The sequence below is a fragment of the Prunus persica genome, chromosome G3, assembly GCF_000346465.2.
Source record: "Prunus persica cultivar Lovell chromosome G3, Prunus_persica_NCBIv2, whole genome shotgun sequence".
NCBI lineage: Eukaryota > Viridiplantae > Streptophyta > Magnoliopsida > Rosales > Rosaceae > Prunus > Prunus persica.
This window is the reverse complement of record NC_034011.1, coordinates 5,044,981-5,184,488: the sequence shown is the minus strand read 5'-3', so window position 1 is coordinate 5,184,488 and position 139,508 is coordinate 5,044,981. Positions and strand designations below refer to the sequence as shown.

The following is a 139,508-nucleotide window of genomic DNA, read 5'->3' as shown; positions in this document are numbered from 1 at the left end:
CAAGGTCTGCTTTAATTAATGGCATTTTCTGGTTCTATTTAGCATACGCTAAGCGTCCTCTCTTGACATATGTTGTGGACAAGAGAGAGCCTTCTTGTATGTTCTTCATGCAGATTTTGCTTTTAATACATTTGAGAGTTCTAATCTTAGTCTTTAAAACTTCTGGTTGAGACCCTTTGGATTTGAGGCTGGAATTTCCTAGAGTCCTGTCTAGCCTTCCGTCTTTTTCCTTGTATGGCAAGATTTCTATTATTTTCACCAAATTTATTCAGCACCAGTAAACAGCAGTCACCAACTAAATTTCTGGGAAGAACATAAAGGGTTTTATTACTGGTAATTTGCAGTTTACATATGTATTTTACTGAATCTACTATATGCACCAGTGTAATTTGTTAAAGAACACATATAACATTCAATTTCGATTGATCCTTACAACATGTTCCCTCATGGGATATACTACAAAACACACAAAGATAAGTTTTATTTGCAAATCATACAACAGTAAAAGCAGGAGCAGCAAGTTTTAAGTGAAATTAATTATTCCTTTAGTCTAATTACTTCGGAGAACACAGTACAAATCGCGCAGCATTCGATGTCTTTATTCCTTCAACCCTTCCTTCTAAGCTTGGAGGTCAACAGAATCCCAAGTATGAGAGCCATTCATTTTAACCACAATGGTTCCTTTGTCAAAACCAAATGCAACCCTGTAGGAGGCAAGGAAAGTTTATTTTGATAAATCTGCTGGTAAAACAATGCAATAAAACAAATCCTAACAAGCTAAGGGCAACAAATTGAGAGTCCTTTGCCACATTTACATGCCTGTATATCAAACGGTTACTCGAAAAATCATCCTCTCAGATACACATCTTGACCCACAAGAAAGAACAAAAAAGAAACTTACTTGTTTGATCCTTTCAACTGTCCAATGGCCCATACTCTTTCAAGACCATAGTTCAATTTGTTCTCTAGCCTGTGATACAACAAGAATCGTTTACAACATGAGTTTCGATCAAAGCGATGCAATAGCAAGAATTAAACAGAAAACTGAGTCAATTTAATTTGTAATGTAAGTAGTTTGGATCAGAAGTTACCTAAAAGTGGTTGCATTCCATATGTGAATGTTCCCATCCTCAGAAACTGTAATTATTATGGGAAGCTCAGCATGAACACATACAGCTGTTACATTGTGCTCATGACCTTCTAGAGTTTGCACACAACTTTTGGTTTCAATGTCCCATACCTGTTGCCAAAATAATTTACAAATAAAATTCAAATTAGTATGACACACATACGCATCATAATCGTACGCTGTACATATAGAGCTAAACAGAAAGCTGATAACCAGCATTTGGTCCCAAACCTTAGCAGTAAAGTCGTCAGAGCCACTCAATAGATATGGTTTATCCCCGCAACTGAAGTAATCGATGCAATTAACTCCTTTTGAGTGGCCATCTAAGGTAAACTCTGCTGTAGGAGAACCAATGTTCCATATCTACAATGAAACAGGACATTGTAAAAATTTAAGTGTCACAAAGGTCATGACACCAGAAATATTGCAGTTAAGTAATTTGCAACAAATTAACAGTGCCTTCAATACCTTAATGGTGCCATCAAGCGATGCACTAGCAAAAGTATTGGTGTCTTTCGGATTAAATGCCACTTGCATCACATAGTGCGAATGCCCCACGAAGATCTGAGTACATGACCAATCCTTCTCCCAATCCCAAAGCTTTATAACCTTGTCATCAGAACATGACAACAGATATGGTAGAGTGGGATGGACAGCAACACTCCTGATATAGTCTGTGTGTGCTTCATATTCTTTGATCTTTTCCATCGTATCATAGTTGTATATGCGAATGTACTTGTCATCAGCCGCAGTTACAATCCAGTTTTCGCGTGCTATGAACTTGGCTGACCTCACTGCAAACGAGAAAACAGATGTTAAATACAAAGTCATGACCTGTTGGCAACATCAAGAACAAATGAAAGAAAATCATGTACCTGGTGACTCAGTGACCTTGAAGGACTTCTCCATGGTCTGGACCAGTAAAATTAAGTTAGCCCCTTCCGGAAGATTTATTGAAAGCATGAAAATCCCGAATCGGATAATTAGGAGTTCGATATTAATGGCGAAAGTAACAATGGCTCACCTGTGACTGGTAGTTCCAGATACAAAGAGTTCCTGAATACAAACTTACTAGAATCCTGCATGGAAATCATTACATGATAAGAATATGAAAATCAAAGTTAGGAGATGCAGAAGGCATTACAGAATTGTCAAGAAGATAGAATATTACCATGGCTCAGTTGGATGTTGATCCACAGATTTAACCCTTTCTGAGTTTTGAGCAAATTCTTTCTGGTCCAGAAATTAATACAACAGCTTAGAATAAAAATTGAAACACGTCTTGTTTCCATAAAATTAAAATTAAAAAATATATATATGGGAATAGCCATACCTCAATAGTTAGTGAAAGAGGCTGCTTCCCATCAAATCATACAGAAACAAGCAACAAGTAAAAATTTGTCAGTTGCAAAATTGAAACAAAAATGTGTTAGTCCGATAATTTTCAGTATAAAAGGCATGCATAGTCTTACTCAATTCAAAATGATTTTTTTCTTTTCGAACGAGAGCCAGACTGGAATAAGCCTGAACAGTGAATTTTCCTTCTGTTCTTTTCCTATATATTAGACTAATAAATAGTTTCGACCAACATAGCTACAAATTGGGCAATGGTGAAGTGAACCCCATTTTGCAAATAGCCACATATTTTGTGATGTCGTAACCTTAGGGAAATCATACTTAAACATAGGGTGGTACGTAAATGTGATTTTCCTAATATATTTTTCATTACGAGGACATACGGGCTCAAGTATTCCCTCTCCATCAAAAAATAAAAAATAAACCTTAAGAGGAAAACTAATAACATGATGGAAGACAACATTAAGGTAGACAATTGAGCAAAAAACACGTACTAATAAATATAAGACTGATAAACTCACCATTTTTGGTGAATAGCAGGAAGAATATATAATGATTAATATGCAAAATTGGTTGTGATGACTTGAGCGATATTGAAGATGAGATATATGACCTCTTTTTATAGCATGGCATTCTGAAAGCTTAATTACCAGCTAAGGAAAATGCTGTTCATTTGTCAATGCTGAAGAATCAAGTCAAAGACCTCCCTATGTTGTCACCAAGTGTGTTAGATGCCGTCCGTTCATTTTATACATTATAATTGACGGTTCAGATCAAGTTTCAATGACCTTTCTTTGACCGTGTAACATATGGGTTGGCAAATCATCACAAAGCTTAGCTTTTGAAACTTCAACACGTCGAATAGAACTTCATGTCTTGAAAGCTGTTGCAAGCATCTTCCTTATATTTGTCATTATCATGATTCATGAGAAGTTGGGAGGAACCACCTTTTCTTGATAGTTATTGACAAAAACTGTTTACTAATCCGGACCGACTCTGAAAATTCAAAGGCCCGAGACACATCTCTAAGAGCATCTCCACCCACAAGGGCTAAGTTTAAGGCAAGGGCAAGTAAGGGCTGCCACTATTCACGTGAATAGTGTCAACCTTTGCATTTGTGGTTCCACCCATGAGGGCAAAGTCTAAGGCAATTACTATTCATTGTACTTTATTTCCTATTTTTTTTATACTTTAAACCATTAATTTTGATAAGCTTTTTAGATTATATTTTCGGTTGTCATGTGTCACTATTTATTATAAAATTTTCACTTAAAATTTAAGATAACATTTTTCGGATAAAATTTTCAAATAAAATTTTCGGATAAAATTTTCGGTTGCCACGTGTCCATATTTGTTATAAAATTCACATCCCACTCATCATACAATTGAAATATCTACTCACTCATCATACAATTATTTTTAATTATTAGGTATTTATAGGGAAAATATCCAGAATTTTTTGGTATTTTTTTTAAAAAAATTTGAATTTTTTTCGAATTTTTTTGCAATTTTTTAAGCCAAAAAAAGCAAGGCCGTCAGATTTCTGGAAAAAATTGCATCGAAGGGTCCGGGACGCGCCACGTGGCATATTCCTGTTGGAGCCTGTCGGAAGTGACGTCACACTGACGTCACCAAACTCGGGCTTCAGCCCAGGCAAGACTTGCCCTTGGGCTTGATCGGGCTCGTGGGACCCACCACGAAACAGAGCTGCGGGCCTTGCGCTGGAGCCATCTCGGGCTCGCCCAGGGGGCCTTTCCCCCGGTTTCCTATGCGCGCTGGACGTGCTCTAAAATGACACTTCAGAGTTCTCACAGCATTCGTGCATTTCACATGTGGAACAATGAAGTATTTAGGTTATGAGCTTGATAAACTGTAAAAAATATAAATAAATAAATAATAATAATAATTTACTTTGGGCAATTTTAACTTTTTTATTATCATATTATACACATATGCATGCACTTATGATATTGGGTTCCATATTAGTTATCTAAACCAAAAGAACTTCTAATAATGAATTTGAAATTGAGGTTTCTAAGTACAAATTAATTTTTTTCTTTTTACATTTAAATAATCATACTATGACAATAATTTTTTTTTCTTTTTTTTTTCTTTTCAAGGGTCTGTCACTCAAGATGTGCAAAAAAACTTTCTTGTAACAGGGATATCACTGTTTTGCTATTCCTGGCCAATAACACAAGGATACGTAGAAAAATTATCCTACGTGTCATTATGTTATAGCAAAAAATATTATTCCCGTTGCATGAGAGTTTCTCTCGAAGATGTGACTTCCATTCAGCCCGACCCAAATCAAATGATGAGTCCAAAGATCAAGTGGCTCATGGACAAACAAGACTGGGGTCAAATAAAATCAGGAAAAAGGGCTTCCCCAACGAATCTTATGGGCTAAAAGGCTTAGAACCGGGCTTGGGGAAGGGAATTTTGACAACCCAAAGCAATCATGACGTGTGGCCCCTTCACTCGTCTTCTCAACCTAAAACTCATTCATCTTCTTCACAAAAAAACCCTCAACGAAACCCTAGCCCTAACCCACACCACATTATTCTTACTTCCAAGGTCTCAATTACAATGAAGGTTTTTTTTTTCTTTACAAATCGATGCTCAAATAATTTTCTTCAATTGAGTTATGAGTTGCGGATTATAAATTTGAGTGAAGTAATTTTTTTATGGTATGCTACTGAGAAAAGTTGTAAAACATTTGAGTTATTAAGTGTATATATGTTATACCAATGTTGGAAGATGTCTCAAATTCATCTATCTCCTCCATCGTTTATCAAATCAATGGGTATGAATAGCATTTGGTGATTCACATATTTGCCAGAAGTCACTGCCCATGTATGTCTTTCAGATGGAAGAATATCCATGGAATCTTCGAAAGCACACAAAGAACTTAAACTCATTATGTCGAGTTCTTTCTCTAATTAAATACCAGAATTTAACTAATATTAATCCTTAAAAAGGTAAGGAAAGGGAGCACAGAGACAACTAAAGTGCTATTGCAATCATTATGAGAAACTTAGCACAATATATGAGTAAAGAGAAAGCAGCTGTGCTATGCACCTCTAATAAAAAGAAAGCTGCTGCTGCTTTGCACAAATATTAGATCTTACATTATAACCAATCCTCAAATACCTATGTCCCTACGTACTGTGATCCTAGGCCATGTTTCGTGGCTCAGATTGAATTGGACTATTTCAATTAAATTGGACAAGTGTCCTTACCGCTATTTGGCAAGCTTATAAATATTGAGACTGGACTTATTAAATTAGATAAAAATTCACCATATTATATCATGCAAGTCCCATCTAGAGGGGTGAGAGTCTGGCTTGGACCAACTCCAATTCAAGTCCAAACCAAGTCAATAAACGAGGCCTCTTGGAGATGCCGCAAAGATCTGGACTAAATGAGAGGCCTTCTGCGTTGGACCTAGGGAACCTAGAGCCAGATTGATCAGTAACTGAATCAGTTAACCAAAAGATGCCGAGTTTACCCGGGTGATAAGAATTTATCACCCCTAATGTCCCTAACAACTAGGGTTTCCATTATAATGATCACTTTTCAAAGTCCACGAGCATAACAAGAATATCCAACAACCAGAAAATCAACCTATATGTTTGTGTTTTCTTCCTTTTGTTGTAAGTACTTCCATCCTCCACCAATCCATGTAGTGTGTTACTCAATTGATTTCACGCAATAAACTGGTCTACATATAACAAAGTTTTGGTTACAAATATAGGAGCATAGGTTTTGAATCGGATTCTAGGGCTGTAGTGCCTTCACCACTATGATGTTTTATGGTAGGAAATGCACAAGCTCATATTGAACGCTTCAAGATCCACCAAATTGACACGGGGAAGTTGGGTGGTGGTGGACCAGCTGATGTACTATAAAGAACACATAAATTAAAACCAGTCGATCCACCCAAAGTATGATTAAAACCTTGAAAGAAGTGTTCTATGGAAGATCAAAATGGAATGGTATATTCCAAGAATAAACCCTTCCACTCACCGCCTCTTCTCGATGTACTCAATTGACCCCAAAAAAAAAAAAAAAAAAAGCCCCAAATTCAGCAATTGGAACAACCATTTTGATTGTGTTTTGCATTTGTATTGGCGCTCTGCTGATTTCATAATGCTATAAATGGAAAAGTTGGGAGGATCATTTTGGTTTTTTGGGTCATTATTGGAGAACTCAGTGAAGAGAATTCGGTTTCTGTCATTCACTGGAATACGTGTGCTCTAAACCAGTGGAATTTGTAGTGTTATGGCATTGCTGCAATATTGGATCCTGAATGACATTGACATATTCAACTGGCCACATTGAAAGTGCTTGGCATGGTGGAGCAAATTATAAACGTGTGGGGATCGCATTACGTTGCCCTAACGCAACATCTTTGATTGATGTTTTTTTTTTTTTTGCTGATATTTGCTTCTGTTGTTGATTGATGTTTGGTTTATCCGAATTAAAGTTCAGATAACAACCTAAGTTTAAATTATTTGAGAACTAGTGCTCTGATTATCATGTTAGACAACCATTAACCTCAAAAACTTATAAACTGCTTATTAGTTTTTAAAACAGCTTGAAAGCAGTGAAATGCTTGGAAGCTTGGGCAAATCTATTTTTATTATAGATTAAAAAGAACCAAACCGTGGACCTATTATAATCCTAACACGTGTGCAAAACCCAGTATGTGGAAGACTCTCTATATTACTGTAAGGATGCACGCACCTGCTACCAAATATACTAGACAGAACATATGGTCATTGGAAGTGCACAGATATCTTCTCATGGGGTTTGCCAATGGCTGTTTTACTGTTTCCGGCTTTTTGAAAAGCTTTTAAATTAATTAATACAATATTTTCTCTATGATCATTCATGTTTATCCGGTGGATTAGGTCTAGAACCTAATCATCAAATAGCAATAATGATCATATTGGGAAGACCCACACACTCTTTTTGGATAATCTGGTGGAGCTTTCTTTTCCTTTGGAAGGGCATGGCTTTATGTGCTGCACGAGGGTGGGTTTACTCTGTTTGACTCCAAACCAAAATGACACATGGAAGTTTCTTGGCAATGTCAAATTGACACTAAGCTCCCCAAAACTGCATATATGACCGGCTAGCACTTGTTACACAACCATTAGAGCCGAAACTGGGATATCAACTCACACTATTTAAAAATTTGAATTCCGATACTAAATTCTAAAAACTAATAAATCAACAACGTATATCAAGTTCGTAACAATTTTTACATACAACATGTTTGGTGCATTAATACATATATAGCAATGCAAAGTATAGCTAGCTATAATCACATTGCTTGGAAATCAAACTCCTCGAAAAACCTTTAGACATGACCAAAAAGTGTTGCCCGAATGTTGTGGCCTTGCTGCTCATTTGAATATATCCAAAGCAACTTGTCCTTCCTTGCTCTAGTAAAGTACCCACAAAAATCATCAATTATTTTTTTCTGAAAAAATTATAAAAAAAACGTAACCCCAAAAAAGAATCAGTTCCTGTATACATATATGAAGCAAGGGTACCGACGTGTGTTGCAACCAGGACCCTAGAAACTGACCCACAATTCAAGAACTCTGCTAGTGCTGGCTCACCATGTGTACCTATCAAATCTTTTCAAAGCTAAACAAAAAATAATATTCTCTTTTATCTAAAAGGGCAAAAAAACAACAGCAAAAACTGCCCAATATAAAGAGGGAAAATTGTGGTATAAACTGGTCCATCAATTGTGGTCACGATCACCAACAAGTACTCTTTTTAACAATGACATACCTTATTCTTACCAAACAAAAAAATAAAAATAAAGTTGACATATTCTATTGATGAGCTGAACTTTTAGAGTCCATTTATGAGAAGCAATCAAATGCATCTGCACATCGCCGCGTACAAGAAATATGGTTCTGTTCTGTCTTCTGTCCCTCCATGCTTCCATTATTTGTGAGGCAGGAAAAAGAATCGTAGCTAACTCACTCTATTATTGAGCATACGTCCGTCCAGAGGACTGCAAGTCAAAAATATTCTCTCTTGGGTTTGATCTAATAATATTAGTGGTTGAAGATATTATGTTGTGGGAAGGCCAATCACACCACGTTCAACAGCAGAAACTTTTGACTCCAAGAGGATTCTGCTATGTGAGGATCTTAGCTAGAAGAAGATGGGATTAGACAAGTACCATTCAGATCTATTGTTTTTTTCTTGCGGGTATAATGTGAGGAGTTGTTTCTCCTACAAGGACATGTTGTCATTTAAAACAAAAATAAAAATAATAACGATTATATTACGTGACATGTATATACTTTTCTCAATGTTGAAAGAGATTCTAAGTTTGAATTCCTTTCATAGCTACCCCACCTTCAATCGGACTAGAAGTTTCACTTGAGTAGTCACCTTCACCATAGGTCTATTCCATGTTGAACCACGTGCGCTCAAGCTGATATTGTTCCAAACTTAACGACTTTAGTCCAACCTATGGTGTGGGTTGTTGAAGAATATAAGTCTCACATCGGAAACTTGACTAAATAAAATACAATATATAATAAATGGTTCCACTACTAATATCACCGAGGCCTTTTATGATAAAACACCATATTTACTAGGCTTTGTAGGTGGTTAAGTTGAGGATAATATCGGTGTTGCTAGTAGTGGACCGCTAGCTCATCTCTTTGAAATTTAACATGAATCAGAGCAAATTAATTGACTGAGTTTGAATTACTGAGCCTTTACCCTTACACCTTACCCAACATGTCACATGATTACACACAATAGTCATTTCACCCTACAATAATCTCATAAGTCAAACCCTGCAATTTTTAAATACTCATTTATAGATTATCCGTACAAAGAATTAGCGAAATCGAAAATTGTTTATCATAATTTGATACCACATTGCAGAAGTGGACTTCACAATGTAGTCCCTACCTTTCTCAAAACTAGGGCATTTTCATTACGGAATTCTCTATAACATATGTCATAAGGAATGCCACGCTAAACTCGTCATAGAAAAGGAAAGCTACAAACTCATGAGCCAACTAAAACTAAAAAAATTGTAAATGTGAAAAACCAAAGTTATAACTCATGAGTACATTTATCTTTCCTTTATAATAAAGATTAATCATGGAAATGCCTACTAAATCTAACTTCTTGTCTCCCTCAACCTGCACGCTTCAATACAAAGAACACATTTGAATATCTATACCAATCGAAAGGAAGATTCTTTTTCTGTGAAAATTTATTTTCTAGGCAAAAAGTAGATTCCCCCCCCAAAATATTGATAAGCTCCATCGAGAAGTATTTGTGATATGAACTTCCCGTGACGGTGATTTTCAATTAAGCACTTTCTAAAGCCACTTTTTAATACCCTTTACGATATCATATAGAAATACAAATTGGCCATAAACAAATTGCAAGGATCCTCCTAGCCTTTGAAATTAGTGATGGGATTATTGTTGAGATCATGGTCTCATTTTTTTTAAACCACTTTTTTGAAAAGTGATCCAGATGGCATTCATGGATTGGTGGAATTCAACCCGATTATACTGGTAGGCATGCACTTTTCTGTTTAATTAATTGGGCACGTTAATATCTCAAATGTAATATAAGTTATAAGCTCCTAATCAATAAAGATTTGGCCTAACAATTTCAGAAAGATGTTCAGATGATTTGATTATTGATGGTAGGTTTGTTGACTCATTTGGTCAAAGAAGACGGGCTTTTGTCTTGTGAGTTCAAATCCTACAAAGCAAAGCACTTTTTTTTTTGCGTCAGTGTTTGGTTACTTCCCAACACATTCAGTTGAACTGGTGAAAAGAAGTGTACTGATCGTACAACTAAGCTTTGTCATTTAAGTTTCCCAGAGAAAAGCTAAAAAAGGGTTGTTTTTTCTTCCACAATCCGTTCATGTAAGGAGGAAAGCAAAGCTATTGATAGTGGGGAAAGAGCTTAGTGGCAAATTCAGTTCACTGCGACATTATGCGACGATACTGCTAATATTTCGTCTATAATTTCCATCATCGTTTTCTTTTATCTCTTATTTTTAGTCAAGTAGTTGTGTTTGATGGTAATACTAGGTGATAATATCGTTACAAAATTTACGAAAATTATACTATGATTCAACATTTCGATTCTCTCTCTTAACTCTTAAACAAAAAAGTTAAAAATCCATTAAGTTTTTCTTTACAATGGAAATATAAGTCCTTTTATGAGATAGATTTGTCTCATCTGAATCTGATGCATTAATCAAATTGATGTTGATCTCAGATACAAATGCACATATCATTTTCCAACACTCCTTTAGGAGAAATGGGGGCTTTAATTGTTGAAGCTTATAATGTCAGCAGTAGAGTACTTTACCTATATATACGAGTTTGAGCACTTTATTTATTTACAATAAGAGTTCGATTCTGGCCTCTTTTTTTCCTTCAAAATAAGATAGCGTAATTTAGTTTTTAAGGTAAGAATATCTTTATGTGAAATTCGAGTTTCCTTTTTGCTTGTTTCTGAACCCTAGAAGTGCACTTAAATATTTCCTAAATTTTCCTATATACAAAAAAAATTATTTCCTAAAAGTTTGCTGGTTCCACTGAAAATGATTGAATATTGAATGAAAACTCACTGCTAAAAAACAAGTGGCAATAGTCACCATTATTTGGTGACATTTGCTAGGGCGACTGAAGGCTTTAGTCACTAAATTACCAAAAAAGGCCTTTTTGGTGACTGAAGCCTTTAGTCACCCCAACAAATGTCACCAAATGTCTAGAGATGGACCCAGGATTTCAAACTTGATTGGGTTAAATTTAACATATATAAATATACTAAGTAGATAGAAAACTTGACAATATGATGTAATACACCTAGTCAAGGGGGGACATAAACAATTTTTTCTACTTTTATTTCTTTGTTTCCACTGGCTATGCATTCTTTTTTTTCTCTTTTTTTTCCCTATGTGTAGAGATGTGCAGCTTTCCTTTTCTCCATTTTATTCTCCACATGCAATGCAAGGGATTCCTTGGGATGATCGGTTATTCAATTGGCTGGGCTATAATTTTTTTATGGGCTTGGAAAACAAAAGTCATCTAGGCTATCGCCCAAGTTAGCCATGTCTGTGGTCTGTCTCTGCAAATATCACAAAATAATAGTGACTGTTGCTTTTTTTTTTTTTTTTTTTTGGTAGTGATTGAACCTTTGGCTTATTTAAAAAAATTGAATTTCATATTTTTAAGTACTTTTATTGTTTAAGTGGATTCCAATGAGTGGTGATCATTTTTTGCATCTCTTGAGTAGATTCAGTAGAGTAATGACTTTATTTTATTTCCCTTATCCCTTGGTGCGGTAATTAAGTGAATAGTTGTACACTGCATTAACTCTTCGTCTCCATTTTTTATAGCATCAGTCTCTATCTCTTGGACCACAAGAATTCAAGAGATTCTGGTCACCTATTGTTGGATATTAATCCAGTGGTTTAAAAAGGTTTTTTAAAAGGAGTGCAAGAGTGAGTGAACCGTTGAATTTACATTCAACGGTGAGTGATCACAAATCTCTTGGACTCCTATAGTCCAAGAGATCAAGTTCATTAAATTGATTTCTTAATTGGACTTTTTTAGGCTTAATCACTTTTTGCATTTGTGGTATTGACATCCTTATCAATTATTCCCTCTCCTTAACAGAAGTTAAAAAAATGTTCGTGTGAGTAAATTGGTACAAATTCTAGAGGAATCATCAAGAGTGTCAATAGCTTGGTTGGGGAGCCATTACATGAATCTTTTGCAAATTCTTCTATGAATTACTAAAAAAATCTTTAATTAACAAAAAACCAGATGTAAAGCAGTACAAATCTGCATGTGGCTCCGTCACCGTCTAATAATATAAGAAACTTTGATAAAGGTGTGTATAATTGAGTTACTATATGTTGACTTAATGGTGTTGTTTCAACATCTTTATATCGTTGAATGTTGATGTTACATTATAATGTAAGTAAAGATTGAAGAAAATAGAAAAAAGTGTAGAGAAAGGTAGAGGAGGACGTGAAATAAGATATATCGTTGATTGTTGAATGTTGATGTAACGCTATAAGTAAAAAAGAAAGTGAATAAACTATATGAAAAGTAGAGAGGAAAGTAGAGAGGGAAAAAAAGGTGCATTGAAAAAAAAAAGTTGGAATGGAAATTTGGAATCACTCTGAACTTGTGTAACTTTAGCATCAATTGGGTGGACTCGTTTGATTTGCAAATATGGTTAGCAAGTTGGTCAAGACAGTGCGTCCGCCCCTTTGCATCCAAGTTTGAATTTCAACATTAAAATTTAGGATTTGAAATTTATATTAAGAAGATAATTAATGGGAGCTTAAAAAGTTAGATTAGAACCACCATACCGACTGAGGAACTCCTACCAAGCAAGAAAAGTTGAATTCATCTACATCATGAACCGAATCTCAAATTTGGCATGAGGTGGAGTGGCCAAACAAATTGGACAGCTGCCAAATTTAGTTGCGGGAGGGAATCATAAACCTGACGTTCAAGTCATTTAAGCATGAAAACCTTTTGCGTTATAAACCAAATGTTAATATGAGCTATTAAAAAGAAAAATTATGTACTCATAAAATTTGAATTGACACCCTCTAATATTTTTCATGTTTTCACAATATCTCCTTAAATTTCAGAAATTACATTAACATCCTCTAAGATTTCAAGTTGTTTTCATAAAACTCGTCTAGTTAAAAAATTCTCACATCGTTTAAAAAAAAAATCTTCAAATGACAAATTTATCCTTAGAATTAATTATATGGGCACCTTTTGAAATTGATCGTGCTTTCACTTAACCCCCTGTGGTTTGAGAAATTACAATAAGACTCCATGAGGTTTTAACATGCTTTTAAAGAACCCCTTAATTGCAAAAGGACGTGACATAATTTGTTAAAAAATAAAAATAAAAATCTCACGAAGCTAAAATGATATTGTTTAGCATAGTAATATCCCTATTTTACATACTAATAAACAATGTCATCTTTCTTTTTTCTTTTTAAAATATATTGCTAATCTTGGTAAGAACCTAAAAAACAAAGGAAACGTTCCTTTTAAGTTTTTTAAGGGGATTAAAATTATGGGGAAGATTGTGTCAATCTTTGGTTGTTGAGAAAGTGAGAAATAATTTGAAAATCCACTTTTATATCACAAACAATAGAACAAAAATGTTTGCCCTAAAACTAAACAAATAGAGATAGATGCAACTTACAGATGAAATGGGCGATTTAAGGACTGAGTGAGCCCTTGGTGCGAGCACGTTCTTCCTCGGGATGCGATGCTTAGACATGGGCTAAGAAGAGAAGCAACGGATGAGGTCTAGAGCCCCAGTGTGGTACCAGCCGAAAACTCTCCGATGCTAAAGTAAGTTTGAGGAAGAGCTTTGTTGTTTTACAAATACTAGGGCATGAGAATCAAGCTGAAAGTCTTACCCTTTGTCTAGGGCAAGGGGCCTTATTTATAGAGAGTACTTGGTATGCTCTTAGTACTTAGTTTTGATGTGAGACTCGTGGGAGTGCCCTTTGAGGTCGACACGAGTCTCCGCAAAATTTCAAAGTGGGGAGAGGGGTTTCGAGTTCGTCCCGCATAATCGGCACGGTGCACCAATTGTATGTCCAAGGAGCTTCCAGGAGCACTTGCTAATCGCGCGCGCGGGGAGGGGGGTGGGGGGACGGCGGCTATGCTTTGTGATGAATCGGTCTCAACCGCCGATTCATACTTAACTGGTGTGGAAAGTTCAGCTACGGTACAAAAAAAAACACACACAAAAATTAGATTTAGAAATATTTTCGAAGAATGATATTTAATCAATTTCATTTGTTGTGAAAAGTATCACAATCTAAAGGCTTCAATTAATTGACGGTAATACAACAATATCTATCTAACTTCTTTCCCTTTCTAATAATTAAATTCTAGCCGTTCTCTCCTTTCGGGAGTCCTAAAGAAAAACTTCATAGAGGGGGGAGGAGAAGAAGCGTCATTGCCCCTCCTCTCCCTCCCCTCCCTCCTCTCTTCTCGTCTATTCCTTTTAGGTTAGTGAATAAGTCCACTGTGGCATTTTGAATAAAAAGCCCCTTGTGGTATTTTTTTTTTTATAAGCCATGCTTAGATTGAAGTTCACCATCACTCTTTTTAGTCTATGTTCTCAATCAAATTTTCCTAAATTTTATTCTACATCGTCAGAGGTTGCGGCAAATCACCCAATTGTTCTTTGACATGGTTGTTGTTTTCGTTTATTTGTTCACTCTTATGTGCAGGTAGATCGCTAGAAGTCATATTTTCCCCATATATGTTACAGATGTGGTGGTGGTGTGTGGCCGCGACAGAGCTTCTTCAAGTGGTGGTGGTAGGGTTCGTTTAGGCTCATGGGTTGTTTTATGGATTTATATTGGGTTTGTAGGCTTTGTTTGAGCTTATGGTTAATTGTGGTGATGTGCGCTAATAGTTTTAGTGCGGCTTTCGTCCGCTTTAAGAGATGGTTATGTGAAAATACGAGTAAACCTCAAGGGTCTGAGTGTAATTTAATCTTTGAGGTTAAATTTATCATTTGGATTATTTTTTTATGACATCACCAATTTGGGACCAAAAAATAATAGAGTGGATTTTGTGAAAACAATTTGAAACTTCATAGATTTTAGTGAGGTAGGGTACGAAGGAGGACAAATAGAGTAATGTTTATCTGCTTTACGATAATTGGCCACATTTGGCTTACTTTCAGAAAATAAATGATAATAAATTTTGCTGATTTTTAATTACAAAACAGATATAATAAAATAAATTGGCATTCATAAGAAATGCAATATGTTCTTCATATTTATTGAATTTTTGTCTTCAACTAAATAATTTCTTTTAATAATAAAAAAAAATCTTATTTCTAATTTTAAGGAACAAGATATTGACCCATGGACTTTCATGTAATTATGTTATTAGAGCATGTAATAAGTTGCTCACTGTTTAGTTAAATCATTTGATGTGTTTTAAGTCAATATATTTCCACGTTTCTGCAATTAAAAAAGAAGAAGAGAGAATCTTCGTTCTTTTAATATATATATCTTCTATATATAAAGCAAAAGGCAGAGAAATGTGAAACATTCAAAATACCAGAAAATGCCCTTGGTTAATTCAAATATTAAGAATTGAAAATATTAATTAAATGAAGATAATATGGTAAATCCATATTTTTTATATTAAAAAATTAAAATTAAAAACAAAATCAGATAATAGGCTACTTTTAAGGAACACAACTATTCATGTTATCTTTTCTTAATTCTAAAAATAAAATAATAAAGAAAAAAGAAAACTAATTGGTACATGTTGAGCTTGTGCCAAATGGCGTGTGTATATATATATATATATATATTAACAGTCCCGATCTCTTGGACTACAGAAGTCCAAGAGATTGTGGTCACCCACTGTTGGATATTAATCCAGTGGTTCAAAAAGTTTCTTAAAATGAGTGCAAGAGTGAGTAAACCATTGAATTTACATCCAACGGTGAGTGACTACAAATCTCTTGAACCCTTATAGTCCAAGAGATCAAGACTGTATAAATTAATATCTAGTTGATAATTTCATGTTCTTACCTCTTATGTATTAATATCCAATTAAACTGAAAAATTTGTAGTATTCTTCCTTTTCTTTTTTTTTTGGAATTTTTAATAGTAATTTAACTACGCTAAAATAAATAAGCGAGCACAATATTTTCCTCAAAATAAAATAATCATAGTACCTCGAATGTGATTTTTTTTTTTTTTTTTTAACTTTGATATTCCATTAAAAGTGATAATCGATAATAATTTTTCAGAACGTGACCTTTTTATAAAAAATTAAAAAAATTATTCCACTAAAAGTTTTCATTGAAATTTAATTTTTCTAGTGTAACTTTTTTTTAAAATTTCTTTTATTCTAAGTTTTTTTTTTGGAGACCTTTTTTTTTTGTTGCCAAAGTTAGTAAGAATGAGAGGGGAAACTCACACACACGAGTACAATGAGGGCTTGAATTCATAATCACTTAGAATCACACCAAAAACTTGGGTCAATCTAACTAATATCCCATTAGACTAAGACTAATTTTTTGAGTGTGAACTTTTTTTGCTTTTGGTGAGAAGTTTGACCTTTATTTTTAAGGGAGATTCACTATTATACCCAGTATAAGGGCCCAATTTTTTATTATTATTATTTATAAATACATGAAATGGACTTTATAAACACACCCAAAGCTCATTTACAATATAACAAAGAGGCTTTGAACTTCCTATAAATTACAAACCTGCTATCGATTTCTTAAAACAAGCTCAACTCCAAAACCTCATAAAAAAACGCAAAACACTTAATAGGGCATCAAAGTAATTTAATAATTAAAATTAAATTCAATGGGGTCATCTGTCATTTCTTAGGTTTTTTTTGGTTTGTTTATCTATATATATAAAGCAAAAGGCAGAGAATGGTGAAACATTCAAAATACCAGAAAATGCTTTGGTTAATGTAAACATTAAGAATTGAAATTATTAATTAAATGAGGATAATATGGTAAATTCACACTATAACGACCCGGTCCTAAATAAATTAGTAAATACTAATTTATTCAGAGAAAATACCATTTTGCCCCTAGAATATTTTATAAGGTTTAAAGTTAACTTTTTGACCGGGAAAGAATTTGGAAATTCTGACTATACTGTTGCGTAAAGCACGACGAGATGAGTCCGTAGACACGTAATGGGCTCGAATCGGAGTTGTAACGAGAGAGATACGATCAAAATACCATCAGTGGCATAATCGTAAATATTACGAAAAGGGTTTGATAAAAGTCAGAAAAGCCCTCATCTCTCTCTCTCTCTCTCTCTCTCTCTCTCTCTCTCTCCTCCGCGCGCCCTCTCTCTCCTCTCCTCGTGACGGCAGCCCCTCTCTCTCTTCGAATCTCCGGCCACCAGCCACGGCTGCAGATAGGACTGGTGCCAAAAGGACCGGCTCAGCCCCAGCGTCACGACCCGGCCCTTCCCCGACATCGGCCGCCGCTTCAGCGGTCGAAAAAAGGTGATTTTAGGCCGATTTTAGTTCAAAACTTCGCCGACTCCAATCTCTCTCCTCTGGCCGCCATTGTTGGCCATTAAGGTATGAAAATTCATTCATTCTTCATAATCTAGCTGATGGTTGACTAGGATTGCATTGATTTTGAGCGTAGGTAGCTTGATTTTCGAATTGGATTTCTGCCGGTTTTGGGATCGCGATTCCAGCTACTTCCGGTCCGTGTTTGGGGTAGAATAAAAGTTGTTCCAAATAGTGTGTTATACCTAGGGTAGGAACCTTGAGCCGTGATTTTGAGAATTTCCTGTGATGTCTAATTGCTTTGGACACCCACGCGCTACAGGTACGTGTGGCGGCACGTGGGCACAGTAGAAAAGGGGCATTATGTCCTAATGCGATCCGCTTGTTGTCTTGAATGCGTAGGTGTGCTTGGATTTCCATTTGGATACCGTTTGAGTCTCGAACGGATATCGCATATTGCGCGTTATCCGGGTTCGCTAGGTTTGGACCGTTGGATGGTCTTGAATTTTTTATATGTTAATCTAAGCATTTCTAGGATCGTGTAGGAATTCACGGATCGTGAATCGGGACCCCGAATGTTCCGATTTAATAACTTAAAGTTTATGTTTATAATAATCGTCAAATCGTGCGATCGTGAGCGATTCAACCGTCCGATCCGAACCAAACTTGTAGAATGTATATCCTAAACCTTGTGGAACCTATAGGAACTTTCAGATCGGAATTTGGAGGTCGTGGGCCCCGTGGGCCCGTTTGACCAAGTTTGGGTAGTTTGACCCTTGGTTGACTGTGAGTCTTCCAAGGTAGTTTTACCTTCCTAGGAGGATTATAATGACCATAGTGACAGGTCTTGAGCGTTGTTGAGTTTTGTTGATTATGTAGGATTAGGAAATTAATTTCTTGTTTTGAATTCGGGGATTATCGGATGCTAGATTGTGGTTGAGGCTTATACAACTTTAGAACTTAATATATATTTTTATAAAAAGAGTTTAGAATGTCAGTTTGAAGTGCTATACGCACTACCCTATGTACCTCCCCGGATTTTGATTACACTGTAAGTACCATCCTATGATTTTGAGGTCTCACGTGGCGTAGGACTTTTCGGCTTTGATACAGACCCCATACGTGGCGTTGGAATTTCTAGCGTATAGGGAGATGATATGATGGTTAGGTCACACGTAGCGTAGGATTTTCCGGCTTGATGACAGACCTCATACGTGGCATTGGAATTTTCGGCGTATGGGGAGATTATGTGATTGTTAAGTCTCGCGTGGCATAGGATTTTCCGGCGTTGGGATAGACCCCATATGTGGCGTTGGAATTTTCGACGTATGGGGAGATTATATGATTGTCAGGTCACTCGTGGCGTAGGATTTTCCAGCGGGATGACAGACCTCATACGTGGCGTTGGAATTTCCGACGTATGGGGAGATGATATGATGGTTAGGTCACACGTAGCGTAGAATTTTCCGATGTGATGACAGACCCTATACGTGGCGTTGGAATTTTCGGCGTATGGGAAAATTATATGGTTAATAGAGAGATGAATTAAGGATTATTATACTGAGCTGGGAACGAATGATGTTTGAAAATGATTTTGTTTGGAATTTCTGTAATTGATTGCATGTTGATGGATTTGGAAATTTGTATGGAAGAATTACGTGTGGCTTGATCCCTCAATGAGGATACGTAGGCAGCCTAGGGTAATGCCTAGGTGCAGCTACGGGTTAAACTTTACTTGTGTATTATTGAGTATGATGCGGACCTTGTCGTTGGTCCTGCTATTTGAGTGAGAACGAGATGTGTTTGTGTTAGGAGGTTAAAACCTCATATGTTGGATGTTGAAAAAATTAAATGTAGTGGATTGCTTTGACATTCTTAAGTATGATTGAATTTATTGTTTGCCTTGTTTCAGGTATTAATGGACTTGATAGCGTGTTTGGTGGTTTGCTTCGAATTATCGGAAGGCCGAAGGCCGTTTATGTGAATTGCATGAAGTTATATTGTGCATGCTGCTTGTTGGGATATAAATTGTGAATTTTGTGCAGGTTGAAATTTGGAGAATGTTCAACTTACAGGGAAGACTCTACCGAAATTTTGGTAGAAAGTCTCGTGTACTTATTCCTTTTTTTTTTTTGGAAAAATGATATTGTTTTAGAAGTGGGCCCGACATCGAGGTGATGTTGGGAATTTCCACAGGATTCGTCGCGGGTTTCGGAAAATTCGGAGCGGGTCCTGTCACACACTTTTTCATACTAAAAAAATTAAAATTAAAAGAAAAATCAGATAATGGGTCCTATTTTTATGGAACACAACTACCCATTATTTTTTTAATTCTAAAATAAATTTAAATTTAAAAAAAACAAACCTCTTGCAGATGTAAAAGAGGCTAGTAGAAATTAAATGTTGTAGAATTTATCTATATCAGCTAAATTTATCTATATCAGCTAAAAATGGTTGTATAACTAAATGTCTCTATTTTAAACTCAAACACCCAAAGAAAAAAAAACACTAACACAAATAAAATGACCAAACTGTCCTCAGGCAGGAAAACAACAACTGTATGATAACTACCATCCTCCTGACACTTGCCACCCTCTCTCTACTCCGTTCGTGCCTTTCCCATTTCCGAAGCTCTATAAATACGAACTCACACTGTCATTTTATTTCAACTTCAAAACTTCAAGGTGGCCTTTTTTGTGTGAACTTTGAGGGGGTGATCTTTATAAAAATTTCAGAGATGGGGATAAACTCTAACAGAGTGGAAGACCTTCCTTACCATGAAACCACAATCAGAATCCCAACAGAGGCAATGCCACCCCTTGAAATTCACAGTGTTTGCCTCCCTCCAAAACAGACCACCTTGCAAAAACTCAAGCACAGGCTTGGTGAGATCTTTTTCCCAGATAACCCACTTCACAGATTCAAGAACCAGACTTGGTTCACAAAACTTCTTCTGGGTCTTCAGTTCTTCTTCCCCATCTTCCAGTGGGGCCCTGAGTATAATGTCAAGCTTCTCAAGTCTGATATCATCTCTGGCCTCACTATTGCCAGCCTTGCAATTCCTCAGGTATCTACACAAGTCATGAATCTCTCTCTCTCTCTCTCTCTCTCTCTCTCCCCCTCATATGGTAATGGTGTTTTGTCATTTACTGCAATTCAATGGACAAAAGAAGTCAGGTTGTGTGCTCTGCATATTGTTTGTATGTCATTAATTAAGAGGTGGTTTGTATGTCACTATATTATATTAAAGTGCATATGATTTTTGTTTTTAACCTTCATTCATTTGACTGGTACTTAATTTCTTTCCAAATTCCAATATGGTAATGTTGGTTTCGGATAACTACAAATTAAAAGACAACTCATAGTTTTGGTGATCTGATTTAGACCTCTGTTCTCTGATATTGCAGGGCATCAGTTATGCAAAGCTTGCAAGTTTGCCTCCAATTGTTGGGCTATGTTAGTACCTACATCATACTTAATTAACCTCTATTTTAGATGAATTGACATATAATTAATTGATTAATTAGCCCTAATTGTTTCTTTTTTATTATTATTTGGGATTCATGCAGACTCGAGCTTTGTGCCTCCCCTGATATATTCTGTGCTGGGGAGTTCTAGGCATCTTGCTGTTGGCCCAGTTTCAATAGCTTCTTTAGTTATGGGATCAATGTTAAGTGAGGCTGTTTCTAGCACTGAGGAGCCAATTCTTTATCTCAAATTGGCTTTCACAGCCACCTGTTTTGCTGGCCTTTTCCAGGCTTCTCTGGGTCTGCTAAGGTATTCAGTTTGAGAAAATGATACTCACAACTTACCCAACAGCTTTTACTACCAGCCCTTCACTGTTTTTTTAATAAAATTTAAAACTACCTTTTATTGAACAAAATAAGTCTAAAACTGTGTCCGGCTCTAATAAAGAATATGTGGAAGCCGTTACATAACGGCTGACACCACTACTGTTGTACTAGAGCCGGACGCATTGCACCGGGGATGCCTAACATTTTTTTGTGGATGATCTTACAGGTTAGGGTTTATAATCGATTTTCTCTCAAAGGCAACTCTGATTGGGTTCATGGCGGGTGCTTCAGTCATTGTGATCTTGCAACAGCTGAAAGGGTTGCTTGGAATTGTCCACTTCACCACCAAAATGCAATTCTTTTCTGTCATGTCCTCCATTTTCAACCACAGAGGAGAGGTAACTTGCTTTAGCAAAAGCAATCAACTTGTTCTTTTCTCTTTTATATTTTATTATAATTAACACCAACCCTTATGGGCAACAACAACAACATCATGGAATAAAAATCAATGAAGGTCCTATTTGTTGGCACTCTTATTAATGCTTTGAGGAAAAAAAGATTACTTTGAGTTTTTCTAACGAAAGGATATATACTTTCTCATTGCTATCAAAAGGTTTCAAATATATATCATATCATATAGAATTGGTAGGTATATATAGATGGCGCTTTATTGTAACCAAGCAGGTGCCCACCCTTTTCTGTTTTATAATTGGAGAATCTGTCACTTGCTTACTTTATGTCTCCAATTTCCAAATGCATTAGTTGGAAAATTTGAGGTCAATTTTGTACATTTGAAGAGATGCATCCCAAAAAAAATTCCCAAATAAAAGTCTCACTGTGTAAATCGCTTTATAAGAAAGTACTTTCAAACGAGTCCTTATTTTTTGTAATTGTTATTAATAAAATTATTGGTTTGATGTGTGCAGTGGTCATGGCAAACCATTGTAATGGGCTTCATCTTCCTGGTGTTTCTATTCACAACAAGACATATTGTAAGAACTATATCAGTTTACAAGAATTTGTCATCCTCATTAAATTATAATTTTTCTAATTATTTTTATTTGGCTACAGAGCAAAACAAAACCAAAACTCTTTTGGGTTGCAGCGGCTGCTCCATTAACATCAGTTATCATTTCCACAGTTCTAGTCTTCTTCCTCAGTTCAAAAAATCCTCACATCTCAGTTGTAAGAACTCACCTCTAACTTTGGTGATTTTAGTGATATTCTAAACCTGTTTTCTTCTGTCTAAATTGAATGTCTATATGTAACAGATTGGCCATTTGCCGAAGGGTCTTAACCCACCTTCATCAAACATGCTATATTTCAACGGCCCTTTCCTTGCTCTTGCTATCAAAACTGGCATCATAACTGGGATCTTGTCTCTCACAGTAAGACACAAATTTTTGGAGCTTTCAAAACTTCAAGACTTTTGCTAATCTGGGTTATTAATCAAGCACATCTTTCTTACATTTTTTAGGAAGGGGTTGCTGTAGGAAGAACATTTGCAGCTCTTAAAAACTACCAAGTTGATGGAAACAAAGAAATGATGGCTATTGGGCTCATGAACATCTGTGGTTCTTGCTCTTCATGCTATGTTACCACAGGTGAAGATCCTCCTAATCTTATTTGACCTTAAAGCAATGCAGTGCAAAGCAACAACTAAAACCATGTTTTCTTTACTTTCAGGTTCATTCTCTAGATCTGCAGTAAACTACAATGCTGGAGCAAAAACAGTAGTTTCAAACATTATCATGGCATCAGCTGTGCTTGTGACTCTGCTGTTTCTGATGCCACTGTTCTACTACACCCCCAATGTTATCTTGGCAGCCATCATCATCACCGCTGTGAGCGGACTGATCGACTACCAAGCTGCATACCGGTTGTGGAAAGTTGACAAACTCGACTTCTTGGCGTGCATGTGCTCCTTCTTCGGCGTTCTCTTCATTTCCGTCCCACTTGGTCTTGCAATTGCGGTAAGATAGATTTCCTAATTTCAAGCTTTCTTGCATTTGTGTTTCAAGGGTTCAGGCAACCAAAAAACCCTAGATTTTTATCATCATATCATCCTAGATTATTGTCTATATCAGGTTTTCCTTTTCGTATACGATGTTTTCCTATCCTACTTTCAGTCTCTAAAATCTTGACTGTACAATTCAGGTTGGGGTATCAATTTTCAAGATATTGCTTCATGTCACCAGGCCAAACACTATGGTTCTAGGAAATATTCCAAGAACACAAACATTCCATAGTCTCAATAGATACAGAGAAGCTTTAAGGATCCCTTCTTTTCTCATACTAGCGATTGAGGCACCCATCTACTTTGCAAATACAACTTACCTACAAGAAAGGTCAGTTCACATGTTTGCACTCACTATTCTATCTAAACCGTATTATGTCTGGCCGAGTTTCGAAGGAAATAGTACGGGTATGAGCAGCATCTTCTTGCTAGGGTTATCTGATTTATGAATTTTGCTACGTACAGGATATTAAGATGGGTTCGGGAGGAAGAAGAGAGGATCAAAGCAAGCAATGAGAGCACTTTAAAATGTATAATTTTGGACATGACAGGTAAGTTGTTTATGAATTTTTTTGGTTAGTCTTGTCTCAGTTATGTAACAATGTGGTTGCAAATGCGTTTTTGTGCGTCTTGCTCACAGTTTTACATCTTCTTCTCAGCTGTGACAGCCATAGACACTAGTGGTACCGACATGATGTTTGAACTCAGAAAGATGCTGGATAAAAGATCACTTCAGGTAAGAACTATCCAAGTTTTACCTTGAGTTCTGAAATTCCAGTGAGTTAGTGTAGCCATTTTTCATATCTTGTTCTTATGGGTGCTTGTTACTACTCTCCTAGCTTGTGTTGGCAAATCCTGTGGGAACTGTGATGGAAAAGCTACAACAATCAAAAACTTTGGAGTCGTTCGGATTGAATGGAGTCTATCTTACAGTCGGTGAAGCTGTAGCTGACATTTCATCAGCTTGGAAGGCTCAACCATGACTTCCTAAAGGGCTTCAGTTGGACAATGGAAGGAGAAGTATATAGGGATATGACTAACTCTGCATTGCCTCAGCAGTCTAGGAAGAGCTCTAGTGAGGCCAGCGGTTTTTCCTTTCTTTTTTTCCCTTTTTGTAGGGAATCCAAGGCAAAGAATCATTTCGTTTTAAATTAAGAAATTTTGAAGTTTTTGGTCCAAGTTCTTCAATCTTAACAATAAGATATTATGAGCGCTAACTGCTTAAGTATATACAAATGGGATGCAGGAACTTGACAAGTAAATTCAGATTAAAAAAGGTAACGATATGTAGGTCCAGTCACAGTATCTGATCTTGATGAGAGTTCAAGATCCTAGTTTTGGATCCATGTAGAGACAATGGTTGGGAAAGATGGTATTTGGGAAAAGAGAACCCTGTTATGTAACATATATATATATATATATATATATATATATTAATCAATAAAAGAAAGAGGAAAGGAACATAAATGAATAAAAAGAGGAAGCAAAGCCACATCATTAATCAATTGACCAAATTTATTCACAAATTTATTCTGAAACAAAAATAATATGGATGTGTATGTTTTGAGGGATCGAGGCTCCACATTTCCATGTTTGGTAAATATTAGTTTAGTTTGGGGTTCATTTCGAGTAATTTTAAGGTGACCGTAACACGCAGCATTAGCAATCCACTCATATTATAAAGTACTAACCACTCTGCACGCGCTTCCGCGCCTGCAGGAGACTTTATTATTATTTTTTAAAAATTTATTTTAGAATTAAAAAAGATAATGGGTAGTTATGTTCCATAAAAATAGGATCCATTATCTAATTTTTCTTTTAATTTTAATTTTTTAAAATATAAAAAAGTATAAATTTACCATATTATCCTTATTTAATTAATAATTTCAATTCTTAATGTTTCCATTAATCAAGGTATTTGCTGGCATTTTGAATATTTTATCATTATCTGTCTTTTACTTTATATATAAATAAACTCTTACCCCACCCATGTGAATTAGTAACAGTAAAAGCCAGTATTCGATTTCCAAGGCGGTGAACAGAGAATATATGATGCGCCAATAACCGCACTAGCAAATGTTATGCAAGGGTACACTAGAAGACTTTTATGCCGAGGCAACAACAATGGTGGTGCACAGAGAGTCAGCTTTATGAAAAGATCATGATCCTTACTGATATTGAGCTTGGGGTTGAAAAATGCAGTGCATGAGTTGACTGGAAAATATGGTCCCTACAAAGACTGCATATGAGCACATGCATCAGGAAGAAAGCTTATGTCTACTACTGCAATAGATTGGTGGAACCACTCAATGAAATCCAAGTTCTTTTCAATGCTTTGAAGCCCATCATCCAAAGGCCACTTCAAACTGACCCCAAAAATATCTCCTCTAAAACGAAGAATTGGCAGGACTCTAATATTCCAGCCAACCCTCGAGCACTATTAGCAAGAATGACAGGAAAATTTTGTCTTAAACTACCACAAAAATGGTGAATTCATGCACTTTAATATTCCATTTTAGCATGCAAGTACAAAGTCGATGGACTGCTATGAGAGAGCAATTTTACATTGGATCATTTGATTTCTCAATACAAAGATATCTATCTTTCAATAGACCAGTATGTCGAAATCATTCACCAAAGTAACCCATAGCGTGTCCAACTTGGGAAGGTTTCCCAATTCAGATGTATCAGATGTACTCTTTACTTGTAATATACATAATTCTCAGATAAAACTTTCTTCCAGTATAACAATTTCCTGATGTGAACTAGAGTAACTATGACAGTTCAGCGGTATGGAGTATTTACAACAAAAGACATAACATGAGAGAGAGAGAGAGAGAGAGAGAGAGAGAGTTATCACAAGGAGTTATACAAACAACAACCAGGAAATAAACTAGACAATTAAAATTTACAAGACACGTATTTGAGCCCTACACATCCCTGTCAATTGAGCTGATTCTTGTTCAATTAAACTCAAGATTGAGCAATATTAAAAAGCATTTCTGTATGAAAATTTCAGTTTGCAGATCCTACAACAGAGTCTGATCACACAAAATAATTACCAATTCATAACAGTAATTGAAACCATTCAGCTTATAATAAAAAATAGGAATAATGAAAACTGAATTGACATGGCGTATTTATAAAAATAAATTTTAAAAAAAGGGGGACAATGATATCAGAAGCACAGTAACCATTGCTCTACTTAAAACCACCTAAAATTGTACATTAAGATTCTCCTAACACAATGCATACCTAGTCTCATGTGCTCAAACCTCCCATCATTTAAAGCACTGTGTCAAACTTTACACTTGTTCTCAGGTAACTGCCACCAGCATAGACAAAAGAATCCACGGAATAAGGTGGTTGATCTCATAACAGATTGAATTGGGTATTCATGAGCTTATCCCAGAAGCTCCTCCACAGCAACGAAAAAAATAGCCACTAAACCCCACAAGAATGTGTGTTCTTGCCTGTCGAGTTTCTCATCAGTCAAACATCTGCACAGGGATAGTTCCAAATTAATTTTGTAGATATAACGATGTCAGCAGAGAGGAAAAGAGGCAATCATCCAATATCATCCAATCACTTCGCCCAATTCTTAATTCTACATATAAAGTTTTTACCAACTGAAGCATAACCCATAATACTAAATAACTATCTTAGGGTCAAATGTCTGATAAACCCACAAGGGTCCAACGTTGACAATCACCCAGAAAATACAAGATCAGCCAAAATTATATACATGAATGTCAAAGTCTAAATCCCAGTGTATTTGTGGTGTGAAAGGTCCTCTTGCACGTGTCAGTAAGCCCATGAATAATCAGGCATTTTAGGGCAGAGCATCAGTATTAAGCATTTTCTTTTCATTTAGGCATAAACAGAGTTTTTTTTTTTTTTTTAATGAAAAAACTAACAAATAAGAAGAACGGACTGCAAGTTCCTGATGCATACACTCAAAGATGCAGAAATGCATAAAGACACTGTGTACCAAATGAAATACTTGACAAACAAGATTGGCCCCAAAATAAATTTAAGGGTTTCTTCACAAAATAGCCTGCTTGCACAGGCCCATCAGAAAACTAACCCTTTTCATTTAAAAAAAAGTTAGAAAATTAACCGGTTTTGGACTTGAAAGAACAAAGATAGGGTCGATGTGTGTCAAGATGTGGGCCAAGACCTCCTATTCCTATCTCAACCCATAGCTTGACTACGGCACGACCTTGACATGACCATCCAAAACAGGTTAGTTTTCTAATTGTTTTTAAGCATTAGTTTTGTATGTAGTCTATGTAAACAGGTTCTTTTTTAGAACCCAAACTTTAACCAAATGAAATTTCAGCAAGGCAGCAACTATCATACAAAACAGTAAAACATGAAAATTTTATGTTATGTACTTCTAGCTAGTTAGTTAACATATTAAAGGGGGAAAGAATTTTACTTGAACGAAATCGTGTTATAGGGATCTCCTTCAGTTCACGTCTAATGCAGAGATATTCACCCAGCAGAGCCATCACTGCAATTCCAGTACCATTCACAACCCACCATGTTATTGAGGAAGGCCAACCCCCATAAAAAATGCATATAAAGAGATGTACAATGTAGACGGTGGCTGAAAAATCTAAGCACTTCTTTGCCCTCTCAATCAGAAGAAGCAGATATCCAGCGCTGTAAACAATAAGACGGCCAAGTTATGTAAACTCTTGTTCGACCAGAGAAAAAGATAGATTTATCTGAACTCCTGAAGTTGGCATTTTGAATTCTGTGTTAACAATTCACACTCTTTTTTCTTTTTCTTTTTTCTTTTTTTAACTTTGATAAGTCACAATTCACAGAAGCTTAATGAGCTCTGCATTTATAAACAGAAAATAAATATAAATTTACAACGGATTCCCACTTTATGTTCTTACAATAAAAACTCAATTAGAGGCATACACCCAACCAGATGGAAAACACAACAAAATCAAATTGGACTGCAATTGAAAAGAGAAGTAGAATGGGATTCTCACCCTGCAAGTGCACTGAGCATAAACGAAGCAATGACGCACCACCCAGTGACCGTGGAGACAGTGAGAGTAGCATAGTCAAAGAAATACACGAGGCTCATTCGGGACACGCGAGTCCCAACAAGAATTGACAAGAAGAACCCAAGAGTGAGATAATACAAACATTGAAGGCACACAATTTGGACAACAATGAGCCAGGGGTCCCATACCAATGTACCATAGAACATTGTCTACTACAATAACCTATTGCCAATTTGCCACACAACCGGAGCTCCTTAAAACTCTCAAATCACTCAGAGTTCTCCCAAAGCATGAAATACTCACACCTCAAGTGCTCGCAACAATCAAAGTTAAACCCAAGTTTGCAATTTTAGAACAACGAGAGCCACACCTTCGCACCCTCTGAGCTGTACAGTGGTTCCCAATTGCCCAATGCTTAATCCGCAAGCTTGAAACCAAAAATCAATCTGATTTCATGAAAATTCAGGACTCTGCTCTAATATTCGTGTAACTGAAACGGGAGTTGAAACCCATGTCGAACATAAATTTGGATCTGAATACAACGAAACTAGAATCCAGGGAACTTTCCCAGTAGAAAAATAACCAAAAAGTCGAAAATTTTCTCAAGAAAATTAGAAATAGAATACCTATTTGGAATTCGTACGAAATCAAACGTCTGCTGGAAGATTCAATTTGAAATCGAACAAAAGGAATTGTGTAAGGAGAAGAAGAATTGGAAAACCTAGATCGAGAAGGATGCAGATGAAGAAGCTGACCGTTGAGAGATCGGCGATGAAAATTGCAGAATCTCTCTGAGGAAGCCTCTTGTTGTGCAGTGTGTATGTGTTTCTCTGTTTAAGGAATTAATGATATATTCGTCTGTAGAGAAGATGCGAGCTAATTGCCCAACGCATGAGAACAGAGAGACTGCTGGCAATTCTTCTTTCCCTTTTTTATTTATAAATAAATAAATAAATAAATATTCTTTCTAAATTTCCTTTTTGTCCTCTTTCCTTTTTCCAATTTTCTAGTCTCTTTTTTTTTTTTTTTTGGGTTAATTTCACTAGTTTCCTATTTGAACAATGATACAACTTTATATTTTATTATCACTATAAATCACTGACAAGCAATGTGTATGAGATCAACTACTCTTATAAAAGCGGTAGCAATTTTGCATATTTTCTTTAATTTGATTTTAGTAAAAGCTCTTTAAATGATTACTCCTACTATATTATGACGATGTTTCTTAGATTTTGGGCTCAATCCCAAACATACGTTTTAATTTCGTATAATACAAAGGGATGGAACTCAAGAATCAGACTGTCTCTAATACTCCATCCAAATGAATAAACATGTTATAATACACGTTTTGGTCATTAATCAATTTAATTTCTATTATTTTCTAATGATTTTTCAGTTTAATATATATTGTTTAATTCATGTGGCATGCCACGTCATCAATTTAATAGAAATTTTGACGAAACCTCACGTTAGGACCAGTTTGATGTGTGAGGCATAACATAAAAGACCAATAATGTCAATAAAAAACATAAAGGATAAAAGGGGATAATTTGACAAACCTCATGGACAATTTATGATAAAAACTCAATATATTATTATATTTAGAAAGTATGAAAATAAAACAAAGTACCCCAATATAGCCGCACGGCTATACAAGTTACTTAAAAAAAGACCCTGCTGTTTTAAAAAAGAGACAATGGTATGGACGAGAGGCTATAAAAGTTACTGGAAAAAGACCCTAGTATAGCCGCACGGCTATACATTTTTAAAAAAACCTCAGTGTAGCCGTGCGGCTATATATTTATATTTTTTTTTTAAAGGCCCTTATTATACTTTTTTTTAATAAAAAAGGGACATCAGTATAGCCGCGGGGCTATACTATTTATTTATAAAAAAGGGGCCCTAGTATAGCCGAGCGGCTATACTATTCACGTTACAAAAAAAGACCCCAGTATAGCCGAGCGGCAATACGGTTTAAAGATATATTATTAGATTTAGAGTGTATAGCCGCCCGGCTATACGATTTATGAAAAAAATGAATAACAAAAAGAAGTGCTTCCTCGATCGGCGGCTTACTTACTGCCCGGCGAAATCACACAGAACAGCAAGTTCCTAGTTTAGGGTTTTCCTTAGCATTTGTTCTGACATTCTGATCGCAGAGAAGGGCAAATAGCTTTTTTTTAGAAGAAGATAACCAAATCGCTCAAGGTAAGCTTTCCTTTTTATCCTGCTTTTTCCATTCTTCATTTTCGCTTTAGAAAATGAAAAATATTGGTGCTTTGACTAAAGAAGATGAACCAATATCAAGCTAAGTTTACAATTATCAAAATCGTCACTGTCGATAAGTTTTTTTGGTGAATTCTATTCGTTTTTTTTCCTTTTTTTTTTTTCCCAGTTTATAGGTTGTAAGGGATATGACCCATACTTCTTACCTCACAGTTGGCAAGGCTTTGTAAGAATTCTGAACTCTTGATCTTCATACATTTTTATTTACTTCTTTCCTGGAGATACTTCCCTGCGTCAGTTTGGATTGCTGAGAAATTGAGGAAAAGGAAGAGAAATAAAACATAAAATTCGTGTCTTTTTGGTTTTTATGTCCTGAAATTCAAACTTCTGCATTTTCTAAAAAATAAATAAAATGAATTGTAAAGCATGGTTGGTTTCAGAAATGGTAATAGAGTGCATTTGCTTCTCTAGGAATTTTGGAGCTGGAGCGGTGCGAAGGTCATTGAACTTTCCCCACAAGTTTTTTATCAGGAGGATTCAAATGGCAAATAATAATCACACCTGTAGCCTAAGAGGTGGCAAGGAGGATTCAAGAGGTGCCTTGGTTGTTCTCGAAGGATTGGATCGTTGTGGGAAGACCACACAGTCCACTAGACTAGTTGCAAACTTGGAGAAGTTAGGGCATTCAGCTGAATTGTGGCGGTTTCCTGACAGAACTACAAGTGTTGGGCAAATGATATCTTCTTATCTTTCCAACAAATCACAACTGGATGATCATACAATCCATCTACTCTTTAGCGCCAACCGTTGGGAGAAGAGGTTTGTTGTGTTATTCTTTGCAACATGATATACGCTGCTTGTGAGGTTTTCTATAACAGGGAAGAGAAATTGCACTTATTCTGATTGTTGTTTTAGTTTTTAATTGATGTCAGGGCAATGCGTGTGTGATATTTCTTTTTTAATGATTGACTTGTGTAACAGTCTGGTTTAAGAACCTAATATAATTCAGCTTCTGTTTTGAGTTGAGAAACCAACGCAGCATAGTGATCAATAAAATGTGTAAATGAAATCATAAGCACATATGTAAGCAGTAGTGCGGAACAAGAGATTGATATTTTTGTTTCTGTTGGCTTCTAGTCTTTATGGGCATTCATTGTTTTTACAGATCCGGGTGCTTGTTTACATCAAATGTGTCAGTAACCTCATGTATTCCGCAGTTAGATTCTCAGGTCCCTGGCTACAATCTATAAACATGAGACCAATGTATGATTGCAGGATGTAGTAAATAGGCGAGAAAATAGTATTTGTTTCTTCGTCTTTGTCCTGTATTTTTTGTGCCACAGAAATTCGGATTTGTATTAAATTAAATAAACTTAAAATCTTAGTATTTCAATAATGCCTACTTTAGAAAAGAGATATTTTGAGGTGTTTCCATGTTATGTTTAACTTACAAGTTAAACTGAAACATCTAGTGAGTAAGGGCAGACTACAATGTTTCCTTAGTTTGGGTTTCCATTCTTGGATGAAGAATGAGGTTGTCACAAATCATTGTACTATTGTACTAAATATTCTATAATGTTTCTGCAGATCATTAATGGAAAGCAAATTGAAAAGTGGAATCACCCTTGTTGTTGACCGTTATTCTTATTCAGGGGTGGCCTTTTCATCTGCCAAGGGGCTTGATATTTCGTGGTGCAAGGTGATGAAATGCTTTTTCTTTTTACCCCTAATGTTGTTTATCTTCTCTATCTGATGGAATTTAAAAACAACGAAGTGTACTTTTGTAGGCTCCGGAGATTGGGTTATTGGCTCCAGATCTTGTAGTGTACCTTGACATACCACCTGAAGTAAGTAGTCATTCTAATGTTTGCAGTGAATATTAGGGAAGAAACGCATGATGACTTAACCCATATCTTCTGTGACCCAATTTTTCACATTTAATAGCTTATATGGTCTGACATATCCTCAAAAGAAATTTCTGGGATACGCATTAATTTTGCATAGTTAATAGCTTCTCAAAATAAAGAAACAATATTGACCAAAAAAAGAAGAAATAAAGAAACAATGTATATTGTTGGCCCTTTATGCCTTTATGGCTAACTGCTGAAATTTTAAGGTGTTTGTGCTATGCCCAGATATATATATATATATATATATATATATATATATATATATATTGTTCATGAAAATAAGATGGAAGTAGTAATCTTTTTCCCTATTTTGAACTGAAATTATAAATGTCAGAAAGCTGCTGAAAGAGGAGGCTACGGAGGTGAGAGATATGAGCAGCTTGAGTTTCAAAAGAAGGTTGGCCAAAACTATCAGGTCCTCCGTGGTCCCACTTGGAAGGTAGTTCATTCATCCATTCTTAAATTGCGATAAAGAACTCAGAGATTGGCTTAAGGTTATGATGCAATTTTTAACGCAACTTTTAATTTGGTACTAGAAAGAACAGTATTGAATCTATTTTTCCTGTGGTGGCAGTTAAATAGAAAATTGAATGTTTGTTCATAAAAAAAGAATAAAATGAAGTGACTCAGACAAGAGCATAGATGGAGGTGTAATGCCAAACCCAATTTCTTTTCCTGATATCACATTTTCTTCTGTTTTCCGACAAACGCTAATTTGAAATATATAACATCTATGCTGGCCGGACTGCCATTATCTGATGATTGTGTACACAATTTATGTTGAAGTGATGCTGTAAGTTGGTAGTAATTTTATATTAACCAAATTCAGGCTCATTGCAGTACCTGTTCAAACTTTAATCATGAAACAACTAAGCCTAGCCTGCAACACTGTCAAAAAAAACTTTGGTTTGCATTTGAAGCATAATTTTTTTTCTGGTGAGTTGAGTTACTTGGATATCGTAATTCTTTTTGCCTGATGCAGATCATAGATGCTTGTTCGCCGATGGAGGACATTGAGGAACATTTGCAAGAGATGGTATTGGATTGTGTAAAAACATGCCAAGAAGGGAAACCCCTCTCATGTCTCTGGTCTTGTTAATTTTCTTGGGGAGACGCATGCATCTTTTCCAGGGTTGAATGCATGTATACTAGTGAGCTATGCCGATTGTTATCTTTCGAGTATTTCATCTCTGATTGTAACTTTATAAATCTTGCATTTCAAAATTAGATTCAGTTTTTCTTATCCATTAACAGCAAAACAGGGCTTATCTTATTACTGGATCACACTAAGCTTTTGACTGAAATAGATGAGATTGCAAATTTGCTTGCTTGAATGAATTTGATTGTAAACGTGACAGTTTTTGGTGAAGGAACTACAAATTTAGCCATGAGGACACTCATATAAACTAGGATTAATTGTAGTAATGGTCCCTGAATTATACCCGTAGTTACATTTTGGTCACTTAACTCCAAAAATATATGCAAAGGTCCCCCAATTATGTACGGTGTTGCATTTCTAGTCCCTTTCGTCAAGTCTGTCTATTTTTCCGTTAAATGCAGGGGTAACTTGGAAATTCATTCCAAATATTTATAAAAACAAAATAACAAAAAATAAATAAATAAGGGTTATCTGTAGCAATGGTGTAACACAATACATAATTGAGTGACCTCTGTAACTATTTTTAGAGTTGAGTGATCAAAATGTAATTACGAGTATAATTGAAGGACCATTGCTACAAATAACCCTATAAACTACTAACCACAAAAATAAAACAAATAAGCTGCAGCGCTAGTAAGTTCTTACACGAGGCAATCTACTTCCAGAAATAATAGAGAGAAAGAAGCCCCAAAATTACAATCAATGGATCGAATTTTGATCTGAATTCGATGTAATTAATAGGAGATGGATTTGGTGACATAATCCGATTATATTTCGAATTCGTTAACCCGTTAAGTTAATGGAACAAATTTGGATCTTGTCTAATCCGATCCGATATGATATAACATATATTTCATTTTATTTTATTTGTAGTTACTTAATATATATATATATATGCACAGTCCCCTTTTATTGAGGGATCCCTCAAATAAAATTATTTGAGGGACGCCCTTTAGGGTACCCTACAATTTTTTTCCCAATGATCCAAACCATCTATTTTTTAGGTCTTCATTCATAGATCATCCTAACAAAAAATTAGACAAATCGGAAACCGTTTCGACATCCAATTGTGTCTTACAAAATCAATGAACACAGTACTTCAAGAAAATGCTAAAATTTCAATAACTTAATTGAGTGGTCAAATGATATCGGATTCAAGTAATTTTTTGTAGGGATGATCTTTGAATGAGTATCTACAAAATAGACGGTTTGGATTAGTGAAATACAATCCGGAGTGGGGCCTACAAGGAGTGTCCCTCAAATAAGCTTATTTGAGGGATCCCTCAATGGAAGCTCTCTGTATATATGCATATGTAACAATCTTGTGAATTTTTTAAATAAATAAAAATATTTTTCAATTATTTGTATGTATGACATAAAAGAATTCGGATCCAGTATTGGATAATTCAACAAATCATATATGGATCTAGTTGTTTTAGATCAGATCGGGTTGGAAATTTTTAAAATTTGGTTGAGACATATTTCAGGTGCTCCGCTCCATCTTCGACCGGTTTACAGGCCCATTCATCACTGGATCGAGATTATGAAGACTGAATGTACCGTAGTGCTAGCTACCTCCCTTCTTGCCTTCCCCTTCACTTTATGCCACGTGTAGTGGCAAGTTCAAAATTTTTAAATAAAAAAAAAACTGCAAGAGGGATAATTAACTCTTATTTAACTTTTTATTTCAAAACAAACAGCTCGTTGTTGTTCAAAAGAATAATATATAACACAAAACGTTAAACTCTCACAGGAAGACCGCATAGCGCAGTGGATTAGCGCGTTTGACTTCGGATCAAAAGGTCGTGGGTTCGACTCCCACTGTGGTCGCACGAAATTCTTTTTGTGTCTTGGAGATCAATCTCCAAAAGCACTTTTAAAAAAATCTCAACACTAACTTTTAGTTCCAATATTATTATGTGTATCTCCATTTACCACCCATTTTTATTCTAATATGATTCAATTTGTGGATTTAATTGTTTCCAAGAGATTTCATTCAGCACCTCAACAAGCACAATGCAGCAGCAGCAGTTCGTAAATTTTCTAAAAGCAGGGTTGTAGCATGTTTTGTACTCTAGAGTTGCACATATGAGCTTTTGAGTTCCAAGGGTGAGATTTTATGCCATAATTTTTTTCTTCTTTTTCTTCCCTTTTTTTTTTTTTTTTTTTTTTGAGTTTGCAGTCATCGCACAAATTTTGGATCATGCCGAATTACTGATTAACTGTTTCTTATGATGTCAAAGTAGGCAACAAGAAAAAGGATCATGCATCTGATAAACAGGATTATGCATGGACTTTCACTGTTAAACTCAGATAGCCTAAGAGCATGTCCACCGCTGCACCAAACCTGAGCAAAAGGCCCCCTTGGCAGCCCATTCCAGCTCCAACACGCAACAATGAGCCAAGGCAAATGGTGGGTCCCACCAGCTTGGGCAAGCCCACGGGCTAATCCTGCCTGGGCTATTGCCCTCGGGCTGCTGATGTCAACAGCTGATTTTCAAAAAAAAATTTACTGTTGGACCCACCAGCCCACATTGCCCAATGGTTACAAGCCATGTGACTTCTCCTGAAACCTCCAATCAAAAATTCTTGCACAATCTAATGGTTGTCCAATTTTTGGCTTAAAAAAATATCAAAAAATATCAAAAAATTTTTAAAAAAATATCAAAAAATTCTGGTAATTTTTTCTATACATACCTACCAATATTATTCACTTTCCACACTAATTTAATTTCAAAATTTTATCCGAAAATGTTATCTTGATTTTTAGGTGAGGATTTTACGATAAATATTAACACTTGGGAATTGAAAATCTTATCCGAAAAGCTTATCAAAATCAATGGTTTAAGTATAAATAAATTTAAGTGAATAGTAATTGCCTTAGATTTTCCCTAGACTTAGCCCTCATGGATGGAACCACAAATGGCAAGCCTGACACTATTCACATGAATAGTGACAGCCTTTGCTTGCCCTTGCCCTAGACTTAGCCCTTATGGGTGGAGATGCTCTAAGAACTCAGTGGAGAAACTGATAGCTGTTAGAAAAACTTTCTATGATAGTTATGAATACAGACTTGTATGAAAATATATACTAAACTTCAGATTTGATACTATACACTGAGCATGTACAAGGGAAGCACATTCATACGCAAGAACTGTTACACACAAATCATTTTTCACCCCCTCAGTGTCCTATTTCTATAACACTACGATAGTGGGAAAATTTTGAAGTCAGAGAAGAAAAAAGCCAAAGAACAACAGGCTTTGAAGGATGATGACACATGACTCAATATGGCAATCAGAAGTAGTTCACTATCTTATTCGGCAGCCTTTCTCCTCCTACCGCTTTTCTTTGCAGTAACAGTGACGGGCACTTCAGCCTTGCCTTCCGGTGGTTGCTGATTACTTTTCCTTGCAGTAACAGTGACAGGTGCTTCAGTCTCGCGTTTAGGCAGTTGCTGATTATTTACAAGATCTTTCAACGAATTCATTTGACTACGTAGCCGCAATATTTCGCCTTTGGCAGATGCCAATTCCTCTTCAAGCTTCTTTGCTTTCTTCTCCAGACTATCCCTTTCCTCACCAAGTCTCATGGCAAGATTATGGACATCTTCCATGTTTTCTCGGGCCTCTTTGGATGCATTCTTTTTCTCTGTAAGAGACTTGTAAAGCACCTCTTTCTCATCTTCAAGGTTAGAAATTAGAGAATTAGCCCTCTCTAAATCTTTGGAAAGTAACAATGCATTTTGGTTCATCTCATCCAGTGATTTGGTAGCCTCGTCCAGGTCTATTTCAAGAGATTTCCGGGACTCCTTGTCCTTCAAAATCTGCTTCTCCAGAGCTTTAAGTTCCTTTTTTAAAGAAGAAACTAGTTCTTTTTCTTCGTTCAGATCATTAGAAGCTCTTTCAGCTTTTTTATAGATATCAACCAATTCCCCTTGCAGGCTATCACGATTTTCTGCAACAGATGCTAGTTCATGAGACACAACTTGCAGCTCCTCTTTTGTTTTCTTCAGAAGTTCTTTTGCTGCAGCAAGCTCACCAGCAAACACGTCACTACTTACTGTAGCCTCATCAAGGCTCCTCTGCAGTGATTCCCTAACTCCAGCAAACTCAGCCTGAACCCCAGAGATCTCAGCCTCAAGTTCTGTGCACAAAGTTTTTGACTGCTTTAATTGAATTTCCAGATTTGAAGCTTCATTTCTTGATTTTCCAAGAGCTTCATGAGTGATATGGAGCTCATGTTTCAGATTCGTTTCATTGTTCAATTGTTTATCCAGCATTTCCCTCAAGTTTTCCTTCTCTTGGGTCAAATCAGCAATTATTTTTTTGTTTCTACTTGTGTCAGACAGAACAAGTTCAAGCCTTTCCTTTAGCTGCTTCAGTTCCTCTTCTTTTTCTCCCAAAAGCTTGGCATCCAAAGCTGCCTTTTGTCCGGAGGATGTTTTTAGATTATTGTATTCCTCCTGAATAGCATCAATCTTCCTCTTCAAATCGTTTTTCTCAGAAGTTACAGAACTTACTGTTGCATTCAATTGATCCAGAGCAGCATTCTTCAATTCTAATTCCTTTTGATCTTTCAGGAGTTCATCTTTCAATTTTTGAATATTTGATAGTGCATTGGCTAGTTCATCCCTTGTTTGCTTGTAGGTAGTTTTCAATTCATTCAACTCGAAATCCTTTTCAGCAAGAGAAGAGCCAAGATTTTGAATATTCTTTTCTCTATCCTTGAGTTCTAAATTGAGCACATTAATCCTTCCCTGTAAGACTTCAATTGAGTTGATCTTTTCCTTCAAATTTTCCTCAAGCGCTATTTTTTCTTCCCCAGCCTTTGAAAGGTTGGTTTCAAGACTATCAATTTGAATTTTAAGCTCCTCAATCAATCTCTTCTCACCATTGAGCTCCTTTCCTAAGCCTGCAATTGTACTATTTGCAGAATTTAGTTGGTCCATTAGAGATTTCTGCTCTTCCATTGCTCTTGTGAGTTGTTTGCTCCATTCTTCTTGTTCATTCAGTAGCTTTGATTCAAAGTTCTTTTCCAATGAAATGATGGCAGCTTCCTTTTCTTTCAGCTTGGTCTTTATCTGTGCATATGGGTAAAATCAGACAAAGCATCTAAAAGTACGTTCTTGCAACGAATTGTGAAAACAAAATTAAAGGAATATGATTTTATCAGGTCAGAATAGGTTATTAATTGGTAGAACTTTAGGAAGCATTTGTGAATAGAAGAAATGAGGAAAAAGATTAAACGATAAACATTATCTTTGTTGTACACTTTTTGATGTTCCTTTTTAAAGGTACTAGGCTCCTTCAGTGTCTGTGCTATCTCAGCATGTACAGAAAGCTTTACTGTGGAACATAGGGACTTACAGATTCTACTGTTGCATCAGTGGCTTTCTTTTCTGCCCAAGCCAATCCATAGAGTGCTCCAAGAATACCAGAACTGAAAACACCAAGGCCATTCAGGAGAGACAAAACGGGATTTGATGGTGCATTTATTTCAGATGGCTGTTCAATGAATTCCACACATTAGAACATTAAGCTAATCAATTTATAAAATAAAAAGAAAATATATTAACTGGGATATAGTGAATCTAGTAGACATTCAGACCTCTGCTTTTTTCCTCTCCTCCGGGTTTTTGAGCTCACTTTCTCCTGAAAAAATAAAGGAACAAATGCATAAACCAATCATGAATGAACGGAGACGGAAATGGGTTACAAAGGATAGTAATTATAGCAAGGAACACCAGTCCATGTTAAGAAAAGAGTACATTTTAAGAATCTTCATCACAATACAAAAAGATGTTTAAAAAAATATTATTAGCTCAAATCGAAAAGATCTGCACATCATTATGTATCTCAATTGTGTGCTTTTATGGGGTCAAAAGTATGCTTTGTGGACTCCCTTGCTAAAACTCTGTTTTTCTGCATCCTTTTGCCTGATAATATCTTTGGGATGGCAACATGATGAACAAGGAATAAAAAATCCAATGTAAACGTACTATCCACATACATTGGACACTTGAGGTGAAAAATATCTTTTAGGCCCATTAAATCCCCACGTAAACTTCAAACAGGAAAAAAAGTAATAAAATTGGGGCATTGCATATGGATTTGCTACTTGTATTCCCTTTTGCCCCGATGACTTAGTACAGGACCTGTCCCTGAATAAGCTGCAAAGTTATGCAAGTCCTGCTGCTATCTTGAGCTGCTAAAAGAAGGAACTGATGTGCAGAAGTTAGTCTGGCATTAAACCTTACACGAAGGAGCCCTATTGTGGGTAGAACTTACTCCAACAAAACCAGCTTGTAAAAGACAGGCGCTCAAGTGCTTATAAACAATCCTAAGATATTCTGTTTTTCAATGTGGTACATTTGGCACATGTCCACAGCACTTTTGTGCCCGACATCCTAGTCTACCCGTCTGTTGACTGGAACAACAACCTGATGGTATCCTTTCCTTCCTATGAGGCGACTTTCACTCACATACGACCTACCAGTAACAAATGACTTGATATTATACCCATACATAATACCAAAGTGCATTTTAATCCAACCTAGAGGGATAGGTCGCCCTTTCTGTGGACTTTAGCCACATTGCATAGTGGGATACTCTAATACCAAAGTACTCATGGGTAGAACTTTGCCCTACAGAACGATTACGTAAGGGAAGGGTGCCCAAGAGTTTATAAGCTATCTTATACCATCGTCCCGTGTAGACATAGGTGATTCATTCAATGCATAAGCAATGTACACTTAACTTGTACCTAAGTAAGCAGACAAACTTGGCCGAGAAAACAAAAGGCAATCAGACAATTACTTATGTTTACAAACGGATACTTCCTGCAATCCCATTTTAATATGGTGCTATTGCAAAGGACGTACACCATGACCATCCTAGACTCTTAGTATTGCCTAATCAATCTCAGTTCTTAACTTCACTTCCAGCATATTAATCAGCATCTCTTAAACATAAAACTGCATTATAATGCATTGGCAGAAGTTTGAGTGACCAGTAATTAAAGCATACATATATATAAATTTAATAATAACTGTGATAAATTGCACAAAGAAATAAATATAAATTGCCAATGAAAGTCAGAGACTAAAGAAAAATAAAAAAAAGAGTAAGTTCCATGTTCAAATGCAATGAACCATTTGAAACAAACCCAATCCTTTACAATGACAAACCATAATACACCTAAAAAGATTTTATCTTAGAAAACCCATTACAAGGAAAACAATTTACAAAACCCATCTCCCCAAATTCTTGAACTCCCATCCTACCAGGAAGAAAACAATCAATTTTGAAAAGCACAAGAAAAGTTAGAACTTACTAGTGGCCAAGCCTTCAAGAGCATTAGCCCTGAGTTGCAAGAACGGAAGAACTGAAATACCCACCAACATAATAGCCCTCCTCTTGCAAGAAACGGCGTCGTTTGGGTCCTCTTGGCGCAGAGACGCCATTGGCAGAGCTCTCCTTCTCTTGGCCTCTGCATTTCTTGAGGAGGAATACACGAAAAAGGGGTGAGAAGAAGAGGGAAAACGAGAGAGGGAGAGAGGAGAGTGTAAAAAGCAAGAGCTCCCCATCACAAAGCCCATTGCTTTTTCCTTGATTGATTTCTTTGGTTGAGATAAGGAATAGAGTTAAGCGCTCAGAGCTTTGCTCTTTTTGCTCTATTTTCAACTTTCAGTTTCAGTTAGCGTTCACATGGCTGATGGTGAAAGATACATAAGCATCCAAGTTTCATGGTGGTTTGTTCTTTTATTTATTTAATTAATTGTTTTTAAATTTAATTTTATTACTAGGGATATCCTCCTTTTGAAATTTTATGTGGAAGTAGTAAAATGGTACTGTGTTACAACAATTTCTCTGTTAGGGCAAAGCCAGACTTGCCTTACGTTTATTTAAAATAGACAATAATTTACTAATAAATCTTACATAGAATGAATCGAGTAAATTCATGTTAGTCTTCATGTCATGTGCAAAATAAGCCCTTAAAAGGAAATTCAATGTCTATCAATTTTTCATATCAGGTAAAAAAGTTCTAATCCACCATATAAATGAGTGATTATAATACGGTCATGCGGTACATCTTGTACACATATTATAATATAAGTTGATATTTATTGATATTATTTCCTAAAAAATAGAAAATAAACCATATCATCCATCCATATTATAACATTTGTACAAAATATACCACGTGGCCATACGTATTCTATAATTTCTCCAAAGTCAGAAGCATAAAATTCTAATTCCTAAACATATATGTTATTAGCTCTGACACAATGCAAGTGAATCATTTGAGGACATAAAATTTGGTTTTCTTTTCCAGACAATCAAAATTAAGCTTTTAATCTTGTTAGTTAAATTTGTTCTTGTTGCTATAATATATATATATATATATATAGGTGATATCATGAGGAAGATGCCAATCAAACACATAACTTTTAGTATATAAATAAACGTTCTTAACCACTTGAATTACAAGCTCCTATCCTTACTCATTTGATTTCTATTTTCATAAAGCATGCCACAATTTACATAGTTTTTGCAATTACAATGATATTGTCAATTCCTATCAGTAAATAATTGTTTTAGTTTTTTTTTTCCTTCTTCAGAAAAAGTAGAAATTGACAGCATCGCGTGAGAATGCAGTTAAGACAAGTTTTTGTCGTGTTGAGAACCATTTTTGAAATGTTCTACTACACTACACTAGTGCCTGGCTCTCTGCTTCAGTCAAATTCACGTTAGGAGGATCATGCCCTTGTGTCCTCTGCAGTACTTTCAACCAATGGGAACATGCCATTGCCAAGCAAGAAAATGTGGTTTTTATCATAAACTTGTGTATGTTTTGTTGCCACGTCTAAGGTGTTTGTGATCTTCAACTCCACAGCAACCATTAAAATGAGAAATTGTAATGCCCACTCAAGCAGAATATGTTCTTTCGTCAGTAAAATCTGTTGTCAGATTTACCATACTCTGACACCAGTAAAATCTAAGGGAGGCAATCCTTCTGATTTTAGAAGTCCAAGTGATTTGATGATTGAAATATATTAGACTGGCAATATTTTGATCCCATGAGCAGCAATAATTTTTGCAAAACTTAGAAACCAAAGTAATATGATTTGTTTACACCTTATTTACAAACATGATGAGCTTAACCAATGGCTTAAACTAGACTTTAATTGTAAAAGATTTATAACTCAAGTGGTTAAAAGCATTTATCATTTTATACGAGATTCTAAGTTCACTTCTCCGTTCTTCTAATATCACTTGTATGAAAAAAGAAATAAATTTAAAAACTAGACTTGAGTTGAATGTGGGGACATCTATCTGCAATCAAGAATTATGTTGTTGAAAAATGTGTGGATGCAAATGCTTACTTTGGCATGATTGTACACTTGTCAGTGGGATGCTAGTCCTACACATTGTACATCTGGGTTATCAGAGGAATTTTTGTAATGTTGCAAACATGAATATGGTTATTGATTTAAATTCTTCATTTGAAAGTTAAAGACTGGCTTGGGCCAACATGAACCTCATTGTCAGAAACGATAGACAGAAAGCAAAGATTTCTAACACAAAGGATGGGGTTGGTTAAGATGTACCAGAAGGAGAAGGCCCTTGCTGCAGCAAATAAATTAAACGCCTTATTGGAAAACACTAACTGGCAGCAGTGAATCCCAAATGCACAGTATATTCTCACCACACCATAACATATATTTTGAAGATTAAATGTGTGTTCTTGAGAGCTTTAGTACAGTAAAAGCATAGTTCAAACATATTAAGCTGACTGTGATACCATCTGCCACAACTCGGGTATATTGGCCGCATCAAAGCGTTACCTGAAAATGATCAATTACTAAAAATCGCTTAAACAATGCTGATTAACCTAATGCACAATCCGTGTGGGAGTACACAGAAAAGCACACACAAACTGGGATATAACAATCTGTGACCTTTCCATGATATACGTTGTCAAAGATAAAACATCATATATATACCTCAAGAAATAATGAGAAGTAAATGGCAAGGTGTTATTTAAATATTCCGTGCACTCACTAATGAGTTCACCAGGTCCAAAGGGCTTCTTAGATGAACACTTAATTGCGGCGAATTAGGAAACAATAAGAAAAAAACTGATGATCAGGGCGTTCAGCCACTTGAAATCCATCAGCTCAAAATGATAGACAGCAAGACCTATGACTATTCTATGTCCTCACAATGCATGCCGAATAAGAAGAGATCTTCATGGTAGCTTTCAGAAGAGCTACCTGCAGAATTTTCACAAGTACTTTCTATTTCCTCTTCAGCAAAAATCTTCTCCGAATGACAATCGAAACTACAAAATGCTTTCTCACCTCTGCAAAAAATCAGAGAAAACATCAGCCTCCATAATAAAAGGGGAGTTGAGTGAAAATTGCAAACAGATGTTTGAAACAAACCTGCACATGTACATTTCTTCTCCATCCAAGTTCTTCTTGCAGGTGTAACAGAGTCTCAAAGCTTCATCCAAATGCTCATTTGCCAATCTGTCCTGGTACTTAGCCACTCGAGGTGATTCTATCCAGAGTTTTGCTTCATCAAAATTGTTTAACTCAGTTGTGTGACATTCCAAAATACAGTCCCCAAAAATATGAGTTGTCTTAGGTTTTGGACCATGAGAAATTATACAGGTATAATCCTCAGACAGTTCTATCTCTCTTGCAGAGATAGAGGATGCATATTGATGGGTAGAGGCAATGGGTACTGGAAGTGAACTGGGTTTGAAACCCACTGAATTTTCTACTTGGAAACTTCTGCCTAAAACTAAAGATGAACTCAAAGTTTTATCCACTGAATCAAGACTTTTGAACCTCAAGTTTGGATCATACATAGAGCCACTTTGTGAGGAACCACTGGAGTTCAACAAGAATGATGCAATGTTTTCAGATGGTTCAGATTCCAAAGGACGTCCCACACTCCCAAAGAAACCATTCACTTTGTCTGCTTGGTGTTGGGGATCGAGAGTTATGTAGTTCCTATTTAAAGATTTGGACTTGATGGGACAATCGTCTGAATCATAATAAATCTTTGAGGAGTTAGCGACGATAGTTTTCACCTGTGATCCAAAAATTATATTCTTCCTCTTTGGTGAACCAATAACTTCACTAGTTGCTTTAGTTTCATCACCGAGTGAATTGACAATGCCGAGGCCTTCTTTACCACAATCCCATTTCGTTTGATTTCCATTTTGTGACGATGGTCTACCAGACTTGAGACTAAATGGGTTGCTAAGATTGTAAAGAACTCTGAAATCTAGGGGAGATGTAGCACTCCTAACTGAGTCAGAATCTAACGAACCTTTATTACCAAACCCTGTAAAGAAACCATGAATACTGAAAAGTGAGTTGCTTGTATGTTTCAGGCTTAACATATTAGAATAAGTCAATAGATCATCGCGCACAAACTTTTTGCACGTGGCATGCTTATCTTCCTCTGTAATATTCTAAACAGCTCACTTCTCTTAAGAGGAACCAGCAATTCCTTACTGTAAATCGATGGTAGTAACCACTAAATCCTGGAGTAGGATGGGAAAAAGGTAAATCCTAAGTTCAAAACCTATCATATGAAAAAACAAACCAACACCGTAACCAATGAGTGAAGAAGTAGGTTGTGAGCAACATTGACCATCCACCTAGCTACACAAATGATAAAGCTTGAGTGCACATAATGGATAATAGGAAGTGGAAATGCATCTTGTAAGCACTGATGACAAAAAGAAAAGAACAAATGAGAAGATAACTGTCCAAAAAATAATTTCCAGTGGAATAATTAGGAGTACAATCGAATAAAATCAACTGGACATAATCAGAGGAAGAAGGGTAAACCATGAGCATGCATCAATGAACCATTATACAGGCAGGCAGGGAAAATCAAGGGCAACCCAAATAAGAAATTTTGTTGACACATTCAGAAATAAATGTAAAAACATGGATTGATGATCAAGATTAAAAATTTCCCAAATGATAACTAATTAAAAATTTCCCACGTCATAACTAATCAAAAATCCCAGAACAACCTAGAGAGTACAACTTAAATTACACACTCAAGAAGCTTAGAGACCAAACTAAGTGCAGAACTAAGTTAATTCATAGAACCCATTATAGAAAATTGTCTTCAATGTCCGGTCACAATAATACTAAAAGCAGATATAGATCCTTTTGATTTTCCCAAATAAATACATAAATTCGTTTAAACTTGCCCGGGGATGATAAAGAATTCAAGGGTACCCAAGAGCTAAGTTGAAAATGCGGTCACAAATACAGCAAGTGATTAATCCTTCAAAATGTATCAAAGGGTATCCATTATGATCAAAGTCTGAAAATTGTGCACAACTGTAAGGCCGATACACGCATCCTAATGAACCTCAAGAACAGTAAACAACTGAAAAGTTAATACAAAAAATCAAGACCCAGTTTTGAGGTCCCAAAAACCCAATGCATCAAAATTCAAATGGATCAATGAGACAGAAATACAGACCCACAGGAAATAGGAAAAAAGTACGGAAAACCCACCTGGCTTTCTTCTCCGCAACTTCACTGATGAAGTTGAGACTACAAAAACAATCCACATAAAGCATAGATAGACAGTGAAAAAGTCTCTAACTTTAACTTGCCTTCACTTTTATAACTCATAATTTCCTTTCTTATATTGTATGCACTGAAAACCAGAGAGACAGAGGCTCTTCACTAAGAAGAAAACTGATATACTTCTCCATTTCTCTTTCATTTAGACATACACGCGATTAATAAAGGTTACGTATTGTATGCAGCTTGGTATAAAACTACGTATATTCTCAGTTTTGGACCTTTTGGAGTTATGGCAATGTGGCGGCATCTTCTGTTGTAAATCTAATACTCTCTCAGTAGTTACTCATTTACAGTAAAATCTCGGGCCGTCCGTTGCCTTTTCCAGTTTGTGAAAAATAGAGGATATTTTTTTTTTTTTTTTTGGTTCTGATATTTATTTGTTTGTTTAACTTGTCAAAATTTGCGGTCCTTGAGGATAAGATGTAAATGAAGAATATATCTGTTTAATTAACTTGCACAAATTTTGAGAAAACTTGTAAATTTTCAATTAAACTTTGATCCTCAAAAAGGAATGAACTTTTTTTTTTCTTTATAACTAGCGCTTGTCACGCGCAGAGTTTTCAAATGATGTACTAAACTCTTATCCTATTAGGGTTAAATTTAGTAGAACTATGAATCCTACTAAAAGGTTGGGACTAAGTTGGATTGAATTATGTCTAACTCTATCATATTTTTGTTCACCCGTTTTCGTGTTTAACTCCTGATATAGAAGGGCGAAGTTCCCCACTAGCTTGGAGACCACTTGTTGGTCAACAAGTCAGCTTTCTTTGGTGTGCGAGCGTGCCACTGCTAGCAATGTAAATTCTAGCAGACTCATTTTTAGAGTGGATAACCTGCGCCTCAAGTTACTGACTTCTAAAACAAACGATTGTGAATTTGGGTGAGGAATATCTCCCAAGTAAGTTCTTTTCTTGCCTCAGACTGGTGAGGACTTTCACAATTTATCTCAGTATCAAGATGGTTGTTCTGGCCAGAATAGATAATAATAAAGTACTGTTTCAGGCAGAACTGCCTTTTACAAAATTAAGAATGGAGAAATCAACTCTAGAAAGGCAAAAAGATGGCTGGAATCTCATTTCTGCCTGGGTAGAAACTTCTGATCCGGGCTGGACTGGGTATGTCTATGCTGGACTGTACTGTCAACAACTTTAGCTGCTTGGCTTCAGTTGTAAATCGATACCAAAGTTCAATTTTGGCAGAGCTTTAATCTACTTCAAGCCTTGGGAGACTTTTCGAGCGGGCAGAACTGCGACTTCTTCAGTTTGAAAGGACAGAAGTGGCTATTCTCGAGGATTTAACAAGCTGGAACTATGCTATAAAATTTGTTGAGGTTTTCATATTTGTGAAAACTCAAGCTGTGTTTGTTTTGGCTTTTGCTGAACCAAATTTGTAACGAGAGGGATCTCGCTTTCAGAGGACTTATTTTCTAAGTCTGAACTTTGGAATTCTGATCTAGAGCTGTTTTCCTGTTTGTATTTTTTGATTGATTGATGAAAAGAAATGTCCCTTTTCTTTCTTGCCTGTTTCTGTTTTTATAAGAGACCCTCCTTTTGAAGGTGGTTTTAAATTTTAATAATGGGCGGCAAAAGATTTCTCAAAAAACGTAAAGCAGGAAAGATTTTTATCAATTATGGCAGATAGACTCCCAGTGGTCATTTCCTATAGCGATCCCTTCCCTGGTTTCCTGGCTGACGGTTTTTTTTATTTTAATGCCACCGTCTGTGTGAGCTGATCCTATGGCGGTTTTGATTTTTCTTTTGTATTTTCTGAACAACTCCCTGTCTCTTGCTCTTGAAAACGTGATTTGCGAAATCTTTTTAGAAGACGGTGTGTTGCTTTGGAGCAAAAAGTCTCTGATCATAGACGCCCCTTTGATTTTTCTTTCTCGGCAGTGTTTTCAGAAACGTCCCTTCTCACATAAAAACTCTAGTTGGATTTGCTGACTTTCCAGAGAGGTGAGGTAGCCACGTGAATGTGTCTTTAGTCTCTTGGGCTTGAGTTTAAACAATATTTTGTGGGCTGATTTTCAAAGGCCCAATATGACAGCTTTGGGTCTTTTTGGGACTGGATAAGTATTTCACCACGGGCCTGTTTCTGGATCTCTTTGGTGTGTCGAATTTAGGCCCAAACAATTTTATGTGTAGTACCAAACACATAATTGAATTAGTGTTATATTCTCCAATTCAATGTAAGTCAATGTAATCCAATGCAATTCAATGTAATCAAATACAATCAAAATCAACCTCATAATTCAATTCTTCATACATGTTCTAAATCCAAGTTCTAACGATCAAATTTAGCCAATGGGTCTAGCACAATAAAAAAAGACATTGACTTGTAGATAAGTGGTTTCAGATTCGAATATGATACATTGGTAGTGAACAGTGGTCTCAAGTTCGAACATGACATCTTGATAGTGTTTGTGTGTGAGAAACCTCATCCCCATTATAGACTATTGCTTGTATTTAAAAAAAAATTAAATTCATTAATAATTCCTTTACTCTTTTTCCTTTCTATCCCTACTTTTTTGTGCTCTTGAATTCCTCTTCTTTATTGCTTAAAATTGAAAAAGAAACACAAACAAGTGCAACGTTATCTCTCAAATCCTATTTCTTTTATGTATGTGGTGTGCATGGTACATCAGCTTAATAATAAGTCCATGTCTAACATAAACAAATAAAACAAAAAAGTGACTCTAGAGCTTTGAGGACCCATCTACCGACTATCTATGTAGGCAAGGGCACAACTCATGAAAGAGTGTTTCTTTTTTCAAATTTACGAATGATAGTCAATATTTATGGTTAAATTACTAACATATAATGTTAACACCAGAACATATATGGATTTAGCCCCACTATACACCCGAATTCGAATCCTCCTTCTTATAGTTTAAATTAGATTAAATTATAATATTATTTATATAAAAAAATAAAAAAAATTGTTAACATCACATAAAAATTTGTATTTGTATTTTTTTTTTAAAATTTGATAAACTAAAATATAAAGATCATCTAGGTGTGAACCATCCATTTCCAAACTAGGACCCAGCTCAACCAGCATCCACTAGGCCCAAAAAGCCCAGAAAGAAAAAAAAAAACAAAAAACAAAAACGCATTAACGCATCTGTACCAAAGAAAAAAAAGAAAATAAAATAAACAATAACGTACCAGGCGTGTAATATAGCAGTGCCAGTGACCCTCTTTTATCCCCAATTCTTTACTCTCTCTGCCTTCTTGTCTTTATTTTCCCATCTCAGTTCTCCTGGAAGGAGACACAATTAATTTCAACTTTGAGGAAATTTCGAGTTGAAGCTCTTTCAGAAGCTTCAATTTGGCTTGCGACTGAGGAAATTTTGAGAAAAGTTTCGATCTTTCAAGTCTGTAAAAAACTTGTCCTTTGAGGTAAGAGTTAAGGGCTTCATTTCTCGATTTTGAAACTGCTGGAGTTTGAATTGAGCTTAAGAATTAGGAAATTTTTGGAAAACGGATGGTGGGTTAGTTTTTGTTTTACTTTTCATGAGTTTAGAATGATAAATTTGGTGACTTTGTTAGGGTTTACTTGCCAGTCTATTGACCTAAGGGTATTGAATTCTCTGACAACGATTTTCACCATAAAAATAGGTTTCTTTTTAGAGACATATTCATCGGGGTTCTGATGTTTTCGTGATTTTCTAAAACAAAATGCTACTTTGGAGCTAGTTTCAGTTTTTCTTTTTTCAAAAGTAATTTTTTGTAGATGATGGTGATGATAACAAAGGTTCATGAGCTTGGATGATTTGGGGTTTTAGTTATATGAAGAAGGAGAAGTTGTTGATTGGAATAAGAAGCTAGCTGAAAAAGGATAATGGTATGGATTTTTTTGGAGTTTAGCCCTATTGAAACGGAGAAACTGGTGGTTTGGAACTAGCAAGTAGGGTCTTACTGGTGTTTCTTATTTGTGGTGGTTTTGTTGTTGTTAATCTTGAGTCGTGTTGAAAATGGATGACACCGAAGATGATGCAAAGGTATCCTCCAAACCCATATGGTGTGAATCACCAGCAGGGTTATGGTTCTTCTCCAAAGGCAGAAACCTTCCTGTTCGTAGTGGTCCATATTCTAGGCCAGTTGGCAGTCACTATGTTGATGATGAAGAGGACGATGAGGATGAAGAGGATGAAGAGTTGGGTGAGGAAGAAGAAGACAACAATGGTCAAAATGGTTATCCTTCTGTTCACAAAGATGTTGACGATGATGATGATGACGAAGATGATGGTGATGATGAGGAGGATGAGGAGGATGAAGATGATAATAAGAGCAAAGTTTATAATAGAATGATTGATGATGCTGATTTAAAAAAGCACCCAAAGAAGCGGAAGTTGAAGAATTTGATCTCAAGTTATGAATTTGCTCCTCGTCTACCAGCTCCTCCAGCTGCTGCACCCTCTGCTCCAAGACAATCAATTGGTGGCCGGAATTCGCTTACCGATTGGACCGAGCATGAGACATTTGTGTTACTAGATGCTTGGGGTGATCGGTTTCTTCAACGTGGAAAAAAGAGTCTTCGCTCTGAGGAGTGGCAAGAGGTAGCGGAGAAGGTTTCAGAGGTGTCAAAGATTGAAAGGACAGACACACAATGTCGCAATCGGTTGGATACCTTGAAGAAGAAGTACAAAAAGGAGAGGCTCAAATTCGCAGAGACTGGTGGTGCTACTAGCAAGTGGGTTTATTTCAAGAAGATGGATATGTTAATGTCATCGCCACAACAGCAATCTGGCCTCTCTTGTGGTTTGGACTCTGGGGAGTATGTTTTCATGAACCCTAGAGTGTATTTGAACCGTGCAAATGGGTTGGATGAGATGAGGGATAGTCCAGGAAATTCAGAATCTGCTGAGGGAGTGGATGATGATTCAGATGGGCTACCACCCAAGAAGAGAAGGTACGGAAGGGACAATGATGATCGGTGTTCCTTTAGATTGCTTGCTGATTCTATTCAGAAATTCAGTGACATATATGAGAAGATTGAAACTAGTAAAAGGCAGCAGATGGTAGAACTAGAGAAGATGAGGATGGATTTCCACAGGGACTTGGAAATGCAGAAAAGGCAGATTATGGAGAGAGCGCAGGCAGAGATTGCAAAAATACAGCAGGGTGATGACGAGGAGAATGATATCTCAGCCGAAAATGCTAGTGGGTGATATGAGTATCTATCTATAATGTCAACTAGTTATGTTAACTGCTAGCTGTTGTTGTAACAATTGGGGCCTTTATCCCTTTTAATTTCTTTTATGGAAATAAGTTGTTGATGTTGTAGCAGATATGGTATTAGAAATATGAAAATTCGAATTACTATTGTATTGCCTAGTTCTGTTCCCTTTTGTTCCATGTTGATGGTCTTATATGTATCCACTTGTTTGCTAGTGGTCTGTTTTCAATTTTGATTGTCTCTGCCAGCATTTTGAGCTGAAAATCATGAAGATGCGACAATATATGTATTTTAAGTTTTTTGGCAGATCCGTATACCTTGCTGCATGAGTTTTGTTTGTTTTGTTTTTGTTACAAAATGCAGAACCTAGTTTAAACTCATCCCTGAGTTCTCAACCATCATGTAAAAGGAAATGACAATTACAAACTTATCCACCCATAATATTGCTTAAAAGGACATGAACATTAATGCTGCAAGCCTCCAGATTGGGGTGCTGCATCCGCAGTGTACCCATGGGACTTGTGAAATCTAGTGCATTTGAAAAATAAAGAGTGAAACAACATTTAGAATTCATGTGGTGGAATGTATGGTTATAAGTCACTGATAATCAAATTTCCAATTGGGTACAATGAAACGCATCAGGATCAATTATGCCTCACAAATATAGGCGGTGAATGAACATGAGTTCATAACATTCTTTCATATTACTACAATTAACAGCTACTGCATTTCAGCACTAAATTTGTCCATCTCCTGCTTAAGTTACAATACATGAGGCAGTGCGGATTGTGTAGCCGACGAGCTACCCTCATTCAAATCGTATTTACAAAGGTAACATTTGAATTGGGTTTTCTACAATCCACTCTCTTTATAATGATAAGTGGTTATTAGTGTTTTTCTTTTTCTTTTCTTCCAGCAAATTCCAACTGGAAGATACTTGAAATTTGTAGGATATATGGCTGTGCCGCTGGCGCTTAATAGGGCGTATAACCTGCAGAAGAATCAGCATTTCATGAGTGAGTTAAGTATACAGCAGACGGTTTATAACAGCTATACTAAAAATTTGATTACTAGGACATAGTGTGTATCAATCACATAGCCCACATGCAATTAAGAAAAACATTGTCATATGAACAGCTCAAAACATTAGCCCATACATCGTAACTGATAATTATGCATGTGGTATCAACTGATATTGCATACTTTCACAAGTTCATTTTTTGTTTTTCTTCTTATTAGCAGGTCTTCAATCATCTTAATCAGAAACAGTCCTTAACCCTGGGAATATAGTGTAAGTAAAAGAAGAGAAACTATCTCATACCATATCCCTCTGAGGAAGTCTTGCGAACATCGTCAACCTTGCCAACCGCCTCAAGTATTGATGAGTAAGTGATGAGATCATAATGAAAACCTTTTGAATCCATCTCTTTCATCAGCTTTGCAGCCTCCTCAAGCATACCAGCTCGGCTGAGACAACCAAGAACAGTGTTATAAGAAACTGCATCTGGTTGAATCTTAGAATGCTTCATCTTGGAAAACATTTCCAAAGCCCGATTTGGTCCACCTGTCCTGGCCAAGCCATTTAAAATGATATTTTGTGAGTTTAGGTCTGGAATGCAACCATTTTCTTCCATTACTTTAAGCAAGGAATGTGCTTCATCTATCATGCCAGCCCTCACCATTCCTGACATGAGCGCATTATAAGCATACACATCTGGAGTGCATCCGAGTTTCTTCATCTCATTAAAAAGATCCAAAGCTTCATCGAGACGTCCGCATTTCCCAAAATGTTTAATCATCACAGCATATACCCTAGCACTTGAACGCCCGCAGTTCTCTTTCAATTCTTGAAATAACTCATTTGCAGCTTCATACCGCTTTGCTTTTCCAAGACTGTTGATCAGGCTGCAATAGGCAGCTGGACAAGGAGGAAACCCCTTTTCATCCATCTCCTCAAGAAGCAGCAGAGCTTTCTCAACTCTATTTGTTTTGCAAAAACCATCAATAAGAATTGAATAGGTAAATGAGCTGGGAACAATGCCATTAACTTTCATCTTCTCAAACCATGAAGCAGCTTCAGAAGCTGGAGCTTTGGATTCAAATAAAGCTTTAATTATAGTGTTGTATGTCACCACATTAGGTGTGCAACGCAAAGAAACCATCTCGTTGAAAAGCTTAATAGCATCTTCTATACGACCTTCCTTTCCCAAAATGTTTATCAAATTGTTAATGAGCACGACATCAGGATTACAACCCTCCCTCAGAAGGTTTTTGTATATAACACAAGCATCTTCAACCCTACCAGCTTTGCCAAGCCCCTTTATCAATTCAGTGTAGGTAAACACAGTAGGCGGACACCCCTTCTCTCTCATCTCCTGGGCCAGGCTTAAAGCTTTCTCAACTTTTCCCAACTTGAAAAAGATTGCCAACAGGGTAGTATAAATCTTTGCAGTTGGATGCAAACCATTATCCTTCATTTCATCAAACAACCTAATGGCAGAATCATCACGACCCAATTTCCCAAATGCCGATATTAGTGCACTGTATGTAACTGTGTCTGGGAGACAGTTAACCTCATTACACATCTCATTATAGAGCTCATGGACCTTGTCATGATGACCTTCTTGCATCAGCATTAAGATCATGGAGTTGTAAGTGTTTGCTGTTGGTTTGCACTTGTGGCCTTTGATCTGGTAGAAGACAGATAGTGCCTTGTTTACCATCTTAGCCCTGCCTAAGATTCTTATGATTTCAGATAATTCAGCTGGCTCAATAACACATGTACTCCGAATCATTTCTTGGATGGTTTTCCACATTTCACCAACAACACCAGCCTCATCCAAGCAACGGATCAGCACCATGTATGTGGTTGAATCGTGTTCGAAATTCCTTCTCTTCCCAGCCCACTTGAAAAACTGAATCTTAACATTGACGTCAACATCAATCTTGAGAACCGCGAGAACCAATCGATGATCCACTCTCAACTTCAGCACTTCCAGGGCCTTTTCTGCATCAGGTCCCCATTTGAAAATTTTCAAAATCTTTGTGAACCTCTCATCCAACATCCTAACTGAAGGGTCCTTCCTTGACATATTCCTACTCATGGGAAAGTTTTGCACTTCTCCAGAAGCACGGGGAAACCGGAACATTTTAACTATCTCATTTTCTGCTAAGCCACAACATAACAACAGGTTAATATAGAAGAAATGTCGGTATATTCAATCAAAACCATGCTAATACAGAGATACAAGTTGTTAAAAAGTACAGCATAACCTTGCCAACCAAATCAAAAACAAAACAGTCAAAGAAAACCCAATTGCAGAAATTTAATTGGAAACAAATGCTTCACATATTTAAGCTGAAATTGATACAAAGAATAATGCGGCTTACCTGTTTGATTAAGTCTCTCAGAGAGATGAGGATAGGTTGATATTGATCGCTTTAAAGCAAACGATTTGGCAACCATTTTTGCCATAAGTAATGGGAATTTGCACATAAATTTACACCTCGGGCGGGCAAATTCCACTCATGCTAATTGCTAAAACAGTATGACGAATTGATTTTGGCCTTCAAATGAAAATGATACGGCAAAAGCATACCCCAACATTGTTCCTAGTCAGTTCGTCGTTGTCGTTTCAATAAGGAGAAGAAAGGAGATAGGGAAGAGGGAAAACAGAGAAGAGAAGAAGTCCCTGCCAACAACTGTCGTTGCCGATGCCGCTGTCTACTTATAAGTGAAGTGAGAAGCTTTAGAAACTGTAGTGTTTAATTTTGTGCGCGAAGTAGCTGATCCCACGAGCTTGTGATTGATCAACCCCTTCTCCAATGTGGCTTGCCTTGTATGGAGGATAATTTGGTACTTTCACGTTCGAAATTGAGTATTTGTAAGGTGAGTACTTTTGACTAAGGTTTGTGTGCCATAATGAATATGTAAGTCAATTTTCGTAGAATAAAAGACATTATTTGAACATGATACAAAATTGAGGGATTTGGTGGACCAATTCATTTATGACAAACACGCTTAACACCGACAACAAAGAGTCCGACTTAGGCAAGGGATTTGTAGCACCATCAATTTTATAAGAACATTTACTCCTGCATCCGTGGTCTTAGGTTCAATTCTACTCTCCCCTAATATTGTTTGTAATAAAAAATATATATATATGACTTAGAATCAAACACAAGAAACCTTTTTACTAACTTGTCTTCTCTTTTTTTTTTCTTTATCCATGAGGTGAGAAATTTGGACTTGAAATGTCTTTTCGTATTAGGAAGAGAATACCGCTATACCAAGGGGTAGTTGATAGGCAACTGTCTAAGCTGGTACCATACGCAAAAGAAATTACCTCAGTTTCCATATCTTAGTATGTGTCCCATGAATCCTTTTGTATGATTTATTTTAAGATTTCTATTAATATCAATACAAGTTATATAAACTTTTGTGTAAAAATTGTGAGATGATCGGAATAGTGTGGAAATAGAGAAATGTCAATTCTCAAGACCACTTTAAATAGGAGAGAGAAATACTAGATATGGAAATCCGAGATAGGAATCACCTACTCCGCCAATCAATCTAATTCTTGATCTTCATGAATCGGAACAATTCAAATACCCACGTGTATAACACGTAGGATGTACAAAATACTACCAATACTCATTTCATGTAAGCAAAGGAAAGAAGACAAGTTTGTTTTCGGTTTTCGGTCAGTCGTTTTATCTTTCTATTTGTTATCCTAATCGTACCATTTTCCTTTTATACAATGAGAAGAATTTGTTCATCTTTAACATGGAACTAATCTTTTTCTTTGTTGTGTTTTCGAGTAACATATGGAACTAATCATATATCAAATCCAAAATTTACATTCTCCCCCTCCAAGTAAAAATACATTACATAAACGGAGAATGTAAAAGTGACTTTACATCTCCATTAGAGATGCTCTAAAGCATGAGTCTTAAGTGACTTTACATCTCCATTAGAGATGCTCTAAAGCATAAGTCTTGCGCCAAAGACGACCCTGATGCAAATGACCCTATGTCAACAACATATACCATCAACCCTAAAGCCTGAACACATACATGAGAAACTCGGAAACAAAATCGAGCAACCTTGTAAATTAATGAAATTTTGGAGATAGATTTAAAACATGAAGAAAGAGTAGCAACAATGGCCAACGTGAAGACGACTTGAAAGGAAAATATTAGTCTCATTTCCCTACATAAAGAGCAGTGAAATGAAACCAAGGGTACATTTCTCTTGAAAACCATTATAAAAAAAATCCGGAATTCTAGAGACCAAATGTAACAATAATTAATTAAAACTGACAGACCACAAGCACAGAAAAGGCTTTACAGACTCGTAGAAAAGTATATCATTAAACACAGCGCGGGCCTCTTCCCCCCTCTCTCAGTCCAAATTGTGTGCAAGGCTCAAATGAATATGTTTTTACGCTTAGGAATCAAATCCTGCCCCAAAAACCATAGAAAGGCAAATTACTCTACACAATTACGCAGAACTTTGGGGTGCTTCTGGCTTGTCGGTTTCCATTGGTTCTTCAGAAGCTTGTGGAACCTCATTGCTGCCATCGGCAGGGTTCTCATTGCTGCCGGCATTGGCATTTGCATCCCCGCCCTGAGGCTGGTGCTCATTTCCCTGAGGAGGTGGGGTTGGAGTTTCAGGAGCTGCTGGCTTGGCTGGTGCTGGTTTTGGTTTCGTCATTATCGGTCTACAGAACCTGTCCATGCAAATAAATTGGGAAAAGATAACTACCAAGTCAGATATCACTGGGCCAAAAGACAATTGACTAGAGACAAACAACCAAATTCTTAGAAAACGACTTTGGCACTTCTACAGGAAGGTTCCAAAAGACTATAAATAAGCTAAGCAATGATGCAAGCCAACCAGTTTAAGAACACTAGCAAAAGAAAAAAAATTCATGAATGCAGAAACAATACCTGTCAAGTGCTTCAGCCTTCCGTCTCACATCAGCAGACAAGAGTACTGGGTTGGCATATTTTGGGAGCGAATCCTGTTGCTGTTTTTTCTCTCTTAACCAGGCCTCAGCTTCAACACACTCATTTAAGACCTATGTCACACAAAAAACACGAGTTGGAATGGAAGATATTGGTGGATGGGAAGAGATTGGGGGATGGGGAAGAGCTCAACGAGTCCATTACCTTCTGTTTATCAGAAATATCAATGTGTTCAAATTTTGCATCAGTCGACATTGCAGCTTCTCTGTAACTATTAATACAGTAACCAAGTTGATCGATCACAGTACCCCTCTCTGTGTGCTCCTTGTATCGCTCTTCAATGGGGTCACCTTGCTGAAATTTGATAAATCACCATCAATCTCAAACAATCAAAACCAGTCGAATATAATACTTTAAGATTGTTGCCCTCTTTTTAACAAATTAGACAAAACCAAACAGAGAAGGGCACAAAAAATCATTAGGAAAAAAAAAACAATCCTAACCTTCTTCAGCTCCTCAAGCTTGGCAATGTAAACTCCTTTGGTTTCATCTTCACCATCTTCATATAGCCAGTCCTCCACCTCCTGAAGTCTAGCAATAAACGCTTCCCTCTCTGGTTCGGTGACAAATTCCTGATATTTGTCATTGAGCTGGAGACCCAAAAGAAAATTTAGAGTCAGTATATGAACAAGAAAAGAAAAGAAAAACCACAAAACATGCCATGAACATAGAAGAAGCCGACTACCTTGTTTCTCATGTCATAGACATATGCCTCAACAGCATTTTTCTTGTCTTTTGTTTCTTCCATAACACGGTCTTGTAAGGCCATCTCAAACTCCTTCTCTATTGCCTTTTGCACATCTGATGGAGGCATCCCTCCATAAACCAACTCTACAACAGGAATGTTTGTTTTCTTTACCTTTCTCTTAGGAGCATCAGCCTGCATGGCATAAAAACATCAACAATGCAGCCAACCACTGAAATAAAACTAAATAAACCACTAATAACATTAAAAAAAAAAAAACAGGAAGACTGTTTGTAATTACAGGTAGGATTTGACACGCACAATCTATGACTTCTCTGTAGGTCACATAAAATGCAGATTGCATGTGGAAAGAACGATCACAAAAATGTTAAAAAGTACAACAACTACTCTGAATATTTCAAAGAACATGGAAACTTAAATGTATTTCAACATGATGGAAACTCTGAATATTTCACAAAACATTAAATCCTTCATCCTTCTTAGTCCACACAATATACAGGGCCATTTGCCTACCTGCCCAGAAGCTGAAGTCAAGGAGAAATAACAAATAACTCATGATTAACCAACATATGACGGAAGGAGAACCAACATATGACGGAAGGAGAAGATTACTGACCTTCGTATCTGTTTCCATCTGCACAGGCTTGTCTCCTGACTCAGGAACACCATTTTCAGCATCCAAGGCATCCGCAGTGGCCTTAGCATCTTGCATGTTCACATCAGTCTCATTGGTACTTGGGGGAGCCGCATCACTAGGGGCCTCATCAGTCTCCATCTTAGCGGCCTCCTTTGGTTGCTCTTTTGTGACAGGAACCTCAATTTCTTCTTCTTCCAAGAGCTAAAGCACATGTCAAGAAAAAACAAATGGACTTAAAAGAAGATACTCAACCAGTGAATGCTAGAAGCACAAGATGCTTTTAACAAACTTACAGTTGCTGAGTCTATAGACACAATCCCATGCAGATTCAGCCGAGCTTTGACCTTCAGTTTTGCCCGCTCACCTTTAGTAGACTGGAAAGGACCAATCTGCACATATAAAGTGTAAATGTCAATAAAAAATCTGGCAGATAACCTACTAGCCTTGAGACAAATTAGAGCATGCAAGTTTTAAGATCCACTCACCGTGTATGTACTGATTTTTGCAGGTGCTTGCAAATCAGAAACATCAGCATACTGTACATCAACTGAAAACGTGCCCGATCTGTAGAATGTAAGAGCCTTGATACTTGGAATAGGATTTCCCTTGGGGAAAACAATAGTACTTTGGTTATTATCAACTGCTCCATTCTGGGTGTCTGGACCAGAACCTTTCCAGGACAAAGCAATTGAACATGGGAAGCTCTCGTTCACCTTTAAATTAAATGGAGTAACATTAATTAAAAATAAATCAGCAAGGCAAACATAGGTAACACATTAATTAAATATAGAGATTAGTTCAACTAATGGAAACAAACACAAAGATTTTTACAACGCATGAGTTTAACTCACCTGAAACTCTCTGACTTTGAATGTCGGACTAAGAATTGCGCATTGCAGAGCACAACCCCTGGCAACACACTCACTTGCATTCATAGTTCGCCTAGGCTCCTTTTTGAAGAAATCTGTCAAAATCTTGATTATAGCAGGAACACGAGAGCCTGAACCAACAACCTCAACTGTATGAATATTCTCTATTGAAAGCTGTGCATCAAGAAGAGCCTTCTCCAAAGGCCCCTTCACACGTTCCAAAATAGGAACACTAATTTGTTCAAACTCATCACGCTTAATAAATCCCCTGACATCTTTCTCTTCCATTAAACACTCTATATTCAAAGGTGCCTCAGGATTTGCACTAAGCATCTTCTTCAGCTTCTCACAAGCAACCCGAAGACGAAGGCAGGCCCTTGCATTCTGAAAGACATCGATCTTATACTCTTCCTTGAATTTTGCCGCAAAGTGGTGGAACAGTACTTCATCGAAATCCCTGCCGCCCAAAGACTGGTCAAAGGAATGAGCCAGTATTTTCAACTGCCCCTTCTTAAAACCAGCAATGCAGACTTGCATGCTAGCATGTCCAATATCAACGAAGGCAACATTCAATTGTTCATTTTCTGGTAAATCCGTCTTGTAAATACCATAAGCCAAAGCAGTCGCTGTAGTTTCATGGAACAAGCGAAGAGGGTGCAAGCCAGCAATTGTTGCTGCATCCATAACAGCTCTTCTTTGGAGATCAGTGAAATAAACTGGAATCCCAATACAGCAATCAACAACAGCTGCATTAAGATTCTTCTCAGCTATGATTTTCAGATCAGAGAATAGCATTCCAAGAACTTGGGTAGGTGTAAATGTCCTTGATTCTCCCAAATATCGGGCATGAATCAACGGGTATCCATCAGGGCCTTCAGTAACAGCAAAAGGCAATGACTTGATATCCCTCTGCACAACAGGATCGGAGAATTGCCGACCAATTAAACGTTTAATCTGGGAAATTGTGTTCTTAGGGTTCATCAAGGATGAAGCAGCTCCTGCTGTCCCAATGAACCGCTGCTTGTCACCAAAACAAACAAGGGCTGGAGTTTCACGTTTGGATTCATCATTAAGCACAACGTCAATACCCCTCTGCCTGGCCACGGCCACAATGCAGCTCTCATTGCCAAAATCAAATCCAACCACGCTCATCCTTGCAAAATCTTAAATCTGGAGAAAAATTAAGAAACCACATTCAGTGAACAACTGAAATTTCAAACAAGTTATATGCAACCAGCTTCCACATCAGTAAACAGCTCAGCCAAAGCAGACTGACAGAAATCTACCATTCAATCATAAAAATAAAGAAATTATAACGAGTTCCATGGATGACTTGCATCACAATCGTCACAGTGATTACAATATCAGAAACCAACAACATAGCAGGTAAAGGAAACAAAAATAAGATGAGATATTATACCTCTCCACAAATTTTGGACTAAAAAATATGTCCCACTTAAGCTACATAGCATACATAATAGTAATCTTCATTGGACATTAAAGTTAATCAAACGCAATAGCAAATACAATCCCACATTAATAACACAAGGAACCTATAAATCCTTCATCTAATTAAATACACAACCGTAAGTATATAACACAACCAAATTCAAACCGAACAATTAACGAATTTACAGCATCATTCAAATCAACGTAGTCTAGTTATACTGACCAAAATCCAGCTAAAGAGAACACAAAAAACAACAGAGTAAGAAAAAAAAAATTGAATCGAAGCAGAAAGGCAAGCACTACAACCCTACAGCATCGACCAAGGAAAAACCCAGTAGAATGTTCAAATCGAGAAACAGAATCTAACAGATCTAAAAGCATTTTCAGAAAGAGAGATCTGATCTGATGCAAAAGCTAGGGTTTTGGAGACCGTACCTAGAAAACAATCCACAGAGAGTCTGAGGCCGCGATGAGCAAGGGACAGAGAGAGAGAGGGCTTTTGGGGTTTCTGGAAGTCTCTACGAAACGAGTTTATGAACAAACAGAGGAGGTTGCGAGCAGACGAGGGTACTTAACAAAGAGACCTAAGGGCTTTGTAGAATTTTCGCCTTTTATAATTTTCGATTTTTTTTTTATAATAGGAAAATATTTTGGTGTGGGAATTAGTGTTGGGTTTTATAAAGGGAGAGTATGAGGTCAAGCGGTCCTAGACATCTCTAGAGAGATACTTGGTTCTTCTAGAAAGATCCTGCCTCTTCCGAAAAGAGGGTGAAGAAGAATTTTCATGTGGTTTGATTTTTTCGTTTTTTTGGAGCGGTTTGAAGTATTTGGTTTGGTTTCGGGTTTTGGGTTATGGGCCTCTTACTAGGGTTTGTTGTGCATTGGAGGCTTATGAACATGGGCTTTCTTTTGATCAAAAATGAGAGTGGCAACCTTATATTCCGGAAATTCATAAAGTGGGGTAAGTTGTGCGGAGTTATTTTATAGTCATCAGATTGATCCCATGGTTGAACTCGTTATGCTACAATCGGGTTGCAATTATCCGTTTTGAAAACAACTTTGTCAAGTGAGAGGAACGGGGGTAGCCATTGTCACGACCTCCATCGTCGTTCTCCAATTCATTCACCCCAGTAAGATTTCAATCGGTTTCTAGGGTTTATGTGTGTCACTTGGTTTGTCTTTTTTCCATTTAGTGTATGACATAATGTAGTTGGGTATGTCTTAACTGCAGTGATATCTTTTTGCTTAATGTTAATTTTTCCCTTATTGTTGCTTGTGTGACATGCATAAGGTGTGAATGGATGACACAAGAAGGAAGATTTAACTATAGACAGATATGAAGAAGCAAAGACATTTTACTGGAATACAGTTGATCACAAATAGTTGGGCAAGTAGTGTTGATGGGGAATTAGCTTTTAAGAAAGTGTAGTAAATCTAGTTACATAATTGGATGTTACTTATTGATGTGGTGAACTTATTATAATTTTTGTTTGCTACTGCAGGAAAAATTGGCATATTTTCGAATAAACGAGCTCAAGGATGTTCTCACCCAATTAGGCCTTTCAAAGCAAGGGAAGAAGCAGGTGAGATGCCAGAAATACTGCTTTTGTGCTGCGATGTTGGGTTCCCATAGATTGTGGATATTATCCATGTACTCACCTAGCCATTGCATTCACATAAAATTATATTTTTTTGAGTTTCAGAGTGTAGGGAATGTCACAATGAGTTCCTATCAAATTTTGGTGTATTTTTTTAGATTTTTTATTTCATTTATTATGAATTTTGTAAGTTAAATCCTAGAAAATTATTATTAAATGGTATCGAGTGACACATGGTGGATTTTTATTTCATTTATTATTATTAAAAAGTAATATAATAATTCATAGTAAAAAGTAATAGAATAATAATTTAGGATAAAAAGTAACAGAATAATAATTTAGGGTAAATAATCATATAATAATAATTTAGGCCTCTATAGTGAAAGACAATGTCGTAAGGAGTTTGTTGAGTTTGTAGCAATTTTCGATGTATTTTTCTAATTTTTAATTAATTTTTTATAATAAATTTGGAAAAAGTAAACAAAATGAAATGTGGAGCAATCTTAGGACGCCACCTGTCAAAACAATGATTGCTATCCTTTCAGTTGCAGCCACGTGTGATTCTGTATAATTTAATATAATTTTTATTGGATTCCACTTCTAAAATTTATAACAAATAAATTAAAAATCCAAAAAATACACCGGATAGTCCTACGAACTCCTTGTGACATTCTCTACGCAATCAAGCTATAAAAATATAATTTCACTTAGAAAAAATATAAATTGATGACAAAAACTCACATTTATTTCTAAACAATCTAAAACACTAGTTGATTCTCTATAACATAACACTCATTTTCTTTGATTCGATGATTACCATGAATATAAATATGTGGAATCATGATTTTAGACCTCCATAGTTAAAGACAATGTCGTAAGGAGTTTGTAGCAATTTTCGGTATATTTTTCTGATTTTTAATTAATTTTTTCTGATTTTTTAAGATAAACTTGGAAAATGTAAACAAAATGACATGTGGAGCAATCGTAGGGCGCCACCTGTTGAAAAAAATGACTACTCTCCTTTCAGCATCTGCCACGTGTGATTCTCTATAATTTAATATTATTTTTCTTGGATTTCACTTCTAAAATTCATAAAAAATAATTAAAAATCAGGAAAATACACCAAAAATTGATACCAACTCCTTGATTATCTTCGATTATAAAGGTCTAAAATCGTGATTCCATATATTTAAGTTCATGGTAAGCGTCATTTTTTTTTTTGGACAAATAGTTCATGGTAAGCGTTAAATCAAAGAACAGGAGCGTTATGTTATAGAACATAAGTTAGTGTTTTAATTTGTTTTGAAACAAAGTTGAGTTTTTGTTATTTTATGAGTCAAAATTATATTTTTGGAGTTTGATGAAGTAGAGAATGTCACGAGGAGTTCGTACTAATTGTCGGTGTATTTTTTGGATTTGTATTTAATTTATTATCAATTTTATAAGTTCAATCCTAGAAAAATAATAAGTAAATTTATGTTTTAGCAAAAAAAAAAACTTTCACTTTTGGAAAAAACCAAATCTTTTTCAAAAAAGACAGAAAAACATCTCAACTTTCAAATCAAAGACATGCAAATGTAACGGATTCCTTAGGAAATCCAAAAATAAATAAGGATAATTTTATCCATTTTGGATTCTTTTCTCTCATTTGGCATTTTCGAAAGTCTCCCCCTCCTGTCATTGCGCCATGTGTCAGTTTTTGATACTTTTATCAAGTTCATGTTTAAAAATTCATTAACAAATTACTTAAAAACCAGAAAAATACACCGAAAATTGCTACAAACTCCTTATAACATTATCTTCGATTATGAAGGTGTAAAATCGGTAAATAATTGAGTTCAAGTAAGCGTTAAATCAAAGAACAAGAGCGTAATGTTATAGAACATAATTTAGTATTTTGATTTGTTTTGAAATGAAATTGAGTTTTTGATATCATTTTCAATTTTAATGATTAAAAATTATATTTTTGGAGTTTTAGGGCGTAAAGAATGTCACAAGGAGTTCCTATCAATTTTCGGTGAATTTTTTGGATATTTATTTCATTTATTATGAATTTTGTAAGTTAAATCCTATAAAATTATTATTAAATGGTATGGAGCGACACGTGGCGGAAGCTGAATGGGCACGATCAGTGTGTCTGATGGCTGTCCTCCAGTAATTGCACCACTGTCCATTTTGATCTTTTTTTGTTGTTGTTTTTGTTTAAAAATTAGTAAATAAATAATTAAAAATCAGAAAAATATACCGAAAATTGTTACAAACTCCTTATGACATTATCTTCGATTACAAAGGTCTAAAATTATGGTTCCACATTTTGAGTTCATGATTCCATATCTTCAATTACAACAGCGCGTGTCATTTCTCTTATATTTATATTATTTATCTTAAAAAATTCATAAACAATTAATTAAAAATCAGAAGAGTACACCAAAAAAAGGAATGCGTTTCTTACTACAAATCCTTCAACTTTTGAGGTGTAAAATCATAATTCCATATATTTGAGTTTATAGTAATCATTGAATCAAAGAAATGAAAATGTTATGTTATAATAAACTTGGAAAAAGTAAACAAAATGAAATGTGGTGCAATCTTAGGACGCCACCTGTCAAAAACAATGATTGTTATCCTTTCAGTTGCAGCCACGTGTGATTCTCTATAATTTAATATTATTTTTATTGGATTCCACTTCTAAAATTCATAACAAATAAATTAAAAATTCAAAAAATACACCAGATAGTCCTACGAACTTCTTGTGACATTCTCTATGCAATCAAGCTATAAAAATATAATTTCACTTAGAAAAATATAAATTGATGACAAAAACTCACATTTATCTCTAAACAATCTAAAACACTAGTTGATATGCTCTATAACATAACACTCATGTTCTTTGATTTGATGATTACTATGAACATAAATACGTGGAATCATGATTTTAGACCTCCATAGTTAAAGACAATGTCGTAAGGAGTTTGTAGAAATTTTCGGTATATTTTTCTGATTTTTAATTAATTTTTTAAGATAAACTTAGAAAATGTAAACAAAATGACATGTGGCGCAATCGTAGGACGCCACCTGCTGAAAAAATGACTGCTCTCCTTTCAGCGTCTGCCACGTGTGATTCTCTATAATTTAATATTACTTTTCTTGGATTTTACTTCTAAAATTCATAAAAAATAATTAAAAATCAGGAAAATACAAGAAAAATTGATACAAACTCCTTGATCATCTTCAATTAAAAAGGTCTAAAATCGTGATTCCACATATTGGAGTTCATGGTAAGCATTTTTTTTTTTGGACAAATAGTTCATGGTAAGCGTTAAATCAAAGAACAAGAGCGTTATGTTACAGAACATAAGTTAGTGTTTTGATTTGCTTTGAAATAAAATTGAGTTTTTGTTATTTATGAGTCAAAATTATATTTTTGGAGTTTGAGGATATAGAGAATGTCACAAGGAGTTCGTACCAATTTTCGCTGTATTTTTTGGATTTGTATTTAATTTATTATCAATTTTATAAGTTAAATCCTAAAAAAATAATATTAAATCGTATGGGGCGACACATGGCGGAAGCTGAATCTGAATGGGCGCGGTCAGTGTGTCTGACGGCTGTCCTCCAGTTTATCCTTTTTTTTTTGTTGTTGTTGTTGTTTAAAAATTAGTAAATAAATAATTAAAAATCAGAAAAATATACCAAAAATTGTTACAAACTCCTTATGACATTATCTTCGATTACAAAGGTCTAAAATTATGGTTCCACATTTTGAGTTCATGATACCATATCATCAATTACAGCAGCACGTGTCATTTCTCTTATATTTATATTATTTATCTTAAAAAATTCATAAACAATAAATTAAAATCAGAAGAGTATACTGAAAAAAGGAACGCGTTTCTTACTACAAATCCTTCAACTTTTGAGGTGTAAAATCATAATTCCATATATTTGAGTTTATAGTAATCATTGAATCAAAGAAACAAGAATGTTATGTTATAAAACATTAACTAGTGTTGCATGCAAGTAGATAAGAAATTTTGGTTTGTGGCATTGCAAGTAAGAAGGGTCTCAAAAACACTTGACTTGCGTTGCGTTGCATGTATATGGAAAAACGAAACCTAGAGAATGGAGCTAACCAAATCCACTTCACAACCATTCAGAGTCACAGATATATATCATGAATAAAGTCAGTCTGTGACTCATCTATATTATTCCCTAATCCCTCCTCTTCAGCTTGGTTTGCATCTTCTGTCCGACTGTCGTAGAGGCTGATGGGGATGGGGAAGGAGATAGGGGAAAATCCAATACTTGCCAAGAATATGGTGCTACTTTTAAGAAACCTGCATATTTCAAGCAACACATGCAAAGTCATTCCCTTGAGGTATTGTTTGCTATTAACTTTAAATTGTTAATAACTTTCACATGATTCCATACCATAAGCATTGGTGCCTGAAGTTGTCTTAAGGAAACCAGCGGCAGCTTGTATAGCTTGATATTGCTACCGATTAGTTTGATAGCTTCATTACAGCTGATTGTGTCTATAAGGAGAAGGTCCTGTAATTTTGGAATCAATTGAAGATAATTTTTTTGCAGGATTCAATATTTTTAACAACTATTCGTTGGATATCATGAAGCATTGGATCCCACACGAAGAACTCCAAAATGCGAGAGGTTTTGACTTGAATGGACCAGTACCAGGTGGGATACCTCCTGAGAAGCTCCATCAAGCAAGCCTCAATCACGTACTGTTCAGTTAGAATTGAATGCTTGTTCACTTGTATTTTGAAACTATGGTTATTGGTTCCTGAATTCATTTAGCTTATTCTTTACAAGCAAGCCTCAATACGTTTGTGCGGTGGATGATTGTCGTTCCTGCTTCAGAAGAAAGGACGACTTAAATCGTCATCTTCTTTAGCACCAAATGAAACTCTTTAAGTGTCCGATTGAAAACTGTAATCGTGGGTTTGTCATGGTAGCTTTCATTTCTGATTCAATTTTTTTTTTGTATTCTGCCGAGTATAGCCCAGAACTTAAAAAATTGAGTATAGCCGCGCGGCTATACAATTTGTTAAAAATTTTTTTTTTAAATCTAGTATAGCCGGACGGCGATACTATTTATTTTTCTTAAAAAGAGCCGAGTAAAGCCGCGGCTATACTAACAAGAAACATATGAGGCAGAGAAACAAGAAACATTGAGACTTGTGATATTGCCAAGACAACCACGCACAGGATCATTTTTCCTTGCATTCCCTTCCGTGGGAAGGCTTTCAGCAGCTGCCTGTCTTTGATCAGGTGCAGCCATGGCCATGATCTTTTGGATGTTGCTCACACAAAAGATCTTATGAGCATTTTGGAACTCATTGTACCTGCTGGCTGGAAAGTATGGGGCCATTTCACAGGTCTCATCACATTTTCTCCTCTGATGGTTGCAGGAAGCACAAGCATGGTTTTGAGCTGCACCTTGATCCCTATTTTCCATGATTGCTTGTTCTCACTGAAAATGAACCAGACATAAGCAATTGAGGGTGAGGAAAAGCAAAGAAATTGGGATTTAATTGAGAGTTAAAGAGGGATATAAATTTGGCTCAAGCTTTTGGTTAATGAGTTGGATAGCATCAGATTTTGTGAAACATATTTTGGGCAGAGGCTAATGCGAAGGAAGCTGATAAAGTAGCCAACCAGTTGCAGTCTGCTGGTATATCTTCTAGTGGAGATGGAGCTGCTTCTTCTTCAGGTAATACTGTAAATATGTGTATAGATGTATGTAGCAGTGTATGTTTGTAATTCATTACCCCCACTCACTCTCCCTCTCTCTCTCTCTCGGGGTTGGTGGTGGCACTTCAGCACCTAAGCAAGAAGAAGTCAAGCGTCTTCCAGGCGGGAAGATTAAGAAAAAGGTGAGACTTTTGAAATTATTTGTTTTTGATGATCTTTAGATTACAATGATTTAAACTTGGTATTGGCTTTTCTGTAGGAGAGGCAAGAAGTTACGATTGAAGCAATAAACACAGTATGGCCGCCCGGCTATACTATTTCTTTGTTCAAAAAAATTGGAGAAACAGAGTTTCGCCGTGCGGCTATACTATTTTTTGAAAAAAAAAAAATTTGGGAAAACCGAGTATAGCTGCACGACTATATTATTTTTTAAAAAAATACCGGGTATAACCGCTCGGCTATACTATTTCTTTAAAAAATTTGTGAAAACCGAGTATAGCCGAGCGGCTATACTATTTGTTAAAAAAAATTACCAGGTATAGCCGTTCGGCTATACTACTTCGTTAAACAAATTCGGAAAACCGAGTAGAGCCGTGCGGCTATGCTAATTCTTCTTAAAAAAAAATAAAAAACTAATATAGCCGCCCGGCTATGCTATTTATGAAAAATAAAAGAGCCGAATAAATCCGCGGCTAAACTATTTCTTAAAAAATATATATATAAAGATAAAATAAAAGGTCCGAGCAAAGCCACGCAGCTATTTATTATGAGTTCATATATGTGGGACATTATTGCTTTGAATTGCAGGGGGATTTTGAAGAGGCTGACGAGAAATTCCAGTGAAGGCCAAGGGCTGGCCGTAAGAGGAAGTATTCCATGTTGAGTCAGTCCGGCATAAATTTTGATTGTTTAGTATTTTATTGTGGTAATGATTTTATGATCATTTTCTTAGTTTATGAATTGACATTGCCTATTTACTTTATGTCTTCGTTATAGCAACCATATAAAATGGTTATTTTACCATCCTGGTTTTCTGCATGTGCTTAAATCTGAATTTTGAACTAAGATTGTGTCACTATTAGTCTATTACTTCCTTCATGGGTGAATTGCATCTCCATTTCCAATAAGTGGGTGAGACCTTGAAACTTCCACAAAGTTTTTAAAAAAAAAACAATCTCTGTATAATTTTTGGGAGTTTGTTTCCTTATTTGCAATTGGTAGGAGTCACAAGTGATCTGGAGAAATGATGGCAGAATGATGACAACTAGTTGAATTTTATTTATTTATTAGCATTATAGCTCATTCCATTAGCCACTTAGTGATTGACAAATAACTTATGATTAGAGTATGCATAATTCAAGCATATTAACAGGTCACTTGATGATGTGCTATACTTACAAATGAACATATCATCACAGCATTTCATTGCATCAGCTGGTTCTTCATTGTAAGTGCAGCAATGTGTAGCTTTTTTATATCATGCAAGCTGTTTTAAGTTGATTGAATTTAGTCAAACAATATGGGTAGAATATGTTTCAGGTTGTATTTCATTATCCAAAAGAAGATATTTATAGTACAATGATGTAACCCTAGTAGGGTCAAACTAGGAAACAAGATAAAAACCTAATTACACAATATCTGTACAAAAATGAAAGAAATATAATCATAATAAACTAGGAAATAAATATCCTAATTAAGCTAGGATCTCGCTAACACTCCCCCTCAAGTGGGAGCAAAGATGTCACGCATGTCCAACTTATCAAGCGAGTTGAGAAAGACCGTAGTAGACACAGCTTTTGTAAGAACATCTGCCAGTTGATACTCGGATGATATAAACGGAAAAGAAATCATTTCAGCATCTAACTTCTCTTTAACAAAATGTCGATCAACCTCCACGTGTTTTGTACGATCATGTTGCACAGGGTTATGCGTAATTACAATTGCAGCTTTATTATCACAATACAAATCCATGGGTTTCTGTGGTCCAAACCCAAGATCTCTCAACAATCTTCTCAACCATAGTAACTTGCACACACCTTGAGCCATCCTACGGTACTCGGCCTAGGCACTAGACCTAGATACCACTTTTTGCTTTTTACTTCTCCAAGTAACAAGATTACCACCAACAAATGTGAAATACCCATACGTAGAACGTCTATCAGTGACTGAACCAGCCCAATCAGCATTCGTATACCCTTCTACATCTGTATGACCATACTTGTAAAACATTAACCCATTTCCCAGAGTTACTTTCAGATACCTCAAGATGCGCATCACAACACCCATATGATCGTCACTAGGAGAATGCATAAACTGACTCACTACACTCACTGCATATGTAATATCAGGACGTGTATGAGATAAATAAATCAATTTCCTCACAAGTCGTTGATAATGCTCTTTATTTGTAGGGACTTGATCAGGATATAACCCCAACTTATGATTCTATTCACTAGAGGTATCAATTGGTTTACAATATAACATTCCAGTCTCTGCAAGTAAATCCAAAATATATTTTCTTTGAGACAGAAAGATACCATGTTTAGATTTGACAACTTCAATCCCAAGAAAGAACTTCAATCCCAAGAAAGTACTTCAAATCACCCAATGACTTCATCTCAAACTCGGAAGCCAGATACTTCTGAAAATTTTGCATTTCTGCCTGATCATCTCCAGTCACAATCATATCATCAACATAAATAATTAAAGCTGTCAATTTACCTTTATGACGCTTTAGAAACAAAGTATGGTCTGAGTTATTTTGCACATACCTAAATTTCTTCATAGATGCTGTAAATCTCCCAAACCAAGCTCTTGGAGACTGCTTCAATCCATATAAAGACTTCCGCAGCTTACACACAACACCATCCTTAGAGGTTATAGGAATACCAAGAAGGAGATCCATGTAAATCTCCTCATTGAGGTCACCATATAGAAATGCATTTTTGACATCGAATTGTAATAAGAGCCAGTCGCGGTTAGCAGCCAGGTACAATACTACACGCACAGTATTGAGCTTTGCCACTGGAGCAAAGGTCTCCAAATAATCTACTCCATAGGTTTGAGTATAACTATTTGCTACCAATCTATCCTTGTAACGGTCAATGGAACCATCATCTTTATGCTTCAAAATAAACACCCATCTGCATCCAACAGCTTTCTTCCCTCGTGGCAAAGGAACTAAATCCCATGTTTTATTCTTATTTTAGGCATCCATTTCAAAATTTATGGCATCCATCCATTTGGGATTAGATAAAGCATCCTACAACTTAGTTGGCACACATACACTAGATAATTGACACAAATATGATGCATATGACTTAGACAAACGATGAGTTGACACATAATGGCTAATGAGATATTTAGACTTGGCATGTATATCAGTAGAATATTGTATTTTAAGTTTCCCACGAGTGGTTTGTGGGGGTAACTGATAAGTGGACACAGATAGATCATTAGAAATTACCTTACTTGATTCACTATCATGAGTAGATTGGGGCACTGGCAAGGCAGATGGGGGTATTGCATCGAACTCATCCATATAAGAATCACTGTCATTATTTTCAAATACAGGCGACTGGTCACTTGCTTCAGTGTGACTGGTAGTTTCGACACCGAGAGCACCTGCTTCATCTCTAGATATGGGCGATTGATCAAGTTCACTCCCCAAGACTCTCCAATTCACTCCCCCTTTCCCCCTAAATTGGAGAGGAGGGAGAGACAAAGGGCACTTCTTCATGGAAAGTCACGTCCAAAGTAACATGCACTTTCTGGGTAGGTGGATGATAACACTTATAACCTTTCTGAGTAGACGAGTAACCAATAAAGACACATCGCAGAGCACAATGATCAAGTTTACTCTGTTGATGAGAGTAGACATGAACATATGCAACACACCCAAAAACTTTATGGGGCAACTTGGAGACTGAGACAGGGGAAACATGGTCACCAAACACATCATGTAGGGTCTTGAAATAAAGAACCCGACTAGGAGTACAATTAATCAAATAGGCAGCAGATAAAATAACATGCCCCAAAAGATGATGAGGAACAGACATATCTAACATAAGGGAGCGGGCAACTTCAAGTAACTGACGATTCTTGCGTTCAGACACACCATTTTGCTGAGGAGTAAATAAGGTTGTCGTTTTGTGAATAATACCTTGAGCACGGAAGAAAGATGCAAAAGTGTTATTCATATATTCGCCTCCGTTATCAGTCCGGAATATTTTGACCTGAGCATGAAACTGAGTAGACACCATAGTATAGAACTCTGGAAGGATGAAAACAACATCATGTTTATTTTTCAGCAAGAAAACCCAAGTGAGTCGGGTACAATCATCAATAAATGTGACGAACCAACGAAATCCGTTCGAAGTAACGTGAGCCGGACCCCACTCATCAGAATGCACTAAATCAAAAGGCTTTGCAGTTTTACTGTCACTCAAAGGAAACACAGTGCGATGACTCTTGGCCAAAATACATATCTTACACTTAAAACTGGACTCATCAGAATAGCGGAATAAAGATGGAAAAAGACGCTTAAGGTCGCCAAATGACGGGTGTCCTAAGCGACGATGCCATAACCAAATTTTCTGTTTGTCTTTGACAATACAACTATGAACAGTATTAACGACACAATCACGAACTGGTGCAGAAGGCAATGTCAAATAATATAACCCCTATATCCGTTTACCATGCCCAATCGTCTCGTAAGTCTTGAGATCCTGAAAAGAGCAATGCGTAGAATAAAAAGTAGCAGAAGCATTAAGTGTATCAAGTAATTGACCAACGGATAACAAGTTACAATGGATATCAGAAATTAGTAACGCACGAGACAAGGACAGAGTAGGAGAGAGAGAGATTGTGCTCTCACCAGTAATTGGATAGGGTAAGCCATTAGCACTAGTTATGTATGGGTCACGGGTGTTACTAGACAACTCATCAAAAAATTTAGCATCATAAGTCATATGATTAGAAGCACCAGTGTCAATTATCCAAGTATTGGAGCCAGTAACTGGAATAGAATCAGAAACACACAATTTTGTAGAGGCAGCAGCAACATCACTAACAATGGAGTTATCACTCATGATTGCAGTAGAAATTTAACAGATCACGACAGAGTATACAACGGAACACAGCAGATGCACCAATACGGCAGATGCATGAAGACAGGCATGAAGACAGCATAGTACACAGCGAAACACAGCAAAGACACAAATACAGCAAATGCACGAAGATAGGAATGACAGGAACACAGTACGACACACAAATCCAAGAGGGCATACATGACACATGTAGAAAAAAAATATGAGGATAAAACACGGGTAGGCACAACACACAGGTCACCAGAAAAGTTGGCTCTGATGCCAAGTCAAACAATATGGGTAGAATATTTTTCATGTTGTATTTCATTCTCCAAAAGAAGGTATTTGTAGTACAAGGATGTAACCCTAGCAGAATAAAACTAGGATACAAGATAAAAACCTAATTCCCAATATATGTACCAAAAAAAAAGAAATATAATCCTAATAAACTAGGAAATAAATATCCTAATTAAGCTAGGATCTCGCTAACAAATTTGGCATTCAAACTGCTCATTCATGTTTAAAATTAGAATAATGGTGGACTGTATATAGGAGGTGTAACTTAGTCAATATTCCTTGTCCATGAGTTTTCTGCTCATTTTGTTTGAGGTCTGCAAAACCCTACTCTGAGCACTGTTATCTCTTTTATATGCGAAACTCTCGCAGACAGAAGTATGTATGGGGTTAACATTTAATATCGTTGGAACTCTGCATCACATTACTACTGATACTTCTTAAATCTTCTCGTCTCTTGATTACTTTGAAGTAGTCGAATGCATAAATCTTGCAATTTCAAGCAAGAGGAAAACCATATATGCGTTCTTTATGTAGCAATCTTGTCTGTTTTGGTATGTCACGGAGTGATTTTGTGTATTAGTTAAGAGTTAAGACTGCATGGACTGACATTTGCTTTCTTTTATTCACAAATCAACATGGATTGCTTTCTCATAAATAAAAAACCATGGATTGTTTACATAGAAATTGCATTTGTAATGAGAGTAAATCCTCTAGCTTGGTGGTATTCTATTCTTGCAAATACCATAAGGTTGTTCGACATGTTAGTAAATTCATTTGCAAAGGTCCTATTTAAAGGCATTATTGTGCTCATCCTAGAACAGATTCATTTGCAAGTCCTATCTGAAGGCATGCTACGCTTTAACATTATGATCCAGTGACCAACCAATTTGAACAGAGGGTAGCGCTTAATGCCAATCAACCTTGGATTTTAGTTTAGTTTGTGTGATAACAGGGCACAGGGTAATATATTAACCATTGTGGCTTTACATATCACAAAGATAAAAAGATGAGTATAAGGTTTCTAAGAAATCTATTTGGATCAGGTTGGCATGATGTGGAGTGAAGCTTTTATAGAAGCATACTAGGATCCATCACAATCCCATCCATGATTGTCTTTTGTATTGAAACCAAGCCCAAAATCTCTAGCCCTATTCAATTTGGGCCTATAACAAACCCAAGTTAGCCCCAATTTATAGCCCATATTTACATTACAATCTTTCCTATGTTATAAAAGTAGAGAGAAATTGGAGAAGATTGAGATGGAGAGAATGGAATAAAAACTGATCTTTCATTCAGTGTTTGTTCTCTTCCATTTCTGTTCTAATTACAAGTAGTAGAAGCCTTATTTATAGGCAAGCATCATATAGGCAGGCATCATATTGGATTCCACCTTCTACCTAACAATACAAGTGGGGTGGGGGAAGCTTTATAGGTAAGCATCATTATTGGGCATCATTGTTGGACTCCATCTTCTTGTTTACAACACTCCCCCTTGGAGACCACAAATGATACGGAATATGTCTCGTTAAAAATCTTGCCAGTAAAAACCCAGTGGGACAAAAACTGGTCAAAGGGAAAAAGAGTACATAATCATGTGTAATATAAAATTCTATGTATATTGACGCGCATGCGACACTGCCTCGTTAAAACCTTGCCAGGAAAAACCCAGTGGGATAAAAACTTGGACAAAGGAAAAAGAGTACGGTGTTTGAAGATCTTTATTGATGGTGCGCTCCCCCCCTGATGCTTGGCAAAATATCTTTAAGTCATACTGTTGATCAGCTTTCTGAATATCGTAGTTGACACTGCTTCTGTGAGTCAATCTTGAGCGACACTGCCTCGTTAAAACCTTACCAGGAAAAAACCCAGTGGGATAAAAACCTGGATGAAGGAAAAAGAGTACAGTGTATGAAGGTCTTTATTAAAACCATGCTCTCCCTGATGAATATCTCCCCCTGAAAAATTTAGGACTAGCTTTTTCCAGTAATCGACCATAAAATTTTTCATAGTATACCCTAAACCCTTGAGCGACACTGCCTCGTTAAAACCTTACCAGGAAAAACCCAATGGGATAAAAACCTGGATGAAGGAAAAAGAGTACAGTGTGGAGCTGAGCTCTATCTGGTCTAATATACTTCCGGAAAAACATTTAAGGACCAACGGATAATCCTCATAAAAATGCTTCAATACTTTCTTAGTATAAGCAAGAATCTCGTTGGCACAATGCTCGATCCTTAAGTCGAGACAAATATTTCGTGAATTCTGCAAAATCTTTAATGTGTTACAATCACATCAATGTACTCACTGAGGTAATTTATGCATATTAATATTGAGTACAAATTTTGTGCCTCAAGCACACGTCCTTTAGGGACTTGCTTTATGCAATTGTCAATCCTCTCAACGGATTTTGTCTAAAAGGGATTAAACTTTATGACACATTATATAGCTTTAACCCAGCTATTTATACATCTTTAGGGAATCGCTTCTGGCGATATGCTCTGTGCATTTAATAACCCTTAAAGATAATATGTTGGTCTCCGTAATTGTGTAATAAGGGGAGGGGCACAATTGAATCTGTAAATATGGAGAAAACCCAACATTCCTTGTTTCTGCCAGAAACAGTGTGTCATACAAAGTAGGTATATTCCCTTTTATTCCGAACACCCAAGTATAAATTCAGTATTAACAAATTTTGGGGTTCGTATTGTGGGTTTGTTCTTTCACGTTCATTCTCATCTATAATGGAATTACCTCGTTCCATTTTGGCCAATGATATTGTCGACATTTAATAATTGAATGTGGTTCCAATCAACACAGCCCATTGATGATTTGAGTAGCTACTCCAAAACCAAAAATTGTCATTCATCAACTCATAATCTCACCATTCTCATTTGCATGCGCATGCATCAATTATAAGCATTTCTTTACTTTTGGGTACCCAAGCCACTTCAGGGGGCTTTTATTATGTGAGAATGTGGATTATAACCTCCAATGGAGCGTTATTTTGCATAGGGCGTGGAAAATCTCCATTTAGGGAGTTGGAACATTTAGAACCCATATATCTGTCATGTTGCAGGCATGCCACAGATTAATACATACATGTCAATTAATTTCTGGGACTTTAACCCATATAATTTGCTACGCATTAGGCGTGCATAATATCAATATTGACATGTCAAAGGATTGTCCTTTCGGGACTTCAATCCATATCATTTGCTACGCAACAGGCGTGCACCCATATATCTGTCATGCTGCAGGTATGCCACAGATTAATACATACATGTCAATTAATTTCTGAGACTTTAACCCATATTATGGGACTTTAACCCATATAATTTGCTACGCATTAGGCGTGCATAATATCAATATTGACATGTCAAAGGATTGTCCTTTCGGGACTTCAATCCATATCATTTGCTACGCAACAGACGTGCATCATATTGATCACTGCTATACCCATATTCTGTTCTTATGGTACATTAATCTGTGCAGTGTATTATCAATGTATCCAACTTGCAATCTGTAAAATTTGCATTAATAATTCATGGATACATGCAAGCCATTCTTTTAGAATGGACTTATCTTCCCGTTTGGTTACCTTTCAAGATAAAATATCAAATAAGCATAAAATAACACAAGTATTGCTTACATCCTTAGGTGGGAGAAACTTTTCTCAAGTATCATTCAAGCTCGTATCGGTCCAATAACGCTTGATGATCTAGTTATATCCTGCAAGAGCAAAAAGTCACAATTCTTCTCTCTGTCAAAAATAAATAAATAACCCTTAAAGTTAGGATCACCGTATGGATTCTCTCTTCGGATGTTCGTTCTAAAAAAATAGAATCCCTTATGAACAGAGAGTTATAAAAAGAAAGAAAAGATACAAAGATTGTGATATTGATTGCAAAGTAAGGTAAGCAATCAAGGAAGGAAGCTGGTGGGAGCAAACAACAAGCTCTCATTTCTCCTAGTCTAGAAGGACCTTAGGAGATTAGAGCATAAGGTCGCCTTTACAGTTCCCGGATGTGGCGGAAACGTAATCAGGGATAGTCTCGCTTCCTGAGTGGATGATCAGAGATAGTCTTGCTTCTTAGGCATATTAAGTGCTCACTGATAAGAAAAACAACTAGATATCGCATCACTAGGTATGGAGAAAACTGGATGTCTTCTGCAAAGAAAATTTCGTTAGTAACACATTTATACACAAATACAATGAATAGGTAGAACCAGTGAATTTCAAATTAACCATAGGAAAATTGCAAGATTTTCGGGGCACTTTTGAAAAAGTAGCTCCGTGAAATCCGTAAAGCAAGATCGGCTTTTGATGAAAATAATACTTGAAAATGCCGAAAGTGCCGACATGCATTATCAGAGGCCACTTGAAGTTTTGGACTCTGTGAAAGAAAAAGATAATATAGGGATCTGAGATAATATTGGGATCCTGGAAACTGCAGCCATATTTTCTCCTATAGATATGGCCTTTGCAAAATTTGATTGGAGCAACTGCGTTTCAACTTGCTCCTTTCCTGTTATAATAATTGCGTACATTCTTAAAATTTACACCCGTGATTTTTTACGTCTTTTCAAAATGACGGTTTGGAACCTTGTGCCTTATAGGTTCAAATAACCACATCGACTCTCCCAAATTTCATATTTCAACGTATGGGAGCCCGGAACTTTTGGCCTGTGCTAAACACAAACTCAGAATTTATTTGCCCTTTTCAAAATGGACATGAAATATGAATTGAGTAAAAGCCACGCTAATATCTCATATATTTGGGTTTATGAGCTTCCGGCCCAGATATAACAAAATATGTGGGGAGCCTCAATTCATCATTCTCTTATGCCAAAGAGATATGTGGCATACCACAATTTGCAATAATACCTCAAGGGTTGTCCATTTAATTGTTGGAACTTCAGGTTCTCAACACTGTTAGATTTTGAACTTCAGGCCAAAATCACATATTCTCATGGTATGGACATTCAATCCCCTTAGATTTTGAACTTCGGGCCAAAATCACATATTCTCATGGTATGGACATTTTTACAATTTTCTGTACATATTTCTAGACTTCAAGCCCTTACATAATTGTCCATATTATGAGGAACTTCTGGCATCTCATTTAATTGCTCATCCATGAGTTTAAGGAACTGCAGGTTCCCTTTCTGAATAGTGATAGTTTACCCAAAATGGTAAATATTTATGCATACATCACAATTCATGTATACGGCACTATTCATGTGTACAGTACATTTGCCAGTACAGTTATCATCCATGTGTACGGCATTATGAACCAATACGGTACTGTTACATCATTAAGGAACCCCAGGTCCTTATTTACATGTCAGAGATCAAGGACCCTCAAGTCCGATCACATGTTTACAAATATAGTACCGGAGAGACTGCCAGCTCTCATATTAACATCATCATCAAGGATCTTCAAGTCTTGATGTAATTGTATGATGAGGATCAAGGAACTTCTGGTCCTGATCTGCATACTGTAAAAAAACTCATCATACAGCACATTTAGTCCATAAAATAAATTGCTGGTAAATAAATTACTGGTATGGACGATAAACCCGCACCATACATTTAAATAAAAGTAAAGGCGTGGACGATAAACCCGCACCACCCTTTTAAATAAATGTAAATGTGCGGTAAATTAAATTCATAAATTAAACGTGCGTGTATGGGCACTAATTCTGCTCCATACTTTTAAATGAAAGTAAAGGCGTGGACGATAAACCCGCACCACCCTTTTAAATAAATACTGTCGTATGGGTAATAATCCTACACCATACAGTAAATAAAATAAATGTGCGGTAAAGTAAATTTGTAGTAAATTAAACGTGCTTGTATGGGCACTAATTCTGCTCCATACATTTAAATAAAAGTAAAGGCGTGGACGATAAACCCGCACCATCCTTTTAAATAAATGTAAATGTGCAATAAATTAAATTCATAAATTAAATTGTTAGTATTAGTAACGGTCTCCCACTGATAATATGTTTAGTATTACCAAGGGTCCATTTTTGTTAATGGTTAGTAAAAGAAAAGCAGATAAATATAATAGGAAATAATAGAGAAGATAAGGGAGCAGAGATCTTATCGCTTATTCTTTCGGTGGGTCGGTGGGTTTTGCTGTTTTTATTAAAAGATGCTTCAGACCCTTTTTTTTTTTTTTTTTAAATTTATATTATTATTTTTATTTATTTTATTATTATTATTCAGCGTGGGGGAGAGATCAGCGTGGTCGACAACAAATCGTGGGTGGAGGCTGTGATCATTCATGCCCGACAACATAATCTTTCCACCACAGCCATTGAAGCCCAAGCCACATATCCCATAAACACCGAAATATAGTATTAGCAACTTCATCCACCTTCACCGCACCAGAGCTAAGAGAAGGTTTCTGGGGTTGTGGAACTGATCCCATGCTGCAACCTTGAGCACGTAGCTTCAACGGGAAGATCTCAGAGCTGTAGACCCACGCAATGGGCCCCATCCCGATCGAGAAGAACCCGACGTAGGCTAATACCATGGTCAAGCACAAAACAGACGCCCACATCATCTTCTCGTATTCATGATCGACGATTGTGAGGCTCGTACCGAGGCAGAAAAGCGAGGCTATCATCCCGGCCACGCTGGTTAGAAGCAACGGGCTTCGTCCAACCCGATCGAGGAAACCTATGGCAATCAGGGTGAAAACGGTCTTGGAAAATCCAACGGCCACTGTTGCGAGCAGCAACATACTGGAGTCAGTGATCCCAGCCTTTTCAAAGATCCTTGGGCTGTACAAAACATGGGCGTCGATGCCTGACATCTGTTGAAAGAAGTGGAAACCAACGGCTGCCATTAAAATGTGACGAACAGGGGGCGTTGGATGGAGGAGCAATTCCTTCCACACCTCCTCGCCGTGGCTGTGCTTGGGGACCTGAACAACGTCTTCGGTGCAATGCTCGGGGATGCCCGCGGCTTCTTTGATGTCGGCTAGCCGAAGCTGAGCTTCTTCCACGGAGTCTGAGGTTTTGTCGAGGACGTGCTTGGCATTGCCGAGCCGACCCTGCATGACAAGCCATAGGGGGGTGACGTGGCGGAGGAGGTCAACGAATTGCCACATCGCGTTGACTCCGAGGCCGTGGATGAGGAGGAGGTTGCGCTTGGACGGGTTTGGGGACTGCGGGACTAGGTAAGTTTTTGTCATTTCTGGCTTTGCAAAAATTTCTGATGCTCCAAGCAGTAGCAGCAGAGCTCAGAAACTTAGAGTTGTAAAAGTCTGGTTTGGGTGTTTGAAATTAAATTTGTTGACTCTGATTGGCGCAGAGAGAGAGGGAGATGGAATGAGAGATCTGGATTTCATCAGAGAATTCAGCTGATAATTGAGCGAATTCGTGCTGATAACGTGTTATAAAAGTAGAGAGAAATTGGAGAAGATTGAGATGGAGAGAATGGAATAAAAACTGATCTTTCATTCAGTGTTTGTTCTCTTCCATTTCTGTTATAATTACAAGTAGTAGAAGCCTTATTTATAGGCAAGCATCATATAGGCAGGCATCATATTGGATTCCACCTTCTACCTAACAATACAAGTGGGGTGGGGGAAGCTTTATAGGTAAGCATCATTATTGGGCATCATTGTTGGACTCCATCTTCTTGTTTACAACATCCTACATATTTTCACGACTTTGTATAAATTTCACACCGTTTTAAAACCAGCAGCATCGCACTGGCACAATTGCTAGTAAATACAATATTATATCAAATCGGATCGGATTTAGCCAAATTTTGATTTGTTCCGTTAACTTAACAGGTTAATGGATTTTGAACATAATCCGATTATCGGATAAAATCGTGAGATCCATCTCCTATCAATTTCATCGGATTAAGATCAAAATTTCATCCATTGACAAGTATACTTCAAACCCCATTTCTTCCTTCCCCCCCTCCCTAAAAAAAAAACCCGACCCCCATCTCCTCCATTGTTGCTGTCGCCAAAATCCTACGACAGCGTGCACCACCTTTTACACTATGACCCTATGAGATAAAATTCCTGAATCTGTCACTATTGGTGATGGCTTTGGTGGATTTGGTTGTGGAAGCTAAAAGAGCTAGAGAGGTCGTAGCCATGGAGGCAGAGAAAAAAGGGTGGTCTTGTTCTAGGGTTTAAAGGAGAGAGAAACAGGGGCATATGAGAATGACGAGCCTTTAGGGTTTCTGCTTCTTACAAATTTCCATTATCCTTTTTCGTCTTCTTTTTCTTTAGAATTAAAGGAGGAATCGAATCTAATATGTGATGAGGAACGAACGACTGAGAGTCGTGGATGGTGCGATGCACGTGCTAAAAGTCTTGGGACTCGCCTCTTTTTGATCTTTTGCTGATGATTTGAACCACTTGGGTGGTGGACAAGTGGATTTTGCTTGTTGGGCTGGATTTGAAACAAACATCAAGCCCAATATCCAATAGAGTGAAACTAGGGACACCCAAACTTGTCTCTGGACACCCATCTTCAAATTTTTGAATTTGTAATATTCTTTTTGAGCACCCAATAAATATTTACAAAATCTCAACCCTACCCTAATAAAATTCATTTGAAACTTATTAAACAAAGTTGAAAAAAAAAATTGCAATGATTGGTTGCACAACCACCATGCTGGCCGACAAGGTCACCCGCCTTCTTCCTCCATTTTTTTTTTCTCTATTTTTTTTTATAAAATTTTTGTACCTGTAGTTTTCAATTCTTTCAAACATATATTATTATTTAGAGTTTCGAAATTTGAGTCATTCTAGATAATATGTTGGGTGCATCATTTATGCGGCCCTAAGTGTCACTAGGCAGACGTCATAAAAGTTAGTTTGATAAAGTTTAGTAGTAATTCATGTGAGCGTGTATAGTATATGACCGTTATAGTAATACATATGAGGCTCACATATATAAATGACTAACCTTAGTAAAATTCTTCTGTATAGTCACTATCCAACAAATAAGGACGGATCTTTTAAGCTAGGCCCAGTTTGCAGTTCAATTATACTCACTCAACTTACTCAACTTTTGATTTGTGGTAAGAGAATGAGGAATTAATGGGGGTGGGTTGGGGGTGCTCTATCAGAGATAAAGAGTTATTTTGATTCTGATACATAAGGAAGGTAGACTACTTTGTTAGATCGATGCCTGAACTCTTATGTGTAGAGATGCTCGCCTAATCCTCTTCACACTGGGTCATATCCTTGTTTTTAATGATATCTTATTGCTTTTCTTCAAAACCAATAAAGAATGACTAGAAATTCCATCACATGTGATGCACATAAGAAAGGGGTGGAATTGATTCAACTTCAAAAATGAGTGAGATGTCTAGACCCACTTTAGTGAGTATCCTACTTGTTTTATGGAAGAACTAAAATTTATACCATTCTAACTTTTATAAATAAAAAAAAATTTGGACTAAAAATATATAAAAAATTTCTACCTCTCCTTAGATTAGAGACAATCACTTCTGAAAAAAAAGAAAAGTAGCACAATACCCCAATGGCAAGGAAAAATAAATAAGAAAAAAGGTAGCACAATACTCCGCACGTGTTACGCACGTGAAGAGACCCGTTCAGCCGAACAGAGCAAGATGGCGGGAAAATACGCAATCCTTCACTCTACCAGACTATATTTCCCCCCACTAGCTTCTAGGGTTTGTAGATTTTAACTTTCCGACCGAAATCTTCAGTTTCTCGCGAAATTTTTTGCTCTTTTTCTAGTTACCAGCGCCGGAGACTAAAGAGATGCCGACGTACAACATCAGAGGCATCGATGTGGATTTCCCATTCGAAGCCTACGATTGCCAGCTCGTTTACATGGAGAAAGTCATCCAATCTCTCCAAGAAGTAGGCTTCATTTTTCAAGTTCATTTCTTGCTATGAATACCACAAGTTGTTGTCTGCCTTTTCAAATTGTTTTTGTTATGGGGTAGTCTTTGATATTCAGTTTGGTGCTTTTTAAGACGTGTATGTGATAGAGAAGTGTGTAGTTGAACGGACTTGGGGTCAAATTAAAGATTTTTTTTATAAGGGTAACTCCAAATCATGTAAGGTGTGTGTACCTGAGCTTACATAAGCATACATTTGGATGATTTTGGAGTCAATCTTGAGAATGCTGTTGCTGGGTAACCTGATTTTGGTGCTCTAATAGCACGGATCCTCTTCATGTGGTGTTCTTCTTATTGGCTTTGATCATAATTAATTTCTGTATGAATATTTTAAAGACTTATCAACATCATTATCATTGTTGTTGTTGTGGGAAGGCTTGCCCCAGTCAACCTGTTGGTTGGGAACAACCTATCCGGAAACGGGTATGGCTGCTTATGTCTTGCCCTTTCCGGACTCCACATTGGCAGGAGGTTTGCCTTCTTCGGATCAGTGGTTTAGTTTGTGACTTGTGTGCACATGTAAAATGCTGCAGAGAAGTAATGCACTGCTGGAGAGTCCCACTGGAACTGGAAAAACCCTTTGTCTTCTCTGTGCCACATTGGCCTGGAGGAAGAGTTTGGGTGTTTTCTCAACTGGTCCTAATGTCAAGATGAGTCAGATCACAGGAGAAAAATCAGGTGTTCCGTTGTCACAGTCCGCGACAAAAGATCTTCCTACCATAATATATGCATCCCGCACTCACAGCCAGATCCGGCAAGTAATTAAAGAGTTGAAAAGAAGCTCTTACAGGTCAGTTATGGTATGATTTTGCACTTATTCAATATTGGTTAAGCCTTGGATATCATTATTACTGTTGCTATTATCATTGCTGTTTTTGTTGTTCTCTTCATCCATTTCTTGTATCTATGCCATCTATTGATGCACAGCTCAAGTGTTATTTCCTGATATTGGGGTGCCACATAAATGAATGTCCCATGTGCCTTTTCATTTGTTCTTTTCTACTCAAAAGGATTATGCCAGTTTGCAATGTCCCTCAAAAATTGCTGTTCGGGGACTTGCAATCTTACCCATTCTTCTGTAGTTGTTATTTCATTGTATTTTCATCTTTAAATAGTTGGTGCAATCTCAACAATGCTACATATGTTATTGTTGCTTTTCTAGGTTGATGTTCTGTGTACATTGAAGCCTGTGTTATCTAACAAATTTTGAGCTTGTGGAGCAACGTAAACGTTCATTAGCTGCATGTATATTTTTATCTTACCACCTAATGGCTACATGTGATTTCTAGTCCGAAAGATTTTAACTTGCTTTCGAGTTATTGATAGTGTAACATATTCATTACTTAGATATAACATAGAATTTCTGGCATCTATCTTGATACTGTAATTAGTTGAGTTGTTGGCGATTACCAGCTTATTTGCTACAGTTGCGTTAGCAAATGTTGCAACTCTAATTATCAGCTGTGAAAATCAGTATTGACACCTAATTTTTTTAGGAATGAATTTATTTTCAGATGTTTTTGGTGGTGTGGAATTATTCTCTATTTGCCCAACGAATTGTTCTTTGTAGTTAGAGTTCTCTGTTTGTTTTCCGTTTGAATTTTAAAAATATAAGGAACTGAACTAATATTTGACAATATGCAGGCCGAAAATGGTAGTGTTGGGGTCTCGAGAACAATTATGCATTAATGAGGAAGTGAGTTTACTACGCGGAAGAACACAGACAAAGGCTTGCCATTTCCTCTGCCGGCGCACTAAGGAAACAAAGGATAAAAAGCGTCATTGTGCTCATTATTCTCGTGGTTCTGGTAAATATTGTGCTTGTTAGTGTACATAGTACATATACACGTATGCGGCTGTCCTTTCTTGTAACGTTAAGTTTTCTGAATTTTAGCACATGTTCGAACAATTTTGGTTATGGAACTTATTCCCTAGGATACTTGGAAACATATTAGCCATTTTGAGTGTCACCATTATTTTACACGACCGGATAAGTGTGGTGTCCTTTCTTCTAATGTTAAGTTGTCTTGAGACTGATAGTCCGCATCATCAAAGCCCTCTCTCCCTCTCCCCCTATATAGACGTATCTCTTTATATACAATAGATTTGACCTTGAAAATTCTCCCAAAATTAGCTGAATAAGATGACTATACAATTCTCCATTCCTCAAAAACCAAAAAAGTGTGGCATTGCTCTACTTTGTTATGAGTATTTAGCATTCAGTTGGATTTTTTTTGGTAAAAACCTTTTTTATGCTTGTTTCTCTTTCCCCAAATTCCTGATTTGTTCATGATTTTTTATTGGCTTGCGTGCTTGAGTGTGTGTGCCCCTGTAATCTCTGGAAGTGAATGTGCAGATGAGTTTTGAGTTATGAAATTGCTTAACCTAAATAAGTCCAACTAGTTACTTATTAAAAATAACCTGGATGATGTTATTGATGATTGATCTGGTCAGGAAGGTTTAGGAATTTTTTCCTGTGCCATCTACTGCAGTAACTTGACTGCTTCTTCATGGATTTTATTTTGATGTCATAGCATTTAAGAAAATCTAACTTTTATACATGTTGGTTCTTCTATTGTAGGTTACTTAAAGAATAATCCTCATCTTGGAGATGAACCTATTGATATCGAGGATTTGGTGAATACTGGAAGAAAATTAGGGCCGTAGGTTCTTTTGTCTGTGTTCTTTTACTATAGTAAATGATAACTTACAGCCCCCCACCCTCTCCTATTTATTTTAACTTGTTACAACTTTCTTGTAGGTGTCCTTATTATTTATCAAGGGAACTCCATAAGGTTGTTGATATATTATTTGCACCTTATAACTATCTTATTGATCATGGGTATAGAAAATCGCTACAGATAGATTGGAAAAACAGTATTCTCATATTCGACGAAGCTCACAACCTGGTAAGAGATAAAATTTAGTGTTATTTTCGGGCAGGGAAAACTCCAATTTTTTGTAAATATCTGAAAACTATATATGCTGGTTTCTGAATATTGTATTCTTTGTTCTCTCATTGACTCTTGGGAGTTACACAACTTTGAAACAAATATTCACTTCATATTCGTGCAGAATTCGTAATTTTGAATCATTACACAAGTTTGTTGCTTACATAACCTAAACACAATGCAGGAAAGCATATGCGCAGATGCAGCTTCCTTTGACTTGCCTTCTTGGCTTCTTACAGCTTGCACTTCTGAAGCGAAAAATTGTATTGACCTTTCTATGAAAAGAAGGGAAGAATCAACCGATAAATCACAGAATCCAGATGACTTTGCAATTCTCAGAGGTAAACCTAATTGGCCCATTCGTCAGTATTCAATTTTTACCAAACTTGCCATTTCTAATCAGTAGTATTCCAGTGCATAGTCGCTATACTGGCGATGTTTTGTTATGGGAAAATTGCCTTTTAAAATCCTATTGCAGTGGTTTTGTTGTTTCGGTAAACCCCTTTACTTGACGTTCTCTTTAAGATAGCATACTTTTGTTATTCTTTTAGTCCTTTCTTCATTATAAAACTTTACCTGGTCACAATTTTTACAATTTAACAATGCATATTTTGCAGCGCTTCTTTTGAAGCTTGAGAAGCGTATTTCTGAAGTGCCTATCGAATCCAAGGAATTGGGATACACTAAGCCTGGGCCTTATATCTATGAACTCCTGGCTGAATTAAACATCACACAGGATACTGTCCCTAAGCTCATTAAAATACTTGAGGATGCTACTGTACTTATGGAGGAAGAAAATCAGAACAAGGCAAATCGAAGTGTCTGCCGGCTGGAAAGCATTAGTGACATGTTTAATTTAATTTTCAGAGATACAGACAATAACCATGCAAAATCCTATCGTGTAAGTTTGGATATTGGTCTGCTAGTTATTATCACCTGGGACTTTATCGGGAGCTTTCTTTACTTCAAATATTAATCTTAGTTGTTAGTCCATTATGTGTAATGAACTAATTGTTTGAATATGGAACACTTTCTGTTCATTTTAGGTTCATGTACAAGAAGTTGAAGCAGCCGCAATTGATGGTTTAAAGGGTAATTGGAGACCTTTTCTGATATTTTGAACTGAGATTCATTGTTTCATGTAACTGTAGTAGATTGATTTTTGTGTTCTAATATTTATTGCATTATAAAAATATTAGATCTGGGATCCTAATGGTGTCATGCAGTCATTTAACTTGACATATAAAAGATTTTCTTTTGAATCCCATAAGATGTTATAATGTTGTTGATAAAGATTAATGATCAAGCTTTTATTGACTTTTTACTTTTCTCTCCCCTTCGGTCCCTCCAAATCAATGGCTAAAGTGCATTCAAATAAAGGACTACCTAGTTTGAAATAAGGGATGAGGGATTTAGAACTCCAGTTTATAAGGCTCCAAAGTAGAAAGACAATGTGTCATACTTAGGTGATATTTTCAGTAAGGTGGATGTTGATATTCAAGAGTTGTTCTTTAGTTAAAGGGCATTATGCATGCTTGTTAGCTACATATTTGACTGTACTTATGCTTAGGAGAAACTTGGGCAGCAGATTTGGGGCCATGAGAGCTACATCTTAGATGGTAAAACTAAATTAGATCTCAAAATGGGTGGCTCTGCCCCTCCGGGGTTCAAATTTCAGGTCATTTCACAAGTCACTCTAACCAAGTCATACAACATGACTTCCCTAAATTATTCTATGTCAAACTAAACCCAGATTAGCTCAGGAATGTACGTTCTCAGTTCCATGAATCTAGAACTGAGAGGTCTGCCCAGATGCAAGTGTAGTAGACAATACTAAGAGGGAGTGGAAGAGATGCAAATATTCTAAGACGTGATATTAGAAAGACAGGTTCAAGTTAGAGTTCCTCTTAATTTTTGAGCCCTCTGCTGGAATTGGTGAACAAACAATTTGGTGTATGCTATTCTTTCCCTTTGGGTTGTTGTATGCAGATGCTTACCTTGTATATAAAAGAAGCCTTAATTTAGACAAAGCAACAGCAGATGTAGACTTCAGTTGGGTTTATTGTCTTGTGATCAGCTTCCGTTTCAATGAAGCCCACATATGTACTTAATTTTTGTTTGCTGCAGAAACACCTTGTATTCTACAAGATAAATTTTAGGTGTTCTGAGAAGTATTTGACGATTTATGTGTTGTGATGACTATGAATCAGTGTCGGTAGTGGTATCTCTCATTAAACTTTCAGATTGTGAAGTGGAACACTAGGAGTTTGGGGAAAATCGAATGGATGATGAAAAAGAGACGACTTTTTTCAAGGATCATATGTATCCTGTTTTTGTCTTCTATGCAACCAAATAGAGGATAAGAGAGATTGGTTATGTGGAAGTGGAGAGCCATAAATGAGCTGATGAGTGTGTGGGGCTTGTCCTTTTTGCTGTAAATCAGCTGATTAGTTTGCTAGTCAGCTTTGTTTGTTATTGACTGAAAAAAGAAGAAGCCTTGTTTGTTTTTTGTCTTATGAAGCGACCTCATTTGAACTCTGCACCAAGCACAGTAGCTTGATCTTTTTAAATTTTCATATTCATGACATGTGATTGATGACATTCTTTCCTGTGATATTGACAATGATATATTTATCCTTCTCGTTCTAGGTAAGGCATCTAGGACACTCAGCTGGTGGTGTTTTCATCCTGGAATTGCAATGGAAGAATTCGCCAAGATGAATGTGGGCTCTATTATACTGACATCTGGCACATTATCTCCCTTGGATTCATTTGCACAGGAACTGAAACTGTAAGTGGCTTTTGTGCAGTTTATTTTCCATTTGGTTTTAGTGTGGCTGGCTTAAATTATTTTAAAGACAATGGTTTATTTGTGTCTCAGAGAGTTCCCTGTGCGGTTGGAAAACCCTCATGTTATTACCCCGAATCAGATATGGGCTGGAGTTGTACCAGCTGGACCTTCTGGTTTCTCTTTCAACTCCTCTTATAGAAATCGTGATTCTCTGGAGTACAAACGGGACCTTGGAAATGCCATTGGTACGTAATGTAATTGCTGGTAATAGTAAAATAAATTGGGATTTTAGTTGCCATTTAACATGCCACTGGTCTGGGTACCACCTATTTTGATAAATGCGAAAGGGTTAATAATTTCATTGAACCCCTGTTCCTCCAAAACACAAAATTTGCTTATTTCATATTTCAATCTTATTATTGGGATGAAATGCTTTTATGAATTCATTGTACTCATGGGATTTTAGATTTGTCAAATACGTCACAGTGGTGCACGGTAATATGTGCGTTAAAATTTTCTTGTATGCATCTGATGTGTAAATAGGGTCATATTAGGCTTAGACATTGACTATATAAGTTAAGTAGAAATTAAATTTGGATGATTTGCATTTGATGCATTGATGATTTAGTCTCATAAGGTTCAAAAGTTGTGTCCTCTTGCTCTTGACATGGAGAGAAAGGTATTTTATTAGGAGACTTGCCTCCTGGACTCAACAGAATACACATAAACACACCTGCAGCATGGTTGTGCACGTACACAGAAAGAACAAGGGCCTAGGAAAGGCATAACCGAAAAGAAAAAAGAAGAATAAGCATACATAGATCTAAGATAAAATACTAAAAACCTCGTGTTACCCCTAAAAAACGGGTGGTCCATGTGGTTTATTTCATGAGACTTTTATTTCCTGTGGTTTCAGAAAGTGTAACACCGGGTGGTTTTATTTGGACCCCCTTATTTGCTTGGTTAGCCCACCAAATTTCTCTCTTTCTTGTAATTTTATAATTCCAATTATTTAATTTTTTTCCCCTGAAACAAACTGTTTCCCCTCCCCCTCCTCTCATTGTTCCTCTCCTCCCTCCTCCTTCCCTTGTCCTCTCTCCTCCACTCACTCCCTCTCTTTGGCGGCAGTGAGGTGCCTTCCAGTGCCATGAACATGGGGTTTTTTTTTAATTCTAATTTTGATTAATATCACTTTTAGAAGCCAAAAGAGGATAGAAAAAGGTTCTGGGCAGCTTTATGGGCATCGGTTTTAGCTGATCTTAAGGATTACTCTTATTCTTCTATAATGTTGGATTTGTTAGCAGCTGTGAAGTGAGATTAGAATTTTTCGTATGGTGAGCATGTTTTATTTTACATCCTTTTGAGATGTACTTTCTTGTTTTTACTTGTTTTTTCCCAGATTCTTGATACCTTATCCACTCTTTGTAATTAGCTTTCCTACTTTAATAAATTTATGTTTCTTTTCAACAACAAAAAAATAATAAATAAATAAAAGGTTAATTTAGGATAAAGAAAAGATTCAGGGATGAATGAAAGAGTAAGTTCTTCAACCAAAATAATTTTGGTGGGCTATGTGAAGAAGTAAAGGGGTCTGTAAAGAATGAACCTGTACCATATTTTGTTAACAGCAAGCTGCAAATATACAGAACCAGTTTATGCTGATGTCTTTGCAACTGTTGTTCTAAAGAAGAGAGAGAAGTTGGTTGCAGTCTGATGCAACAATTGTTGTAACAAGTTGTGATTGATTCTTCATCGGCTTTTTGTCAGTGATGACTTTTGCTTGTCAGTGACATTGTTTTTTTAATTCAAATTGCATAGTTTCATCTCTCTCTCTCTCTCTCTCTCTCTCTCTCTCTCCTGAAATTTATCCCCATGATATATCAAGATCATAAAACCTCTTACTACACCAACCACATGAATCTTTCACTGAACCAACCAAAACCCATCACTTGCACAGAATTTTTGGATATCCAAACCCAAAACCCACATCCCACCCAGCAACATTTTCCAGATAATGCTCCATACCAGCTGGCCACCCTTTTGTAAAACATGCTGGGAGATTGTAGAGAGAAAAGATGGTGGGAGTGGTAGTGGTGTTTGGAGCGAGAGAAGATGAATGGGTGAGGAGGAGGCAGTGGTGTTTGGAGTTGTCCTCTGTTAAAGTGCTAAAGTGTCCATTCCTCAATTACTTGTCATGGCAGAAGAAACCACTGGGCACAAACTAAACCCCAAGGATCATCTTTGTTTGGAAGCCCAAGGCATGGCACTGGATTTTGAATCTAAGCACCTAACTTTAAGGAAAATGGAGAGTGTCCAAATTGTAGACTGGTTATTATTGTTTATCACTTACGAAAAACGTAATGTTCTTTGACGTTCATGTTTCAGTCAATTTTGCTCGAATCGTTCCCGATGGATTGCTTGTATTCTTTCCGTCTTACTACATTTTGGACCAATGCATTGCCTGCTGGAAGAATACGGTAAGGAATCAAATAGATTCTGTGAAGAGGTCAAATTGGTTTGCTTTCGTCTTATGACACATTATTTTCTACTTATGCAGAGCCATGCCAATTCAACTACAATATGGGAAAGAATCTCCAAACATAAGAAACCTGTTGTAGAACCTAGACAATCTTCATTGTTTCTTTTGTCAATTGAGGTAACTGACATGATGTACAAGCAATCAGCGATTTTTTCTTATTTATAAGTATATAGTCTTCCATCACATGTTCCCTCGATTATATTGTTGGCAGGACTATATGGCTAAGCTGAAGGACACCTCAGCTTCTGGTGCAGTATTTTTTGCTGTTTGCCGTGGTAAGGTATGTCTGATTCCTGACTTTTCAGAAATAGTCCAATTTTTTGCTCTGGAAGACTTCTTCATCTTGTGCTGATTGAGGAATATTGACAGACATTTGTTATGAACATTTTTACTGTCATACAATAGGGGTTTTTGAAAATCTACGATATATTCTTAATAAGCTGCTTCAAAACTAAACCTTTTTGTATTTGTCTGGCATCAATCTCGCCTTGTGATGCTTTAATGTGAGATTACTTGATAAGAGCATTTGAACTGCTTGATTTGCATTGGTTACCACATTTTAAGTGGCTCCAAGAGGGTAAGTAGAGACTGGAGATGCTGAAAATAGGCAAATTTTAGAGAGTCAATAAGTTGCACAAGGCATGCTTATTTTATGATCCTTTATTTGGTCATATTTTGTGAAAGGGCTCTTGTATCTCAATTAAGTCACAAGAAAACTGCCTTGAAATGTGTTATGATTCCCAAAGAAATACATCTCTTGTGCTGAACATAATCTTTTATGGCCTTTATTGCACTGTACTGACACACATGATGAGTGCACAAATTATGAATGACATTGCTATCAATGATAGTTCCAGACACTATCTGCTTTAGACTGCCTATGAGGCTAGAAAAGTAGAAATTAATGCTGAATTGCAGGATCTCGCCCGATTTCAAGAGGCATTCCTATCATAATGTGGATGAATTCTTTCGGTGCTTACCGACACTTATATTCTACTACATGTATTTGCTCTAGACCTCCCTGAAATCTTAAAATAATTTGTCAGGTAAGTGAAGGACTAGATTTTGCTGATCACGCTGGAAGGGCTGTAGTCATTACTGGTCTACCGTTTGCCACAAGGAATGATCCTAAGGTTGACAATTCCCCCCATTTTTTCTTCAGATTACTTTTTATATGTGTGCATTATGAAAGTCGTGGCTGTTTTAAAAAGTTGAAGTTGTGACCGTTGATTTTGTGAAGCATTATACCTTTGATTATTGACACTGAGTCATGCTGGTAATTTGTGATTTTATCTTTGACTTTGCTTGAGTGCTAGCATTGATTACAAATGTTGAACATAATATGGAAACTACTGCAATTGCTTATTTACCTGAATCTACCTCTTAAATGTGATGCTGACTGAGTGAAATTATTGAGAGTTAGGCATTAGACAGAAATCTTCTGCACAAGTTTGTTTACGGAAAGATGTGTTTAGTGAACATTCGTTGTGAATAAATTACATATTTGTAAACATACATGCATATAAACATATCTAAACATACAGAACCTCGAATATGATTGTGCGTGTATAACATTATTTTTCATAATAATACTTAGTAATTATCTAGATATTATCAGTTTGGCATATTCTCACTGTATATTTCAATTCGTTACTGTGGTCTTGTTCAAATTTCCACTCTTGTGGGATGACAACATAAAACAGGTTCGTCTGAAACGTGAATACTTGGATCAGCAGGCATATTCCCAGAGGCAAGTATGTAAGGTAATGTCCAAATGTTTGATGTGAGATGCCACTTTAAATTAGTAGGTGCTTTTCCTTGTTTATTTTTCCAATTTTCCTACTAATTTTATCAAAACACTGAAGTTGGAGGTTTTGACTGGAGAAGACTGGTACAATCAACAAGCATTACGAGCTGTAAATCAGGCTGTTGGACGTGTAATCCGTCATCGTCATGATTATGGAGCAATTATTTTTTGTGATGAAAGGTTTTTTTTCCCCGCTGCTATCTCACGACTTGCTGACAGCTTTCATTAAGATTTCATGTTATTTGCTTATCAGATATATTTTTAAAATGCATAATTTTGGTTTAGTGTGAGATCAACTTTACATTCTTTTTCAACCAGATGCTAGTTTCAAAATGTTGATGCTGTAAGTAATTGTAAACTTTTTGATTTTCTTCCACCCATCCCCATGAAACATGTTGAGAATACAATAAAATTCTACTGTAATAGTTCTTTATTGACTAAGCATAGTTCAAATATAACCTTTAACAATTTACAATATTTGACTTTAGTTTTCCAATTCCATAGATCAAATTTCGAGCTCTTTCTACAACCTGGCTTTTCTAGGAAAAAGGTAGAATTCATTTGAACTAGACTGGATTCTGAAACGATTTATTCAATTCTTTGTTTTTATAGCGTTTACCAGAGATATGAAGCCACTTTGGATGATCTTTAATGTTTATGGGCCTTGCCCATTTTTTATTTTGATTTGTAGATTGTTGTCAAATGCCATGTTGGATTTAGACTCACAAGCTTGTAGTTAAAAAACCTTTCTGTTCTTAATATGTATTCCTCTAAAGATTTTTTATTTTTTTTAAATATTGGTTTTGTTGAGAGTATTTGTCCCACATTTGAGAATGGAAGCCTTGCATAAGTGCTTTAAAAGATCTTGGGGCCTCTCCACCCATTGCCAATTGGTTTTGGGTTGGATGCTCACATTCTAAAAGGTTTCTATAATCGTTTATGGTTTAATTAGCAACACTGACCTCTTGACTTGTACGTGTATATGTACTTTGTTTAATTTTGGATTTATTAACAGGTTTGCACAACCAAATCGTCAATCTCAAATATCGCTCTGGATACAACCTCATATAAAGGTGCTTTCTATTTAGGAATAACCTTTTGATCTATAAGAAAACTTTTGTACTTATACGTCCATTTTCAGTGTTACTCCAAATTTGGGGATGTAATTTTTTCGTTGACCCGTTTCTTTCGGGATGGAGGAGCTCGGGGTCCTACAAAGCTGAAGTTGTTACAAACTGAAAAATGGGGTAAGAATAGTGCGTTTAAAGAACAAATATCCATTAGGTTTTTTCTCAATATCTGAGGCTTTTAACAATATGGTTAATGTTCCTATGAAAATCATGTTTGAAGGGCATATCACATATACATTCTTATCTCATTATAAGTACAAACCAAAACTTACTAGGCTCACAAGTTTTGTGTTATGACCAATGCTCTAATTGAACAGAAAAAGTTTCATGCTTTTGTCATGATGGGAAAACAAGTGCTTTGTTCAAACCATCTACGTGGTTTTGAAATTAGACAATTTCACTAGCAATTTAAGTGGGGAAATCCTATGAAGGTATTGCCACATGCATCATTTGAATGGAAAGATGCGGTCTTAACCCCCCTTCCTGTGGGTGACCTTTCTAAATCCCTGATAAAGGGTAAATAATCAAGCATTTGAAGAGACTTTTACACTAGCTTTGACAGTACCACTGGTTAATTTATATATTGTCTTTACATATTCTTTTCCACTGGCTTACACAGTCACTGCATCATTCGTCAAACTCACCTTTCTGTCATATTTTTTCCTATAGATGCAATTTCTACATCAAATTCAGTACTTGATGAGCAGACAAATGAAGCCCCGTTCGATCATAAACCATATTCTGTAGGTTCATCAACCTCAGTTCATGGTAGGTCTTTTCTCTCTTGCCTGCACGTTCTGCTTTTGTTCTCCTCTTTTAGCTCTAAATAATATTAACAAAATAGGCTCATGCACTGGCCTGCACTCAAATCAGCTTTGTTAATTATGAATTCTCTTCCCAGTAACAAGGCATCATGTAAACTTGCATTTTCTCTTAATTTAATTCAAAATCATTTACCATGTATATGCAAGGATGTAAAATGGAAGTTGGTAATGCTCTTCGTTGCCTTACTGTTGTGCTTTTATCATACTGGGATCTTCAACTGAATTTCCAAGTACCATTGCGTCTGATTTACCTTTTTTCATTTTATCTGCAAAGGATAAGTTGCAACACGTGACTAAAGAAAATCCATAAGTTATTGTTGTGACATGGACTTAGAATATCTGTTAGCTTTTGGAATTTCTTAGATACAAATGTCTGGGGCCACAAAATTGCATAAATCACTTTGGGATGTAAAGCATCATTTTCTCATGTTTTGTGATGTGACTACTTATGTTGATTACCTTTATTCATTTTACAGGAACATCTGGGAAAATATATGAGTTGAAAACTGAGCAACCTCCAGAAAAACTTTATCTGGATAAATTTCTCCCTCCGGTAATTTTTAATTATTACCTCTGCAGACACTCATAGTTACGTCATAAGTTGTTTTATAGTGTGATATGCTTCTTAGTTATTTGTGCTTGCAGACAACAGCAGTCAGTCAAGACAGCCTTGTAAAGTCATCTTCTTCCCTACTAAAAGCTGGCAGGGACAAACTTTCAAGCCTGTTAGGGGAAGTTCTTCCTGCCAATCGCTCATCTCTTACTTCCTGTAAGGATCAGTCTGTGTCATTGAAGTGTTCAAATAATCTATTCCGAAATGAGAAAAAGCTGCTTATTTGTGAGAGGGAAACTCTGCAATGTCAAGATAGTAAAGTATTTGGTTTTCCTGGCAAAAATGAGAAACAAGGCGAAGAACTAATAACACCTTGCTCTGCAAAAAGGTGTAAATTAAGCACAGAGCATGACTCAGTACATCTTATTGACAACTCTAATAAGCATTCATCTCTTGCAAAAGATTCTGATTCATATGGTGGTTTTCCCAATATTAATCTGAGAAGTGAGAGTTCACATATATCTGACAGTTCAAGTTCACAAAATGCCCAAGTTGGTTCAGCATTGCTGCGTAAAGACAAGAGGATCATACAACAGGGAGATGCTGAGTTTCTGAGTAACAAAAACAAAAGTGCAATATCCATCCCTGTGCTTTCTGGTGATAAGGAAACCAGAGGATCTGAGTTTCTAGTTCAGGTGAGCGTTCTGATGATGCAAATGCTTTTTTCTCATAGGCCATGGCTGGAAAGCAATATAAACTATTGATTTGTGTTAATGCATGCTTTTATTCAAAGGACCATTGAGAAGAAACTGATAGGGGATGGCTCATAATGCATATAAAATATGTTTAACATGTTTTCCAGAAACAACTTAAGCTGACATGCTTCTTGTTGCTTTAGACTCGTTTTGTTATATTTACAGGTTGGTCTGCATGATGCTTAATTATTTCCTTGTTGCATTGTTTAGTCTATTTTAGAACTTATTACCCTGAATTGGATACTAAAGGATTTACCCGGGGACTGAAAATGATGCAGAAAACTGTCTTGTGAACTACTGTCATGATAATAGTTAAAAGTGTTTACTCCTCGGGAAGATTAGAGACTTGTTGCATGAGTCACACGCAGTAATTACTTGTTCATTTCCTGGGGCAGTTTGGTGGGGTCACCGCAATAGGCTGAGGGAGGATGGTTGAAAAGTACATACTGAAGCCATGAAGTAGATTTAAAGGGTACTGAAGTTTAACCTATGTGGTTCTGTCCCAAAGAAAGAAAATTACAATTTGTGGAATACTTACTAAGAACAGAGAGAAAAAGAAAGGCTAATGGCCAAAAAAAAAAAAAGAGAAATAAGAATTTCACACTTTTGAAACATCTTCCTCGAGTTTGAGAAACATAAATACATCAATAGTCTACCATTTGTTCACTATGACATTTCCAGAAATAACCCTCTCTTCTTCTAATGGCCTACCTGAATCCCTCGTGTAAATTTGTTAATTCAGTAGCTAGGCATTTGAACTTTATAGAACTTTTCTGTCAGGATTGTGTTAGGTAGTGTTCCTTCTCTGGAATTACACAGTTTTCCTGTTAAATAGTTAATGAACAACTTGGGGTTGTTGGATGTTTTCCTTATGCGTTACAGGTTGAAGAAAAACTTAGCACTTTGGAATATAAAGAATTTGTAAATTTGATGAAGGCACTTAAGTCCAAAGCTATGAAGATGAATGAAGTTTTACAATCCATTGCAAGCCTGTTTTCCGGACGAGAGAGGCTTCCTCTTCTTAAAAGGTAATTCTCCTATCTATACTTCATATATAGACTCATATTTTCTGCTTGGTGAGCATGAAAATGTGGTTCACCAATTGTTGTTTCAAAAACCAACGGCTAACATTTATTCCAAAAGAAAAGCTTTTTAAGAATTTGAATATGAGCTGTTGAATTTTGATGAATGGTTGGTGATCATGAGTTTTATAGTAACCAATGAGTAAAATATCACAAATGTGTGTGTGTGTGTGTGTGTGTGTGTGTCTCTCTCTCTCTCTCTCTCTGTGTATGTACATACACACACAAACACAGACTTTGAGTTTGACATATCATATTTCAGGTTCTCACTACTTCTCTGTCACAATTGTCAACAGATTTAAGGATTTTATCCCAGTAAAGTATCACTCTATGTATGAGCACTATTTTCAAACAAATGACGGGCTCTAGATATCCAAGGTAAGGAAATCTAGAATTCTTAAAGACCTGAATTATAACGTTTGCTGCGAATGAGATATAAACTTAAAAGTCCATTCTACTTTATCTGTAACCTTAAGATGCTCTAATTTGATAGGTTGATATCTACTTACGTGTACTTAAAAATTATTTAAATTATTTATAAAAAAATCCTCCTAATGTAAGGTGTAACAGAAAATTTAGATAGTTCAGATCGTGTTTTAAAAGATGAAATTTGTTGAGGTGCCTAGCTCTAATTTTCTGAATAAATTATTCTAATAAAATACTTGTCATGCAGGAAAATAAAACTCTTAAGAGGGTTTTTGTGTGTCTGGCTCCATAAAACTTCATGAATTTTCCTAGAGCAGTTGGGGACGTGTAAATACTTGTATCATTGTGGTTTACATGATAGAAAATGACAGTTTAGTCGATGAAGAAAGACGGATCGTCAAGTTCAGGGCCTTAGTATCTTTCCTGAAATATACAATTTATTAGTCACACCTTACTTTCTGATTGGTAGTTTTTGCTGGGCTTACCTGAATGTTAAAGCAGATAATTGTTGCCTCTTGCCATTCATATGGATATAAGAGAAGAACCTGCCTTTTAAGGTCAAGCTACTCTGGATTATCTCAATGCTACTGGGGTTTAAGAAACTGCTCTATTTTCTGTGAGGTCTCTTGGGCGTAGGAGACTTCGAAAGGATGCTCTGGATCATGAAGCTACAGTTTGTTTTGTGGTTGAATATAAAGCTACAGCTCTAATTGTACATGGAGAATTAGTTGCAAAGGCAGCTTTCACTTTGCTTATTGGCTTCTGCAGCCTTTCATGATGAAGTGAGTTCAATTCAATATACAAGTGGCAAACTGCCACAGTGACCTGGGCGTTGTAAGTATGGCGGTGCCCGGGGACAGTCAAACATTCATTATTCTAATTCTGTAGCAATGTTGTTGTAGCTGCTGCTGCTGCCACAGTGACCTTGTTTATGTTGCCTTTAGAAAAGTTGGTTTTGGTTTTCAAGATCTATTTGAAATTTTGGCTATATAAAAATTCATTCTTGCTCTGCCTCACTTTGTATAATTAAAAGTCCTCGGTGAAGATATGACATTGAATTTGGCTTCTCTGTAGTTTGAAGAAGATAGTACTTTGCAAGCTGTTCATGAAAGTCAAAATCAAGTCTGATGGAAACATTTGACCGAAAATATATAAACCATCAATATTTCCAAATTACCCCTATCCAAAATTTCCTCTTTTTTTTTTTTTTTTTCTTTTCTTTTCTTGTAAGGCTATAGTTAGAAACCACATAACTAGAAAAACATAAAAATCAATAATGTTGCATTGTGGCAAATCCAAAAGAGAATCTATATGACAAATAACACAAACATTTTATAGAAGAACACTTGCTTGGCTCCTTCCATGTAAAAAGTTATTCTTTCATACCGACAAACAACAGTTTGACACACGCAAAAATAACTCATTAAAATTACAAAAAGAGAAGTTTATGCACACATGCCATACTGATTTGTCCGCAAAGAGGAATAACTCCTTGCATAAAAGAAACTAAACATTTTTATTTCCGATATACATGTCTTTGGGTCACTATTTTTGTCTAGGATTAATGGGGCAATTCTCTCTTTTAGCTGTTGGCATTATGAAATTATTGTTTCACATTATTGTACTACGCATGCCATATGACTTGTACGTCACCCTTATATATTATATATATCATTGGCCCATCATACTACATACTAAAATAAAGCTCCAAAAAAAAATAATTAAATTAAAGGTCCTATATATCTGAGCTCCGGGGAACATGTAACAGACAAGACCTTATCAAATATCCATAAAATCTCACCAAAAATCACAAAAGTACAAAAAATTAAACGATAAACAAAGTCTGTTCATTTTCTTGAAAGCTACATCATGTCTATAATACAAGCAAAGCATTTTGCATGTGAGCACTACCGAGAACAAACCCAGAAAAAATTAACAATCTTTAAAATACATTAATATTTTCTGTATCACCAATCTTCATGTTCAAATTCTTTGCTGAAATCCACGACCCCCTTTTTCTTGCATTTTCAAAATTTTGATGACGACGACGACCTCTCAGAACTTCTGTCCGAATTTTGACGCAAATCCACAATCAAATCCGAAAAGGCACTTAATATGAACCTGTAAGACTTCTTCTCGTTCAGGTTCAGGTAGCAAAACAGAAGCTCCTCCATGAAATTCCAATCAACCTTTGCATGATTTCGCAGACGGGATTCCACCATGTCCTGCATGGATCTTCGAAAATCGTGGTAGGGGCTTGGGGAGTAGGTCAAGACGGCGATGCAGTCGTTGGGAAGCGTGACGTCTTTTGCATGATCATTGTTATTAGAGTTCGACGTAGTGGCTGAGTCATTTAGGGTTGGAGTTGAGATTGAGCTTGAGCCTAAGTCTTCGGACGTGGTGGTGGTGCTTAGCCGAGCCTCCTCCATGACTGAGCTCGATGCTCGGCCAGGGGACACAAAGAACCGGTGAGAGCCACAAAGATCCACCGCGGGTGGATCGATATTGAATCGAGGGGATTCAAACAAAACCCCGCCTGAGCTTTCAGTGCCGTGATGCTCGTCACGACTTTCTTTCAAGCGTAGAGTTTTATCCCAAAAGACCTCGGTGCGACGGACTTCTTTACCCCTTTTTTCACTTTCATCGTCTTCAACTTCGTCGTCGTCTTTCAGATAAAGTGACCTGAAATTCTCAAACAAAAACTGGTCAATATCCGAGAGTGAGGCTGCATCATCCTTGTCGTTGTGGGCGTCCTTTTGGCCACGATTGATGGCAAATGATAGGGTTTTTGGGTGCTTACAACCTGATCGGATCCATTTTCTGGAGGGAAACAGGATTTGTGGGGGTGGTTTCTTTACCTTGGAGAGATAATCTCGGAGATACTTTTGGAGTTTCTTGGGCATTTTCTTTCTGAGGTTTTTGTGCAATGTGAATGCGATGGCTTTGAGTGAAAAGAGTTTGGAGGTGGAGTGGTTTATAAATAAACAAGCAAAGAAAGTAACATAAGATACAATTGTTTTTGGAAAACGGATGCATTAATTTAGATGGGAATTTTCAGATACTGAGGAGCAACATGGATGGAAATAATTGAACGTATGTGGATTTATTGACTATTTTTCCGAGATTTTGACCATTTCTGAAAATTTTGGACATGGTAAACTATTTAGGACTGTTTTGGAAGCAACATAATGGGTTTGCTATAAAAATTATAAATATGTTGTATAGCTTGGTTAACTTTTCGATGTGATCGTAACACTACATAAATAAGTAATTTGTCTAAATTATAACACGTGCATATTTACCGATAAAAAAAATTTGAATAAGTAACTTAACATATATATTTTCACCAAGTGTTAAAACTTGAGTGGATTAATAACATCTCATCGGAATATTAGGTGGTGTTGCTATCACACTCAATAATCTAATGCTAAATCTAAGGACAATATGTGGGACATTAATAACGTCATTAGCTGGAGTTTTGGATTGAATGATAATAAATTGGGGTGATTAAATTACTTTATAAGTCAATTCATTTAATCTTGCGATTCTATAACCGTCCCTTTTGTTAATTTGAATATATACTAGCCTCTCTGCACGCGCTTCCGCACCTGCGAGAGGCTTTTTTTTTTTTTTAACTTTAAATTTATTTTAGAATTAAAAAAGATAATGGGTAGTTGTGGTCCATAAAAATAGGATCCATTATCTTATTATTCTTTTTATTTTTATTTTTTAAATATGAAAAGTGTGAATTTACCATATTATCCTCATTTAATTAATAATTTCAATTCTTAATGTTTGCCTTATCCAAGGATATTTTCTAGTATTTTGAATGTTTCACCATTCTCTGCCTTTTGCTATATATATAGATTCTCCAAGAGTATTGATTTTTAACTTTTCCAAAAGTGCTTTTAATTTCCATCTGTGTTGTTTTATCTTTGTATTTTCAAACTGCAAACAGTGTGGTTACATCACCATTCGGATCTGGTTTGACATTTACCCCCAATGATTTAGGTGCTTAATTGTATCCAGCTTTTACGGGTTCAACCATGGACTTCCTCTGTGTATGGATTTTTTTTTTTTTTTTTTTGGAAGTGGGACTTTCTCTGTCTAAAGAAACATATAAAATCAAAAAAATATTGACTTGTAAATATTAGAATTCAAGTTTAACAATTGTCAAAACGATAGTATATATATATATATATATATATATATATATATTGGTCATACTAGTGTCTTTCTGTTATTATTATTATTATTTTATAAAGGACGAAATTATTTTATTGATAAGAGGGGATAGAAACAAGTACGAAGCAATTATAGTGTTAAATATGGATAAATTTTCTCTCATGATCAAACACAACAATAAGAATTGATCTGTAGAGAATCACACACACAACCCACAAAATGATTAAAATCCATGATTCAGTAACCAAAAGCACCCCTACTCGAACCTAAAATACCAATCTGCCGCGTAACGACAGAAACGGCAAATTCATATTAAAAGGTAAAATGTAAATTCAAATAAAGTCTTTGTATAGCTTAATTATTTTCTTATAAGAAACTTTTCCTATTACCGATTGTATACAACTAGTTATACCTAAAATATTCTTCAGAATAACAAATTACAGTATCTGCAATTACAACTTAAATAAATACGAATCAAAAACACGTATTGGGCGTTCTCTAGTGTCGCATAATTGGTTTATTTTCTAATAAGCTTATTAGTTCTTTTAATTATTTGTTCAGCATGGGCGAATTTAGATTTTTTTTTCTTTCTTAAGAATTGGTGTCGTTGGGTGTATTTATCAAAATTATCGACTGTATTTTTACAAAGCCTAGATCTTTATTTCATTTTTTAGGGATGTTGATATTGAATAAAACCATTTATTTTTATAAAAAAAAATAATATAAAACTATAAAGAGTGCACCCAAAACACTACAAACCAATTGAAACGGACGCAATATTGAATAAAACCAAAAAACAATATTTATCCATTTATTTTTAAAACTTTTTTTTTATGTAAACCTTAGCTCATGGCCCAACTCCAAACCGGTCCAGTAGATGTAAATTGAGTTCCCTCTTTCGACCCAAAAAAAAAAAGAGTTAGCCTCTTGACCAACAAAACGACATCGTAAAGGCATTGATCTCTAACGGAAATACCTGACGGGCACGAACTCGTTGAAAGGCCGAAAGGCTGAAAGGCTGAAAGGCAAGGCAATAGACAGAGAAAGAATCCAATAAGCAGTGGGAAGGAGATGGCATCGAACAACAACGCGAGCAGAGAAGAGAGAAGAAGAAGAATTGTAGAGAGAGAATCGGATCGTATGGCTCTCATCACCGGCCGAATCCAATCTCTCCCTCCTCCCTCACCGCCACCATCGCCTTCATTACCACCACATGATCGCGCTCTGCACACCCGTCGCATCAATGGTACCATTAATTATTTAATTTTTCTAATTGTTTAATTTAATTATTTAAATCCAACCCTTTTCATGTTCTTAATTATGACTCTGTAAAATCATATGTTTCATGCTTTTGTTAATTTATAAAATTAATTGAATATATATATATATATATAATTTAATTTACACTATAGACAAATCTACAATTGGTGGCAAGTTGTCCCTCTTTTGGGTCTAATAAAAAATTTGTGCTCTGGGTTCGTTTGTCTTTGCCTTTGGGTTGGACAGACAAATTGGAGCAAACCATTAGGCGATATAAAGGGTCTGGTTTGGTGGTTCGGTCTGGACTGGATTATTTCAATTAAATTAGGCTATTGTCTTGTTCATCGTTTCGTGAACCTGTAAATGTTGGAACTAGACTTATTAAATCGGACAAGTATCTTACAAATCTAATCTAGAGGTTGATTTCGTAAGGACTGCCTTCGACTCAATTTCAATCCAGTGCAGCGGAGCCACCAAGCAAGTTATTAGACATTTATCCCAACCGATGTGAAACTACTGTTACTATTTCATATGGAGTTTGAATAGATTAATGGGTGGTTTTCTTATCAATTTTCCTGGTTTGCAGCTGGTACTGAGGGTAAAGATGGCACCCCTGCAGATTCTACATTGCTGAAAGTACATGGAGCTAGCAATGAAGACATTTCAAGGCAAAACAATGCAGAGACTGGAAGCCAAGATGGACCTTCATCTTGTCAATGTGACACAACTACAAATACTTTGCAACCCCATGGTGTTGATGGCACCACCCAAGTTCAACCACAATTGGGCACATCAATAGTTCAAAAGGCACCACCAACCGATACAGAACTTGCAATCACACATCGGAGGGCAAGGTTTTTCACTTCGAAACGATTAAACTCGTGCATTGTAGAATCGGAGAACATGCGCATTTTCTGTGCTCTCATAATAGCATTCTTGGTAGTGTTGTCTTATGTTGATTATGCGTTGTTTGGAGTGAACTTGGTGAAGTCGGAGAGCGTTGTGGCCTCAAGGCCTCTGTACATTATACTGCTTACTGACGTAACAATTGTTCTGGCACGAATGATCCTTGTGAGACGAGAGGATGTAGAGGAAGAAAGAGTTGTAGTCCCTCAAGATGGACATAATTGGGTTGAGGCAGTGAAGCTCTTGGAGAGGGGTTTGGTGGTTTACCAAGCCATTCGTGGGGTTTTCATAGATTTTAGTGTTTATGTTGTAGTTGTTATATGTGGGCTTTCTTTGATGTAGCCTTGGATATATCACTCCAACTGTGTCAAGAATTGTTTTCAAATCTACTTTAGTGTTATACAGAAAAGTGCTTCTTCCTAAACTTGTGATTGCGACAGTTCTAAAATTTAGAACAGCCAGATTTCCCTGTATAATCAACAAATTTAAATCGTTTACGTTTAGATGAAAGTCCAAACAGCAATGGTGCAGCTAAAGCTTACCAACCAGCTTTAAGAGCAATCTGAATCCAGAGCTCATTGTTAGGTGGGTGATTATAGCCATGAGGTAGATAAATATCTTTTTAAGGAGCACTGTTATGAGAGCAAACCATTCGAGATATATAGGGCCTCGTTCGGTGGTTCTGCTTCGAATGAATTATTGAATTAAATTAGACTAATCATGTCCACTATTTGGTGAACTTATAAATGCTAGAACTTGACTTATTAAATCGGTAAACATTCAAACATATTATGTTTCACAAGCCTCGTCTAGAAAATGAGACTCATAAGGACTACCTTAGACTCAATTCGAATAAAGGAGTTCTTAGACATTTATCCCAACTAATGTGGGACAAATGCTCAACAAAAATGTGAAAATAATTGCTATCTAATAAAGGAGAAAACTACTACTGCTATTTTTCATCACTTTCTTCAGCTACACGTACTCTTGACTATCACAGCTACCAAACCAGTAACGGTACCATTAAAACAAGTTGCAAAATTGAAAGAAAAAAAAAGGGGAAAAAGAGATTTGATAATAAGAGTCTTTTTTGCTATATACTCAAAATAACTTCCTATGAATTATGTCATGATAAGATTTTGGGGCCTAATGGTTGTCTATGATCGAAACCTTCAACCCTCATCTTCACATTCCGGGTAGGGTTACACATAAAGGAGAGTTTTAGCTTAATATACATTGTTGACATTCCCCGATAACTCAAGCTTATGGGGCATGCATGGGTACGTAGTGTCTAATATTATGTTGTGCCTTTAGTTTTATCAGCCAAATTTCTTGTTATTTATACATTTCTGTCAGCTGAAATGTAATAATGTGCATATAATAAACTGTTTTGTGGTTGACTCAGTACTTCAGCACACAATTGATATAACCAATGCAGAACATCCTTATAGTAGTGTAGACACGAATTTTCTGCGACAAATGAGACAAGAACACGTGTATAAAATAATATTTATATTTATGAAATTTAGGGTTACAATCTTTGTATTGAATCCTCTGATTCGATCTCCAAAGTGTTTAAAGAAAATTTGTGTTTGATACAAGGATCGTAGAGACTTGATCTTGATCAAACGAGTAGCACAAGCTTGTTTGGGTATTTCAGATTTTTCTAGAGTGGAAGAACCGGCACGTATTTGTTGTGCTTGATGGCTCTTCTAAAGTAGGGTGAAGAATGCGGAGAGTTTTCTGTTTCTTCTGAATACTAGGTTTTTCTTAGCCTCTTTCCTTCGTCTTGAGGCCTCCTATTTATAGGCCCTTACAGGACACTTGACCTAAATAGCTTTCCTTCTTTAGGACTCTGTTTTGTGGAATTTTGATTTGATCTAAAATCAATTCCAATAATTTGGCAATTTAACCAAATTATCTTTGATTGATTGACTTGATTAATATTTGATTTAAATAAAAGTCAATCACAGAATATTCTTTCCTTTAATTTTGTCTTCACTTTGAACCGTTTGATGCACTTCGTCGTATGTCAACACGTGTCACTTTTGACAACTAATCCGAATTTTATGAGTCGTACGCCACATGACCAAATTATGAACCCCATAATTTAATCAACCAAACTCTAATTATTTTCTCACTTAGTGAAATTTAATTCACCAAAAATTCCATGTCTACAAGTCGTTCTCCAAGTTTTGTTCAGGTTTCAACTGTTCAAAGCTTTTTTTGCCCCTAATAGTACTAGATAGGAATTTCTTTTGAATAGCCCTGTCCTTCCTTCCTTTTGTCGGTATAATAAAAGTCTCATATAATCTTATTCTGTTTGCATTGCAGAGCAGACAGGCTCATGCTCATGAATATTAATTATTTGTTTTTCTTTTTCTCTTTTATTTTTCTTTATGGGTTTGATGCATATGCTATATTTTTAACCTTGGATTGTTTGTTTGTTTGTTTCTTGGGTTGCATACACTCCTATCAGTTTCATACCTCCATTAGTTTGTCCGTCAACTCCAGTCTTTAAATCATGCACGTACGTTCAGATGAAAGTCCAAACAGCAATGGTGCAGCTAAATCTAACGAACCAGGCTTTAAGAGCTCTTTGAGCCCAGAGATCAAGCACAAGTTAAACAACAAATTTTGTTAGGTAGGTGATTAGTTTTTTTAATAAATGAAGACTGAAAACTAAAATGCCATTAGTTTCTAGCTTATGTTCAAGCTGGTTTTGCTGGTGTGGCTCGCCAAATCAAGCATTCAAAATTCAAGAGGCCATTAGAGATGCTCTTAGAGGCGTATAACAGTTATTTATGTGTCGCATCTTAACCATTTAAGTTTTATTTATTTTAAAAACAGTGACTATGATTTCTCATATAGAATGGCAAAGTTAAGTTCAACCTTTTGAGAAAGACAAAGTAGTTTATCTCTTTGCAGATGAATTTAATATTTTGGTCGGATTTGGTGAATATAGTTGAGTAAGTCTGGTAAATTGGATGGAACAATAAGCTTTAAGCATTTACCATCGTCATGCCTTTTAGCTGCTGAGGATCAGCTTGGTGCCTGCTGCCCTTCAAAATCATTAAATGAGTTGCTGTTCTTGTTATGGGACCAATTCAAGTCTTCAAGATATCCTTTGGACCATTTTTGTACACCATACACTTTGCCCAATAAAGGAATGCTTGCTGAAAATGATAGGAGTGTGTGTAATTGCATCCCTTTCTTCAGCCACACGTACTCTGATTCTCTCATCTACCAAACCAGTAACGGTACCATTAAAACAAGTTGCAGAATTGAAAGCACAAAAGAAAAGAAGATTTCATAATGTAAGAGTCTTTTTGCTACACTTAAAATAACTGCCTATGAATTATATCCTTAATAAGTTTTTGGGGCCTAATGGTTGTCTGTGTTCGAAGCCGTCAACCCTCATCTCCATCTGCTAAGAAGAGTTACACGTGAAGGAGGGTTTAACTTGATATACATTGTTGACATATTTCTCGAGAATTTAAACTTATATGGGCCATAAGTTCAGAAAACTATATACATTGTTCTCCAAGTCTCAAAATCAATACAGTTTTGTTGTAAATTCAAGTCTCAACTGTTCAAAGCTGTATTGATTTTGAGATCTATACACACTGGCAGATGTGCCAAATTGCATATGTATATAAACGTGTTGACGCCATAATGCTTAGAAACCCTACTTACTTTTGGTTTGAACAATTTTGAGAGAAGAAAATAATTTTTCTGAAATGAAACATGGGTCTGAGTGAGAAAGTGAGGACATCCCAATTCAAACAGTGACCCACTGGTCTTCCAACCTAAGTATGAAGCACATGCATGCTTGCTTATATCTACTTTTTGTACACGTATTAGATGGCAGTGGTCCACACTTTTCAATTGGTAGCAGCAAGGCATTTAATGGTTTTGTTTGTTTGGTTCCTGACTATAAAGAAAAGTCATTCTGTCAGCAGCAGCAGTCCAAAAAAGCAGCTGTGGCTTTGCAATTGACGTGCAGACAGAAACGTACCCTACTGTATTATAATTCTACACAGTTTTGTTTTAAATTTTTCAATAATTCAACTGGAAAAGGATAATAATTCCCAACTAATAACATATCCTGCTTTTCAAGATGCTGTTAACTTTGCAATTTCATGTGCTTTTTACTCACAAAAAAAAACAGGCCATGTAACTTTAGACATGGTTTCTCTGTTTTTCTCGTATGTTGTGCGCTTTCACTTGTCATTGTTTCTTCTTTTGATGTAGTTTATCTTGATCAGGAAAAAAGAAGAAAGAAGAGAAACTCTAGACAGAGAATAAGAAGAAGAAGATGAATACATTCCTGAAATTAATTAATTCTAACAAAACAACTAATTGCAGAAAAGGAGAGATAATCAGATGGCATATATCAAGAACAAGAAAAACTACAGAACTCATACAACTTAATTCTGAAGCTAATACGGTAATTAAATACTTTGAGAGAGAGAGAGAGAGAGAGGGCAAAGCTAGCTGAACTCAGAAATCAAACACTAACCAACCAACCAACCATTCTGTTTTGCTTTCCCATCAGCTGCCTACACTCTGAGTCTGATGGAAAACCCTAGATGGAACAGCAAACCTAGCTGAGAAAGATCGAGAGAGGAAATCGGGGTCTGCCCACATCAAACCCTGATCGAAATTCTTCGAATACGTGTAAGGATCATAAGGAACATGGACTCGTTGAGCACTGGTTGAACAATCAAATAGCAACCTCTTCTTCTCTTTCTTTATTTTTCTCCACAACATTCTCCACCTAACTGGCACATGAACCTTGGATTGATCTCTAGTAATTGCCAATGCATTGAGGGAAACCATCTTCTCACACCCAATTTTCACACAGATGTAGCTGAGGTCCATAATGTGGAGGGAAAGAGGAGCTCAAAGTTGATCTTTAATTTTCAGAACAAGTTATAATAGAGGAGTGCATGCTGATTTCTACTGGGACTATTTATAGTGCAGGAGGGGAACACTTTCTGAGGCTTCCCTATCCCTATATTTATTATGTGTGTTGTGTTTGCAGTGAAACTCCAGCATCTCTATGTACAATAATTTACTTGAGCAGCAATACTTGGGACTTTTCAAATAGAAAACAATAGAAATTCTTAACCCAGTGAACAAGAATTTACTGTCTTAGCAGTGAGCACCCAAAAGGATTCCCTTTGCGCAGAGCATTAAAGACATGTCTTTTGGAATGCTGGACTGGACTAGCCACTGAGTAAGTACCAAAGGGAAATGGAAGGCCCAATTGACAATAAAGTTCTTTTATTAGCTGGGTCCGATATGATAGTTGTGTGGTTGCTTGGGCAAGTACTTTTTTAAATTTTAAATACAAGCGATATTGAAGGAGAGGAAATTCGAACACAAAACTTTAGGTGCAGAGATAACCGCTCAATCACCTTACGATGTTAAGTTTGTATCCTATCCTATCCAATTTGACCTAAGATTAGAATCCAAAAGTTTCATAAGATTAGTGCTCCAACAAACTAGTTAAAGTGGTGATTTTGTGAATAGTCACTCAACATTTGCTGAGGAGGAGAGAGAAATTAGCATAAAGTTCAATCCTTCCATGGCTAACGAATCAAAGCAAATAAAAAAGCTTGTTTTACATATCCAAAATGCTCATCTCACCCCATTTTGGTAAGGGTTGAATAATGTTGTTTTCCTACAGTTATTTTACACACACAAATTGCCCTCCCCTCACCAATACAATATCCCATTTCATAATCACACATGGCATGCAGTCGGCATATATGCATGTTGCGATTTGTGAATTTCACAGAGCCCCAAGTTTTCTCAGTGTGTAAATCATTGCATGGAGCAAACACCAAGCCCATGACCCATTGAAGCTTCTAGCTTTCTGCGCCCAACTTCATCACTACATTGCAAACACAAAACAAAGAAAACCAAATCTATAAATGCTGTTGCATATAAGAATTATTTTACATATCTATGGTATCAGTAGCATAGTCAATGAAATATGGAATTATTCCTACATTAGCCTTTCGCATTTCCATTGTGAGTTTATGAAAAGTTTTAAAATACTTATTTTAGTGTGATAAAAGCTAAATTGAGAGTATGGAAATGGCTACTTAAATAATTAACTCTAACAAAGTGATCACATGATAAAACTAACCCAATTTGTTTGACCTACATAGTAAAAGAAGTTTGATCTTTGTGACACTAACTCAACTTATCTATTACTTAAGTTAAAAAGTAGCGTAACGAGTTTATGTTAATCAGCTCTGATCATTTTAGATCACATTTTTATATGGTATTTGAGTACCACACTATGCGGCAAATGAAATGTACATGTCATATCGATTAATGAATAAATCTCATTAGATGTAGGTCGTATGCATCTCTTGCTCACCTCGTAACAATTATGTCGCAAAATTGTCTGATTCACTGTGTTCACCATGACTTCACAAGACACCCTTGCCTGCCAAGTTTCCCAACCAAAATCACAAACATTACTTCCAAGTCTTTCTTTCTTTAACAATAAATCATTAACCAATCTCAACTTAAAACCTTAATTAATTTAATTAATTATACTCTACAAAACTAATTAAGCTTACGTACCTGCAAAGGGAACTCAAAGAACAGGAAGCCCAGCCGCCCGTGGACCTCCGTAACAGTATCAAACGGTACCTTTCCTTTAGCCAAGTCCTCGAGCAGGAGCACCACGTCAGAGAACACCCCGACCCCATTGAATTCCACCTCCGCTTCCATGTAGGACGAACCAAACGCCCGCACGTGACCCCGCTGGAACGTCACGTGCCCCAGACTCCTCCCTCTGTACCCAACCGCCACCTCCAGCGCGTCGTAGTCCATTCTGTAAACGTCGCCGTTTCGGACCTTAATCGTCACTAACATGGACACGTCGATGGCCACGTGCGGCCGCGTGTGGACTTGGACTCTGTTAAGCCGCAGCCGTACGATCTTGAGGGAGGGATCGGACGGCCAGAAGAGGAAAGCGGAGCAGCTGGCGGCTGCTAGGACTAATAGGAGAGTGATGCCGAGGCAGATTGTACGACGTCGTCGTGGGAGGTGGGAGTGAGGAAGTGATGCTGGTGAAACGACGTAGTTTTGGTCGGAGAGTAATGGGATGTATTGAGGTGGTGGTGGTGGTTGTGAGTTGGGGGTTGCCATGGGGGGGTTTTGTTGTGCGTGTGAAGTTGGGTCGGGAGAGGGGTAGGTGTTTAGAGTATTTTTGGGTTTTGTTTGGATGCACTTTTGAGGGGTTTTGTTTGGATGTGGGGAAACTCCTGTGGGGTAGAGTTGTTGCTTCCAAGTTCCTATTTCCTAGTTATTTTCATATCGGACATGATGTAATTTTCAAACGTTCCTTTTATCATTATGAGTGCTACAAGGTACCTTTTGTTTGTGTTTTGTTTGAAAAAGGATTAGCAGCCTAATTCAAAAGAAAAAAAAAAAGTTGGGTAACGGTCGGGAATAATATTATGGAGGATATTAAGCAATTTTTAGTTCAAGTAAATGTTAAAAAAAGTGTGTTTTGAACCTCGTTGTTACAATAGAACAACATATATGAGCGAGAGCTGGGTTTGCTCTATTGATTGGAATAGGGTTCATGGTTCAATTTGGTTAAGTGAGATTTGCTCCATTGATTTGAAGTGGATTCAGTTTGAGAGTCACCTTGTCGTAATGAAAGTCTTATCACACTCTAAAAACGAGTTTTTATAAATAAATAAAATCTAAAATTTGCCTCCTACTTTGATAAATGTCAGTTTTTATAAAAATTTTCAAATATAACCAAAAATTGAGTTAAATATACTCAAATCTCCTCAAAACAAAACCCAAATAAACCTAAAAACTAACAAAATAAACAAGACACCACCATCCCCGCCTATCCCAGTTGCCACCACTCTTCTCTCCTCTATTTCTTTCTGTCAACAACTCACCACCTTGTCAACCTCCACGCCAAAGCCACTTTCCCAACCTCAAAATTCTTACTATGCTAAGTTTCTTTCTTTGGGAAATCTGGAAGACCAGATGCAAAGCTATCATGGAAGGTTATAGAATTGATCCATGCAAAGTGGTTGAAACAGCAGGTAAGGCAAAGGTGGAATTTTAGAAAGTGTGGCAAGGTAATGCAAATAGTGTGACGAGTCGTTCCCTTTTAATTGGTGAGGTCTGCTCGTGGGAGCCGCCGCCAATGGGTTTTGTTAAAGTTAATATTGATGGGAGTTGGCAAAGCAATGGTAGAAAAGCTGGTGTTGGAGTGGTGATTCGTAATTCAGTTGGGGAGTTTCTAGGAGGCTTGGCTGCATCACGAGTGGGTCACTCTGCTCTTGAGGTGGAGGCTTAAGCAGCTGTCATGGGGCTGGAGTTTGAGGCCAATCTTGGCTATAGTGATGTCTACGTGGAATCTGAATCAAAGACCCTTGTGGACGGGATCAAGGGGGATATAAGGAACCGTGCCTGGACTATCAGGCCTTCTATTGAGGTTATCTAGCGTAGAGCTGATCAGTTCAGAAGTGTTTTTTGGTGTTGGGTTCAAAGGAGTTCAAATCGAGCAGCTCATGAGGCTGCAACGATAGGTTGCCGAGCAGTGGAGCAGGAAAGCTGGGTTACTCAACCACTGCTGTCTCTCATACATGTTTTGGTGTCTGATGGTCTTCCAGGTCCTCCTTAATTTTTGTTTATAGAGTAGGAGCTTTCCTTCTTTTGCTGGATTGTAGCGATTCAGATGTAAGAGCTTCTGTAGTTTGTCTCAATTTCTGTTTTCTGTGTATTTCCTTGCAGTTGCCTTTTGGCTTGGAATCTAATTCATGGTTGACAAAAAAAAAAAAAAAAAAAAAAACTCCCGCAATTCTCTTTGTTCACCCAACTTCTAATTCAAATTTTCACAATTTCTAAGAAAACCCCACTATCTTTCCAAACTATCCATAAATACACACCCAATAGAAAAAAATAAAATAAAAAACACATCAACCTCACACCCAGCTATCTTGCTCCTTACCATGGATGAATAAATGATTGGTTGTGTGAATTTAGTTTTATTGATTTGGCTGAATTTTGAGCGTGTATGGCTGAGAAGTTATGCAAATTTTTACAGTTTGATCCAGTTGTTCATATGTTTGTTGTGTTGTTCACTAAAATCCCTAAATTTGATGTTCCAAGGCATCAGGGTTTTGCCTGTACTACAACAATTGGTGCATGAGACTTATGCTGATTTCGATTTCTCTGCTAGTAGGAGTGAAATAGTTTTGTTCCTAACTCTTCCCTAGTCTGCTGCTGTAATCCATGTACAGCAGAAGACTGATTTAGCTAGCCCCATTGAGAATGTTGACAATTAGAACTTCAGCATGTTGGCAATTACAAGTTTTGGCCCTTGAATTGGTCATATCAGTTTATCTTTGCAGGTCCTTTCTTTTGGTTTCTTTTGCTAGGAGCAGTTGGGTTCTTGTTGTTCATAGTCTTGGCACTTGATGAAGAAAACAACTTAATATATGAACTCAAACTAAATGCTTGGTTACTTATTGTCACTGCCTTGAAATTCTGTTTCTATCAAGTACATAGGTTCTAGTTGTCTATGGAGATAAATTAAGTCTAGTTTTGTTGTCTTCCCTAGGCCATGTTTTCAGGAATAAAATATCACTCCACATCCGCTAGCACTTTCTCAAGCAATAGGGTGTAGAGGAGTTTGTGTTTTTCTTAAACTTAATATGAAGAGTGGTGGGTGGGGTGTGTGTATAGATGTACTATAAGGTTACGTATTAAGTTCGATGACCTTTTTTATCTTTTTACACAATAATAAAACTTAAGAGCTTAATGATTTAAGTATTGGAATGAACAAAGAAAAGTGTGGAGTTTAAATAAAAAAACTTTAAATAAATACATAAAACACAAAAAGGGGAAAGATGAAAGATATAGAAGAACTCAAATTAATGGAAACAATTGTTAGAGTTCATGCGAGATTCAGAATGAAAACAAACTAATCTCTTACTACGATCATTGCTGAAACCTGAAAGATATTTAATAAGAAATATATTGAAGAGAGAAAAAAAAACAAAAAAAAAAAAAAGAGAGAAGAAAAGAAGTGTGGGGAAAAATGACAAGAAGATATTGGAAGTTGGAACATCAATTTGGAAGAGATGATGGAAGCAGGAGTTGGTATCTTTTCATTATTTGTTGTAAGCCACCCAGGAAAAAACAAAGTGTGAAATAACAAACAACCTTTTTCTTGACGAGAGCAACAAAGTGACAAGGGCAAAAGTATTCAACTTCTACTTCAAGTACAAGAAAACCAATGAAAACACCACCAAGGAAAGGCCAAAAATTCTATTATAAATTTCGTTACCAAGACCCTCTCTAATAATTAAGTTGGTGGTGAAGCGTTGCTCGAAGTGGATTAATTCTTTTGTGTGTTATTTTGGAATTTTATCATATAAAGATCAAACACTAAGATATAATGATCCATTCCTTCAAAAATTGGATAAATCGATCTATTCACTGTCCGAGAGTGATATAAAATAACTTTTATTAGCTATCTAAATTCAATTCATCAAATTAAGTTCAACACATTATTAAATAGCACGAACGAATGTGACACGATCTAATAGACTAAGAACTAGTTGGTGACTCCTTGTGCTCAAAAAATAACAACAAAATAGACTACATTTTGGGCTTGATTCTTATTGTAGTGAAGCGTTGCTCCAAGAAGAAAATTTAATTCTTCTATCCTTCCCTCCCTAGACCCCCATCCAGAAGTGAAACAAAATGAACACCCTCTGCAAGTTGACCTTGGCTTATGTAGTATTCGGCATTTCTCTCTCTGTTTTTTAAATATTCTCTTTTTTTTTTCTTTTTCTTTTTCTTTTTCTATTTAAGTGTTAAGATCAAGAAATAATAATTTTTTGTTTTCTATTCATCCATAAATTTTCTTTTTGTTTTTTCAGACTGCATGATTTTGATAGCATAAGAGAAATAAAATATAACTTCGACCAGCACATGAATTTTGGGTACAATGCAGAGAAATTCATTCATATACAATATCTCCAATCTATGCAGCACCCAGTTAGTACTCAGTAGGTCCCATAATATCCAATGGACTCATATAATTAATAAGGCCCTTGTGAAGCAGAAAAATTTATTTCTAACCTAGCCAATAACATAATAGCACGTAAAAAAGTTATTTTATATATCATTATGTCATTGGTTGGGTATAGCAAAGAGTACTATATTCGTTACTTGAAAGTGTTATCCCGACCAATAACACAATGTCAAATTTGTTATCTCACAATTATTGTATTATTGACCGAAAATAACAAAATTACTATCCCCATTGCATAAAAGTCTTTCTCTAAAGCAAAGACACATGGGCCGACAAGGAATGCTCTCTTCATTTTTTTTCAAAGCTTTCTTCATTGAGATTGGAGAAGTGCAACAAAACTACCAGTCAACAGATTACAGAACTACCAGTCCACTGCTGGGGATTGAGTGTTTTCTTTTCTTTGTGCAATTTCCAGTTCCATCTATTAATTTTCTATGAAAATTCACATACAACTTTTATGTCTCTTTGACAACAGCAACTTCTCTCTCTCTCTCTCTCTGTAAAGCTCTCTCTTTCCTTCAACCTCGGACAATTTTGATCAAGGTGGTCCAATGGCCAGGCCTGGCAACAAGATCATACAAGCCAAACTGGTGGGTATGTCTTACCCTTTCTTATTTCCAATTCATTACTTTGAGTATTCTGTTTAATTTTATTTATTCTTTTCAATCCCTTAATAATCTGTGCAATAACTCTTTTAGCACATTTGCTACTATAGGTTGGTGCTATAATCCATCGACTTCTCTAATTCCAATTGCTTAAGAGAAGAACCTTATTGTGTGTATTGCCTAGAATTCAAAATTTGATGTAAATTGTAGATATCCATTTTCTTTTTTTCAACTGCATGCTGGAAAAATTAAACCCCACAGAAGTGCTGATTTGAGGCTCCACCATTTTGAAATGCCCCAATTCATGATTTGCACCCCAAAAAAAGAAAAAGAAATAAGTACAAAGCAGTGTGGCAATTCAAACAGCAGATTTATATCAGCATACACCGGCATTTGTAGGTGTGCCATTCTTACTCTAGACTGTCCAGTAGTTTCTGTAGGAGCTGATCTCTTACCTGTATTTTGAGAAGCATAGACTCTCAGGTTGAATTAATAGCATATTAGGAGAACCTTTTGGTTTTTGTTGCATTACTTCCTTGATGAGAGCAGTGCTTACAAGTTACGAGAATGTAGTACAATGACAATTTTCATTTGTAGTTAGTTGAATTGTCCCATAAAGACAGCTCATTTCTAAATTTCTTGAATGATTCTTATTCAGGTGCTTCTAGGGGACATGGGAACTGGAAAAACCAGCTTGGTATTAAGATTTGTCAAAGGCCAGTTTTTTGATCACCAGGTTTTTGTTGACCTCTTTGTATTTTCGATAAAATCTTTCCTTTTTTCTTATTTATGTGAAATTTCACAACTGAGGATCTTGGTGCTTGTTTTCATGCAGGAACCAACAATAGGAGCAGCTTTTTTCACTCAGATACTGTCGTTAAGTGAAGCCACTGTGAAGTTTGATATATGGGACACAGCAGGACAAGAACGGTATCATAGCTTAGCTCCTATGTACTATCGTGGTGCAGCAGCCGCTGTAGTCGTGTATGACATCTCAAGCACGGTACCTATGAACCAAACTTATGTTTTGTTCATTCATTCTAATGAATTCCACCCTCTCTTTCTTTAAATTTTAAAAGAGTATATGTGCTTGTGTAATGTATGCAACAGCTGATGACTGTGACTTATGATGTACGTATATCGGATTTAGCTCCCTTAAGTTGCCTATTTGCTGTTCGAGTATAGTAAACTAGCTTCACCTTTTTTTAATCCAGATTCCAAAGGTATATAAAATTAAGTAAATTTAGGTTTTCCAAACTTGAATATGATTGTAAGTTGTATGCTGTAAATTCTGATTTGAAGATTTGAAGGTGATGGCAGGTATTTTCAATTCAATACTCAGTTATATTATATTGCAATTATATCTGGTTCACTGATTAGAATGTGCACTGGCCTCAGGATACGTTCACTCGAGCCAAAAAATGGGTTCAAGAATTGCAAAGGCAAGGTGAGACCATAGAAATTGAAAAAGTTGTGTTCTTACCATGTTTTTCCTTTCTAAACTCAGTTTTAAATATGGAAAACCAAGATACCAATTTACTCACACGGTTGCCCTATACGTATGTAAAGTAGAAAGAGTTAAACAAACCAACCTTGCTCTTGCGATCTCCTCCTTAGTTCCAATTCTCATCTAAAATTTTCAGGCTGTTTGTCACCTTTTCTGGTTTAAAATTGTATTATTTGTATCTTCAATCTGTGGCAGGCCCTGATACGTCTTTTTTGCCTACCCTCTGCTGTCACAAATTTTGATTGCTTTTCTCTGGCTAGTACAATTTGAAACAGCCTGGTTTAGCCCTTTTCTTGCACATGTCTGTGGACCCTATGTTATATATTAAAGTAGTAAGTGTGTTTTGGGATGATTTTTCAGTTTTTGAAAAATAATTGGTATTTTCACTGTGCTTATTCTGGAATGATTTTTGTTCTTGAAATGAAACATGATGCATTGTTTATCACCCTTTCCAGGGAATTTAAGCTTAGTGATGGCGTTGGTGGCAAATAAGTGCGACTTGGAGGCGAAAAGAGAGGTCGAGAATGAGGTATTTGCAACAGCTTCTCCACAATTTCCCTTTCGCTCCTTCTTTCCATCTGCATGAGTGTGTAGTAAGATGAACGTATTTGCAGTCATATTGACTATCAGATCTGGATGCACAATAACGTTTTGATGTTTGTTAGTTTGGAACTTGTATTTAAATTAAAGGTTTTGTGTTTTATTTTTCTTGTAATTGGATTGCAGGAAGGGGAGCAATTTGCTCAAGACAACGGGATGTTTTTCTTGGAAACATCAGCCAAAACTGCACAGAATATCAATGAGCTATTCCATGAAATAGGTAACTTTCAGAATTATTATCTGAAGATAAAATCTGGTTCGGTTACAACATTGCCTAAGGATAGCAGGGTCATCACAAGGGAAATTTACTGTTTCAAACATTAGACATTGTTTTTGTAATCCAAATTCTATGCAAGTTGAATTGCAGCAAATAAAAAACCGGCATGAGTCCAGACTTGTTCGCGTAGAGTTGTATCAATCATAATGACTTAGGACCATGTAGAATTGTTGGCATTCAGAAAATTTAATTTGTTTGGTCGCATCCTCCAGGTACAATGACAGTAATAACTTGAAGGTCTTCTGTTTTCGATTTTTCGTTCTAACATTCAGAGTTCAGTGTTTAGAATTTCGGATGTGCAATGCTTACACATCATGTTCCTTTCCACCTATGCAGCAAAGAGATTAGCAAGAGCTTGCCCCTCAAAGCCTCCCGGAGTGAATCTAATCAACGAAACACGAGACAGAAGAAGAAAGTCATTTTGTTGCTTGGGGTGACGACCATGCACTGCGGCAGTCTGTTTCTTGAAAGATCCCATTTTGCCTCTTATTGATTCAGGGGTTGTTTTCTTCAAAGTGTTGAGAGGGAGTCTCAACAATTGCTCACAGGAAATCAAAGAAGTACTTGCCTAAAAGTTTTCAAAAGTTTAAGAACAAACTTGTAACATCTGTAAATTCGTATAAGCTCTGCAGAATATGAATATCCATGCTGCCTTTGATCATCTTATGTGACTTATGTTCAAAGAAACCATATGAAGCATAAATTGGAAATAGAGCCCTCACCAACAAAACACATATGATACAACAAATAGAAATTAATAAATTTATTCAGCATATGACCTCATGATTTATTTCTTTGATACCGTATTTACGAAGATAAAATGGTCCGCTATAATTAAATGAGAGAAATAGATAAAATTAACACAAGACAAACAAAAAAAGCAAAAACAAAATGTTTGCCAAATTGGCCCCTAACTACCTCTTTATTGTTATAGAGTTGTTCTTCTTCCTATTTGGAGGTTATTTAAACTAACACAACACCAGAAAAGCTTGCGCAAGCACGAGGCAAGATGTGGAAATTGACTAAGCTTGATCTAAAGTCTTAGCCCATCTATTACATTACTTAACATTATTCTTATCTGAGATAGAAGATCCAATGCTTGAAGTAGAAGTTGGTTCCACCATACATGTTAGGTTGGATGGATCTGCTCATCTGTAAATGGCTTATTCCTCTTTCTTTTTCTTCATCTTGTGTGTGTTTTGTAACCATCCATCCCTTTTATCTAAAAGATCTAGGTTGCCAACTTCTTTTCAAAACAAAAAGCTATGTAATTAAGGGATACCGGTTGTATACAAACATGTATCAATCTCACTCGTTCCTAGTCAGGTAACGTACTTCGGTTGTATACAAACATGTATCAATCTCGCTCGTTCCTAGTCATGTAACGTACTCGGATCTCATGCCCTCCAATGACCAATATGTTAAAGCTATGTGCCAACTTGACCTCTTTGCAGTTTTGATGTACTGGACTATTTTAGACCACTGGATTCTTTCTTTGGAGGGAAGAAAGGTATATAGTCCTGCTTCCATGATTCTCCATTACTCCTATTTCTTTCTGTAAAGTACATAAATGCGGTGGAAAAAACAAATCTAAAGGAGTGGCTTTATTTTATTTTTCAGAAATTTTTATTTTAAAAAAACCTTAATTACAATTTCAACCTTCTACAAAATTAACAAAACGACATGTGCAGCTGAGTGCAGCCATAGAGATAGAAGCAGCCATGATTGCATTGATTAAAAGCTTAAAAATTAGAAAAAGGAAAACGTTTCTAAATTGTTAAAGGAATACAAAAAAATGGTCCTTCCTCAATATATTGAAATCAACTTCACGTATATGATTTTCAGGGCTTGTCCCATATGAAAATTGCAAAATCCTATAAGTTACCGATAGATACAAATTGACACTAGAATCAGGACAAAAATTATTAAAATGAAAACAAAAAACAAATGGGCAAATTATACATACAAACTTACTCTCTTGCTGAGCTCTGACTTGGACTATGAGGTGATCTAGGCCTCAAGCTTCTGTACATTTCTGAACACGAAGAAGCAAAATCCGACAATGCCCTAAACAGTTCCGGTAAGCGAGATTTAATACTTGCTATCGACTTCTCTCTCACCTGAATGCATAGCCGTTCATAGGCTTCCTCCTCCTCTTCTAACCTCTTCTTCACTATTTCCACAGCAAACTGCTTTTCTGCAACCACATCATTTCGAGTGTGGCCTTCTGGCCCGTCTGGATCTATTTCGTCCGGAATGGTCTTGTGCATATTTTTATTGCACCAGTCTTCAAAATGTCTTGTCTTGCGGGCAAGCTCTTTCCGGGTTTCTTCACATTTGTCCTTCATTTTAATTTCATCCTCTTGGAGAGTCACTATAGTACTTATTACAGCACCAAAGTTATGTATAGCAGTTCTTGCGACATCATCTGGAAGTTTCTCTAGATGATCCTGCCACGCAAGGAGGAGTCCCTGAATGGGGGGTCGTTGAATTCTTGGTGGGGAAGAAACTTTCTCCTTCAAGCTGCTCTCAATAGGGATTAGATTGAGTTTTAACCAATTGTTGAGGGCCTTGATGTACACCTTTTGATAAGCCACAAGCTTCCCAATCTCAGAATGCCACCCTTGCACAACACCAAGCAGCTGGATTGTGCGCTCATGATGGTGCTGACTTGTTTGCTTGGGACAATGGGAGACGTCAAAAGACCTGAGGGCTGTTACCCTCTTTGATTGGGTCTCATGGTGAATTCGCATGATTTCCCACATAGTAGCCATCCTGCAGTCCGTTAATCATTTATTAGTGGTTTCAAATTGTACGTTTGAAGATAGATGCAAAATCCTACAAGAACAGTTCAGTGGTAAAGTCCACAACTACCAAGAGCCTAGCCGGGCAGTGTCCCTTTAAGTTGACTAACCAAAAGATAAATAAACTGGAGCACTAAAATCTAAAATCTACAAAACATTAGGACACCATATATAGGTTTCCATATAGATATGAACAAACAAGATAATATTTTATAGGTCTTCATAAAGAAGGGTAGCACCATCAACTCATAAGATAGGAGGAAAGGAAATCTTATGTTGAATAGTCTCCAACACAGGAAATATGAATCAATTTTAATTGATTAGTGTACAACTCTCTAGTTCAAGATGTGAATAAACAAGGTACTTTTTTTTAGGTCTTCATAGAGAAGGGTAGCACCATCCACTCATACAATGAAAGGAAATGCTCTCCATCAATATATATATGTATGAAAAGATGCTAGTGTTCTTTTCTTCATTTTTGTTTTCAAAATTTAATTATAAGGCACCCTATTTTCTGCAAAACCTACTGAACCTTCTGCCAGAAACACCTCCTTGCAATATGCAGATGAGGTGTTTGAACTCATTATTTGCAATTTCATCCTATGACTCATTGTCCCCACCCATTAAACCACCTACAAATCCTTAATCAACCCACAATATGAACCAATAGAATCTTGTTGTATGTTATCAAATGAAAACTCACCCCTCGACAAGCTGAACAAGTTTTGGGTACAACCGTCCGTCTCGTAAAGAGTTTATCTCTGATACTGTTGAATCCATAGACTGCATGTCAACAATGTATCTTGTATGTAGATGACTTACGGCTGCTTTTGCTTTCTCCGATGCTTCAGAATTACCCCGTTTCTTAAGCCTGTTCAGCGAGGCAACCTTCTTTTGGTACTCAAATTTCATAAGCTCACCTGCCTATCCAACAATAGTCAATCCTAAATTAGATTGAGTGCACAAGTAATGAATACTGATATCATTGCGGAGCAGTAGTAGAGTTCAAAGGACCACACTACAGCAAGAGCAAAAACAACAAAGACATTTTCATGAAATTGTGTGGAACAATGTAGTAATTAAACCAGAATATTGATATCAGTGGAGCCCTAAATAGTTAGAACCTTTAAGACTTAGAACCTTTGAGACTTGAATGCGCAACCTCTCTATCTATTTCTCACACGGTTTCTCTATCACAGTGATAGCAAAACGAAACTGATTTAAGTTTTGTTGTACCTTGACTTCGTCATATAGCTTTTTCTCCCATGCCAGCAACTTATCCAAGACTGTAGCATGAGTTTCATGCTCATCGGAGTCGAAGTCATCCTTGCCATCATCGACATTTGGAATTCCTCTAAAAGAACGATTCCATGTAATAACACGCATCACTCTAGCAGAGTGATCTATATGCCCTGCAAATGTAATCACAGTAATTGCAAACCAAACATCAGAAAACCACTCAAACATAACAAAACCCAACAACAGAACCACAGAAAGGTGATTGATTACCTCGATTATCAGCAAAATTCGAGTGATAGTGGAGCCTGGTGGCCTCCAACATCTTGGAAACATCATGGGCACTCTCTGAAGCCTTGAGAAAATGGTCATCAAGCTCTGCAAATATCTGCAACAAATTCACACTCCCTTTTGGCACCGGGGCCTTGGCCTTCTTCAAGCTCTTCCCGACGGACCCACCGCCCACCTCATCCACCACCGGCAGCTGCGGCGCCACCACCACCTCCTCCACTTTCGCGCTTCTCTCCACCTCCACCTCCTCCTCTTCATACTTCTCCACTCCCTCCGGCCTTTCTTCGAACGCCTCCTCTTCTTCCTCATTCTCCACTATCTTTGGCCTCTCATCGTACAACTTCGGCTCAATCTCCTCGGCGTCGGCCAGCGTCGGGGCCGGCATGTCCTCCACTGAGAAAAAGTAGTCGTAAGGCGTGTCGCGGTGCTGCGGCAGCGGCGGTACCGTCCTGCTCTCCACCGAAACCGACGGAGACGGAGAAGGCACCGGCGGCGGACCATCCAAATTGTGATCACCGTTCTCCACAACCCCTTTCTTGCTCCGGCTGCTCCTACTCCTCCGCCTCAAGCTCTCGCTACTCTCAATCACCTCATCGTCCTCGTCCTCGTCCCCCTCGATGATGGGCTTGGGCTTGGACTTGGTCCGTGGCTTGGGCAGGTCGGGTTTGATCTCCGGCATGCTGGCGGCTCGTTGGAGAGGAGAGGTGGAGAATTTGGGGAGTGGCGGAGGCGGAGGGGGGAGGTTGTCGACGAAAGGTGGCGGGGCGGGGACACCGATGGCGGCTGCGGCTGCGACGGAGGCTAAATTGGGCTGGTGGGCCGGGATATGGGCCGGGTGGGGGGCCACGATTTCGCCCTGGGCGTAGTCGCTTAAGGCGGCGCCGGTGTTCTTGAGGTAGATGGCGTAGGAGGAGTGGGCCGCCGCGAAGGCGTTGCGAGACGTCACCGATTCCTTCATGAACTGCTTCCGCTCTTTGCATCGGGACACTGCTTCTTCGTTCTCGATCTTCGACTGGGTGCAGCCCATGTTCGCTATTCAGCTGAAAACGCAAAATTGGGCGTGTAAGAACGAAGATGAGAGATGGAGATTTAGAGAGAGAGAGAGAGAGAGTGTGTGTGTGTGAAGGGTTGAAGAAGAAGCTTTTTTGGGTTAAGTTGAAGAAGAAGCTTGGAGCTTTTACTTTCGAGGCTGTGCTGTGTCTGTCTGTCGTGTTCTTTCTGCGTTGGATTGGGAAAGAATAATGAGAAAAAAGCGGAAGGGGACAGTGTGGGGGATTCGGTTCTCAGGACAATAGAAACGGCGTCGTTCAGTGCTTGTTAATTGTTTATTTTATTCCCATTTTTTTATTTTTTATTTTGGTATTTTGGAGTGATGTGGTGTGAGGGAAAGAATCCAAAGAGAGGAAGGGACAAGGGGTGTTGGGATTGGAGTTCGGATTTTTGGGGATGGGGGTTTTTCAGATTACCAGTTGATTAAACAAAATTAAGAGAGGTTAAGAAGGTCAAGCTCACAAGTTAGTGCAGCAATAAAAAAATAAAATTAACCCTAACCTAAGCTAAATCAACCATTTGGTTAAATGTTCTACATTAAAAGAAGTGTAATTTTGAACAAATTCGAACCAAATATCAATCAGTTTGAATAACTTTTTTACTTGTTTGGCACTCGACATTTACAAACATGTTAGGAATTGACGACATCCCTACTAACTTTTTCTTCAACAGAAGAAATATTATTTACGGCATGAAGGTACTAGATCCCTACTTTAGAAAATTTTTTTTTTATATATATATATATATTTTTTTTTGGTAGGAGAAAAAAAGGAAGTTATTTGAGTTTGAGCACTAGTTTGCATCTGGTGTTTCAATTTCAAGTGTTTTGGTTTCTTTTTCTTCACGTCATTGACTTGGCACAAGGCCAAATCAATATGAATCCCCCTCCCTCCCTCTATTATCAGTCGTTGGTGGATGAGACTTTTCTTACGAACCTGTTATTGACACTCCAAAATGTTGATCATGCACTCACCGGTTATGTTTTTGTTAAGGTTGGACTCGGTCTAGATTGCCAAAGCCAAAGCAGGCCAACCGGTTCGGTTTGGCCAGTTTTCAGGTCCATATATGCCCAGCCCTAGTTTTTATAAACAAATAGGAACTTTAGCTTATTTCTAAAAGCCCCTATTACGAAAAAGGTGAAAACAATTAACTAGCAACCTTTGGTGACTATATGGATGGACTTTACAAGAAGAAGGCTTACATGAATCCAGTCTCAGTGATTATAATTTTGTTTTGTTATACTCAATCTGCCAAAGCTCAACATCAGTTCCTCTATCATACTCCCTCACATACTGAGGAATCTGTGTAATGTCTATGCATTTTCCCACAAAGCAAGGCATTGAACCACATTCAAGGGCTTCAGAATCTGCATCTTCCATTGAAAACCAAGTATAAGCCGTAAAGATAAAGCAAAAAAAATAAGAAAAAATGAAGTAACAAGCTCATAATATGTATGGGTGCATCTTGATACACGAACAAGCTTACCCCCCTCTAACCGCAAAAAACTTCGGAAATGCGAGTAACCATTTGCAACAACATTGAGATCATCAACACTGAAGTTGTAGCGTTTTTCCAATGCTAAGTACAACACCTGAGAAACAAAAAGCTAACTGCCATTTACTTGATCAACATATTAGGGATGAAAAGGAGTTTCTGAAAAAGATGAGGGGCTGTCGAAAACATGGGAATGTAGTCATCACCCTCATTGACACCTATTCTAATCATGATCAAGCTCACTTTATGTACCCATGTAATGGTTGCTTCAAATCCTAAACTTTTGATATATTAAAGGCAAAGAAAAAGGGCAAACATGACAAATTCTCGGAATTCTGTCACCCATGATACTTCAATTCTCCATCCCCGGAAATTCTAAGATTTTGGTTTCTACATACCTTTTCTGAACCCGAAGACATTAATCTCTGTAAAGTGCTGAAAAACGCATCTGTTAGATCATCACTGTAGATTACATCCGCAGCTACAAGCAAAGAAGCTTCCTGGGCTGCTTCGACTTCTGAAAAGGTCCAAGAATACCTGGGCAACATCATTAAAAACTGATTTATGTTTGCCAATAAATGATGTTAGGATATAAAAAAATAGTGTTAACAGTTAAGCTACATGATTTAGAATAAACCCAGCAAAGGGAATGCACTAGCCAACATGATAAGGAATTATCCAAAATGAATATGTTGTTATTCTGCTAGTTTCTATAAGCAATCAAAGTTGATACATAATTTTCACCTTTTACCCAGGGAGGATTCTTCTAGGGTCATTCTTGGGGGCCAGGGTTTCATCCAATCAAGTTCACGTACATGAACTGTAGCTCGATGACTGAACAGTTCAGAATTGAGGTCGACATTCTTAGCACAGTTGTCAAGGACCTCATTCCCATGGTCTGGCACAGAAGGCAACCTTATATTAATCACAAGTTTGAGTTGTATGACTCAAATAAGTAAATCCAACATAACTATTCACGGAACTCATTAGTAAAAATCATATAATTCATTGAAAGATCAACTTTGATTCCAAAAACCTAGTAACATACACTGAAATGATCCAGCACCCGTTAAAAAGACATTTCTTCTAACCCTTGTTTGAAAAATACAATTAGAAAAACTTTCAAAGAACAAAGGGACATGAAACAATATTCAGTAAGTGCAAGGTCACTGTACCTGTTATAAAGATTGTTTTAGCAACACGTGCAAGTAATACACCCACCAACCCTGGTAAAGATAATGAATTCAAATTCCTGTCAATGAACATATAGTGATGTCTCAAATGATGGTCGTAAAATCTTGAATGGATAATGAACTTGTAGCATTGGTTCCCAAAACTGTTTGGTGGTATTTTCAGAAACAATCATGGTCAGATTTCTAACATTAGAGTGTTTTCCTCCCCCAAACTACAGTTCTCGAAAAATCACGTAGCTTTTCTTCATATTCTTCTAATTGCATTTGAATTTTCACATTTTTAAATTCCTATGGTGTAGTTCAGCTATCCAAAATTTGAGGTATATATCATCTCTAGAATGCACAAATAAGCATCGAGTTAATTTAGAATGAATGTTAATGAATCAATAATTAACTATAAGGAGCGAATTCCAGGACAGATACAATATAATCAGTTAAAATAAAGACAGTACTAATGATTATTGTACCTGTACCAGCACCAAGTTCTAATGCGACAGTTCCATCAAGTTCAGATGATGTAAACATCTTATGCAGCAAAAAATCGGATAATAGAAGTTCTGCCCTCCACACCTGCGGGGGCAAGATGAGATTAGCTAGGGATACATTGCAAATAAACCAAACTTAAAAGCTAAAATTAAAAACCAACATCACAAAATTTACTTGCAAACCGACGCTTGGAATTGATGATGTGATATTATGCTGGATGCTCACGCTAGAACTCTGAGTAGATAATTCTGCACATTTTTGTGGAGAAAAAAACAACAAAAACCCCCAAATGATCTTCAAAAATGAATTACATTCTTCTTATCTTGATAAAAAAAATTATCGGAAAAAACAAAATATGGTCTTTATTGTGTAAGAATTGCTGGTTTTGGTTAAGGGATAAAATTCAAAACAAATCAACCAGCAAGCACAAATGCACATGCCCATTCTAATGTACAACTAATCAAGTCTATCTGAAGGAGTAACCCAAACAAACAATCCCAACATGCTCATTGAGAAATTGGGTTGAGGTCTTTAAGATCATAAATGGAAGCAAAAAAAAGTTGTCAAAATAAAAACAAAAGCAGCATGTGTGAGTGGCAAATGGCAACTTACTGTTGCGTCTAGGGAGAAGAAGATCACCATCCTCGTCCAAGCTAATCATTTGATTTGTGGAAGCAGGTTCAACTTGGGAAGTCCCATTGTATCTTCTGGGCTCAAGTTCTATGAGTAAGTAATTGTGTTAGAGGCTTAAATATTTCTTCTTCTTTTTTAATTGAATAAAACCTAAAAACAAAAGGGCAAAATTGAAACAGAGCAGAAGTTAGGGGAGATTGAATTCAGAACCAGTCGGGATGGAGAAGGTGAAGCGGGAAATGTGGGGTCCAGAGAAACCAGATGGGCAGCCCAAGTGTACTTCACTCATCACCTGCTCTTCCTCCTGTGAATCTCCGCAGTTCATTTGCCCCATCGTCTCCAAAGACCCTTTCTCCATTGACACCAATCTTACTAATAAACCAAACGCTAACCCTAATTGCAATGTTCCTCTTAGAAGCTAATCCCAATTCTGTGTCAAAACGCTGCGTTGTGCGTTTGCAAGCAAAGAAAACTGAATGGGCAGCTAGCGCATCTGGAAAATTCATAAGCAAACTGAGAAATCAAGTTGATACCTTCTTTTTTAACTTTTTTTGGTCTAAAAATACTTAAATACCATCACTTACCGCATTTGGAATTTTTTTAACCTTTTTTTTTTTTTTTTTTTTTGGAGGAACCAAGTTGATTACTAAATCAATATATCCAATTCAATTTTTTGATTTTTACAATGAAATATGATTAGTAAACTAATGAATGAATATTGATAGAGATATCAAACTGGAACAAACTAATAATATTTCCTATAGAAGGTAGAGAAGATGATAATGGACATGCACAACGTAATTTTTTTTTTACAAAGATACACTTCTAATGCTGCTGTCTTCTTCTATATTCCTCTAAGCGCTGCAATTCGAGCTGCCAGTTCATCATACTCCGGTAGTTTCGGGTGCACATGTGCATCTGGTTGCAAGGAATTGGTTCTGTCGTGCCTTTTCGGTGCCTCAATTGGAGATGTTGGCTCTGGTGGAAGAGATGATGCTCTGGCTGATGGAGCATCTCGCTGAGATCTTCTGCTTCTGTTCGCAGATTCACCAGCATCATTGTCTACTTGACTTGGATTGCCCTTCATCTGTCTCGATTCATAGGGTGCCTGTTTCTTACTGTAATGCATCAAAAGCCCATCCAGTACCCTCTCTTCTTCATCCCTTGGATCATTCCTGTCAAGATTCTCACGACCGGGTGGTGGTTTCAAGTTTTTCCTCCTAACTGATCTTGGTTTTGGATCATCTTCGCCAACTGAAACATCATTATGGTGATCTGTTTCAACATGGCTGTTTAACTTTGTGGGTTCCTCAAAGCTGCTTTCCTTTCTTTCAGGTTTTGGTTTGTAGTAAGGCGGTGGAGCAAATTTGGAGTAGAAGGGCATCTTGTTATCCGCTTCATCCCCTGATGTACTTCCTACTGAACTCGAACAATACTTTGGTGCGTCTTGGGACACATCTGTCGTTTCATCTTCACTTCCTACTGATGCAGTATACTTTGTTCTGTGGCTCAATACGTCCCCAGCATCCTGGTTTTTTCTCTTTGGAAAAGAATTATCCCTACTTTTATGTGATTTCTGCATATCATCATCACTGTTGCCTGGAGACCCATATCTGCACTGTCCCTGCGAAAAAGAGAAGAGACCATAAGAAGCATTAGAATATACATATTGCGGGAACAGAAAAACAGGATAGACGGAAATGTTTGGCATCTAAGAAAATTTGGAAGGTACAAAAGTCCACTCTTCAACATCTTTTCTCAAAGGTTAAATCGCCAAAGGCAGGGGGCTGAGATAACGATTTGAGGTGACGTATACTGTGAATACATAAGCTTGATATTATGGGCCAGATCATGATATTTCCATTTGATTCTTTCCAGTACAAATAATTTTGTAACAATGATATATAGGTAGACTTACTTGGTCAAGTGGAGATGGAGTATACAGTTTCTGTTCCAAAGCCTTTGAATCCCATTCAATTGAGAACTCTTGTGCTACGTCATGCAATAACTGAATCTTCATCTCCTTTGTAGGAGGCTTCGCCTTCAACCTCTCCACAAGCTAAACACAAAAGATTAAGTGAGTATGCATTTTCTGAGTATAATTTAACTATGAACTTAAAAGAGCAAGTAACAAGTTGTGAATTATTACCTCTTTATTCACAAAAGGTTCAAGGGAATTTCCATATCTTTCAGTAAACATATTTCTGAGGTCACGCAGTTCTGGCAAATCAGCAAATCGTGCTGCAGCGTACATCAAAGATGGAACAGCTTCCCTGCATTCCTCAGGACATTCGCTACAAAACAAAAAACAGATAAGAGAAGGTGGAAAAGTCTATCAAACTTATGATCAGAGACATGTATGGCATTGACAGTTAACTCTGCCAGTGAAAGCAAAGAATATTATTTCGGAAGCCACAAGTACCTCTGGTTTTGCATGAGAGAGAGATTATTTGAGATACATCCAATAAAGTTCTCAGTTAATTCATAGCAGGCAGACATATTTTGCTCAACCAGAAGCCCCTCAGCCTGATTCACAAAAATAATGAAGAGTTAGGCATTGACTAAGATATAATGATTTGGACGCTTTGTGAGTGAACAACTGCTACAAGTATTCATGCAAAATGTAAATCATGGATCATCTGCTATGTTACAATGAGAGCAACCCATTATTTGCTAGCATAACACATTCAAGAAAGAAGATCAAAGGAAGAGTACAAAAGATAAAAGATAAAAACAAGTACAAAAGACAAGGCACATAAATACATATAGGTGATTTTACCATTTCAATTGGCCAAAATTATTTGTTTCACATGCCCCACGCATATTCATCATGCAAAACAGATCATGCCACCCCTCCCCACATAGAAAGATTTTATGAGTAAAAAGAGGGCATAAAATGCATGACCAGCATGAGGGTACATTTCATGCATGGATGAAACGTGTGAGGGCAAGCCATGGTGGTGGTGACAACAAAACAGGGCCCCACAACCAGTTGATAATCTCTCTGAATGGATGATGCATCAGATGGAAGCAACAATAACATGCCGCCATTACCGAAATTATGCACAAAATGCAAGCAAACAGAAAATCATCTATTTGTAAAGAAAAACAAAAGGGACAACAGAAAAAGTCTTGAGGCAGAGCATGAAAAAAAGCCTATTTTTCAGGCCACACAAGACCATAAAAAGCAACAAAAAGAAAATAAAATAAACAAAGATCAACAGGACGAGATTAACCAAAACCCAAGAACGAGATTGACCAGAAACATACCCTGCCATAGGCATTGATGCCGAGGCCACTCCTCAGAAGATCAGCAATATCATTCTTCAAATACTTCTGCACCGCGCTCCTCTTCTTCTTTATCGTCTCAAACCTCAACTTCGTGATCTTTATATCAGATTTGCTGCATCAAACAGACCCAAATTTAGAAACACAAGAAACAAAAAGCAATGAATTTTTTAAAAATAAAAATAAAAATTCGAGTTGCGTTTGTGCCAAACCATTTGGTGAAAAATTTTGGCTTTCTGAATCCCCTCAACATCTTGTTCTCTGAGGACTCTGGAGATGCACAAAGCTGGTAAATAGAGAAAGATGAAAACCGGTTTGAAACCAAGCTTTAATGCAATGCAATGGGTTTTCTAAGAATGCAACAACAAGGAAAGAATGACTGAGAGATTGAAAACTTGGGGCTCAACTCATCAAGTCACGCCAAGAATCAAATTCAAGAAAACCCAGAAGGAAAGCAAATGGGTATATTTGGGATTGAAAGAAAGACAATCACTTGAAGCAAGAAACAGAGAAACAATGGGGTTTTCAGCAAATTGGGTTCAAATTGTTGGGCAATTGGGTAGCAACAAAGCCTCTAATTTGGAAGCACCACGAAGAACAGAGCTCAATAACCAAGAAACAGAGCTGCTATACACACACATATATAATATTTATATATATGTGTATGTATATATCTTTCCTATGAACAACCTCAACGGAGAAGGAGACGAAGGGTCAATGAACAACCTATATATACTGCCAGATTGAAGCTCTGAGAAAAAATAAAGAACGTGGGTTTTTGCCACGTGGCCTCTCTCTCTGTGTCTGTCTCTGTCTCCGTCTCCGTCTCTGTCTCTGCGAGCCTCCCGCTAAAAATATAATTATCGCGCTCTTTTTACGAAAGTCGCTACTAAAAGAGCGAAAATTACCTGGTTTGCGTGTTGAGGATAACTAACATATGAAGGGTATTTTTGGAATATAAGTTTAAATTTTTTCTCTTTTTGTTTGGGCCTATTGGTTAGGGTTTTGAAGCGGGCGGTAAATGTAAATCCAATCGCAGGCAACCAAAGCGTCGAGAATTTAGCGTTTTATTACGGGATAGATTTGGTCCCAAATTTTTTTATTAAATATATTTTCTTCGATTTCTTTTTTACTATTAATCCTTCTTAATTAAGTTAACAAATAATTATTGTTAACTTAATTATACAAAAATTAAAATTAGTTTTAGGGTAAAGACCAGATTTGGGGAAAGAGGCAGGCAATCAACTTGATTAGGTTAAATATGTTCCTAAATTTATGAGATAAGAAGACAAAAATGGGTAGCAGCCCGTAATTAGCTGTCCCTGGCTTAACGGGCCTGCAAGGAATTCTTCAAGTATATCTGGCACATATTAAAAGGTATGCAGCAGCCAAATAATAAGGTTTAACACCTAATCAAGGCACCATGTATGGACAGATATACCTAAACCTCAAAACTCAAGTTGGCGGTTTTTCTGGTTTTTGGTGAAAGGGGTAAGTTCACTCACTTACCCTCCAGTTGGAGAGGAACTTCCTTGTTTCGGTGTCATTGTCCTTTTCTTTTAGAATTTTGTTGCTCCGGTATAACGGATCTTTCCTTCTATCTCATGTGATTGGTAACATAAAGAGAGAGATTGAAAGAGAAAGACAGTGAAACCGAAGTAGGAAAGTAAGTATTTCTCCTTTAAATTAGAATATAGGAGAAGCTAAATATTGTCATTGCTCAGATAAAACTAACTTGTGGGTGTCTTTTGCACAATAAGATAGTTATTCACCACAATTGGAATAGTGTGGTTGACCATTGTGCTATGTACAAGTTAAAGTTTGCCTCTTCAAGAGCATCTTTAGTCACCCAAAAGAGAACCATACTAAAATTCCACCGAATTATGTGCAGGAAAAGAAAAAGAAAAAAGTTACTTTGAAGTTCGAACCACGACTGGCTCACTATAGAATGGAGCAATAATGGAACAATCTTAAATATGTAAACCATTGTTGCACAAATAGAAAAAAAAAATATATATTCAACTTTGAGCACTATATGTGGTTTGTTGATGTTTTACAAGTATTTGTTCATTACGTACCTTATAATTTTGTATCTCATGCGTATCAGCGGAAAGCATGAATAAAAAAATTGATAGACGTTAAATCCAATAAAATGATAAACCGAAATCCTTTATATCGAGTATACGCTCAAAATTTCAATTACTAATACGGAAAAAAAGCTGAAAAATACAATTCTAATTAAATAGGCCCTTTATGTAGGGCACCAAACCCTAACTCAACTAGGAAACATAAAATTAACAAAGGAAACCTAATGGAATTAAAACATATTTTAAACTACAAGAAAATAAAATCAAAGACTTACCCAAAACCACCTTTCCCTCCCACATTTGCTTTTCATTATTTTCAAACTAAGAATAAAAGAAAGCAAAATTCCATTGTATATTATATAAGCTTTGGCCATATAGTCTGCGTCCTTCTTAAGCATCCATTTGTCACTACCAGGATGTTGCGTGATGGAAGCGAAAGCGAGTCCAGAAGCCTTGTGACCCGGTGGAAAAGTGGTCAAGCTTGCTAGGGCACAGCTGTCTGCAACATATCCCTGCTGGCACAGTGACATGTCAGCATATTATCTGTTACTTAAATATAAATATTATTAATTTATAATCTATTTCATTATTTTATTTTGCATACTCACACGTCTTCTTACGTGTGAAAATTTCAATTTTAATACGAAAATTATTTAATTGAGCTTTACACATGAGTAAATATGTTCGTAGACATCCAACTTAAAATCAATCCGAGCATCTAGCTCGTAAATATCTTTATTTAATTAATTAATTTATTTCTATCCACGTAAGATTTATGTTGTTGATTAAGTTGAATTCTTGTTTGAATGTATAATTGGAATTAGGAGTTTTGAGAACATTACATGGTATCAATGGATTGAAAAGAAATGGTTGGTCTTTCTAGAAAGAAAAAAAAAAGTGAATCTTGTCGACCAAAAAAGAAAAGTTAATAAAAAGGAAGGCAAGCGGTAGTTGTTTCATCTTTTAGTTGGAAAAAAGGTAACAACTTTGGTTTTGAGCATGATTAATGTACAAAGAATAATGGCAAGGGATAAACCAGGACTTTAGGGTTACAAAAAGTCGTCAAAATGATGCCGAATCATTGTGGTAAAAACATGCTCAATTACCTCAATTACATGCGACTTCTGAGGAAAAATTCATATATAAATTAGGTAGAATATAATGAGCAATAGAGATTTGAACTTGAGATTTTTTGTCTGCAAATTAAGGCCCTTTTCCGCTAAGCTAGACCCGTAGACCTTATTTGTCTACATAAATCTTGATAGATTAATGTTTTTTATTTGATTATGTATAATTTTCACTTTCCTCCTCAACACTTGAGGAAGTTTGTATATAATATTAAGAAATACTCCCAAGACCATAAAGACCTAGAAACAAAAAATACTTTTTGAGTATCAACAACCTACACTGGTCAATTTAAACCTAATTTGCAGGGCGAAAGATGATATGATTATACAAAGGTTAATAAACTATTATTATTGTTCTAATTATATAAAACACAAAGTCGTGGAATAAAACACAACATTGACCGTTGGCACATTCGAACATGAATTCAGTTCCATACATTCAATATTCATAAGTTGAAATTGCTTTGACTGGTCACCATCGCAAGGTCTACAATGATCAACGTCTTTTAGTTCGTTATAACGAACAACTGACAATAGCATTTCTCTATAATTAATGATTTTTTTATAGTAAAAGTCGAATGATTTTGTATTTAGGAATATAGAAAGAACGTAGCTTTTCTCTAGTAAGCTCTTACTTAACCAAAACATAAAACCCAAGAGCAGCTGGCAGTGAATTGGTTGTTGTGATTGTTGCCGATAGAAAGAAAACACTGATTGATTCTCAGAAATAGCAGCTGGCAGGCATAGAAACGTAAATGAGCTGGTTAGGGTTTTGCTATCACACTTTTTGACACCCTTTGAAAAGCAGCTTGGAAAATAAGTCGTTGGGTTTCTTGCACGCAATCTATCAACTTGTAGTTCCCAGCACTGTTGGCACTTCGACTTCAGCTAATGCTGCTTATGCCACGTCAGATTTTGGCTCGTATGATTGGCCTAGCACCAAAAGACACTATCGTTGTCTTGAATTATATATTGATGACAATGAGCATTTAATCTATATATATAAAGCAAAAGGCAGAGAATGGTGAAACATTCAAAATACCAGAAAATATCCTTGGTTAATGCAAACATTAAGAATTAAAATTATTAATTAAATGAGGATAATATGGTAAATTCACAATTTTTCATATTAAAAAAATTAAAATTAAAAGAAAATTCAGATAATGGATCCTATTTTTATGGAACACAACTATCCATTATCTTTTTTAATTCTAAAATAAATTTAAATTTTAAAAAAAAAAGCCTCTCACAAACGCAGAAGCGCGTGCAGAGAAGCTAGTATAATTTAATTATATGGATGGATATAGCCACGTGGCATGTAGGGAATGATGACCACAACAAGTTTTAATGGAGCAATGGGACAATTCAATCCACATCGGCCATGTCCTCATCACTCACTTTCTTCTTTAGTTAATTACCTACTTGTGTAGATGAATATCATTTTCTGTCATAATTAGGGATTAAAATAAACAGTTATATGTAAATGACTTATAACTCAGGTAAAAGTAAACTCTCATGTAACGTACTGGTCAATAACGCAATGACATATGTGATAATTTTTACGTGTCATTGTATTATTGGCCGAGAATAGCAAAATAGTCATATCCCCATTACATGTAAGTTTTTTTTTTTTTTTTTTTTTCTAATGATGGGGATTGTTCCTTAAGGGCATTCTTCATTCTTGAAAAGGCTTGTCTTGTTTTTTTGATGTTTTCACTCCATTTGGAGTTGAGTTGGGTTCCATATGTAGCCACAAAATGAAGTAGAAATTGCATCTTTATATATGTTAGAAAATTTGTGCCGGCTCATGAAAAATAAGCTGCGATTACTCAAATTGAAATATAATATGCAAGAATGTTGTAGTTCAAGTAGTTACAAGCGGCCTACTTATATTTAAGGGTTTTGTGCCCCACAATATCACTTATATAAAAAGAAACAGAACATATTATAATTATAATATGCATCTTTTGTCTCTCAATTGATTAATTTTTGTTATTGAATATGCTTAAATCTTCAATATGTATAATAATATTGATTTTTTTTAATCACCAAACAAGTCTGCAACCCAATGTTATGGGAACCAATAATGGGATAGTTGGGCTTAGTTTTGGGCCCATCAGACCTGAGGGCCAGCCCATTTCGTTCTTTTGTTTTTCTGCTTATTATTGTACCCTATTTTTTACTTTAGTCATATGTATCTTTATTTCTTTGCCATTTATGTTTATTTCTTTTCAACTATTTTTCAGTATTTCATAGGATCACTAGTCATATATTCCACCAACATGCCAGCCCATTGGGCTCAAGTATGTTGGACGAGGAACTGAAGGCAGAGGAGCATGATTTTTTATTTTGAGGAGATTAGAAGGGATAAGTTATAAGGTGTTGATATTAATTCTATCATTTTGTGGGGGCTATATGGGATAAGTTTTTTTTTTCCAGGAGTATTCCATTTTCTACATTCAAATTAAACAAAATTTCTTTATTTCTTAATTCACCATACTTTAAATGTAAGTACCTCTTATCCAATCCAATTTCGTACTCTAAACGAGCTCTTAAGGTAGGCCATTGACATTAAATTTATTGGGACGGCCCAAATTTGATCCAATTTCGGGCCATTGATTTGTTAGCTTAAAAGTGAATCATGGCAAACTTTGTTATTGTTTAATGATGCCTTGATTGATGCCCTAGAGGGTTAGTGGAAAGCCTACACCAACAAGATCACATATCGAACGACTATAAAAATGGTATGGAATGAGGGTCAACCAAGCAAAATGAGCATTTATCGCAAGGGAAAATTCCCGGGTTACCATTGCAATTCTTCAAAAGTAAATTCAACACTATATGTTGCTTGTCTCTACATTCGATCCCAATACCCTATTTTTATGCATACAAAAAACCCCGATCACATTGGCCAACCCAAATGAGGTGCTACCAAAAGCATCTCAAAACGTTGATGAGAGAACTAAAAAGGCAATTTTCTTGAACAAGAAGGTACTCATGTCGAACCAATCGACGTAATCGCTCTGAGTCGAAATTTCGAGGGAGAAGATCACTGTGGTAGAGCAAGGTTGTGATGGTGGCTGCCGGCCGAGCTATCAGTGCTGTCACAAGCCTCACCAATGATCCAAGCATCAAATGCACTAGAGACTGCCACAAGTTTTAAGTTGCCACTAATTAATCAAACCACCACTAATTCTAAAACATACATGCAACTTAATTGGTGCATTAAGTTGGTGCAACTAAAACATACCCACCAATAAAAAAACAGTGCTCGAATGAAAAATTAGATGACAAATATTACTAGGAATTTAATTCATCCAGCTTGACTGAAACATAATACTATGATTGCCAAAGTTGTAAACTTCGATTGAAAGATCACAAATTTAAACACAAGGGGCCTTTCTTTGCTCATATTATAAGTACAAATTAAAGAAAAAGACTGCACGCCAATCAAAGTTTTTACTACACAAAATAAGAGAGAGAGAGAGAGAGAGAGAGAGAGAGAGAGAGAGAGAGAGAGAGCAAACCATGGTGATGGGCTGATCACGAGAGAAGAAGATGGGTTGACAAAGGATGAAGAATCAGTTGGAGAAGAGAGAATCTTGGCATTAAAGAAAGAGTTTATCCAATAAAAATATAATTAAAAAGATGAGTCACAGACACTCAGAGAGAGAGAGAGAGAGAGATCCAGAGATGTGAATTGGATTTTACAATAAATAAAATGTCACAATTTGAGGTGCTGTTGAGGGCTCCTGCCCTTCAATGGGGTTTATATGCCAAACGGTACAAGCTGAAAGTGACTGAGAAACCCAAGACAAATGTTCTGAAATCTGTGTGAGTTATTTGGCCTCCTGCTTTGGGTTTATCGACAACACCCCCAACAAATAAGAAAAAGCCAACAGATTCACACAAAAGGGGTTTGGTAAAAATGGATCTTTTGACAAAAGTGAAAGCAATAACAAGAACAGAGCCAATTGTGGTCTTCTGCATCACAAATTCACAACAAGCCTCTTTCTATAAAAGCAACTTTTAACTTGGGAAATAAGAAGAAAGCGTCTGAAACAAGTAAACTTGAAAACCAGGAAAGCAATCCTCTTAAACAAAATAAGGAACTAAATTCTTGCACAAGACTTAATGTCCTAATGTGTTGATTGTTGTCCTAATGTGTTGATTGTTAAAGTTATGAGCCAAGAAAGCCAATGCGGGATTAGCACACTGGTTTTGACCCTCTCCTTCCCCCGCTTGGCACCTAGGATCGTAGGGTTTCTTTCCTCCCAAAGTAAAAAGAAAAAAGATAAAAAAAGCTATGAGCCAATAAAGAGAAATCCATATTGAAGCAAAAGCAGTCTCTTTCTACTGCATCAGCCTTTTTGTTAGTACCCTTTATATATATATATATATATATATGAATACTAATGTCATCAATCTCTTGTTTTTACTTTTTTGGTCGGTCATCAAACTCTTTTAAAATTTAATCGCTTAAAAAAACAATGAGGTTCTTAACGAACAAAGATTTTTTTTTAAAAAAAACCATAGGAAATTGTTACATCACTTGATATACAAAAGTTTTGGATTTTTTTTTTATGCTCATTGCTAGATGAAGCATAAAATCTTGACTAAATACTAAAGAGACAAGAAATCTGCTGTAATTAATAGAGTTGATTCTAAGGAGTAAATGTAGATTTTGG

The 139,508-nt window shown here is 36.5% G+C and overlaps 17 protein-coding genes, 1 long non-coding RNA gene, 1 other non-coding gene and 1 pseudogene across 32 annotated transcripts; 7 read left to right on the top strand and 13 right to left on the bottom strand.

The window, feature by feature from the left end:
- Nucleotides 386–3,090, bottom strand: LOC18784268 (coatomer subunit beta'-2). The gene is made up of 10 exons (XM_007215658.2): nt 3,007–3,090; nt 2,463–2,483; nt 2,301–2,362; nt 2,154–2,208; nt 2,005–2,041; nt 1,598–1,923; nt 1,361–1,492; nt 1,092–1,240; nt 902–970; nt 386–704 (listed from the first exon to the last, which is right to left on the bottom strand). The coding sequence occupies exons 1-10, from the start codon at nt 3,007–3,009 to the stop codon at nt 620–622; spliced, it is 939 nt and encodes a 312-aa protein (XP_007215720.1). The 5' UTR covers nt 3,010–3,090; the 3' UTR covers nt 386–619.
- LOC18781825 (probable sulfate transporter 3.4) lies at nt 20,206–24,611 on the top strand. The gene is made up of 13 exons (XM_007217573.2): nt 20,206–20,650; nt 20,991–21,039; nt 21,153–21,360; nt 21,604–21,775; nt 22,304–22,369; nt 22,449–22,562; nt 22,649–22,765; nt 22,855–22,981; nt 23,064–23,350; nt 23,535–23,725; nt 23,860–23,945; nt 24,054–24,130; nt 24,234–24,611. The coding sequence occupies exons 1-13, from the start codon at nt 20,321–20,323 to the stop codon at nt 24,375–24,377; spliced, it is 1,968 nt and encodes a 655-aa protein (XP_007217635.1). The 5' UTR covers nt 20,206–20,320; the 3' UTR covers nt 24,378–24,611.
- LOC18782591 (protein SYS1 homolog) lies at nt 26,374–29,339 on the bottom strand. Its single transcript, XM_007215047.2, has 3 exons — nt 28,404–29,339; nt 27,836–28,062; nt 26,374–26,894 (listed from the first exon to the last, which is right to left on the bottom strand). Exons 1-3 carry the CDS (start codon nt 28,625–28,627, stop codon nt 26,887–26,889), a joined length of 459 nt encoding a protein of 152 aa, XP_007215109.1. The 5' UTR covers nt 28,628–29,339; the 3' UTR covers nt 26,374–26,886.
- Nucleotides 30,447–33,895, top strand: LOC18782348 (thymidylate kinase). 4 transcript variants are annotated; one of them, XM_020558771.1, is made up of 7 exons: nt 30,447–30,629; nt 30,824–30,873; nt 31,119–31,466; nt 32,235–32,346; nt 32,435–32,494; nt 32,892–32,996; nt 33,540–33,895. In XM_020558771.1, the coding sequence occupies exons 2-7, from the start codon at nt 30,836–30,838 to the stop codon at nt 33,654–33,656; spliced, it is 780 nt and encodes a 259-aa protein (XP_020414360.1). In that variant the 5' UTR covers nt 30,447–30,629; nt 30,824–30,835; the 3' UTR covers nt 33,657–33,895. The 4 variants fall into 4 exon arrangements, with proteins under 4 accessions (XP_020414360.1, XP_020414359.1, XP_020414361.1 ...); XM_020558770.1 differs by having other exon boundaries at nt 30,817–30,873; XM_020558772.1 differs by having other exon boundaries at nt 30,448–30,629; nt 30,861–30,873.
- On the top strand, nt 35,473–35,546 carry TRNAR-UCG. Its single transcript has one exon. It is a non-coding gene; the product is annotated as a tRNA-Arg (tRNA).
- Nucleotides 36,736–41,431, bottom strand: LOC18783900 (MAR-binding filament-like protein 1-1). The gene is made up of 4 exons (XM_020560614.1): nt 41,052–41,431; nt 39,327–39,370; nt 39,086–39,223; nt 36,736–38,799 (listed from the first exon to the last, which is right to left on the bottom strand). Exons 1-4 carry the CDS (start codon nt 41,314–41,316, stop codon nt 37,033–37,035), a joined length of 2,214 nt encoding a protein of 737 aa, XP_020416203.1. The 5' UTR covers nt 41,317–41,431; the 3' UTR covers nt 36,736–37,032.
- On the bottom strand, nt 43,667–46,489 carry LOC18783892. 6 transcript variants are annotated; one of them, XM_020560500.1, is made up of 3 exons: nt 45,172–46,489; nt 44,167–45,079; nt 43,667–44,084 (listed from the first exon to the last, which is right to left on the bottom strand). In XM_020560500.1, exons 1-3 carry the CDS (start codon nt 45,185–45,187, stop codon nt 43,928–43,930), a joined length of 1,086 nt encoding a protein of 361 aa, XP_020416089.1. In that variant the 5' UTR covers nt 45,188–46,489; the 3' UTR covers nt 43,667–43,927. The 6 variants fall into 6 exon arrangements, with proteins under 6 accessions (XP_020416089.1, XP_020416085.1, XP_020416086.1 ...); XM_020560496.1 differs by having other exon boundaries at nt 44,167–45,402; nt 46,279–46,489; XM_020560497.1 differs by having other exon boundaries at nt 44,167–45,398; nt 46,279–46,489.
- Nucleotides 49,163–51,759, top strand: LOC18783628 (annotated as a pseudogene). Its single transcript, XR_002270738.1, has one exon. The product of XR_002270738.1 is annotated as a trihelix transcription factor ASIL1 (transcript).
- Nucleotides 52,110–55,677, bottom strand: LOC18783691 (pentatricopeptide repeat-containing protein At3g16010). The gene is made up of 3 exons (XM_007216923.2): nt 54,925–55,677; nt 52,856–54,700; nt 52,110–52,525 (listed from the first exon to the last, which is right to left on the bottom strand). The coding sequence occupies exons 1-3, from the start codon at nt 55,028–55,030 to the stop codon at nt 52,509–52,511; spliced, it is 1,968 nt and encodes a 655-aa protein (XP_007216985.2). The 5' UTR covers nt 55,031–55,677; the 3' UTR covers nt 52,110–52,508.
- Nucleotides 56,625–61,867, bottom strand: LOC18782928 (heat shock 70 kDa protein 15). Its single transcript, XM_007216988.2, has 10 exons — nt 61,661–61,867; nt 59,759–60,946; nt 59,393–59,620; nt 59,201–59,296; nt 58,887–59,108; nt 58,250–58,444; nt 58,008–58,154; nt 57,709–57,858; nt 57,487–57,617; nt 56,625–57,266 (listed from the first exon to the last, which is right to left on the bottom strand). Exons 2-10 carry the CDS (start codon nt 60,926–60,928, stop codon nt 57,038–57,040), a joined length of 2,568 nt encoding a protein of 855 aa, XP_007217050.1. The 5' UTR covers nt 60,929–60,946; nt 61,661–61,867; the 3' UTR covers nt 56,625–57,037.
- Nucleotides 80,204–81,124, bottom strand: LOC18784059 (polyol transporter 5). Its single transcript, XM_007216601.1, has one exon. The coding sequence runs from the start codon at nt 81,122–81,124 to the stop codon at nt 80,204–80,206; it is 921 nt and encodes a 306-aa protein (XP_007216663.1).
- On the top strand, nt 83,054–99,808 carry LOC18783470 (regulator of telomere elongation helicase 1 homolog). 2 transcript variants are annotated; one of them, XM_020560236.1, is made up of 24 exons: nt 83,054–83,791; nt 84,366–84,622; nt 85,477–85,640; nt 86,414–86,495; nt 86,594–86,741; nt 86,968–87,124; nt 87,401–87,684; nt 87,830–87,875; nt 89,433–89,574; nt 89,665–89,819; nt 91,960–92,051; nt 92,132–92,230; nt 92,325–92,393; nt 93,160–93,246; nt 93,817–93,876; nt 93,979–94,100; nt 94,936–94,993; nt 95,062–95,167; nt 95,720–95,818; nt 96,351–96,427; nt 96,520–97,122; nt 98,065–98,210; nt 98,561–98,642; nt 98,938–99,808. In XM_020560236.1, exons 1-23 carry the CDS (start codon nt 83,690–83,692, stop codon nt 98,631–98,633), a joined length of 3,228 nt encoding a protein of 1,075 aa, XP_020415825.1. In that variant the 5' UTR covers nt 83,054–83,689; the 3' UTR covers nt 98,634–98,642; nt 98,938–99,808. The 2 variants fall into 2 exon arrangements, with proteins under 2 accessions (XP_020415825.1, XP_020415826.1); XM_020560237.1 differs by lacking the exon at nt 83,054–83,791 and having other exon boundaries at nt 84,588–84,632.
- LOC18784514 (transcription repressor OFP14) lies at nt 100,440–101,835 on the bottom strand. Its single transcript, XM_020560238.1, has one exon. It carries the CDS (start codon nt 101,591–101,593, stop codon nt 100,718–100,720), a length of 876 nt encoding a protein of 291 aa, XP_020415827.1. The 5' UTR covers nt 101,594–101,835; the 3' UTR covers nt 100,440–100,717.
- LOC18783005 lies at nt 103,857–105,465 on the top strand. Its single transcript, XM_020560239.1, has 2 exons — nt 103,857–104,121; nt 104,722–105,465. Exons 1-2 carry the CDS (start codon nt 103,947–103,949, stop codon nt 105,381–105,383), a joined length of 837 nt encoding a protein of 278 aa, XP_020415828.1. The 5' UTR covers nt 103,857–103,946; the 3' UTR covers nt 105,384–105,465.
- LOC18782711 lies at nt 110,612–112,435 on the bottom strand. Its single transcript, XM_020558925.1, has 3 exons — nt 111,648–112,435; nt 111,439–111,507; nt 110,612–110,943 (listed from the first exon to the last, which is right to left on the bottom strand). Exons 1-3 carry the CDS (start codon nt 112,215–112,217, stop codon nt 110,941–110,943), a joined length of 642 nt encoding a protein of 213 aa, XP_020414514.1. The 5' UTR covers nt 112,218–112,435; the 3' UTR covers nt 110,612–110,940.
- On the top strand, nt 116,427–119,818 carry LOC18782016 (ras-related protein RHN1). Of its 2 annotated transcripts, none has more exons than XM_020561005.1 (7): nt 116,427–116,736; nt 117,406–117,483; nt 117,583–117,750; nt 118,146–118,194; nt 118,710–118,783; nt 118,981–119,074; nt 119,468–119,818. In XM_020561005.1, the coding sequence occupies exons 2-7, from the start codon at nt 117,421–117,423 to the stop codon at nt 119,566–119,568; spliced, it is 549 nt and encodes a 182-aa protein (XP_020416594.1). In that variant the 5' UTR covers nt 116,427–116,736; nt 117,406–117,420; the 3' UTR covers nt 119,569–119,818. The 2 variants fall into 2 exon arrangements, with proteins under 2 accessions (XP_020416594.1, XP_007215984.1); XM_007215922.2 differs by having other exon boundaries at nt 116,428–116,732.
- LOC18784399 lies at nt 120,915–125,766 on the bottom strand. 2 transcript variants are annotated; one of them, XM_020559214.1, is made up of 5 exons: nt 125,714–125,766; nt 123,445–124,502; nt 123,172–123,347; nt 122,639–122,859; nt 120,915–121,906 (listed from the first exon to the last, which is right to left on the bottom strand). In XM_020559214.1, the coding sequence occupies exons 2-5, from the start codon at nt 124,487–124,489 to the stop codon at nt 121,102–121,104; spliced, it is 2,247 nt and encodes a 748-aa protein (XP_020414803.1). In that variant the 5' UTR covers nt 124,490–124,502; nt 125,714–125,766; the 3' UTR covers nt 120,915–121,101. The 2 variants fall into 2 exon arrangements, with proteins under 2 accessions (XP_020414803.1, XP_020414802.1); XM_020559213.1 differs by lacking the exon at nt 125,714–125,766 and adding an exon at nt 124,644–125,062.
- On the bottom strand, nt 125,592–128,937 carry LOC18784357 (methyltransferase-like protein 22). Of its 2 annotated transcripts, none has more exons than XM_020559215.1 (9): nt 128,529–128,937; nt 128,298–128,405; nt 127,860–127,933; nt 127,667–127,769; nt 127,182–127,232; nt 126,751–126,904; nt 126,405–126,543; nt 125,998–126,103; nt 125,592–125,884 (listed from the first exon to the last, which is right to left on the bottom strand). In XM_020559215.1, exons 1-9 carry the CDS (start codon nt 128,674–128,676, stop codon nt 125,733–125,735), a joined length of 1,035 nt encoding a protein of 344 aa, XP_020414804.1. In that variant the 5' UTR covers nt 128,677–128,937; the 3' UTR covers nt 125,592–125,732. The 2 variants fall into 2 exon arrangements, with proteins under 2 accessions (XP_020414804.1, XP_007217772.2); XM_007217710.2 differs by having other exon boundaries at nt 125,592–125,878.
- Nucleotides 129,015–132,450, bottom strand: LOC18784131. The gene is made up of 6 exons (XM_007217664.2): nt 131,819–132,450; nt 131,589–131,721; nt 130,741–130,844; nt 130,468–130,612; nt 130,237–130,377; nt 129,015–129,942 (listed from the first exon to the last, which is right to left on the bottom strand). The coding sequence occupies exons 1-6, from the start codon at nt 131,857–131,859 to the stop codon at nt 129,163–129,165; spliced, it is 1,344 nt and encodes a 447-aa protein (XP_007217726.1). The 5' UTR covers nt 131,860–132,450; the 3' UTR covers nt 129,015–129,162.
- LOC18782774 lies at nt 137,599–139,166 on the bottom strand. The gene is made up of 2 exons (XR_002270838.1): nt 138,348–139,166; nt 137,599–137,967 (listed from the first exon to the last, which is right to left on the bottom strand). It is a non-coding gene; the product is annotated as an uncharacterized LOC18782774 (long non-coding RNA).

What these genes read in the sequence shown, in the direction of transcription:
- LOC18784268 (XM_007215658.2), bottom strand. An exon ending in CAACATCCAACTGAGCCATG is followed by an intron (nt 2,209 to 2,300) that starts GTAATATTCTAT and finishes ATTTCCATGCAG; the next exon opens with GATTCTAGTAAGTTTGTATT. An exon ending in CAGTTGAAAGGATCAAACAA is followed by an intron (nt 705 to 901) that starts GTAAGTTTCTTT and finishes TGCCTCCTACAG; the next exon opens with GGTTGCATTTGGTTTTGACA.
- LOC18781825 (XM_007217573.2), top strand. Translation starts at nt 20,321, where the DNA reads ATGGGGATAAACTCTAACAGAGTGGAAGACCTTCCTTACCATGAAACC. An exon ending in CCAGCCTTGCAATTCCTCAG is followed by an intron (nt 20,651 to 20,990) that starts GTATCTACACAA and finishes CTGATATTGCAG; the next exon opens with GGCATCAGTTATGCAAAGCT. An exon ending in GCTTCTCTGGGTCTGCTAAG is followed by an intron (nt 21,361 to 21,603) that starts GTATTCAGTTTG and finishes ATGATCTTACAG; the next exon opens with GTTAGGGTTTATAATCGATT.
- LOC18782591 (XM_007215047.2), bottom strand. Translation starts at nt 28,627, where the DNA reads ATGTTCTATGGTACATTGGTATGGGACCCCTGGCTCATTGTTGTCCAA. An exon ending in ATGCTCAGTGCACTTGCAGG is followed by an intron (nt 28,063 to 28,403) that starts GTGAGAATCCCA and finishes TATTGTTTACAG; the next exon opens with CGCTGGATATCTGCTTCTTC.
- LOC18782348 (XM_020558771.1), top strand. Translation starts at nt 30,836, where the DNA reads ATGACCCATACTTCTTACCTCACAGTTGGCAAGGCTTT. An exon ending in CTCACAGTTGGCAAGGCTTT is followed by an intron (nt 30,874 to 31,118) that starts GTAAGAATTCTG and finishes TTGCTTCTCTAG; the next exon opens with GAATTTTGGAGCTGGAGCGG. An exon ending in TCCGTGGTCCCACTTGGAAG is followed by an intron (nt 32,997 to 33,539) that starts GTAGTTCATTCA and finishes TGCCTGATGCAG; the next exon opens with ATCATAGATGCTTGTTCGCC.
- LOC18783900 (XM_020560614.1), bottom strand. Translation starts at nt 41,316, where the DNA reads ATGGGCTTTGTGATGGGGAGCTCTTGCTTTTTACACTCTCCTCTCTCC. An exon ending in AGGAGAGGAAAAAAGCAGAG is followed by an intron (nt 39,224 to 39,326) that starts GTCTGAATGTCT and finishes TTCATTGAACAG; the next exon opens with CCATCTGAAATAAATGCACC. An exon ending in CTGATGCAACAGTAGAATCT is followed by an intron (nt 38,800 to 39,085) that starts GTAAGTCCCTAT and finishes CCATATGCACAG; the next exon opens with ATAAAGACCAAGCTGAAAGA.
- LOC18783892 (XM_020560496.1), bottom strand. Translation starts at nt 45,137, where the DNA reads ATGTTAAGCCTGAAACATACAAGCAACTCACTTTTCAGTATTCATGGT. An exon ending in GAAGAAATGTACATGTGCAG is followed by an intron (nt 44,085 to 44,166) that starts GTTTGTTTCAAA and finishes GATTTTTTGCAG; the next exon opens with AGGTGAGAAAGCATTTTGTA.
- LOC18783691 (XM_007216923.2), bottom strand. Translation starts at nt 55,030, where the DNA reads ATGTGCAAATTCCCATTACTTATGGCAAAAATGGTTGCCAAATCGTTT. An exon ending in TGAGAGACTTAATCAAACAG is followed by an intron (nt 54,701 to 54,924) that starts GTAAGCCGCATT and finishes GTGGCTTAGCAG; the next exon opens with AAAATGAGATAGTTAAAATG.
- LOC18782928 (XM_007216988.2), bottom strand. Translation starts at nt 60,928, where the DNA reads ATGAGCGTGGTTGGATTTGATTTTGGCAATGAGAGCTGCATTGTGGCC. An exon ending in TGTCTATAGACTCAGCAACT is followed by an intron (nt 59,109 to 59,200) that starts GTAAGTTTGTTA and finishes CATGTGCTTTAG; the next exon opens with CTCTTGGAAGAAGAAGAAAT. An exon ending in ATATTTCTGATAAACAGAAG is followed by an intron (nt 57,618 to 57,708) that starts GTAATGGACTCG and finishes TGTGTGACATAG; the next exon opens with GTCTTAAATGAGTGTGTTGA.
- LOC18784059 (XM_007216601.1), bottom strand. Translation starts at nt 81,124, where the DNA reads ATGACAAAAACTTACCTAGTCCCGCAGTCCCCAAACCCGTCCAAGCGC.
- LOC18783470 (XM_020560236.1), top strand. Translation starts at nt 83,690, where the DNA reads ATGCCGACGTACAACATCAGAGGCATCGATGTGGATTTCCCATTCGAA. An exon ending in TTGCTGTTTGCCGTGGTAAG is followed by an intron (nt 92,394 to 93,159) that starts GTATGTCTGATT and finishes ATAATTTGTCAG; the next exon opens with GTAAGTGAAGGACTAGATTT. An exon ending in TTCATCAACCTCAGTTCATG is followed by an intron (nt 95,819 to 96,350) that starts GTAGGTCTTTTC and finishes TTCATTTTACAG; the next exon opens with GAACATCTGGGAAAATATAT.
- LOC18784514 (XM_020560238.1), bottom strand. Translation starts at nt 101,593, where the DNA reads ATGCCCAAGAAACTCCAAAAGTATCTCCGAGATTATCTCTCCAAGGTA.
- LOC18783005 (XM_020560239.1), top strand. Translation starts at nt 103,947, where the DNA reads ATGGCATCGAACAACAACGCGAGCAGAGAAGAGAGAAGAAGAAGAATT. An exon ending in GCACACCCGTCGCATCAATG is followed by an intron (nt 104,122 to 104,721) that starts GTACCATTAATT and finishes CCTGGTTTGCAG; the next exon opens with CTGGTACTGAGGGTAAAGAT.
- LOC18782711 (XM_020558925.1), bottom strand. Translation starts at nt 112,217, where the DNA reads ATGGCAACCCCCAACTCACAACCACCACCACCACCTCAATACATCCCA. An exon ending in TCTTTGAGTTCCCTTTGCAG is followed by an intron (nt 111,508 to 111,647) that starts GTACGTAAGCTT and finishes GAAACTTGGCAG; the next exon opens with GCAAGGGTGTCTTGTGAAGT.
- LOC18782016 (XM_007215922.2), top strand. Translation starts at nt 116,694, where the DNA reads ATGGCCAGGCCTGGCAACAAGATCATACAAGCCAAACTG. An exon ending in AGATCATACAAGCCAAACTG is followed by an intron (nt 116,733 to 117,405) that starts GTGGGTATGTCT and finishes ATTCTTATTCAG; the next exon opens with GTGCTTCTAGGGGACATGGG. An exon ending in TGAGCTATTCCATGAAATAG is followed by an intron (nt 119,075 to 119,467) that starts GTAACTTTCAGA and finishes CCACCTATGCAG; the next exon opens with CAAAGAGATTAGCAAGAGCT.
- LOC18784399 (XM_020559214.1), bottom strand. Translation starts at nt 124,489, where the DNA reads ATGGGCTGCACCCAGTCGAAGATCGAGAACGAAGAAGCAGTGTCCCGA. An exon ending in GAATTTTGCTGATAATCGAG is followed by an intron (nt 123,348 to 123,444) that starts GTAATCAATCAC and finishes TTACATTTGCAG; the next exon opens with GGCATATAGATCACTCTGCT. An exon ending in AGCTATATGACGAAGTCAAG is followed by an intron (nt 122,860 to 123,171) that starts GTACAACAAAAC and finishes ATTGTTGGATAG; the next exon opens with GCAGGTGAGCTTATGAAATT.
- LOC18784357 (XM_020559215.1), bottom strand. Translation starts at nt 128,676, where the DNA reads ATGGAGAAAGGGTCTTTGGAGACGATGGGGCAAATGAACTGCGGAGAT. An exon ending in AGAACTTGGTGCTGGTACAG is followed by an intron (nt 127,233 to 127,666) that starts GTACAATAATCA and finishes TATCTTTACCAG; the next exon opens with GGTTGGTGGGTGTATTACTT. An exon ending in GAATCCTCCCTGGGTAAAAG is followed by an intron (nt 126,544 to 126,750) that starts GTGAAAATTATG and finishes GATGTTGCCCAG; the next exon opens with GTATTCTTGGACCTTTTCAG.
- LOC18784131 (XM_007217664.2), bottom strand. Translation starts at nt 131,859, where the DNA reads ATGTTGAGGGGATTCAGAAAGCCAAAATTTTTCACCAAATG. An exon ending in CCAAAATTTTTCACCAAATG is followed by an intron (nt 131,722 to 131,818) that starts GTTTGGCACAAA and finishes TGTTTGATGCAG; the next exon opens with CAAATCTGATATAAAGATCA. An exon ending in CTCCATCTCCACTTGACCAA is followed by an intron (nt 129,943 to 130,236) that starts GTAAGTCTACCT and finishes TCTTTTTCGCAG; the next exon opens with GGACAGTGCAGATATGGGTC.